Source organism: Lemur catta, chromosome 23 (assembly GCF_020740605.2).
Source record: "Lemur catta isolate mLemCat1 chromosome 23, mLemCat1.pri, whole genome shotgun sequence".
NCBI classification, from domain to species: domain Eukaryota; kingdom Metazoa; phylum Chordata; class Mammalia; order Primates; family Lemuridae; genus Lemur; species Lemur catta.
The window spans coordinates 10,719,460-10,863,638 of record NC_059150.1 but is presented as its reverse complement, the minus strand read 5'-3'; the positions used below and the strand labels follow the sequence as shown (position 1 = coordinate 10,863,638).

General features: G+C 39.6%; 2 protein-coding genes across 4 annotated transcripts; one reads left to right on the top strand and one right to left on the bottom strand.

Moving 5' to 3' along the window:
* Nucleotides 1-29,901: 29,901 nt before the first annotated feature.
* On the bottom strand, nt 29,902-76,121 carry DTL (denticleless E3 ubiquitin protein ligase homolog). Of its 2 annotated transcripts, XM_045536461.1 has the most exons (15): nt 75,858-76,121; nt 68,150-68,275; nt 67,409-67,507; nt 65,960-66,021; nt 65,754-65,874; nt 60,591-60,656; nt 58,673-58,785; nt 57,269-57,342; nt 55,855-55,958; nt 55,474-55,578; nt 52,391-52,503; nt 46,281-46,370; nt 43,452-43,584; nt 33,713-34,545; nt 29,902-31,886 (listed from the first exon to the last, which is right to left on the bottom strand). In XM_045536461.1, exons 1-15 carry the CDS (start codon nt 75,907-75,909, stop codon nt 31,788-31,790), a joined length of 2,190 nt encoding a protein of 729 aa, XP_045392417.1. In that variant the 5' UTR covers nt 75,910-76,121; the 3' UTR covers nt 29,902-31,787. The 2 variants fall into 2 exon arrangements, with proteins under 2 accessions (XP_045392417.1, XP_045392419.1); XM_045536463.1 differs by lacking the exons at nt 57,269-57,342; nt 58,673-58,785; nt 60,591-60,656; ... (3 more) ...; nt 68,150-68,275; nt 75,858-76,121 and adding an exon at nt 56,039-56,046.
* A 21-nt stretch (nt 76,122-76,142) lies between these two features.
* INTS7 (integrator complex subunit 7) lies at nt 76,143-121,019 on the top strand. Of its 2 annotated transcripts, XM_045536460.1 has the most exons (21): nt 76,373-76,461; nt 78,850-79,038; nt 80,658-80,787; nt 81,602-81,748; nt 83,858-83,995; nt 86,780-86,826; nt 87,519-87,718; nt 88,203-88,325; nt 95,453-95,570; nt 99,998-100,132; nt 101,636-101,733; nt 102,420-102,659; nt 104,789-104,926; nt 105,776-105,982; nt 108,613-108,807; nt 109,399-109,502; nt 110,593-110,661; nt 113,135-113,267; nt 115,296-115,394; nt 116,760-116,945; nt 119,601-121,019. In XM_045536460.1, exons 5-21 carry the CDS (start codon nt 83,859-83,861, stop codon nt 119,886-119,888), a joined length of 2,517 nt encoding a protein of 838 aa, XP_045392416.1. In that variant the 5' UTR covers nt 76,373-76,461; nt 78,850-79,038; nt 80,658-80,787; nt 81,602-81,748; nt 83,858; the 3' UTR covers nt 119,889-121,019. The 2 variants fall into 2 exon arrangements, with proteins under 2 accessions (XP_045392415.1, XP_045392416.1); XM_045536459.1 differs by lacking the exon at nt 78,850-79,038 and having other exon boundaries at nt 76,143-76,461.
* Nucleotides 121,020-144,179: the final 23,160 nt, after the last annotated feature.

Here is a 144,179-nt window from a genome sequence, read left to right as displayed (position 1 = left end):
CTTTTGCAGAGTTTGGAGTCTGTGGTGGGCAGAATAACAGCTCCCAATGATGTCCACGTCCTTATCCTTGGATGCCGTGAATACACTATGCTACGTGGCAAGAGAGAATTCATGTTATAGATAGAATTAAGGTTGCTAATCAACTGACTTAATAGGGAGATTATCCTGGATTATCCAGGCGGGCCCCATGTAATCATAAGGGTCTTTAAGTGGAAGAGGGAGGAATAAGAGTCAGTGTGATGTAATGTGAGAAAGACTCCATCAGCCACTGCAGGCTTTGAAGGTGGAAGGGGCCATGAGCCAAGGAGTGGGGGCAGTCCCTAGAAGCTGGAAAAAGCAAGGAACAGATTTTGCCCCAGAGCCTCGAGAAGGAACACAGCTCTACTGACGCTTTGATTTTAGCCCCGTGAGAACCATTGCAGACTTCCGACCTCTAGAACTGTAAAACACCAAATTTATGTGTTTTAAGCCACTGTGTTTGTGATAATTTGTTATAGCAGCAATAGGAAACTATTACAGAGTCCAGCTGGGAAGCTGGAAATTAAAGAAGGGATAAGAGTTCAATGCAATGCGTGCAAGACGGGGAAGTGGTGCTTGCGAGTGCAGCACCCACAAGGTCCCCCCCAGTCTTAGCCGGCATGGTGGCCGGGGAGCCAGGCAGTGTCTTCCGGAGGAAGAGGGCTTGGCACCCTCAGGAGAAGGGAAGGGACCAGACAAGAATCTACTGCGGCCATGTGAGGGGGGCAATGACCTGTCCATCTAAAGTCCAGCGAAGCAGTGAGGGAGGACCCAGGCTCCGACGGTGAGGAGACCTTGCAAACCGCTACCCTGGACTGGCGCCTCTGCCTGAAGTTCCTCCCTTTGGAAGAGCAGTTTGGCTGGAGTTCAAAATGTCAAAGGTGGGTGAACAAGCTACGGCATATCCATGCAATGGAATACAAGAAGTCCTCACTTAATGTCGTCTATAGGTTCCTGGAAGCTTGAGATGTTAAGGGAAAGGTGTATAATGAAACCAACTTGACCATAGGCTAATTCACATGCACGAGAGTCCAGTCCCTATGGTATATTTCTGGTCATAAAAACATCACCAAACTTTTAAAAAAAAAAAATACCAAAACACTTCTAATATTAAATGCAGAAATAAATGTGAGCTATATACACATTTGAGAAAGATTAGTATTAATAAAAACAAGAGAATTATTTACTGCTTATTCCGGGTCAGGATCACAATGGCCGGAGCCTATTCTGGCCGCTCCTGGCACAAGGGAGGAGCCAGCCCTGGACAGGACACTGTCCCACTGCGGGGCCCACTCACATCCACACTCACCCAAGAGAGACCTGTAGACACGTCCACTCACCTAGCGGGCGCAGCTTTGGGATGTTGGAGGAAACCGCAGGACCTGAAAAAAATCCACACAGACACAGGGCCTAAGTGCAAACTCCACACAGCCGGGTTTTTTTTTTTTTTTTCCTCATCAATGTTATAACATCTTTCTCTCTCTCTCTCTCTCTTTCTCTCTCTCCCTCTTCTTACAAAGTCCACCCACCAATCCTATCAGATTAGGACACCACACTTTTGACTCTGTTTAACATTAATTACCTCCTAAAAGCCTTATCTCCAAATACAGTCACACTGGGGGTTAGAGCTTCATTCGACATATGAATTTTACGGGTACGTAATTCAGTCCATAGCATCCCCTAGGAGAGTTGATGGTGTAATTCTGGTCCAAAAGCTGGCAGGCTCAAGACTCAAGAGGAGCCAGTGTTTCAGTTCAAGGCCAAAAGCAGAAAGACTGATGTTCCAGTTCAAGCAGTTAAGCAGGAGTTCCCTCCAACTTGTGGGAGGGTCAGCCTTTTTATTCTATTCAGACTTTCAGTTGATTAAATGAGGGCCATCTGCTTCACTCAGTCTACCTAGTCAAGTGTTGATCTCACCCAGAAATACCTTCACAAAAAAATCCAGAACAATATCTGATCAAGTATCTGGGAACCCGATGCCTAGATATAAATTTAACCATCACAAAATACAAATTTGACCAGGTGAATATATTACTTTCATCATAAAAATGAAAATTTATTAATAAAGACATGGAAAGCCAAATACACTGTCATTTAGGAGTTTGTTCCCAATCTCCCTCTGGTTCACAGGTCAGCTCCTTTGACAGTCTTTTCCTTGTTATCCCAGCCTCATCTCCTCACACACCACCGAGCTTGAATCACAACAAATGCAACAGGAGGTGATGGGAAAACAAAATGCAGTAAATAAATAAACAGATCAACATCCTATATGACAAAAATCCTCCAAGGTCTCCAACTGGGACAATTATAAAAATAGAGGCTAATTTTTCCAGGGAAAAGATGTCTTTAAAGCTGCAAACTCTCCACTTAGGTTGCAGGGAACAGGTGCCCATTCTCAGAAAATATTTTTCGTTCATATTCTAAACTACTCCAGGACAGTAAATTCTTCCTCCCTGTCATTTTTCCCTCCTACACTGAAAAGGGAGATGATGAGTTTCTTCCAAGAAGAAAAGGGTTGAATTTTAGGTCACTCGTCCACCCACTTCCTGAAAAGAGGTCACTTCCTTAGTCCTTAGGACAGCCCTGCCCGAGAGGGAAGGGAAGGGACTTTTCCTCAGCTTGATGGTTCGGTCAAACTGCCTTAGAGGGGTCAAGTTTGTCTGAAGACCTGTTGATTTCCATGGATTTTTTTTTTTTTTTTAACTTTCAGGGAAAAGGAAGAGGTAGAAACACCCAGTTCAAAGGATTGAGAGGGTAGAGGTAGTTTGACTACTTCCCTGACTAACCTTTTTTGTTGTTCTGTCACCCCGGCTAGAATGCTGTGGCATCATCATAGCTCACTGCAACCTCCAACTCCTGGGCTCAAGCAATCCTCCTGCCTCAGTCTCCCAAGTAGCTGGGGCTATAGGTTTGTGCCACCGCGCCTGGCTAATTTCTTTATTTTTTGTAGAGACGGGTCTTGCTCTTGCTCAGAGCTGGTCTCGAACTCCTGAACTCAAGTGATCCTCTCGCCTCGGCCTCCCAGAGTGCTAGGATTATAGGTGTGAACCATTGCACCCGGCCTCCCTAAATAACTTTTTAATAGGAAGAAACCCTGTCAGACACACTCTGTTTCTGGTCTTTCCCTACCCCTCAGGATCACTTACCTTTTCTGGCCTGAAAGCACTTTTCCTCACAGTGAGGGGACGGGCGGTGGGGGAACAGCAGCAGTAAGTGACCAAGTCTGTGCACCTCAACAGCTTGTGAGATCCCCACAGGTCTGGCCCATCCCTAGCTCATCCCCCCTTCTCCCTATGGGAATTCAGTGCACCCCCCACCACAGGGCCTTCCCCAGTCCCTGAGTGCCCTGTTGCTCCCCACCCTGCAGAGTGTTCTCTCCTCGGTCCACACCCCACCTCCATCCTCCCACCCTGACTCCTGTCTAACCTAGCACCATCCATTTTTCAGGGCAACCTTCCAGTCCTATCTCTTTCATGAAGATTCCCTGAGCACTGATGTTATTCTAAAAAGACAGTGGATTTTAAAAATGAAAAACAATGGGCAAAAGATGTTTTTCCATTATCACTGGTGATAATAAAATCATGGACTTTATTAGTGGTGAACATTCAAGCTTCCAGCTGAGCCCAGTGGCAGCCTGTGGAGGACACGCTGGATTCTCCAAGCTGCTTTCCCCAACTGTGACCTAGAACTGCAGCAGGCGGGGACCCATAGCCCTGTGGGCTGAGGAGCTCTGCGCTCAGGACGAAAGCCAAGCCAGCCAGCACCAGCCTGAGGTACCGGGAGAAAACAGGCTGCAGTTTGCACATCAAATCCCCCGTTTTGCCATAAACACAAAGAGCCCTTTTCTAAAAGGAAGTCAGCTCTTCCTGCTGCTTACCTGGTGCCACCAAAACAACTCTTGATTGCTTTCTCGGAGCACAGCAGGGAATGGTGTGGTCTCGGGACAGAACCTGGACATTCACTCAAGCAGCTCCTCTAAAGAAGGGATTCGGGCCGGCCTCCACCGCCCAGGCGCGGGACTTCCCATTTCCCACTGTGTTAGCAGAAAGGGAAGCAGAGCTTGAATCAGACCTTCATAAAATGTTAAGAAGGAAATCAGTGAGCAATCCAACACCTCTCATAAGGTAAACAAGGCCCGGAGAGATTTCAGAAGTGGTTGCCAAATGCCAATTCTGATATCAGTCTTCAGAAAAATGAAGAAAATATGGACAAAGTAATCAGTAGGTGAATTTATTTAATTTAAAAGATGAGCCCTTTATTCTGAAATTATCGCCTTTCTTGTTTTTAATATTAAAATGCCCTTTCTTTTTGGAAATGATGATCATAGGTGGCAGTTGACTTTTAATGCCCTTTTTTAGAAAAAGCAATGACCGTACTTGAAATCCCGAAGTTTGGACCCCACAGGGTCAGGGAACTCACTGAAGGCCAAACACATCTAGTCAAGGGCGGAGCTGGATTTGACCGTCTGTGACTAGCTGAGTTCTTCTAAGCCGCGGAGACACCAGAGGTTTGACTTGGGGCAAACAATTTTACATCCTGAGCGTCATGTTTTACATCTGTAAAATGAGAGGTAATGAAATCTGCCCTGGTTACAAAGTAGGCATGAGGCTACAGTGAGATAATGGAGAAGGAAGAACTCTGAGAAGCAGAAATTTTACACTGGACAAGGGCTCGGGGTGATTATTACATGTCAGTCAATCCCTTCTGGGGCCCCAGGCATTCCTTGGCTTGTGGCTGCGTAACTCCAGTCTCTGCCTCTGTCATCACATGGCGCCTTCGCCCTGTGTCTGCCTGTTCCTTTTATCGGGACTCCAGTCATTATGGGATTAGGGGGCCCACCCTACTCTGCCGCATGAGCTCATCTAAACTTGACTTCACCTGCAATGGCCCCATTTCCAAATAAGGTCCCATTCTGAGGTACTAGAGGTTAGGACTTCAACATATCTTTTGGGGGGGGGGCAGCGGGACACATTTTAATCCATAATAAAGATTAGCTAGGTAAATTTTAAGTTGCATTTTAAATAACCCCAGCTGCTCTGACTTAAGGAAAGGAAATTTCTCCCCAACCTTCTAAGAAGAAACACTGTGAGGCAGAAACAAAGGAAAGTAGAGGGTAGAGTTTGGAGGAAAATTAAAGCAGCTGGTTAATGAACAAACAAAATCTTTGACTCCTGAGAGACGGAGCTCTGAAAGCCCAGGTGGCAAACCAGCAGCGACCGAGTCCTGAGAGCGAACTCCAGGTGCTCACCTCTTTGAGAGCCCTTAGCTGGAGCGTGGCTTCCCCAGCGCACCCCACGTGCACTTCCAGGGAAGGGGGAAGAAGCTACAGCTTCTTAAATCAACACGCCTGGGCCTGAAGCAGTAGCTATTCATGGAGGGTCTGGGCTGGGTTCTGCTGTGCCCAGCCTGGGCTGTGCAGCCCCACCTGGCCAGGCCCTGGGGCCAGCTGAATTGACACCAGCCGTCTTCTTTCCAACCTGCAGGCCTCAAGTGCCTTCCCAGAAAGCTGTTTTGTTTTTTATCCTGACTCAATGGTTAAAGGCAGCTGTGTTCAGTTCTCCAAAGGATTGGGCCAAGGAAGGACAGGGCCACAGCAGGAATTCTCAGATCTTGGGAAAAATCCACTCTCCAGGAAGTTCATGGATCCTAAAACCTGTCACTTGAGGGAGGCAGGGCTGCATTGTGACTTCTGCCAGCCCTTGGCACTTTTGCCTTTGTGGGTCCTTCCTGCATAAAAAATATTTAAGATTATATTTTATAATTGGTATAAAGATGAGTATGATCCAGGCTGGATTCATTATTGTCTATCCATTATTATTACATTCTTTGTTTTCTCCTGGTTTGAAAAGAAATCAAAATTTAAACATTTTTGGCTGAGTGCAGTAGCTCATGCCTGTAATCCTAGCACTTTGGGAGGCTGAGGCAGGAGGATCGCTTAAGACCAGGAGTTGGAGGTTGCAGTGAGCTATGATGATGCCACTGCACTCCAGCCTGGGAAATAGAGCAAGACCTTGTCTCAAAAAAGAAAAATTAAAATGTTTTATGGCTCACACCTGTAATCCCAGCACTTTGGGAGGTCAAGGCAGGAGGATTCCTTGAGGCAAGGAGTTAAAGACCACCCTGGGCATCATAGCAAGACACCATCTCTACAAACAAATTTATATATTAGCTGGGCATGGTGGTGCATGCCTATAGTCATAGGTACTTGGGAGACTGAGGTGGGAGGATCACTTGAGCCCAGGAGTTTGAGGCTACAGTAAACTGTGATCATGCCACTGCACTCCAGCCTGGGTGACAGAGTGAGACCCTGTCTCAAAGAAAAAAAATACGACATCTTTGTTGGATCCGAAAATACCACGAACTCTCCACACTGTGCCCACTGTGCCTGTGGAATAGTCAGCCCTGGAGAGAGGCTATACTATTTTTAAGCCTGTGTGTGTGGGGTATAGTAGGGTGTGTGTGGGTGTGTGTATTAGATCTGGGAGATGATTTTAAATCAATCCAGTCTAGATATAGGGGAATGATGAAGATGACCTTTTGAGACCCATGTAAGCTGAAGGAATAAGGTTTGAGGTACCAGCTCTTTCTCTTGCTAGTTAGATGCTCCCTTTCTCCTGTGGACCCAGATGTATGTTCAAACGGAAAGTGCATCTACCTGGCCAGTGGTTCCCTGTTATCTGATTTCAATATCTGGATACCTTGACTCACATCAGACAAATATGTGGATGGGGATGTGCAAACAGGGTAATGAATAGGAGAGAAAGTTGGGAGGAATTACCGGGACCACTGATCTAAACAGGGGCCCAGGACCTGACACTGTGGCATATCAACACCAGTCCTTCCTTGCTGGGGGTCCCCCAAAACATTTTTTCACCTGGGACCAGAATTATTCACAGTTTTGAGCACAAAACATTTCATCTTCTATCTAACTTTGCACTCCCCTATCTTATCCTTCATCAAGAAAAATTGTACCAACTCTGCTGAGTCTAAAAAGCATTCATTGAGTTGTTTTAGACTGACCCGGGGTTGGAAAACATTTTCTGTAAAGGGCTAGACAGCATGTATTTTACAGTTTGCAGGCCTTATGGTATTTATTGCAACTACTTAACTCTGCTGTTACAGACGAAAAGTAGCCACCGACAATATGTAAGCAAATGGACATAGTTGCTGTGTTCCAATAAAACTTTATTTTACTAAACAGATGGAGGGCCAGAGTTAGCCTGTGGTTTACAGTGTGCTGAACCCTGATCTAACCTATCTTTCACCTTCTGACCAATCATGTTCCTTCTTTCCAGAACATTTTTGGGTGTCTAGTGTATCCTACTACTATGTTAAGGATGTTATTAGGCCTTGTAATATTTAAGTTTTCCTGTCTTTATTTATAGTTTTTTCAAGAACCACAATGGCCTTGTTTTCTTCTGTCTCCTCCATGAGGCTTAATACAGTGCTGAGCTGAGCACACTCTGGTGTCTTAGGCTATTTCTTGCTTGCATTCTTCTGGTCTGGAAATCAACTGGGAGGGCATTAAATTCACTAACACCCACCCATTTGGTTTTGATATTCAACCACCTTTCCTCTGAGGCGTCTGATTTCCTCATGGAGCTCTTGCCTACAAGGTTCATTCTATAAATCTTTGCTCTCTGTTAACTCATCATTCATTTATTCAGTCAACAAAAAGTCTGCTAATATATATTTTTTTATTTTTATTTTTTAATTTTGGTAGATTTAGAGGGTACAAGTGGTTTTTTGTTACATGAATTGTAGAGTGGTGAAGTCAGGGCTTTTAGTATTCACCCAAATAGTACCCATTGTACCCGACAGGTAGTTTTTTGATCCTCATCCTACTCTCACCCTCCCCCCTTCTGAGTCTCCAGAGTCCCTTATACCACCCTGTGTGACCAAATGTACCCATCATTTAGCTCCCATTTACAAGTGAGTACATGAGTACATGTAGTATTTGTTTTTCCAATCCTGAGACACTTCACTCAGTATTATAGCTTCTAATTCCATCCAAATTGCTGTGAAAGACATTATTTCATTCTTTTTCATGGCTGAGTAGTATTCCACGGTATACCACATTTTCTTTATCCACTCATCAGTTGATGGAGACTTAGGTTGATTCCACATCCTTGAAATTGTGAATTGTGCCACAATAAGCATATGAGTGCATGTGTCTTTTTGATATAGTGATTTCAATTCCTTTGGGTAGATATTTAGTTCTGGTATTGCTGGATCAAATGGTAGGTCTAATTTTAGTTCTTTGAGGAATCTAGTTTTCCATAGAGGTTGTACTAATTTACATTCCTACCAAAAGTGAATAAACATTCCCTTTTCACCGTATCTGTGCCAACATCTATTGTTTTTTGACTACAATAATAATGGTGATTCTGATGGGGTAAGGTGGTATCTCATTGTGGTTTTAATATGCATTTCCCTGATGATTAATGATGTTGAGCATTTTTTCATATGTTTGTTAGCCATTTGTATCACTTTTGAAAAATGTCTGTTCATGTCTTTTGCCTACTTTTTAATGGGGTTATTTGTTTTGTTCTTGCTGGTTTGTTTGAGTTCCTTATAGATTCTGGATATTAGACCTTTGTTGGATGTATAGTTTGCAAATATTTTCTCCCATTCTGTAGGTGTTAATTTACTCTGTTGATTCTTTTGCTGTGCACAAACTTTTTTAGTTTAAGTCCCATTTATTTATTTTTGTTTCTGTTGTATTTACTTTTGGGGTCTTAGTCATAAATTCTTTGCCCGGGCCATTGTCCAAAAGAGTTTTTTCCTATGTTTTCTTCTAGAATTTTTTGTGGTGTCAGGTCTTGCATTTAAGTCTTTAATCCATCTTGAGTTAATTTCTGTGTATGGTAAGAGATAGGGATCCTGTTTCATTCTTCTGCATGTGACTTTCTGATTTTCCCAGCACCATTTGTTGAATAGGATGTTCTTTCCCCAGTGTGGGTTTTCATCTGCTTTGTTGAAGATCGGTTCGTTGTAGGTGTATGGTTTTATTTCTGGGTTTTCTATTCTGTTCCACTGATCTATACACCTACTTCTATATCAGTATTACACTGTTTTGGTTACTACAGGCTTGTAAGTATAATTTGAACTTGGGTAATGTGATGCCCCCAGATTTGTTCTTTTTGCTTAGGATTGCTCATACCAATATACTTTAGGCAATGCTAGCAAATGTGAAAACTTCCAAAAATAGAAGATGTAATCTCTACCCTAAGTGTTTATAAACTGTGGTAAACATTGGTGGCTCCTCAATAAATCGCATCTCTCACCATCATACACTTTTGAAGTCCTTTCCCACATTGATTCTAGGGTTTGTTATGTGACTTCTTTGGCCAGTGAGATACTAGCAAACATGAACCAAGTAGATAAGTGCTTGCACATTGGGCCTCAACTTCTTGACATGCTCTCTTTTGGAATTCGGTGGCCACTCGTAAGGAGGTCCAGGCTAACCTGCTGGCAAGAGAGGCCATATGGAGAGGTCTTGGAGGATGAGACTCCATGGAGACAGGGGCCAACCAGCCCTTACCCACTCTAACCTCCTCAACAGAGGTATCAGACGTGCGAATGAAGCCCTTTTGGATGCTCCCATCCCAGCTGAGCCTTCAGATGACTGAAGCTGCCTAAGAAACATAAAGCCAACAGGCAGAAGAACCACCTAACTGATCCCAGCCCAGTCATGAACTAATAAATAATTGTTTTAAGTCACTAAGTTTTGGGGGGGGGGTTTCATGCAACAATAATTGATAGATCAGTTAGCAATAGAGGACACACACATGCACATGCATGTGCACACTCACACACACACAGAGAATCCAACCACGAAGTCACAGAAGCCACAAAAGGTGTGGCTGGATCAAATACATGTACCAGCAATAAAGAGCCCAAAGAATAGGGCAATAGGGCAGATCAGGCTGTAAGAAAACCATTAAGGAACTGCTCCCGGCCCTGAATAACAGCTAGGCTTTGAATACATGGAAAAGGGCAGCCTGAGCAGGGGACAGCCAGTGCAAAGGCGCATCCCCCTCTGGACTCTGTGCCTTAAATGGAGATTCTGAGGGCTAAATGAGTCTCTAAGGACAGACTCCAATGATGGACTTTCAGGAACAGTGATGTGAGGAGGCATTTTCGTATGTGGCTGAGGCACCTCCTTATTTCTCTCAGAACACACACATAGGTGGCAACCTACTCTACTCATTCATGACGCCAGCCCTGACAAAAACAATCTGTTGTAGTTTTAGAAACCTCCAAGGGCTAAATCCCAAGAATGGTAATAGGAGCTTCTCTCTTAGGAAGAATAGCTAGGAACAGCCAGGTTTGCACCTTCCACTGTATAAAATGGCCAAATGCCAGCCTGGACAACATAGCAAGACCCTATCTCTATAAGAAAATTAAAAAATTAGCTGGGTGTGGTGGTATGCGCCTATAGTCCCAGCTACTCAGGAGGCTGAGGTGGGAGGATGGCTTACGCCCAGGTATTGGAGGTGGCAGTGAGCTATGATGATGCCACTGCACTCTAGCTGGGGTCACAGAGCAAGACCCTGTCTCACACACACAAAAAGAATAGCCAAATGCTAAGTCTCGGGGTCCTATTTTTATCTATTCTTGTCCATCTTGTAACATGCTTTGGTCTCATTTTGTTAATCTACTCTTCGAAGGCTAAATGCTTCTCTGCCACCTGACCCTCTGGTTCCCAGCTTAGATGCAGAGTTGGACAATTGCTACGTCAGACTGTAGTTGACTGCTCACTTCTCTGCAACTCTCACCAGAGCACAAGATCCTCAAAGGCAAAGATTTCCATGTCCTAGTTTGTGTCTCTCATGCTTACATAGTGGCCAGCACACAGTAAATGTTCAATAAATGTATAATGAAAGACTAAATTAATGAGGAACCCTGACTACAACCACCACAAAAATCAGGCAGATTAGAGTGGAAAGCACTCTAATCATTAACATTTATTGGCACAACTCTATTCCGGATTCTGCACTAAGCACTTTACGAACGTTTTGTTTTCTCTTTGTGTCTGTTTAGCAAGGTTTTAGCTGCGTTTGGAGTGGCTACATTATTTAACTGCAGAGCTGGAGTTCAGCCAAGCCCTTCTGTTCCCAAGTTCACACGAGCTAGGCTTTCTCATTCTCCTCCTGGGCACTGAGCACTGCCCAACTGCTCCTATTTGAGGGTTCACCAAGTAGGGGCAGGAGATGGAGGGGAGATTGACAAAGAAATCTTAGAGAATCTCTGCTTAGGCCTCAAGCAAGAACTTCGCCCTGAGATCATGCTGAGGAGGATTAGAATGCAGTCAGAAGAGGCCCTCAGAGTCTTTGCCGACCTTCCCATTGGCACAAGGCGCGAGGGCTTGGCACCCAGCCTGCAGTGGGAATAATAAGGAAGAGCCCTTCCCAGGCCGTTCTTCTCTTCCTCGGGGCTGAGTTAATGTTCTCCAGAAGGGCCGACAGGCAAGAGAGGGCAGCCAGCCCTGCTTGTTCACAGGGCGGGGTGTTCCCACTTAACCCTGTTTCCCCAAACTTTCATGATTAAGACCTGGAGCGAGGGGTGGGGCAGGGGCTTGGCGTGGGGCATGAGGCAGACCAGGCAACTCCGGGCACAGGAAGGGCAGGGTGGAGCTGGGTGACTCAGTGGTGGGCGGGGGCAGATCCGAGGCGAGTGTCTCCCTGCACATCTGTGCCTGGGCCTGTGCAGGTGCCCTCTGGCAGCGGCAGGGCAAGCAAGGTGACCTGTGGCTCCGTCTCTGGTGTCCCGGGCCCAAATCTCAGCGTGGCTAGTTACTGTCTCTGCGGCCCTGGCAGAGTCAGTTAACTTTTCAGAGCTTCAGTTTCCCCTTTTGGAACATGGGACCAAAAGGCCGGGTGGGGGTGACAAATGAGAAAACACGCTGAACATCAGTCCCCACCCCCCACCTCCCTGTCCTGACTGGCCCTTGGTGTCAGTCAGAGCCTTAAGGGGCCCATGTCAGGCAGGGCCACGTCACAACGTCAGGGATCCCTTTTGCATTCCTGGGTTGCTTTCTCCATAAAACAATGTTAAAACTTATGTTTTATGGTGGCCTTGGTATAAAGATGAATATAATACAAGCTGGATTTATCCTATGCTTATTGTTATTATACTCATTTTTCTTCTGGTTCTAAAAGAAATTATTTTTGTAGGGCCCTAAGGTTACCACGAGCTCTCAGCACTGCGTTTCCTGTGCCTAAGGGATAAATCAGCCTGGTGTCAGGCCACGAGCCACTCCTGCAGGCCCCGGTCTTTTCCTTCTTCCTGCATCTCTGAGTCCTGTTGCAATCAAGGTGGTTTACAGGCCAGTGAATTCACAACGAGGAGGCCTTTTTCCCCTAAGGTCAGTGAGAGTGTGTGTTGCACATGGCTGGGTCTGGCCATGCCACGTTTCTTTCTCTACCTTTCTCTACATCTGCATTTCAGGATATAGCTGCTTTGGAGTGGAGGGGTGTAGTGTAAACACCTAAATTATAAAGTCCTTGAAACTTTATTTGTTCATTCAACAAATATCTTTTTGAGTATCTACTAGATGCCAAGCACTGTTACAGGAACTGGAGATACAGTGCAATAAACGAAAAGACAAAGTCCCTGTTCTTGGGCAGCTTGCTTTCTAGTGGAGGGAGAGAGATAGTAAACCCCAAACTGGTGGCAGGTGGTAAGTGCTAAAGCACAGCAAACGGGGATGGGGGGGGACGGGGGGGACACGGGGGGGGGGGCGGGGGGGAGGGAGGAGGGTGGTGATAAGGTGGGAGTGGAGTTTGCTGTTGTATTCGAGATGGTCAGGAAACATCTCTGTGATAAGGTGGTATTTGAGCAGAGCCCCAAATGACCTGAGCCATGTGGCTACCTGGGAGGAAAGCTTTCCAAGCAGAGGGAAAGGCAAGTGCAAAGAGCCCGTGGCCAGAGCATCCTTGGCGTGCTTGAGGAGCGGCACAGAGGCCCAAGGCTAGAACAGGGATGGGGAGGAGGGGTGGGGATGAGGTCACACAGGTGGCCCAGAGCCAAGTCATATGGAGCTTTGGAGGCTCTTTAGCTCATAGTCTGAATGTGATGAGAGGCCACTAGAGGAATTTGTTAGAGTGACATGATAGGACTTAGCTCTTAACACGACCACTTTGGCTGCTTGCTTGGCATAGACAGGGAGCAGCGAGTGCAGAAGCAGGGAAGCCAGTTGGGAGGGTGTAGTGGGTCCCCGGGGAGCATTTATAGGGCTTTGGACCAGAGGGCTAGCAGTGGCTGAGAAGTGGTCAGACTGTGGATATGAAGGTAGAGCCAACAGGATTGCTGGTATATTAGACATGAGGAACCAGAGAAAGAGAAAAGTGAAGGAAGACTCCAAGGTTTTGGATTGGACAACTAGAAGAATGGAATTGACATTTACTGGAATGAGTTTAGGTTTACAGAGGACTCTAAGAGTTTGGCTGTGAACGAGTTAACTTGGAGATGCTTCTTAGACAGGATTGTCCCAAACTGAGCTGCTGGCCAGGGCTTTGCAGCCCCACATGGACAGTCTTTGCATGTGGCCTGTCCCCAGTGAGGGGGTGTAGCATTGAGCCAAGGAAGCTGCCTTTGGCTAATAGCATTGCCCAGAGAGGGACACGGCTGTGAGCCATCTATAGTCAACACTCCTGCATGCTGAATGTCTTAGTCCCTAAGGGAGAATCTGGATGATCCATCCACTACAAGCCACAAACCACCCCTTGCATCATTCAAATCCACTTGCTTCTTGTAATAAATTCACCCCACCTGGCAACAACTTCCTCAGGATTCTGGTTGGTCTGTTTCCTTGGGAAACTTCAAGGTTAGTGGGATGAACTAGCCACCTCTCCCTCTATCCCTACTACTGCAGCTAGTCTTGAGGCCAAGTCGATACTCATCATCTTCCTCCTCTACTACCCATTCTAGAATCCCCTCGCCCTTGGCTAGCGCCTCTGCTGTTCCCAGTGTCTTCCTGGTGGTATGACTCAGACCTTCATTCCAAAGGGGTCTGAGCCATGGGTCACCATGCCTTTCTCAGATAGAGGCTGCTGCCCTTCTCCATTCACCTCTGTAATTAGGAGAAGTGTCAGGAGATGCCCTGATGGATTAAGTGAGAGTCAAACACATTCTTCCCTGTCCCCACAGCATAATGCAGCCTCATCATCTCCCAATGATCAGGATCAATACCTCAACCTGTGTGTCCTTTCCTTGTCTACTGTCTCTTGGCACGAGGAGCCAAGTGACCATGCAGCAGCTGGAACTTAAACTGTTTAGTGAAACTACTGTTCTTCTTCCTGGTGGAAACATTCTCCCTTTGGGAGCCAGGACTCCCAGAGCCACAGAACCCAAGGTTGCAGGGAAAGGAAGCACAAGTTCTTCAAGGAGGTCACTGGAGTGATGCTAAGTGGGTCTACCTCTTGGTTCCTGGACCTATGTATTCTGCCTACTGGGGACACAGCACCATGTAGTGGTTGTTGACTTGGGATGATACCACAGCCTGGAGGAAACACCTCAACTTTGCAGGATATCGGCTCCAAGTTGAAGCCTCAAATGCATCTTTTAACAGCCTTTCCACCACTCTGTTGGGCCAGCAGCTTTTGGGTCTGTGGCAGGACTAATGGATGTCATGGTCATGTGCCCACTTCCATACCTCCTTTGCTGAAAAGTGAGGCCCTTGGTTCCAGGCAAGGTTAAACTCGATCTCACGTCAGTGGAGCAAGTGCTCCATAAGCCCTTGGATGCTAGTGTTGGTTGAGGCTCTACTGGTAAAAAAGGTAAACCCAAATCTGGAAGATCAAGCAGGAATATACTGTTTTAAAATTATACCTCTATTTTTGAGATAATTGTAAATTCACACACAGTTGCAAGAAATAACACAGAGAGATCTCATGTACCCTTTATGCAGTTTCCCCCATGGTAACATCTTGCAAAACTACAGTAAAATATCACAAGCAGGGACATTGATAGAATCACCCAAACTCATTCAGATGGCCCCAATTCTACCTGTACTCATTTGTGTGTGTGTGATGTGTGCAGGTTTGTATGTCCACCACCACAGTGAAGCTATGGAACAGTGTCATTCCCACAAGGATGCCTGTGTTGGCCTTTTATAGCCAAACTCACCTGTCCTTCCCATCCCCCATTCTTAACCCCTGACAACCACTAATCTGTTCTTCATTTCTAAAATTTTGTCATTTCAAAAATGTTTCCTAAAACATTTTTATAAAATATTGGAATAACACACATACGTAACTTTTTGAATTGGCTTTTTCCACTTGGCATAATTCCTTGAAGATTCTCTCAGGTTGGTGCATTCATTAATAGTTCGTTCCTTTTTATTGCTGAGTATCCCACGTGTGGATGCACCACAGTTTAACCATTCACCCATGGAAGGACATCTGGGCTGTCTCCAGTCTTTTGGCTGTTATGAATAAAGCATCTATGAACATTTGTGTTCAGGTTTGGGATAAGCATTAAGTCTTCATTACCCTGGGATAAATGCCCAAGAGTGCACTTGCTGGGTCTCATGGTAATTGCACCTTTGATTAAAATTAAATTAAATTGCAATTTGATTAAAACCTGCTAAACTGTTTCCAGAATGCCTGTATCATTTTACACTCCCAGCAGCAATGCATGGCTGGTCCAGTTTCTCCAAATCCTCACCAGCCCTTGATGTTGTCATTATCTTTTACTTCATGTGTAGTGCTATCTCATTATGGCTTTAATTTGTATTTCTCCAGTGACTAATGATATTGAACATCTCTTCATGTGCTTATTCGCCATCTATATATTCTCTTCAGTGAAAAGTCTATTCCTACCTTTTGCCCATCTTCCAATTTGATTGTTTTTTACTGTTGAGTTTTAAGAGTTCTTTATATATTTTAGATTTTGTTGGATATGTGCTTTGCAAATATTTTCTCCCAGTTGTAGCTTTTTTCATCTTTTCCACAGGGTCTTTCACAGAGTAAGTTTTTAATTTTGATGAGGTCAAATTTATCAAATTTTCCTTTTATGGATCATGCTTTTGGCGTCAAGTCTAAGAACTCTTTGATTAACCCTAGAGCCCAAAGATTTTTTTTCTCTTGTTTTTTCTAAAAGTTGTATAACTTTACATTTTACATGTACATTGAGATCATGGAATATGTTTTAATCCCAGTCCAAAGAAACTATTATCTCTTCCAGGGTGAGAAAGGCCCAATGTAATCAACTTGCCATGAAATGGCAGGATCATCCCTTCAAAGTAGGATCTGTATTGGGGGCTAAGTAACAGTATCTGGTTTTGGTAAGTTGGACATTTGCAGCAGCAATAGCTGGACTAGTCTTCATGGGTGCACTGAAGTGGCCAATGACAGAGACTATCTGACATCAACTGGCTAAGTCATTCTGCTTGTCTGATGCCTGCAGGTCTTTAACCTGTGGTTCGAAGATCTTCACACTTCATAACAGTGTGTCTTCATACACACGTTCTCTCTCAGAACTTCTTGTCCCTGATGTTTAAATCTTTCACCTTCCAGGCCCCTGACCAACACAGCCAAGCCATACCTATGAATCTCTGTGTATTTTTTTTTTTTTATCTCATGCAATTTCTCTTTCTTCATCAATGAATGGCAGCTGCATAGAAGCTCTACTGGGAAGATTGCCCTTCACTGTGTCTTTTAGGGCTGCCCTGGAATGGGCTGTAATGCGGCACCAGCCCATTTGTGGCTTGATCCCTCCATGAACCAGCCTGGCTTTTCCCTCCTCTATCAGCTGATCACAAGGCACTACCTGTGTGGACACAGGCATGAGCTGAGAGGTGGTAGGTGACGGGGTGTCTGGCAGTCACATTGCCCTTTCCAACCTGGCCTCAGAATCAACACAGCTTCACGACCATATTCATCTGGTAGAAGCAGTTAGAATCCTTCCCAGATTAAAGGAAGATGGATTTAGACTCTATCTCTTGATGTGGGAGTAGTGAGGTCACAACGTAGCAGAGTATGGGAGATTGGAACTATCGGGCCATACTGGGAAAATACGACCTGTACAAGGACTCTCTACTCTAGCTGGTCAGAACTTGAATGATTCCGAGCCCTACATGAGCTCTAAGAATGTCAGAACCTACAGTTCCTCAGTAATTGTTCTCTCCCCAGCAGTTGTTCTTTGGCCTGGCCTTGTAGAGTTTCACCCTGTGCATGTACAGATTGGTATTCAGCCAAAGCCTCATTTTTTTTTTTTTATATGACGCTCTTTCTGCATGTAGCTCCCTCCTCTTTGGCATTTTATCTAGCAAATTCTAGCTGACGTGGCTTCACCAAATTCCAGTCCCTGACCCCTCACTCAGCAAGACCCCCTGGGCTCTACCTGGAAATTGCCTCTACAACTGCGGGCCCACCTCATTTCCTTCCTTTGGGGATCACAGTCTTGTACTGCCTCTTGTCTGTGTCTGGAAATAGTTGCTTCATATCTTTGATCCAGTTTTTTAGTTGTTTATGGTAAGAGAGTAATATCTGTATCAGTTACTCCTTCAAGCGTGGAAGCAGAGCTTGAATATATTTTGAAAATAAAGCCAACAGGATTTGATTATGAGTTGAATTTAAGTTGTGAGAAATACAGAGATGTCAAGAATGACTTGAAGTTTCTGGTCTGAAACGGGTAGCACTGCCATTACCCGAGGTTTGATCGGATTTGGGGGGATGAGTATTAAGGGGGTGGGTAAAATTGGAGGTTAGTTTTAAACATGTTACATTTGAGATGCCTCTTGAACATCCAAGTGGGGATGTCAACTTTTTGGTTGGATATACAAGTCAGGAGTTCAGGGTGGAAGTCAGGCTAGAAATATAAAATCAGGAATTATCTGTGTATAGATGGTATTTGAAGTCATGAGTCTGGATGAGATCACTAAGAAAGTGAGTATAGACAGAAAAGAGAAGGCCAAGGACTGAATGCTGGGGCACACCAATATTAAAGATTGGGGGAGATGAAGGGGAACCCTGGAGTTGTTTGTGCCAACTCCCCCCACCCAATTCTCCCTTATGCCCATGACTCTTCCCCCACCTGTCTGTTCAGCCAGCCTGCCCTTGAAGTTTTCTGGCACCCATCTCTGCTGACCTGTTCTGGCCTGGGGCTGTCCAACTTTACACCTGACAGGTCAGTTCCAGAGCTGCTCTTGGACCTCAGAAACTTCTCGAGCCAATCCATGTCCTCAGGGTCTTCTGGAGTCATTTAAGTTTCATCTGGCTCCATCAGGGCTGACTCTTCTGCCAAAGTATAGGGTGGGAATACGGCAAATGGCCCGTGACTTCCAGAGCGGGCCATGCCTTGGCCAGAACCCCTGGCTGGTCTGCGGTGGTAACTTTTCATGTCGAGAGCTTCAAAGAACAGGAAATACCAGATATCTCACCCTAGACCAAACAAATAGTTTCTTTTGCCTCAGATTCTGTCCTGGACTATGTTGCCGTGTGGTTGCTCAGTCGTTGTCCTCCATGTTATTGACCTCAACAGATCAGTGTACATTCCAGAGAGCCCCAGTTTCCCCATGGTCATTTATTATTGACTGGACAGTGGTAACTAATACTAGCATCATTCATCCAGTCACACATACTAAGGACTGTAGAAGGATGTTTGTTGTGTGTTGTTTTGTTTTTGATATTAATGTGTTAAGGAACATTTGAGCTTTACGGTAAATAGTACCTAGCACAGTGCCTGACACATAGTGAACATTAAATATATTTTTTGATAAATGAATAGATGAATATGATAGACACTTAGTAAATATTGGCTGCCTGTCTTGGTCTTTAAAAATGGGGATATTTTAATCATGTGCTTTCCTCCACATATAAAGTTGATAATCCTGATTCACCATTAAAAGACCATTCACTTGTGTCATGTGGTGTGACTTGGACTCTAGTCCTAATTCTGCCTTTAATTATCCATGTGACCTCAAGTAAATGACTCATATTCTCGGTGCTGCTTTTTCTCCCCCCATTTAATCTGTAAAAGAAGGTTGAACTCAGCATATGTTAAACTTCCTTTCAGGTCTGAACTTTTGAGATTATCCTGTGGTTCTGAGATAAGATCTCCTGTGTGCCAAGCTCGCTCAACCACAAAGGAACCAAACCCACCAGCCTTGTTCCATCAGCACTGTGCTAGCACTGAACGGACCTAGAGTAGCTCAAGGCCCCCGTAAACACAGGTCTGTGGAGCCCCAGGGTCCATCAGTGGGCTTCACAGCGTTTGCAAACTTGCAGCCCCTCCGCACACGCTTATAAGCAACATTTTGTATATAAGTGTCGTGTGACTTTTTCCGGGGCACGTGTCCCTAGATTTCAATGATTCTCAGAAATGTGAGTGACCTCCAATAGTTAAGAAATCCTTGAACTTTTCAGGGGAAGAGTGTAGAAACTTATATTCCCAATGCTATTGCATTTGATTTAATAAATAAGTCTCAGTTGCAGCCACAGAAAACCAATGGAATTGCCAACACATGTCTGAGCATGTTAGGCTTTAGACAGTCATTTTGCCCACAGGTGAGTCTGAAACCGTATTGATGGATCAGCAAGAGAACAGCATCTGCGAAAAGCATCAGAAGCTCCGACTGCAGGACGATAATCGTTAAGCTCAATAGAATTCTACCGATTGGGTTTTTCGCAGAAAGGTATGTGTCAGAAAGCCCCTCCAGCGCAGTGATGATCACTCCCTGACGCAGTGAAGTCCAGGTCGTCACGGAGATGGCCTGTGGCCATCAGTGGTTTGGGTCCCAGACGGGCACAAACCAGAGAAAAGCAGGTGAAGCAGGGGGGGCCAACTGATAGAGGCAGAGACTCTGTGGGGCTCTGGTCACTGCCTCAGCCTCCCGAGTAGCTGGGAATACAGGTGGGCACCATCATCCCCAGCTATTTTTTTTTTTTTTTTTTTTTACTTTTTCTAGAGACAGGGTCTTGCTGTTTTGTTCAGGCTAGTCTTACATTCCTGGCCTCAAGTGATCCTCCCACCTTGGCCTCTCAAAGTGCTGGGATGACAGGTGTGAGCCACCGTGTCCAGCCTATTCTCGTGTTTTTATACACACACAGAGATGTTTGTTGTGAAATCTTTATCCTAGAAAAAAGGCAAAGCCTCTTTGTATCTTTGCCCATTATTTTTCTTCCTTCCTTCCTGCTTCTGAGAAATAAGTAACCCTTTTCCTCCCTAGTTTCAACTAAAACCATACTGTAAAATAACTTTTTAAAATTACAAAACTAATATCTACTCCTTGTAGAAAATCTGGAAAATACGGACAAGGACAAGAGAAAAAAAATCACTTGTGATTGCTACTGACTACCACTGCAGCACACATCAGCATACGTGTACATATAGAATTCATTTATAACTTTTAAAATAAAAGTAGATATTATACTTCTTATTTTGTAACTTATTTCCTATCTTTTAATATCAGTACATTATTATTTCTAATAGCCACATGTTAATTTACTTAAACAACATCCTATGAATGTTGGAAACATTTAAGCTGCTTCTGTTTTTTCAAGGTTATACATAGCACCGTGGTGACTGTGGCCACATCCCAGGGCTGTCCCTATGCTATTCCTTGCCCATCTCTGTTCCTGATGCCATCCCTCCTGTGCGACTGTTTCTGGAACCCTGAGCACGACTTCCCCTTCCTTCCCATAGCACAGCCCTGCCTTTGGTCAGCTCCTTCCCGCTGGCCGAGAAGCTTACAAACCCACTCCAGGCGGACCTATCCTCCAAACCCTCCCCATCCTTCCGACCTGCCCTCTGGCCTCACAGGGAAGGCTGTCCTCCTGCTTAAGGCAAAGGCCCCATGCTCTGGCTCTCTTTCCTTTATCCCTGCTTCTGTGTCTTAAAACTCCCCTCCTTCCTGCCTCCTTTCTCCTAGCCTGCGGACCACTTAATCTTCCCAACCCCAAATCCTTTCCTGACCATAACCCTGTCCACCCCTCTCAGCGTCTGTCCTTCCCACTCTTCTCAGCCGCACTCTGTGGAAGCGTCAGTCACACTTGCTATCTCCCCTCTCCCCGACCCTGCCTCCCCGGCTCTGATCTTACCTTCTAAATTGTCAAACGGGATTGACATTATTTGTTCTTCATCCTGCCTGACTTGACTGTTTCACGCCCTGAAACTCTTTGTCCTGGACTTTCTCTTCCTGAAATGGCTCTTCAAGTCACTTCCATGAGCTCTTCTTTCCCTGTCACCCCTAACTGCTGGCCTTTCTCTGCGCTAATGGTTCTTAGAGTGTGGTTCCCACACCAGCAGCGTCAGCGTGGCCTGGGAACTTGTTAGAAATGCACATTTCTGGAGTCAAAAACTAGTGGGGCGTTTGCTCAAGTTCAAGAGCCACTGTGCTGCCTGGTCTCCCTAGACAGTCTCTTGTACAAAATCCACTGCAACTATTTCTTTTCACATCTAATCCTCCTAAAAATCCTATCCACCCAAGACCACCATCCTGAGCTCCAATGTTATACATACAACTACCTAATGGTCTATCCCACAGGTGTCTACAAGGGAAATAATCTCCCATAATCCTGCCATTTCTACTGTAGCTCATTTCCCTCAAATGACCGCCATCTACCCAGTAGCCGGTGCCAGCATCCTGGGATTCATTCCAGGTTCCTCTCTCATCTACCCACCTATGATGACCCCAGCTTGACATTTCAGGAATCTCCCTCAAAGCAGTAACACCCTCCCCCCCTGTGTACCACCATGACTTTATTTAAGTCCATCTTCCCTACAGCCTGGGTTGCTACAATCACCCCCCAACTGGGCTGACCACCTCAAGTCTGGCTCCTTTCCAATCTACCCTCCACATCCCTACCAGAATCACCTTTCTAAAGTAAAAATCTGATCGCGCTTGTCCCCTGCTTAGTCATTCTGTGGCTGCCCAGTGCCCTGGAGATAAAGCCCAGACTCTGTAAGGTGGCAATGCCTGGGCCTCTGTGTCCCCCCTGCTTGCATCGCAGCCTCATCTCCCGCCATTCTTTATGTGTCCCCTCTGCTCCAGCCATCGAGGGAAACTAGAATTAGTGTACCCGGTTAGGTCACTCTTTCTCCTGTCCTCAAACCTTTGTTCATGCTATTTAGCTATTTCCCTTGCTAGACCGACTAGTCCTTCACTGATCCGTCTGGAAAATTTTTTCTTCTCTAGGGCTCAGCTCCAAGTCGGCTTTTATATGCAAACTTGCTGGGGTGGCCAGGGTCACTCTGATGTGCTCCCACAGCCCCCAGACCGTGTCTTCTCCAGAGCCCTTATCACCACGTTCTGTCCTGTGTTTGTCTGCCCTGTGGGTCTGGGGCCAACTTCAGGACAGGTCTAAGTGTTATCTTTGTTTGGTGCAATGTGTGACACATGGATGTTCAGCAGATAGCTATTTAATAAGAGAGAGACTCCTTCTGTCTTGAAGACATTCAGTTTTTCATTCACACCCGTCTTTCTTCCCTGCCATTCTATCAAAGTAGCTCTTAAGGACAAAGATGTGCTAACTGCCCGATCATTTGGCCTTATTTAAGTTCTCATCTTCATCAACTTCTCTACAGCAGTGAAGCACTCATTTTTCAAAAACTTTTCTTCCCTGGGCTCCTGAGCTGTGACACTCTTTGAATGCTCTTTACTTTTTGGTTTGCACTTTTACTGGTTCCTTTTGAAAAATTTTTTTAACATTAAAATATTAAGGGCATACAGATATTTTTGTTACATGGATACCTTTTATTAATATAATGCTTAACTTTTTGGTGTGCACTTTTACTGGTTCCTTTAAAAAAAATTTTTTTAATTTTAAAATATTAAGGGCGTACTGATGTTTTTGTTACATGGATACCTTTTATTAATATAATGCTTATTAACTTGGGGCTCTTAGTGTGCCCATCGCCCCAGTAATGTTCATTGTACCCAATAGGTAAGTTTTTACCCCTCCCCCTGCCTTGATTTCCAATGACCTTTACAACTCTTTGTGCCCATGTGTGCCCATTGATTAGCTCCCAATTATTGGAGAGGACATTTGATGTTTGTTTGTCCATTCCTGAGACACTCAAGTTGCAAATACTAAGGCGAGCACTATGGTGAGCACAGAGGTGGGTGGTGGTGGTGGGGCGTGTGCAGGGATATGCTGGTAAATTAGCTCTCCAGGGAAGAAAAGGCCCCGATTCGTAGCTTTTACTTATTTCTGTGGTGTAAATACTCTCACCATGACCAGTCCAGGCTACTAACATTTTAATGACAAGCTCACAACGTTCCTGAATATTTATTTAGTAATTGGCTATCGTGAGTATAAGACAGCTCCAGCATAACACAGGGTGTGCAAAAATGAATGAAGCCAGTTGGATATCGAGAAGAGTATAGTCTCGTGGAGGAAATGTAGAAATAATTCCAAGACAAATATGATGAGCACTATTACAGTGTTTAAACAAGGCACTAACGATGAGGCTGAGTGGAAGGAAGCTTAATTAGGAAAATCTCTGAATAGTTCCTATGGGAATCATGGAGGGACGGAACTGGATCTTTAAAAATGAGGACTTCAAAGGTAGGCAAAGGTAGGAAAATCACTCCAGGGAGAGGAAACCTCTAGAACAAAGGCAGGATAGTAAAGTACTTAGGAGAATGGCTGATGGATCAAGACCACTGGGATGTAAGAAATGTGGGATACAGAATGGATTCTGCCACTGTATATGTAGCTCTGTGACTCTGAGCAAATTGATTAACTTCCCCAGGCCTATTTCTTGAAAATAAGAATTTGGTTTCTAAGGCCCATGTCTGCCTTGTTGGTTGACCTTGGGAAGAGAAAGAAAATACAAGAGAGAGAAAAAAAAGGAAAAAAATGCATACGACATGGAGCTTTAAAAGGCCACCAAATGCTGCAGTGTGTGTGGGTCAGTCATGCTGCAGGACTCTCCCTCTGTCGGTCCTCCCTGCTGACTTCTGGATAAATCCCAGTTATGAAAATCCCAAACCCCATGTCTGAGCCATAGTATAGTCTGCTGAAGGCACCGTTCTTTTAAACTGAATGTATACTGAATCCTGACAGTATGTATAGAGGCAACTTGGTTCATCATTCTGCTTCGAGGGAACAGAGGATTCTCCTTTTTCCTTAAAAAGTATCAAAGTCTCGCAGGCTCCCCTACTAGTTTATTCCCTTTGAATAACTGTTATTATGGAGTCTACCTAGAACTCCTCCAAGCCCACCTCTTGCTTATCTTCTCTAAAGAACTATATATATATCTTCATTCCTTTTCAAAAAACCTTAAAAACATTGTGAATCATAAAATATATTCAGAAAAATGCATAAAACATTTAAGTGAAAGATTATAGAGCAAACACTCACAGAACCACCAACCAGGGCACGAGGCAGAAACTTGCCACAACCTAGGAAATACTCCATGTGTTACTTCCCAAGCACAGCCCTCCAGAGCAAATAATTGTTTTAATTTATGGTAATAATCACATTTGTTTTGCCTTTTATCACCTATGTATGTATCCCTCAATACTAGTCAGCATTGCCTGCCTTCTCTTAACACTTGATCTGAATGGAATCATACCGTATAGTCTTCTGTTTCTTGCTTCTTGTGCTCAATATTCTAACCATTCATTCACATTGTCTGTGCAGTTGGTTCATTCTTTTTCATCTCATTGTTATATAATAGTGTTTTGTTACAAATATCTCATAGTTTATCCATTCTACTGGATAAACTTTGGATTGTTTCCAGCGTTTGTCTAGTGTAAACAATGCTGCTATGAACATCCTTATACATGTGTCGCAGCGCACGTGAGCTTCTCTAGGGTACAAGGGTTGAATTTTTGGGTCATGGGGGCGTGTGCATCTTTATCTTCATTCTATGCCTTTGTATTTCCGGGCAAGCCTTTCTACACTTTCTTTTCTGAAAAATTTTAACGTCTTTGCTTTTGTTCCTGTTTTTCCAACTTTCACTTGTGTTTGTCAACCTTCTTGTGTTCCTATAACACATTATCAGCACTGATTCCTGCCTCTAGCCTGTATATCCCCTTCCTCCTGTAGTTAAGAATGGTTTCCTCTCTCAAGGAATAATTTTTTTTATATATTACTCAACTGGGAAATGTGTTTGGGACATTTTGAGAGTTCCAAATGGAAAGCACATAGTTCACTGACAGAGGGTCAGGGGCAGGCCTCTTTCTGGGAGATATTATAACATGGAAATGAGGGTTGTGGGCTTTTGAGTCAGACTTATTCCACAAGCCATCATTTGCTGGCTATGTGGCCATGGGCAAGTTATTTAACTTCTTTATGTTTTAGTTTCCTTATAACAAATGTGGATAATTATGCCCACTTAAAGGGTTATTGTTTACATTAAATCAAACAATCTGTAACTTTGATTATGAGGGTTATAAATTTGGTCTTCAGGTAGGGAGAAGAGGGAAGCCAGGCAGCATTCAGCATGCCTTCAGGTCGGATAGTGAGGATACACACCATGAGTTTGTATCCAGTGTTTGTACTGAGCCTGAGCACTATCCACCCCTCCTTGTGGAGTGGCTGGCTAGGGTAGGCATGTGAGATGCTGCTTGTGGCTACAAAACAAACAGTGAAATGAATTGGCCCATTTGGGAATCAAACCCATAATCCTGGATTCACGCACTACGCAAATGAGTTCAGTGGCCAAAATGACATAAAAAAGGAGAAAATAAATGGGATTAGAAATGCTGTCGAAGTAAACAGCAAGGCAAGAGGACACCACAGGATAACTCAAATTAACAAGCTGCTCTAAACTGCATCCTCTCTTTGTGCAACTTATTGTACAGAAGAGTTGGCTAGAACAGAAACCATTCCTAATCATTAAAAGAAACCACATTCTGATTGTCCTTATCCTGCAGGCTTTCCATGTACAACTCCAGACTTTGTCACTTACATTTCTTGGTTTTAGGAGATAGTTTTTCAAACCCTGATAATTAACAGTTGAGCACTTCAAGGCAAATACCTCATTACCGAATTAGGGAGTTGAGAAGTGTTTATCACAATCACCCTCAAGTTATTAATGTTCATTTCCTTTTTTTTTTTTTTTTTGAGATGGTTTCTCATTATGTTGTCCAGGCTGGCCTTGAACCCCTGGGCTCAAGTAATCCTCCTGCCTCAGTATCCTGAGTAGCTGGGACTAAAGGCATGTGTCATTGCACCCAGCTATTAATGTTCACTTCAACTGATCTTCTAGTCAACCTCTTTGTGAAGACAATACTTTTTGGACTCTAAGTCTCTTACTCCTTTATAAAGTCTAAATCCAAGAAGGCTTTTAAGGAAGCAGCATTTCCAACTTGACATTAATGGTTGGGCTGAATGTTGATCCGTTACAGAGGCAACAATGTCCATTGGACTTTTATTTTTTTTAGTTCTTGAACCAGGAGGAGCAAGTTATCTCACAGTTACATTTAATAAATCCTATTATGCTTCCTTTCAAATAATTCTTGAAAAATTGTGTTTGACCATATTGCAGGGAAAAGGTGAAAGAGAAATTAAGAGTGGTGCTGAATGATTATCGAGTGATGTGGTATGACAATATTTGCTAACTCCATGTCAACACAGCAAGGCCAGATGGTTTACTTACAGTTTTTTGTTTCAGGAACATATATCATCTGGTAATATAAGGATAGAGGAAAGGGCTGATTTGTATAATTGCTTTTTGACCCTGACTTCAGAAGTGAACAAGGCTGTTAACAGGAAAAAAAAAATAAGCCTTTAACATCTTCATTTGAATTGCTAACTTTGGCACAAATCCGTGAAGGGGATCTAGGTAGCAGGACTATCTGTTTGCCAAGGAGCAGATGCCAGCTCCTAATAAGAACATGCCACATTCCGTAAGTTTCTGTAAATTGGAAACCAGGGTCCCTAATAGCATCAGTGGCAGCATAAATTTGATGCTCACATGCCTAACTGAAACCCAATATTGGCTTTGTCCAGCAAAATGTCAAGGAAATGTTCATGGCTGGTATTTTGGCACTGACATGACAATTGCAACAAGTATTAATGACATCAAAAAGAGGAGCCCAGGGAAAAAGCTCAAGTGAGAGCAATCTAGTGTCTACATAATACTCCTCCATCAAATGTTTGAGTCTTCTTTTGTAACCTACTACTAACAGAGCAACATGGCCTGCTTTGAGCTTTACCTCTTATTTGCCTGCTCACTGGCCAGAGAGCACGACAGCTCAAGTGATCAAGAGCTGGCTCTAAAGACTAGTAGCTGCAGCTTCCTCTCCAAAGGTGATCACGTCTTAAACAATGTAGCAGAGCTGGGGGCAGCGGTCAGGAAATGGAAGGGTGGGCTTGGTGTGAGCAAAGGTTTTGGTTTGCTTAAGAGTCCAGGATACAGATTTGCAGATCATAGCCTCTTTAAACAGAGGCTGCAGTCCACATATGAAATCATCTCTGTAATTTTCACTGGTACCTACTGGGGCAAACTATTAATCTCAAACAGCTGGGGAGCTGGAGATTCTCCCCTGCCCCCCACAGGCCTACTTGCTCCTTTTGAAAAGTGCTGGGACTGGGAGGCTGAGGCAATATTTATGTTTAAAAGAGAAAAAAAAGCTTAGGTGATTCTGATTTAGTTCCTATACGTTTGTAGACTGTAGCTACAGTGCAAAGGGGACAGGAATGAGTTACTTAAACCTTTATATCCATTTATTAAATATAGAGAATAACCTCTGCCTTCCATACCTTATGAGAATAATGTCTAACAGCAACTGTTCAATATACATTAGCTATTTTGTGCCAGGCACTGTCCTAAGAGCTTTACGTGTAATAATCACATAATCCCATTTTACAGATAGGCAACTGATTCACAGAGAGGTTAAGTAACTTGCCCAAGGTCACACAGCTAGGGCTTGGATTCAAAGCTAGGCAGTTTGGCCCTCAGATGGTGTTTTCAACCACTGCCACCATTGTAAAAAATATAATAAAAACATATGTGCAAAAAGCATTTTACTTTGAGAAATTAAAGACCCTCTAAGCAGCAGCTGGATTAAGTTCCTGCAGGGAAGAGTCTGCAAGTGTTGTGAGCACTTGCTACATCATAGCTGCTCACAAACTTCACTCAAAGGACTTGAAAATCTGGTCTTTGCCTGTTTCTCTCCAAGGCTGACTTCAGCCTATTGAAGTGCCATAGATAAAGTGACTCCTTTGACAACTGAAAATAAAGGGAAGAACTCTGCAGACCAGGTGCCTCACACAGGGCTTGCACCCAGGTGATGAGCAAGTAAATGCAGGCTGAATTGAATGCCTTCCAATCAAAGACATTTTGAAATGTGTTATTCATAGCTCACAAAATGGCCTGAATACACATTATTCAGAATGTCAAAAAGGAAAGGGGCATGTGGCAAGTTAAGGAAATTGAAGAGAAATGGAATATTAAACCTTTGAAATTCAAAATAAAGAACCTGGTTATATATCCTAGAAATCCTCTTTCCTGGCTTAGCTGGGAAGTGGGAGGGAAAAGATTTTGGGATCAAACACACCTATTCTTTAATATCTTTATGATGCATATACATACTTGCTACAGGCGTACGTATCTGAACAAGCTGCTTATAAATATGCTCAGATGATTTTTTTTAAAGGCTCAATTTCCCTTACATCATTCCTTAACTCCTACACTTTTTAGCCTGCACTCAAATGTAGCTCAGAAATAAAACAGGTTTTTCTACCACTTTAGACAACAAAATGGTTACCTTACAACGAATTAGCCTTGTATAGCTAGCATCAAATCTAGTAAAGCATTAAACTTACCTCAAGTCCAACGTGTGTGTTCAGCCTGCCTATAACTTCAGCCAATAACTGAAAAGCTGATGTATAATACAGGTTTTTCCATAATCGCCAAGAATTTAATGAGTACCCGGTTAATCTGTAAATGTGGCATGATGCAAACCGAGAGCAAAGGATTCCCTGCGAAGCCCTGTGCGAGAAGCAGTGAGATCTATTGACGAGAGTTCAGCTGGGCTTGCATTCAGCCCTCTAGAGAGTTATGAAGCAGAAACCACCTGTGCTGAATTGCCATAAGGAGGAAATTAACTCAGTTTTTCTAGTACAACATTCTCACTCAGTTTCTTTTGTGACACACATTTGTAAAATGTTGCCCACAGTACCTAATTGTGGAACTGATTCTCTCTGTGAGACTACTTGGCCTTTGCTTTAAGAGCAGTGTGAAAGGAAGTCTGAACCTCTTGGGACTAGGAGAAGCAGACACAAGAGCAGCCGTGTGCCGGTGATGATAGGCTCTCAAAAAGCATCTGTTGAACCCACACGTGACTTATGCAAGAACGTGGCCATAGGCTAATTTCAAGCTGGAGGCTAAAGCAACACACACACACTTAAAAATATTGTCTCCAGTCATCCATTTTGCACAAAGTTTTAAAAATGCCTCCTCTACTGGGTGTCTCAAAAGTCTTAGTGTAGTTTTCAGCTATTAAGACTTGACCCCACCCCAACCCTTCAACGCAGGGGCAGCTACACATGGTCTTGATTCATCGGTTAAAAGCATGGCCCAGATTAAAAGAGACATTTTAAGGGACTAATTAGTCAACCTTCACAAAAGTAAATTATGGTCCTGTGTTGAAACAGCCAAAAGGAAACTCTAATATAGCATTGTAGCAATAATGCTTGGAATGTATTCAAATGGAAAAGTTTGGGCTGGAAATACTTGTTTAGAAAAAGAACTGCATCACTCCAACCTCCTCCAACAAGTAATCCAAGCCACCTTAAACATTCAAGGTCTAACCAAGCAAGATGTATTTCATTAAAACCTTCTTAGGCTTCAACTAGATTATAACTTTGCGAATAAATAAATTTTATTCAATGAACAAACAGAAGGGATTCTGGAGTACTGCTATAGTTCTTTTGTGTTGACTGCTTCTAGGTTAATGCAAAAGCTCAGAGAAGGACATCAGATAAAGTAAAAGGCTTTATTATTCAGGATCAGCTTAGAGTCTGACACCAACACAGGCAGGGATAATTAAATCTCATTACATTTGACCTTTGGCACCCATTTAAGGTACGGAAGACATGTTACAGCCAGTAGATGCTCGGCAGTTTCTGACAACCTCATTTACCCCAGCTTCACTCAGTAGTGCTGCCAGATGTGCAAGGATACAAACAAGATCATCTACTTTATTGATCCTTTTCATGGATTTTTTTTCCATACTGATTTTTAAAGCGAGAGAGATGGCATTATTTGCAGGTATTGGTCATAACACCTCCCCACGGTCCAACACTCAGCAAACACCAAATATAAGTAGATTTCTTAAATATTCAGTTAAGGCTATGGTGTGCTTGGTTTTGACCACAGCAAATGTATGGCTTTCCTTTATTTATTTTTCTCCCTGGGTAAAAACCACAGAGAACCTAAGCTTACTTGACCTATGCAGTTTTGGTTGTTACAGCTTAACTCATAAGATCAAAGGAATTAAAGAGTTTTCATTAAGAATACATTTTAAAATCGTGACAAAAATAGAAATAGTCTTCACAGTCCCGGGGATATGATAGAACAAATCAAGTTTCGTGACTGCTGCACGGGGACTCTCTTCCAAGTACATAGGACATAGAAAGCACATAAAGCTGCTTTCCATGAGGTTACAGAGGTGAAGAACACAAAACAATGGTTCATTTCAAGATCACTAATACATCAATTAAGGGGAGGGATGTTTAAGATATTTGGCACGTTATTAATTTAGACTCAGGCTATACACTTTTTGTATTAAATAGCTAGAGAAAATTCCATTACTTTTTGGCTCAGGGCTGTACTAGAAGGCTATTGCTCTTGATGTATATGAAGAGAAGGCCAAGATTTATTTTTCAGGTTCTGGACTTTCAGTTCAGAGCTATCTTCTTTTATAAAAATATCAGTAAGAAGTCATTACCCTTTTCTTAAAATCTGATGACTAATTTTTAAAAATGTTACAGCACCTAGAGAACTGAGGACTGCACCTGAATTCAAACCCCAGTTTCAGTGTATGACTATTGATTTTATAAAACATCTTCTAGTAAATGGCAAAAATCATAACCTCCTATAGAAAGTGATGTTGGACTGGCAACGCAGTGGATTGCTTGGTGAAAATATGGGGACCTTAAAGCTTATATGGGAGATATATGTGAGGGGAAAAAGACAAATACAGCTTTCTTTTGTTGTTCTCCTAGTTTCTCCAAAGAGTTGACATTTATCGCTGCATTTAAAATAAAGATGACTTTAACTCACACTGTATTTTAACACTGAACTGATATAAATGTACTTATCTGAACATCACATTTTTACACATATTTAAAAAAAACCCACAAAAATGTAGTGAAAAGATTATGTATTTCAAATGAACTTATACTTGTTTGAGGCAGAACAGAACCAGGAGTCTTCAGCAGTGGATTTCTTCAGCCGTCAGCCTTCATGGATAGGCTTCCCGCTTTGGCTGGCAGATACTTTCCACTGAGCATAGAAAGATTCAGGATAACAAGAGATTATGTCTTATTTTTTGCCTCCATGAGCTGGGATGTCATTATTGTACAGAAGATGCATAATTTAAAAAGTGAAGGCTATTTATTCAAAATGCTACAGAGTGACAAATTTACTTTATGAAATTTAAACAGCATTCATCCTTAGGAAGCTGTGTATACACTACGGTAGTAGCACCAGACTAGGTACATTTCAGAGTTGAAAGGATTTTCTTTAAAAATGAAAAGATGGCAGGTTTCTTAAAGACCAGACTTATAGAGTCATTCTGTTGTATTCTTCATCTTGTTTAAGTGGACCAAAGTTCAGTTAACTCACACTCAGATTAGAATCTATAATTCCGTTGAGTGTTCAGGACTACAGAAGTCATCTTGGGACTTTCTATGGAAGTAGGTACAGATTTTCCTCATGGAGCTGGGAGTAATGGTGACCTAGAAGAAGAAAGTTTAGATTTCAGAGATTTCCTAAGATAAAGTTCGGCTGTTACCTCAGCAAGTTATTACTAAGGGGTACCTTAGTTAGGTTGCCTAGAAATTTGATTAGTCAGCCAGCTTTCAGTCCCAAATATTTTTAGCAGTAATGTCTCTTTGGCTGTTGTATGGTAAAAATTTAATAGATGGTATGCAAGGAAGGAAGACAGAGTTTTCATGTGAATAGAAAATATTAACCAGTTAAGCCTCTTACTAGGAACCAAAGAGGTTACAATTACCATTCTCTTTGAAATAAATAAGTCAGCCTCCCCAGTTTATAAACAAGATAGGTATTCAAATAGTGGCTGCTACATTCTTCTGAAGGTCTATATTGTCATACAGATAAACAATTTTTAAAAACTTTAGCTTCAAAGAAATTAAGATCAGCACACTATTCCTACTTTTAAAGCTTTTAAGATTTGCATATTAGTGGAAATAATTTTTCATTGAAAGTATTTTTCTGCTAACACAGTTGAGACCAGTCCCCCTGAAAAAAATAGGGATTTTGGTTAGGGGCAAAGAGCAGTCATAATTTTGAGAAAAGAAAGGAAAGAGTCCTTAGAGCTTTCTCTTCCTTTTTTTTTTTTTTTTTTTTTTTAAATTTTCTGTAGCAAAGTCTTGGTTGGAGTTTGTGTACTAAATAGTCTTTAAAATATTTCTATTAATAGTCGTTTTTTCTAAAATTATGGGATAGGCCTTCATGAGAGCAGGAGTTGGGGAAATGAACACTTATTAAACTAGAACTGGCCTAAGGTTACCCAGCCTCTCCCTGGTTAAAAGGGCAGACGTTGCTGATCATGATTCTCGATTGGATTTCATTCATCCTACTACCATCTCCGTAACACAGAACAAGGGCTACAGTGAAGTACAGTGGAAACTTCCTTAGCCCACCTCCCTTAACCTGTAAACAACAGAAGCTTCCTATTCCCTCTAACTGGTACCCATAGCTCACCCAATGCTTACAGCTACTTCTGCCTCCACCATGGTAATGAGTCATATGCTTTTCAAGGTTCACAAACCTATTTCTGCCAGCAATATCTGTTATTGACATTATCTAATTTAAATATTATGTCAACCAATGAAATATGAGTCCTAAAAAAATAAGTGAAACTACACTGAATGTTTAAAAGAGTAGATTAGATATAGGTGCCAAAAACAGTGGTGTGGGCAAGATGACTATAAAAGACTGGGGAGAAGTCATAAAAATCTAGAAGGATTCTGCATTTAAATTGTTTAGTAAGTCTCTAAGTTTCACTGTATTTTAAATAATCATAAAATGTAATTACAAACTGGAAATCTACTTCTGGATATTGGCAACTTTCCCATGAACAACAGCTTTATCTATAAAAAGAGGATGGCATACAGTCTAACAGGAGAGGGGAGATATTTTTGAATTTATATCCTAGAGCATGAAGAAGGCATCGGCAAATCAGGCAACAGGGCTGAGGAGTATGGACCTCGGCAGGAGGGATTTTAATGGGAGTAAATAGGGTTGCCAGATAAAATATAGCACGCCCAGTTACATTTGAATTTCAGACAAACAACAAATAATTTTTTTAGTACGAAAAACATTTAGTAAAAATATGTCCCATGCAAAATTTGTCCTGTATTTTTTATATGCTAAATTTGGCAACCCTAGGAATAAACAGATTTACTTTTTTTTTTTTTTATGAAGCATTCTGTCTTGAGATGAGATCTGTGTCTGGCCCCCTTCAAGTTAGATAAAGTATCTTCCCCCCAGCCCCCTTCAAGCTAGGAAATATATCCTCCCACTGCTGCCGACTTACCGGGCCTGGTGACGACTTTCCACTCTGTCTCCTGGAATTGGGTGTCTGGGAGGATGGACTTCGTGGAGATGAATTTTCAGCCTTCCGTTTGGCTGCCATGGCCAACAACCAGTTTTTATTTTCTGGGGAGCTATTCTCTTTACCTACCACTTCGGACCCTTCTCCGCAAGGTCTCAGAGGAAGAGGTAGAGTTCCACAGCTTTCTGAAGTATAGGGACTGATAGGAGAAGGAGGCTCTGAGATACTTGTACTAGCTCCTTCAATCTTACTTGATTTGGTAGGACCCAGAGAGTCCTTACTAAGCTCTTCCTGGTTACCAGCAAGGCAGCACAGATCCAAATGAAGATTTTCAACTTGGCCATCAAGCTCAGTCACACAGTTGCAACTCTTCACACACTTTTGTTTCACACTCTCCAGACAGCTTGAGTCTAGCCTCCTCTTTACTCTATTTCTAGACTCAGAGCAAGCCTCTGCTTGGGATGACTTCTGGCTCACAGGAATAAGGGCTTTTCTTGGAGACGTGATCTTGGTCTCAGAAGCAGGTGGAGTGATGGGTGGTGATGAGGACGGTGTTCGGGTCACCCAGTTTTTAATTGACATCTTGAAAGATGAGGGTGGCTTGGGAGAGACAGAGGAGACAGAGCCTCTTCTGCTGATGGGAGATCGGGCCTTGGCAGGAGGGGTTTTAATAGAGAATGTGGGAGTATTTGAAGGAAGAGGGAGGTCTCCAGCACAGCTTGGAGTGCAAGCTGCGGATGACGGGGAAGAAATGGATGGACTGCTCTTTACCCTGGGGGCTTTGGCAGGAGTACTCTGGCTACTCGTTACTGTTACTGAAAAAGAAGAGAGGATCATGAAAATCAGAAGTGAAAGCCATAGAAAATGCCTAAATTCTCATCAAGGAAAATCATAGCTAACTTAGTAATTCAAGGGTCAATTTGTAAGTACAGTGTATAAATCATTTGATTCCTACCATACCCTTTTAGCATTTTCCTTTCCCTTTCCTAACTGCCAGCCTCCTACTAGCCCACTGTAAAACATGTACTTGTAAAAATCTAGAAAATGCATAAAAATATAAAGATTTTAAGACACCCAGGTAGAGTACTTTTAGCATTTTTCTATATTTGTGCATGTGCTATATATCATACACTTCAAATTTTTTCTACACAAAAATGAGACAACATATACACTATTTAGTAACCTGTTTTTAATCTCAAAAAGTTTATTTTTATTGTATATATTTATGGGGCACAATGTAATGTTTTGATATATGCATACATTGTGGAATTATTAAATCAAACTAATTAATATATCCATCACCTCACTTTTTTTTTCTTTTTAAGGACACACCAAAGACAGAATACCTCACTTATTTTTTTGTGGTGAGAACATTTAAAATCTACTCTTAGTAATTTTTAAGTACACAGTACATTACTAACTGTAGTTGCCACACTGTACAACAGACCCCAGAACGAATTCCTCCTTTCTGTTTGAAACTTTTTACCCTTCGACCAACATCTCCCCACCCCCACCTCCCTGCAATTCCACTCTCTGCTTTTATGAGTTTAACTTTTTAGATTCCACATATAAGTGAGATTATGCAGTATTTGTCTTTCTGTGTCTGGCCTATTTCTCTTAGCATAATGTCCTCCAGGTTCATGTTGTTGCAAATGATAGCATTTCCTTTGTAAACCCAAATAGTATTCCACTGTGTATCACATTCTCTTTATTCATCCATGGATAGATACTTAGGTTGATTCCATACCTTGTCTGTTGGGATAATGCTGCAGTGAACATGGGAGTGGAGATATCTCTTCCACATACTACTACCATTTCTTTGGAGATACACCTCAAAGTGGAATTGCTGGGTCACATGGTAGTTCTACTTTTAATTTTTTGAGAAACCTCCACAGTTTTCCATAATAGCTGTACTAACTTACATTCCCACCAACAGTGTACAGAGGGGTTCCCTTTTCTCCATATCCTCTCTAAAACATATTACCTTTTGCCTTTTTGATAAAAGCTATTCTAACAGGTGTGAGGTGATATGTCATTGTGGTTTTCATTTGCATTTCCTTGATTAGTGATGTTGAGCAGTTTTCATGTATCTGTATGTCTTCTTGTGAGAAATGTCTATTCGGGTCCTTTGTCCATTTTTAATTAGGAATAATGTGCTTCTTGATATATCATGAACATTTCTCACATTAATTCAGATTTATATTATCATTTTTAACAGCTACAAAGTATTATTAGTATATAGGTATAGTATTCCACAACATATTTATATAACAAACCCTCGTTATAATAAGACAGTTAGGTTGCTGATATTTCAGTTTCATAAGTGAAGCTGCCATTAGCATAAGGGGTCTCAGACAGGAACACACAGGTCTAAAACTTACTATGTGAACAGGACACAACCCTTCATTTCCTTGGACTCAGAGTCTTTATCTGTTAAATGGAGATAGTTTTTTATCTCCGCAAGAAATAATTCCACAATTTTACTTCTTAAATTTATCAGACATCACATGGCTCCCTACTTTATTTTACAAACGACTACTACTTTCCACAAGACAAAGAATGCCAAAGAACATTCGGAATATCAATGCTTGCTCTCTGTAAAGCAAATCAAACTTAGTAGACAAGACTCTTCTCTATGTGTACTTGTCCCTTTGTTTATACAATAGCAAGTACTTCAGGCAAATTCTTATAAACTTCATGGTTCTTCCATCTCAGGTCCCCCCACTGACAATACTACATTTTCTCATTTTCCTTCTGAGCTTTCTAGATTTCTCAGACCGCGTTCCTGTCTTCAAATAACAAGAAAGGGCACTTATTTATTTCTCAGTCACACAGTCTTTGAATTGTAACTCTGGTATTTAGTTTAATTATTGAATTGCATTTATATGCAACTAAATTTAGGATGGGCTGATATAAAAATGCAATCTCTCTTTTAGCAGGAATAAAGATTTGCAAGTACTAACTTTACTCAGTTAATTATTCTGTCCTTTTTACTGTGCTTTTCACTACTAAAGCAGTCTTGCCTTGAGACAGAGAAGTCCTACAAATTGGCTTCTGCCTAAACTTTTCTTGTCAACCATGTTTAGAACCAGCCAAAGTGATACTGCTCCTTCAATAAAGATCATTATTGAAAACCCCATTTTGCCATAATGTGCTATGGAAAGGACTCAGCAACAGGGACCTATCCATGGAGCCTCTGGTTTAAGTTCTCACACTCATGCTCTAGAGCTAGATAACAGTTATTATTTCAGGAGGAAAGGAAGTTTTCATTCGCTGCACTCCTCAGTACAGGTCAACAGTCACCGCACAGCTGCCGTAGTCATTTTTTCCATTTAAGTGGGTTGAAGTGTACATTTGGGCAGAAAGTCCTAAAATAGCACAGGTCTTACACTATGCCGATTCTAAGGCAGGATTAGTGGAGCAGGAAGAGCTGGGCCTGGGACAGATTGGGCATCTAGGTTTCTGATACTGGCATGGCACACACTGAAAGTATTTATGAAAGTTTTGCAGGAAATCTGTCTGATGTGTTGGAAAGTTGGGGCATTTCCTCTTCCTTCAGGATGTTATGCTGGAGGAGGGGGCAGACCATTGGGGTCAAAAAGAAGATTTTGTTAACTGTGAAGGTTAGCAAAACTTTGGGTCAAATTTAAATTTTTCTTTTAAACAGTAATTAGGTTATAAAAGTAGTGAAAGTTCATGGTAAAAAAAGTTCAAACAGTACAGAGAGGAAGAAGGTGAAAAGTAAAAACTCTTCTTTTCAATCTTCTGATTTCACTCTTATGTTCCTGTGCATTCCACAAACTTCTATGTACCTATTAGCACATACAAAGGTAGCATACCTTAAAAAAAACCTAAAACACTAATGGATTATATTATATATATGTACATGTTCTGCAACTTGCACTTGTATTTTTTTCTCTATATCTTTTCATATAAGTTACACATAGATGCTCTGTATTCTTTTTAACAGCTGCACAGTATGCCATTATATTGGCCTATAAATTTAAATATGGCACGCCATGTAGTACTTCATCTGTTTAAGTGGATCAACGCTTCTTGATCCTATGATGGATGAAATCTGAAGATAGGGTAGCAAAGACTGGGTTATTGCCCTAAAGACTTCCTGAAAATCAGTTCCTTTGAAGAATTAAAGAGAGTTTACTAATAATCAGTCAACTTATAGCTTCTTTCTACACAAAGGTTTGCCATCTGGCCTCACCCTACCTTTTTAGTCTTATCACGTGCTATGCTACTTTAGAATCCTGTTACAGGAGACCACTCATTGCTTCCTGAACAAGCTGTGCACTGTCACATCTCTGTCTTTGTTCATGTGGTTTTCTTGCCAAGTCAGCCCCTTCTTTGCCAGGCAAAAATTCTTCTCAAGTTTCAAGGCTCTGATGACAGTGTTAACTTCATTGTAAAGCATCACAAACTTCTTTCCTCTTCTCCCACAGAGCTTCCCTCTCCCAGAGGAAGTGGGTTCTCAGAGCCCTTTGTTTATACTGCTAGGACAAATGTTTACAATGCACTATAGTTTCTGCATCTGTCTTCTAGACTAGACTGTGAGGGCAGGTGATGATGATGATTTACTCATCTTTGCACCTTGTGCCCCTGTAGTGCCTAGCAAGGAATTATTAAACACTGCTTGTTAAATTTCATTACTGCTGAGAAGGATAAGGGTGAGGTTCTAGGAATCAGAAAATGGACTCTATAATTATCCTGCTGATTTGTCAGACTGCAGCAAGCACCTGAAATAGAACAGGTAAGGTTTCCTTCTCTTTAAGATAAAGATAATCATCATTGTCACTCAGTAATGCCTAAACCAGAGGCTCTCAATCCTGGCTGCATAAAAGACTTACCTGGGGCTTTATAAAAATACAGGTGCTTGGCTTCCACCCCAGACCTACTGAATCACACACAAAGTTAAAAAGCTCCACAAGTGGTTCTGATGCGCAGCCACGATTGAGAACCGTTGGCCTCAACAGTGCTATGGGATCTCTGGCTGAAACACAGTGAAAGAATAGTAAGTAATAGAGCAGGTACTGGCTAGGAAAAGTAGGGCAGAGGGAAAAGAGTCTGTGCCTCGGCACTTAAACACTTCCAGTTAATGCATTAAAAGGGCCAGAGAGAAGATATGCAGTCCAGGACAGCAATGAAGGGTTGCAGTGGCAATTAGAAGCTTGAGAAAGCAAACGAACATAGTTTTCAAAGTGGCAATGTGGTTAGCAGCAGCCAATCTGTTGCTGGAAGCTGGCTTAGAGGATCGAATGGCCAGTGTGTCAACCTTTCGCACTCACATCAGGTTATTGCTCTGTTGTGCTCTTCAGAGTAACCCTAGCATTACCCAGAAATGGAGAAATCTAGGCATAACTCCCAGTCTGGTCTCAACCTGAACTTTGCTTTGCTCTGGTAGGTTCTAACGGAGGCAGTGTATTTCTGAGCATGTGCTCTAGAATCAGACTGCAAGGGTTCGAACTCTGTGAGATAATCCGACCTAGCTATTTTGCAGAAATAGACAAGCTGATCCTAAAATTTGTATAAGAGACCCAGAATAGTCAAAACAATCTTGAAAAAGAAAACTGAAGTTCTCAGACTTCCAGATTTCAAAACCTACTATAAAGCTATAATAATTAAGGCAATGAAAAAAAAATCAAGGCAATGCACAACTAGCGTAAAGGCAGACATATAGATCAATGGAATAGAATTGAAAGTCCAGAAATAAACCCTCACATTTATGGTCCATTTATTTTTGGCAAAGGTGCTAAGACAATTCAATGGGATAAAGAATAGTCTCTTTATCCACATGTGAGAAATTAATTTGAATATCTACCTCACACCATACACAAAAATAAACTCAATATGGATAACAGACCTAAAACTAAAAATCCTCTAGAAGAAAACATGGGAGTAAATCTTTGTGATCTTGGGATAGGCAATGATTTCCTTGATAAAACATAAAAAGCACAAATGACAAAAGAAAAAATAGATAAAGTAGACTTCCTCAAAATTATAGTTTTGTAAGTCAAGGGACACCAAGAAAGTAAAAAGACAACCCACAGAATAAGAGAAGATATTTGCAAATCACTTACATTCAGAATATATAAAGAATGCTTACAACTCAATAATATGAGACAAATAACCCAATTAAAATATGGGCAAAAGATTTGCATAGACATTTTACCAAAGAAAATATGTAAACAGTCAATAAGTACATGAAAATATGCTCAACATCACTGGCCATCAGGAAAATACGAATCAAACCACAATGGGATACCAATTCACACCCAATAGGATGGGTATAATGAAAAAGATAGTAACAAGTCTTGGCAAGTATATGGAGAAATTGGAGCCCTCATTTTGGTGTTGAAAATACTCTAGAATTAGACTGTTAATGACTGCACAACTCTAAATATAGTTGACCCTCTGTATCCTGAGTTCCATATCCTGGGTTCCACATCCATGGATTCAATCAATCGCAAATAAAAAATATTAAAAAAAAAAAAAAAAGGGCCAGGCACGGTGGCCCATGCTTGTAATCCTAGCACTTTGGGAGGCTGAGGCAGAAGGATTGCTTGAGGTCAAAAGAGGATTTTGAGACCAGCCTGAGCAAGAGAGCGAGATCCCATCTCTATAAAAATAGAAAAATTAGCCAGGTGTGGTGGCATGTGCCCATAGTCCCTGCTACTTGGGAGGCTGGGGCAGGAACATTCCTTGAGCCCACAAATTTGAGGCTGCAGTGAGCTACGATGAAGCCACTGCACTCTAGCTTGGGGAGACAGAGCGAGACCTTGTCTCAAAAAAACCCAAAACCAAAAATATGGTTGTGTCTGTACTGAACATGTACAGACTTTTTTTGGGTCATTATTCACTAAACAATACAGCATAACAACTATTTACATAGCATTTACATTATATTAGGTATTATAAGTAAGCTAGAGATGATTTAAAGTATACAGAAGGATATATACAGGTTATATGCAAACACTATGCCATTTTATATAAGGGACTTGAGCATCTGTGGATTTTGGCATCTGCAGGGGGGTCCTGGACCCACAGGTATTGAGGGACAACTGTATACTAAAAACCAGTGAATTGTATCTTGATCTAACCAAAATCATGACCCTGGATGAGGAAGATAGGGAGTGCACACGTTTGCTAATGGTGAGAAACAGGAAAGACAGCTAACTCCTCATGTCACAAAGGAAAGAAGTCAATAGATAAAGCTGAAAACTGCAAAAAGTAAAGAAATAGAAATGTGCAATATTATTTAAAGGTACAGACATACATATCAAAGAATCAACTGAAAGATTTGACAGTGGTTGCCCCTGGGAAGGGGAAACTGTAGGGCAGAGTGTCTGGGGACTGCTGTTTATCTCATTCACCCCCATAGAACTAGTTGACTTATTAAACTGTAACACTAATAACATAAAAATTGAAAATTTTGAAAGAAAGCAAAAAATAAAAAATAAGGCAGCATCATCGAGGACTTTACAGAAAGTAGACTTAGAACAAAAGACCCCTCTGAAGTCTAGCTCTGCATCTTATAAGCAACTAAATAAGTCATTAGAAAAATGAGCATATATCCTCTCTGTCTCACTGTCAACCCCCACTTACCTTAGTCTTTGGTGGCTAAAGTAAAATGAATCTTTAAGCTTAAACTTCAAACTTGTGACTGTACATCTATTATAACATACTTGAAGATTTTTGCTCTTGGTTCACTGTTACTCTCTTCAACCCGATCCCTGTCAACTTGTGAAGATCCACATACATGATCTTTCCAGTACTTTGGTTTCTCAGTTTCTTGACCTTCTACTACAATGATCTTGTCCTTTCATTCATCTGAACCACCTATTCCTTTACCTTATTATTGCCAGTACCTAGAAGTCTTCCATTATCTTAATTTCAATTATCCCATTCTGTTCACCACCTATGTTCTCAGCACTGTTTCATACTCCAATTCCAACAATCTTTTATTCCTGGGGGGCCCTCGATCCATTGATAGTACCACTTTTGCACTATCTCTCAGCTCCACTGTGTCCTCACTTCCCTCCTTACCTAAGTTAAATCCTACAGCCAATCATAATTATCCTCTTGCAAGCACCCTCAACTTCATTGCTCACTTCTTCACTTGCTTTGCTAAACCACAACCCTGGTTAAACCCAGCTCTCTACCTACAGTGTACCTGTAACTTGCAAAGCAAACACACAACCACACTGAATGCTCACTTGCCTAATCCAAAGGTCAGTTTTTAGGCCTCATCTTATTATATTGGATACGCCAGAAACATCAGATCAAATTCATACCTCTCTCCTCCTTTATTTACTTGGCTTCCAGGACATAACGCTTTCCTACTTTTTCCTCTTACTTCTCTAGTTGTGCCTACTTAATGGTATTTGTCACCTCCCCAACCTCTAAACACTGGGGTGCCCCAGGGTTTGGACCCCAGACCTAGTCTCTTTTCTATCTACCACTACCTTCACCTATGTGATTTTGAGTCAAATTTACAACCCTAGCCCTGAATTGCAGAATTAAACATCTAAATGCCTCCCTGACATCTCCATCTGGATGTCTAATAATCATGTCAAGCAATATATCCAAATGGAACTCCAGCTGTTCCCTCCCAAACCTGCTTCTCCTGCAGGGATTCCTAAGTTAATGAAATGCCATCCTTCTAGATTCTCAAGCAAAAACTTTCAAATCATGATAACTCCATTTTATCCCCACATCTGATCCCTCAGCATATTGTGTTGGCTCTATCTTGTAAATAAATCTAGAACTTGATGATGACTTCTTACCATATCTTCTGCTACTACTCTGGTCCAAGTCACCATCATCACTTCCTGGATTATTTCAATGGCTTTTAAAATTGGCATCCTGCTTTTACCCTGATCCAGTTACAATTTATTCTCAACACAGGAGCAAGAATGATCATGTTAAAAGTCGGATCATGATATTCTTCTGCTCAAAACCCTCCAGATCAAAAGGCAAAGTCCCAAAAGAACTTATTTTCCACTGCTATTCTCCTCCCTCCCCTTTGCCCACTCTGGCCATAGGAGCTATAGCCATGCTGGCCTCCTTGAGGAACGGAAAACATGCCAGGCCTGCCCCTACTTTAGGGCCTCTGCATTTGCTATTTTGTCTGCTTCTAAGGTTCTTCTGCAGAATATCCACATGGCTATTACTTCACGTTCTTTACTCAAATGTCATCTTTTTATTGAGGCCTCCTTGGCCTCAATAAAATTAATATAAAATTTCATCTATATAAATTCCATCTAATATAAAATTTCAATAGTACACTTTGCCATTCCCCCTTTCCTGTTTTACTTTGTTCCTAACCACTTATTTTTATTTGACGCAGTACATATTTTACTTCTTTATCTTGTTTATTGCTTCTCATACTAATATGTAAGCTCTACTTACATCTTTGGGATTTTTGATTCTTTTGTTCATTGCTGAATCTCCAGCAACTAAGAGCAGTGCCTACCACATACTGGTTGTTCAAGTAGTATTTGTTGAATGTATCCAGTACTATGTTCCAGTGCCTTGTGTAGATAAACAGCGTAGTGCTCAGGAAATATTTATCACAAAGAATGAATGCCAAGAAGATGGTACTTTTCTTCAAACACATACCAAAACAAGATCAAGTCTAGCTTACCACTCTATACTGTAGGACTAAACCAGTCAAACCATAAGAAACTTAGAAAGTTCATGATATCCTTACCTAGGCCGGCTCTCGCCTCTTTTTTCTTCTGAGAGGCCCAACCCACTGTGGAAAGTTTATCTCCTGGTTTTTCCTCGATGCCTCTATTCAAGCGCCATATTTTTAGTGTATTGTCATCAGAACAGGTAGCAATCTGAGGAGAGCCAGGAAGGGAGTTTAGAAATTTCAATCAAAGAATTACAACAAAGCAAAAAATAGATGTGTCTTAAGGGCTCGTGACCGCAGAATTATTTTTTCTGATATAACAGGATACAGAAAATGATGTCTGAAAGATCATGTGTTTTCATTCCTTGCTTTCAGGAATCATTCCAGATTTCCAATGAAGGTGACTCTCTAGTTCTTCCTTGCATACATTTTGCTGATATGTCATTTGATACCAGTAATTTTTTACCTAAAGTTCTACTATAAAACTAAGCTCATTTCATTTTGTTCTTTCAAGAAGTTAGGCAAGCCATTCTCTTTATCACCATCTATATAAATACAAAACATGTAATTAAGATATCCTTTTCACTTTCGTTCTGTTAAATGATCAGTATATATCACTAGCATTCAATTTCTACAACTATCTTCCAAATACCACATGTTCTGCTGCACTGCTAAAATCCTCTGCAAGATCAGTCTTAGCTGATGACTCTAGTAGGCCATGACAAGTAGAATGGAACCATTCCTTTTGAGATTCTTTTTCAGATAGGTAAAGGAGCAATCTGGGAAAACAACAAATTCACTAGGCTTAAAAGGAGTTAAAAATAACCTTTGCCCCTTTAAAAATATCTGACCATTCCTGATCTTGGTCTCAAGCCTTTTATGGCAGAGAAAGTCCTGCTTGAAGAGCTTGTGGCAAATGGCCACTGGTACCAGAACTGTTCCCCAGCATTTGTTTATATAATTTCTCTATTTCAGTCACTAAAGAGAAAGAAAAAAAGAATACACGTTCTCTTAAGTCTTGGCCCCCAAGAGACTGGCAGCTTTTTCCTTTCCTTACTGGGAGGCCAAAAGAAGATATACATATTTAACTGCTGAACATGAAATGCTTGGAATCCGATGGTCACGCTATAGTCTACTAATAGTTATTATTTACAGAGCACCTACTATGTATCTGGTAATTTACATTATCTTATTTAATTCTCACAATATAAAAAGGATTGTACTCAAAATACTCCCATCTGAAAAACGGGGATAAAGTTATTTGCCCAAAGTCACCACAATTAAATGGCAGAGCTAGAATTTAAGCCTAGCTTTCTCCTATTCCAAAAGTCAGACTTTTTAAAGAACAACAACAAAAACCATAGTCTACCTCCCTAATTCTAGGCTTGGGATAAAATTATTATTATTACTTTTTCTTTGAGACAGGGTCTCACTCTGTCATCTATGCTAGAGTGTAGTGGCATCATCATAGCTCACAACAGTCTTAAATTCCTGTGATCCTCCCACCTCAGCCTCCCAAGTAGCTGGGACTACAGGTACCCATCACTATGCCTGGCCTTTTTTTCTTTTTAAATAGAGATGTGGTCTCCCTATTTTGCCCAGGCTTGGTGTCAAACTCCTGGCCTCAAGGGATCCTCCCACCTCAGCCTCCCAAAGTACTAGGATTAGAGGAATGAGCCATCATACCTGGCCTGGGACAAAGTTATTTTTAAGAGACTTCTAAAAAGGTGGTCACCAGATTAATATAGTTAAATAGGTCTGCCATTTTCTTTGAATCTTTTCTTACAGGAAATAAGGATAATTAATATATGATGGTTGAAATGCATAGAGATAAGGATAATATATGATGGTTGAAAAAAAATAAAATAATTAATTGAATATTAAAAATCATTTATCTTAGTAAGTTCCACAAAGAAACAATACTCCATGTTAAAAGCTGATATTTCAGTGGAGATTACATGGAATCTCAGAGAGAAAAAAAGTAATTGGCATGTAATTATGGGTAATTAAAGTAATCTTTTTTTTTTTTTAAATAAAAAGGTCTGCCATGAAGCTGACCACAGAAATGGTAACAGGGATATAAAAATAAAGAGAAATCCACAGCAGTACTGGAAGCTAGTAGGGATGTCATGAATAGACCAGACCATGAGAAGTTTCTGGAAGATAAAAAACAGATGGGAACAATAGGCAACAAAACCTCAAAACGTCATACATGAAAGGGGAGACCTCCATAGAAGTGAGATTTCCTGTAGAACCCAGAATAACCCAAAGACCAGAGGCAATGGGAGTTGGGAGAATGAGTAAAATTTGGGCCATTATTATATGAAATTCATATATGCATACAGTTTGTTTATGTTTCTGGCCTTGCTATATTTTAGGGTTTTTTGTTTAAGTATCGCATAGTATATTCACTATAAAAAAATTAAAAGGTGGGCATACTTTCTTCTTTCCAGAGTATCTAAAACATTTCACACCTACCTCTTACATGGTTTAGCCACGGATAACATAACATGTTAAGACTTTACAGTAACCACTTTGTCAGCCATATGTGAAAACCCAAATTGGACTGTGAAGAGCATTCAAGATGTTACCTTTAATATACCACATTGGTAATACTAGAAAATGAAAAAGACTAGTTTTCACTTGAGATTGTTTATTTAGGCAAGAAATGACTCTAGGGAACCAGAAATCCATCCTTATTCCTTAGTGCATGATACCATTTTTCTACTGGTAGAGAAAAGCAGAATATGTTTGAGTAATGCTGATACAGATCCTTGATGGCCTCTAGATCTTTTAAATCTCTATTTAAACATAAACATCTACATTACTCTCAGACTAACCTTGGGCAAACCTACAAAACTGTGACCTACCTTTTAAGTCAACTATAGAGATTTATTTACAAACCTTTGTGAAGTCGGATGGACACCAGCATACAGACGTGACCTCTTGAGAATGACCCAGTAGCATAGTAGGAGGATGCCAGGGTGTGGAGACCTAGTCCAATCAAAAAGGAACAAGTCAGCAGAACAGCGTTAGGTGTCTCAGATGGAGACTTTGAATCTCCAGAATTGTGCCTTAAAGAGCTTTAGGGTTGTTACCAAAGGCCCCTAGGCTTGCCTAGTTATAGTTCAGAAAAAAGAGTTCCAATGGGCAATGAAGTATTTCTGTCACTAATCTGAGAAAACACAACAAAAATAGCCAAAATAAGTAAATAAAATAAGCTTGGACACCAGAACCATTCTTATTTCACCTAGAACTAGGCAGCTATACATATTTAAGACTGGCATTGTCCGTTACTCATTAGCTGGTAAATTTTCTGGAAGGATTAAGTTTAACGGCTAGATAGTAAACTTCAAGTGGACAACTTAGTCCTGTTTTTACTTAGCCTAGATATTTTCAGATCTCTAGTTAGCTACTTCCAGAAACACTAAATTAACTGTGAATCCTGAAGCTGTCTGAAACATGCTACTAGCTCTCTTGGGACAAGAACAGAATCTTCCCTCCAAAAGAAGACTCACTGACTCTTACCAAAATCCAAAGTTATATCCTTTCATTTTGAGTTGGATAACCTTCATTTTGAAGGAGTGTAAACTATATTTTACATGGTACTTTGGTATCCTTTGTGGAAAAAAATTTTTTCCTCCAAAAGCTTGTTAGTTTGCTTAAAGAAATTTTGAATTTTCAATTAAGTCTCATCAAATTTTAATATATTTTAATGCATGAAGAACGGTCACATTGTGCTGTGCTGCACAGGTGATTAAGAATCGTATTTTCCCACCTTTGGATGCCACCAGTAATATGCATTTGACAGCATCGTACATCTCACTGGAGAGCTGTCAATCCCTTTCACAGGCCATAGGAATTAATCAGCACAATAAGGAGTATAAACTCATGTAACTATTATTAGCACGTGTGTTTGAAAAGAATAAGGAGATTGGGGCTGACAGAAGTTATTCTCTTTTCATTTTCCTGAGGCTCTGAATCATGGCTCATTTGTATGAAGCAAGTGGAGGTGACTCTGGAAAGAATATTTGCGAGAATGACTAAGTAAACTTAATAGATTCCTCAGATTATAATTAAGAGATTTGCCACACTGATTCACAAGGTTATCCAACTCAATTATTACTACTCTTCTCTTGGGTTAAATGGCACACGTGCAATAATTTAAAAAGCAAAAGAAGACAAAGAGCAGAGTCGAATTTGCCCTGCTGAATTAACAGAAAAGGAAGCCTGTTCCACATCTCCAAAGATCTCACTTACTGCCTACTCCTACAATGCCACAGAAAACAATATAACTCATTCTTTTACAAGGTAACATATTTTAGAAATGACCTTTACCCAGCAGTCACAGAAATTCTCCTTCCTCCTCGATTTGGACAAGACCCCTCCAAATGGGATTTGGGATGGCACCAGTCTATTAAGTTTCTCTTCAGTCAAGATCCAAACAGATAGAAGCAAGTTAAAAGGGGGAGGAAATCCTCATGTCCTTTTGAGCATCCCTGGTAAGAATCCGTTATTCTCCATTGGTTACCTTGCTTGTTGCCCCTAGCTTTTCATTTCATGATACTGCCCCTTTCCTCAGTTTCTGTATCATAACACTTAGGAGAACCTGAATGTACACACCAACAATTAAAATAAATTTCAAAAAAACCCCCAAATACCAATAGAATGAAAGTACATTTTTGCATTTATCTAGAGGATCTCAGAGAAAAAAGATAAGAGACCCAACAGAAAAACTTTTAACAATTTAATAAGTATTAATAACAATGATAATAAAAGCCAGCATTTGTTGATTGAATACCATAAGCCAGGCACTTTACATATTATCAAAAGTGGGGAGAAGCTTCCTCAAAAAGTTAAACATAGAATTATATGACCCAACAATTCTACTCTTAGGTATATACCCCCAGGAGAATTGAAAACATGTTAAAACAAGAACTTATACACAAATGTTCATAGAAGCTTATTCATAATGTCAAAAAATGGAAATAATTCAAATGTCCATCAACTGATGAATGGATAAACAAAATATGGTCTATTTATACAATGGAATATTATTCAGCCATAAAAGGAATGAAGCACCAATACATGCTACAATATGGATGAACCTTGATAACATTATGCTAAGTGAAAGAAGTCAGACACAAAATGCCACATATTGTATGATTCCATTTATATGAAATGTACAGAATAGGCAAATCCATAGAGACTGTAGGTTAGCGGTTTTTGGGGGCAAGGAGGAATGGGAGAGTAATAGTTAAACTGAAGGGGGTTTCTTTCTGGTGTGATAAATGTTTGGGAACTAGATAGCAGTGACAGTTGCATAACATTGTGATTATACTAAAAACCATTTAATTGTATACTTTACAAACACTTTTTTTTTTTTTTAAGAGATGGGTCTGTAGGTGGATAGTCTCACTCTGGTGAGATCATAGCTTTCTGCAGCTCTCAAACTCCTGGGTTCCTAGATCCTCCCAAGTAGCCGGGACCATAGGCATGTGCCACCATACCCAGCTAATTTATTTTTTGTAAAAACACAGTCTCTCTATGCTGCCCAGGCTGGTCTCGAACTCCTGGGCTCAAACAATCCTCCTCCCAAAGTGATAGGACTACAGGTATGAGCCACTGCGCCTGGCTGAAATGTATACGTTAAAATGACTAAAATGGTTAATTCTATCTCAATTTTTAAAAGTGGGGGGAAGGGCAAGTTGTGGTCTAAAATGAGAAACAAATGTCTAACAACTTTTTGTGAACTTTTATGTTTTGACAGTTTAGGACTATCCTAGGGTGTAGTACTTGGTGACTAATTCAAAGAAGATTAATTTCCTCCAATGAAACTTATGTAGCTTTTAAATCCTTTACTTTTATTCAAATAAGTTTTTATTTATTACCACACTTCATTATTACATAAACACTGTCATAATTACAAGATTTCTGTTTTTAAAGTCTCCTTTCCTTTTAAGTAGGAAGGAGACTATTAATTATAAGATACATTTATACCTAAGCACTTTGGGGATGGTCAAACACAGAAGACTGTCCTGTCTTACACATTCTACTTTTTATAGAATAAAGACTTCAAGGCACAAGGAATCCCAAAGTTAAAGTTCTCAGAACTAAATGGCTCTAACCATAAAGCATTTTATGTACTTAAAACATGTGAAAAAGATCAGCACTTTTCCTCACAAAATCTCCTTACTCTGCCCAGCTGGAAACCAAGTCTAATCTTTATTCCTGCCATGAGATCATTTACACTTCCTAAAGTGTCAGGCTCAACGTTTGGCCAGTCAGCGGTAGAATGACTGTGCCAAATCAGTTTATTTATAACCACTTCAATACTATTTAGTGGCTATATCAGAAAACAGGGAAGTGGGGATGGGGTGGAAGTGGGACAATGGGTAGGAAATTAAAAAGAAAAAATATATTAAATTTTTTTAAGTCTTGGGCATCAATATCAAAGTCTAAAAATATTACATCTCCCCTTTGCTGGGCAGTAGTGAGGATTAAAAGGCCATTCTTTTCTGTCTTAAGATATAAAACTCTCTTCTTCTACTTTGTTTGCTTGTACCCCCCCTGGGCTTTTTAGCACAGAAAAAGTTGCAACACTTAAGAAGAGAATTCTGACTTTTTGAATACACAGCAGAGTTATAAGACGATCTGGATTCTCACTTTGCATGGAATTGCTTTTAAATTATCAATCTTCCTTTTTTTTAATTGTGGAAAAGAGAAATTGAGCCACCTCACTAGGCAAATTCAATTTTAGGAGGTGCAAGCTTGCCAGGCTCTCAAATATCAGAGCCTGTACACTGGGTTATGTGTGGACAGGCAGGAGAACATCACGTCTGAACCACGTCATTCAACACTGACATGTGACCCAGCCTAGGAATTCAAAAAGGGTCACCCATGTACGTGGTGGCCACTGATTGGATGTCTGAAAATGGGTTAGAAACAACAGCCAAGTGTTTCCAAGTATCTTTAGTGTGTATCTTTATTTATTTATTTTTTTAGCATGTATCTTTAAAGGGAGGATGTATGCCCTTACCTTCACTCCCTGAAACAAAATTTTAAAAGGCCTTTGTGCTAGAGAAGAGGAATTTTTAAGAATTGGAAAACTATACCCCCTACCACAATATACATATAATTATATACATAATTACATATAATTTAAAAACTGAGCTAAAATTATTTAAACAGAATGATTAATACATAAGTACTTATTTGCATAATTCTTTATTATTCTTTTGGTATGTCTAAAATTTCAGAGTATTTTTTGTTTTTACTTTAAGAAGAAAGAAACTTCTTTCTTTCTGTGGTAGGAATAAAATTCTCTAGTTAAGTTGGGAGCCAAAATAGACAAAGAAATGCAGGTAAGATAGTGTGGGAAGAAGAAATGAAAAATAAGAAGACAGCAAAATAAGAAGCACAAGATCAAATTTGAAACTCAAAATTTAAAATATAAGACAGAAGCGTAAGTGCTAGTGACACACACTGTTAAAGTTTAAAGCTAAAATAAGAAGAATCTTATAGGGAGGAAACTAGGTAAAAACTCTTATCACAAGATGAGGTCTCAAGTATATACTTTATAAGCAAATTTTCATTTAAAAAATACAATAAACAAAAGAAATGTGCTTGTGGAAAGAGGCAAGCCCAACATAAAAGCATCTTGGATAGAACAATATCTCCACCTTGTGACCCTTTAGGATAGTGTTACTACAAGCTTTTAATAAGGCAGTGTTGCATTTTTGCATCTCTAGGTATACAGAAATTACTTTTTCGGGGGGGAGTGGGAGGATAAAAAAAAAAAAAAGAAATTACTTTTTCATACTTTCCTCAGGACTGGATGAAATAAAGCTGAAGAATTATGCTTCATATTGAACAAGGTCCACCCCTGTCCTAAAACAACATTAACGGTATGACTTCCTAGAGGTTGGCAGGACTCAGAATGATAATAACTTTCTCTTGAAAAGGGATTTAATAATATCAAAACTATGGATCTATGAAGTTTTAGACATTATGACTTTAAAACCCAAAATATGTATACTATACTGGTGACAGGTACATCAAAAGCCCTGACTTCAGCATCGTACAATTCATCCATGTAACAAAAAATACTCGTACCCCCTATTTTCTATTGAAATAAAAAATAAACTCACAACTAATGGACAAGGTGAGCATTTTAGAGGGGGGAAGGGCACATCTCAAATCATGGTTGGGATGTGGCAAAGTCATAACATGTAACTGAAATGTTTGTACCTCCATAATGTCCTGAAATTAAAAAAATTTTTTAAAAACTAAAAAAAAAAAAAATAAATAAATTTTTGTTTTAAAAACTCAAAATATGTGAATGCTGATCATTTAATTCACCCATGTCAAAAACATTTATGAAGTTACAGGAAAATCTAGAAGATAACTAATTTTTAGCCACAGGTAAACAATGTCTTAATGATCTTTCTCTGAACTCCCAGAACATTTCTGTAATTAATTATTCAATCAAAAGAAATTTTTCAGTGATCAGTAAGTGCTACTTGTGTAACATTTCAGTTTTCTCCATTGGACTTCAAACAGACAGCTTTAAATTTCTCAGCTTATAGTTGTCACTTTAGAATTACTATTATTTAAAAAGCAAAAAAAAATTTATAAATTTGTGTAACAGATAGTAATGGGAAATCTATAAAATAAAAAAATTATTAAATAATGCTATTAAATATATAAAACACTAATAAAGCAAGACAAAGGTTCTTACTACCCTTTTGACTTCTCAATTTCCTGATAATCTGTGAAACAAAGAATATGAATTGTCAGTTTCTGACAAACTACAGCCATGAAAGTGTCATACAGTCTGTGACAGTATGAGGTTTCAGCTATATTAAGAGCCAAAAGAAACGTTTACTAAATATCTGATGTATGAAAAGTTAATAGTAAGTATGTATTTACATTAAACTTATCTCATATTAGAAGAAATATTTGCAAGAATAATATCTCTGTCTCACATTTGTAGGGGAAGTTTGGCAACTTACCTTCCAGATGTAGGCAGCTTCGTCACTTGAGCCACTGATTAAAAACTGGTCATCTGGACTAAGACTGGATTTTATGTAAAAGGTGGAGTTCTGGTGTCCATTGAAGATAGCCACTGCCAGAGGAAAAAACAAATTACTTGGTTCTTGGTATTTCCAGTGTTCAAATGAATAATGATAGCATGCACATTCTAACAAGTTTTATGACTACATTGCCTATTAAACCACATGGTTAAGATAGCATGCACATTCTAACAAGTTTTATGACTACATTGCCTATTAAACCACATGGTTAAGATTTATTCACCAAATAAACGGGAACTGGACTTTGGTAGAAAAATAAAGAAAACCCTTGAAAGGGGCTTTATATTAGATCCAATCTCATGAACTCAGTCTAAATATTTGGTATGGAAATGGCCATACTAAGAGAAAAAATTGTGATGAAAAACATTTTTAAAGGAAAAGAATATAGCCAATGTCCAATCTTATAGTAAAATGCCTTTTTAAGATTCCTTTCTTCTCACCTCAGAGTAGAACTTTTTCCATTATATAATATGTTGCTCTTATTTCCCCTTAGACTTCAAGCCTCTCGAAGCTAAATTTCATCTTATTCTTTCCTTACTAGACTTTATAGTGCTTTGAACAGAGTAGATTGCAAACATTTGTTCTATGAATAGGTAAAAATCAGTGAAAAGTATCATATGAATTCTGGTTAAAACTTACTAAAAGCTTATTTGGGATGTCGGAATCTTTTTAATCCAATGCTTTAAATAGGCTGAATGACAGAAGTAGCTAGTCAGGTAAACTACCATGTTCACATGTAAGACACTAGGTTTAGACTTCTCACTATCCATAGCAAAAGGGCAATTAACCCAATCTAGCACAACATGCTCTTGACAGGTTCTTCTACCTTAATGGGACCAAAACCTGAGGCCCCTGGCATAAGAACACTTCTAGGAAATACAAGAGAAAAATCTTTACTGGAGAATTTAAGATACATTTAGGCAGGAAAAAAAAAATCACACTCTCTTATCAGAGAGAGAGAGAGAGACAGAAGTATTAGTAAGGGACTTAACAGCTTTTCATAAGTTCTCAAAGAAATCTCTTCCGTGTTCTAGAATAAAACTGAAGAACTTTGTATTTATAGCTTTTAAGGAAAAAGCCACCATAGCAAATACTACCCATATCAGACATCTTTACTGTGAAAGTGAAGCAGGATATGAATCAATTCAGATATACATATTATAAACCTGCTATGATAGATAAATCCTTCCAAAATCAACAAGTTCCTTTATTATGAACACTGCTCCAAAACTGTAATTTTTTTATATTCCTCAACTCTAAACTATGAATGAAAAAAATATACACCAAATTTCCCACGATACCTATAAGTATTTATTGCCCTCTGCTGGCCTAAGGCAGGCTAGTATTAAGTACGTTGTAAATGTTTCAAATCTTGCTAAAAATCCTCCTAAAACCTATATTGGCTTTATTTTTATTTATTCATTTATTTTAAAAAATTTCTTTTAGAGATGGGATCTTGCTCTGTCACCCAGGCTGGACAACACTGGATAGCTCAGTGTAGCCTCCAACTCTGGAGCTCAAGTGATCCTCCCACCTCAACCTCCTAGGTAGCCTATATTGGCTTTAATTAGCTCAATTTAATCTTTCTTTGAAGCTCTTAAAGTGCCTGAGAGTCATTCTTATGAACATCATTTGCATGGTATAATACTGTAAATGAAAAGTATGGTAGATCAAGTATTGAGCCCAAGATCCTTTCTGAAGTTTTGAAAAAGACAAGTAATTACTGGATGTCACACACACATTTGGCTGTCATTCAATTTTTAAGGAACAAATCTATGTATCCATGTATTTACCTATGTATTTATCTATCTGAGCAAATCAAATTATTTTTAGGAGCATAGAAAAAGGTTACTAAATTATTAACAAAGTGTTTGATGGCAGAGGGACAAACTAAACTCAAGGCCCCTTTCAGTGCCATACTATAGCAAAAATTATATAGAAAGAGCTCTTGTACAACTGGTAATATAATCAGGATTAGGCTTTACCTTTTGAGGAAAGATTTTGAAAAGTCTATTTTATATCACTAAGTAAATAAGTAATTCTCCAAGTTCTGATTCCATTATGAAAAACAACAAAAGAAGTTATAAAACCTCTCCCCCTTTCCAAATACTCTTGCTCTTGTCTTGTTCAGAGAACACCAGGTCTAATCCAAAGCATTGAAATGTGATTGTGATACCATCATAAATATAAAGTCCTAGTAAGATTGTTGGGGCAATCTTTGGAAACTTCTGTAAGATCCCAGATAAAATGATCTGAGTTCTGTACTATTTTGAGATTTGTTTACCAGTACATCTTACTTTAGTGGGAGCTCTAGGGATTGCTTATGGAATTCAAAGTATTTTTGACAGATCTGTAGCTGAGGAAAAACCAGACTACTAATATGTAGCTTGCTTATGTAATTGCTAATGTTCTTAAAAATAATGTAACCCACATAATCCTCTTAAAGCATGCTTGAGAAACATGTTTCTTTTTTAAAATATCATTTATTTATTAGTGTTAAGTATCAGATTATATTTTTATATTATTGAGGAAAAAAAAAGGTACAGTTGGGGAAAGCACCTAAAGAGATAAAATGGCCTCTGTCCAACATCACAGAGGATGAGAGAGGTTGGAACTATTTTGGGTGTCTGAAAAACTCAGCCCCCTAATTTTAACTAACAGCCCCCAAAGAGGACAAAAGTTGAGCAGAACAACTTTCTCTACCCTACAGCTTATTAAATAGAAAATTGAGGTAACTCTACATATAGGCCAAGGAGCATAATTTCAGGAGACTCTCTATGAAAATAAAATTAAGTCATTATAAAGAGCAGGATTCTGTTTATTTGTAAAATCATCACAAGGAATATACACTTACAAAAATATCACATGAACTAATCAAAGATACCAGCATCCTCATATGGCTTAATAGGTTTGGTTTAGATGAAAAAAACCCTTAAATTATCACTAACAAAAAAGCCCATATTAGTTTCCTGCTAAGAAAATTTGAATGACTAATATTTTACCTGGAGAAGTCTTCAGTCCAGTCATATTGAACATGTAGATGTTGTCATCTGTGCAATTGGCAAATAAAGTAGAGCCAGTGGAATCCAAAATCAGACTTGAGTATCCTGGAAAAAGGAAACTTTAGTTAGCAGACCCTGGTGAAGGTGAGTAGATCTGAAAATAGATTATTTCACAAGAAGAATCATCAGAAATCTGATCCCAAAATACATACAAACCAAAAATATTCTGAATTTTTATCTTTTGAATGTCAAAAAGATAAAACCACATATTAGAGTTTCTCTAGTCTATGTTGTTGAAAACCAGCCTAAGTTTTTTTGTTTTTAATTTTAACAAAAACGTACATTTCCCCCAAAAGTCCTATAGTCTATGCAAAGGCTTACCTAGTTTTCGAGTGCTGCTACCTGGGTACAGGAAAGACTTGGCTGCTATGGGTTCTTGTCGATAAGCAGTATAATTCTTACGCAGATCCCATATTTTAATTATACTAAAAACCAAGGCAAAATATAGTTATTTTGTAGACTTTCTCCCAATCCCAAATAACTTCAATTATGACTTTTAATTTACCTCCTCTGGTACACTAACCAGGAACATCTCACTGGAAAACAAATTGAACTATCTTATACTATTGTCTCCAATGTCAGATTTATAATTCTGACAGAACGGAAACAGATGTGATTTGACCCAGTAATGGGTTACTGAAGTTTACTCCAAGGGAGCGGAAAAGGAAGATGAAGGTTGAGTGCTGATAGTCATTGTTTCATTGTTTTTAGAAAAAAACACTTCCTAAGCCTTTAATATTCTGAATATATCCTTTGACATCATAAGTAGCAAGCTCTATTCCTATGGTTATGTCTCTATACATAACTCCTTAAGTAATCTAGTCTAAACAATTTTCCTGTGAAATAAAGTATTTTTTCATTTCATCTATTGGTATAATTGTCATAATCCTTTAGTTCTAGTTTGCAGGCAACTTGAAAACACAAGCTTGGTATCCTTGGAAACAAACAGAATAAGCTTTTGTAGCCATTCACAAACATAACTAATAACCTTTAAATACTTCTTCAGTCTTGCCTGAGAATTTGGTTCACAGAAGGGTTTTAGCATCCAGAGGAGACAATGGAAATCCTAGTTTGGTAAACCATGATCTTTCAAATTAAAATTTTTAGAGGGAGGGATATTAAGGAGATAAAATAAGAAGAGAGCTTAAAAAGAAAGAGTCCTCATATGCAAAGAATTTATATGCTACAAAGCAACCAATCAATAAGCATCACAGACTTATTTGGAAGCCAAAAATTCAGACCAATCATAGATGGCAGGTATGCAAAAGTCATTAGGCCCTTCTATCACCAATCTAGCTATATATTACTCCCAGAAATGACAACTACATGCCCAGAATCAGATTTCCTCTTTTACGATATTCTTAAACCTGAAAAGATAAAATCCAAAGTAATAGAAATCTTGCTCCTCAAAATAAGATTCAGTAACTAAATTATATTGTATATAAGGCAAGCAAACTACTCATCCAGCTTCTTCTCTAAGATAGCAGCAGCAGCTAACACTGCTCCTATGTGCGAGACAATGTGCTAAGCATGACACATGTATTATCTCAATTAGTTTAGTAAGAGTCCTAACTAGATATTTTTCAGTGTGATCTGTAGTTCCTTTTCTCAGCTAGGATACTTGCTGTGTTGAAAGTTAAAAGTATACACATTCAATTACAATGGGACTAGGTGACTTTCCCATCTTAGCTCATAAAAGAGACATCATCAAAAGAACCAAGAAATAGATTCTTACCCATCCACAGCTCCTGCTGAGACTAATGTATTCTCATCTTGAAAGAGGACCACAGTAACACTCTGCTGGAAATCCTGATAGCACAAGAAAAGAAAAGAAGGAAATTCTATCTTGGATACCACAATCTTCACCATCAAGAGAACAAGGTGCTAAAAAATTGTTCCCCACCCCTAACTCTGAATTAGACTAAATCTTTTCTTTCCAATCATCTTAATCAGATATATATGCTGACCAGGAAGTAATTTTAGCAAGGAAATGACCTAAACATCATGAAGTTATAGCATATAGTGTTAATACTTTAACATGTACTCAAGAAACCAACTGGTGACTAAAAGATTTTACTTATCTGAGCCCACTGGGTCTACTTAGAATCAGCCCTACAAATAAGCTATGTATCCTTAGGAAACTCATTGAACTTTTCTGTGCCTATTTCATCTACAAAATGTTGCTGTCTATCCAGATTATCATATAGGATGATATAGATAGAATTATGGATAAAGGTTTGTCACATGCTCTGAAAAAGTTAAAGGGGCTCAATGGAGTTTGACCTCCTACTTGCTGTAACCTAACAAGTTATCTTAGCTCAGAACTTGATTAGATGTCTGAAATGTTACTCATTTTAACTTCATCTGGGCTCCACAGATGAAGATGAAACTGTTTCCATTCATGTCTGTGTCCTGTTCATGGTATGTAGTTTTAAGTCTTAATGTTGTAGCAAGCATACTTCCCCCAAAATATTAACTTGGGTCCTACAAACAAGAAACATTAGAAAAATTAACACACTAAAATGAGATTAATGGCAATTTCTTTTAAAGGAAAAAGATGTATTATGAGCATTGTTTGAGCTTTGACTATAAGCTACTAGAGTGGTACTATGTTCTACCCAAGTGTTTCTCAATATATTTAATATTTTGCCAAATGTTTAAAAACTGTACAAAAAACTCACATCTTTTCTGTAGTTTGTATTATGAAAACAATGGATTCCTTCTTTATAGAAAACTATATCATAGTACTTAATATGCTTCTTCAAACTACTCCTCCCCCACTTTTCCTAATGAATCACATCGCATTATAGGAATGTGTGTGTGTATATATGTGTGTGTGTATATATATATATGTATATATAGAACGAGAGAGAGAGCGCACATGCGATATCTCTAGGGATGAAACTTGAGAATCGGGAAGCTGAATTTTTAACATGCTCTCCAGGTAACACCAAAGCACACTGGAGTTTGAGAACCACTACTGTAGGTACTGAGTAAGCAATAAACCACTGATATCAAAAGTAAATGAAAATTCTCATTCACCTAATCAATAGCTCCCATTTTATGGTCAACAAATTTCCTAAAATGATATTCCATCCTGTTAAGATCTACACACATGTATATCTCTGTAAAACCTTACCACAGAAGGAGCAAGTCCTTTCGAATTCTGTTTCTTCTTGGGTTTTGAAGGGGTTTGCTTGTCTGAGGTATTATGAGCTCCACTGATTTGATTCACTTGCCTGTAAAATCCATCTGAAAGATATTCCAAGGAAATTGATTTAGGCTTCAAAACTCTGATCTCATGCTGAAAGTAACTTTTGTGTATAAGAACTCAATATTAAGTAATTTTTGACCAGATTAGTGAAATTAGAAACAAGAAAAGCCAGCTGCACTGTATTTCTTATGGTAAGATTATAATGTATAAAAAATAAGTACACAGATGTTTACAGCAGTTTTATTCATAATTGCCAAAACTTGGAAGCAACCAAGATGCTCTTCAGCAGGTGAATGGATAAACTGTGGCACATCCAGACAATGGAAGATTATTTAGTGCTAAAAAGAAAAGAGCTTGATAAAGCCATAAAAAGACATGGAGGAAACTTAAATGAGTATTACCAAATGAAAGAAACCAGTTGAAAAGGCCACATACTGTATGGCTACAACTATATGACATTCTGAAAAAGGCAAAAACATGGAGACAGTGAAAAGGTCAGTAGTTTCCAGGGATTAGTGAGGAGGTAGGGATGAGTAAGTGGAGCACAAAGGATTTTTAGTGCAGTAAAACTATTCTGTATGATACTACAATGGTGGACACATGTCATTATACATTTGTCAATATCTATATTATATATAACACCAAGAGTGAACCTTAATGTAAACCATAAACTGTGGGTGATAATGATGTGTCAGTGTAGGTTCATCAACTGTTAACAAATGTACCACTTGGGTGTACAGGATATTGTCAGCTGGGGAGGCTGTGCATGTGTGGGGCAGCAGGTATACGGGAACCCTCTCTGCTCAATTTTTCTGTGAGCCTAAAACAACTCTACAAAACAAAGTCTACTAAAATTTTTTAACAATAATTTATTGTGTATTTTAAAACAGCTAGATGAGAAGAATTGCAATGGTCCCAATACAAAGATAAATGTTTGAGGTGATGGATATTTCAGTTACCCTGATTTGATCATCATACATTGTATACATGCATGAAAATATCACATGTACCCTAAAAATATGTACAACTATGATACAGCAATAAAAAAGTACACATGCTAAAATTTTTGTTTTCCTAAATAAATTAATTAATTAAAAATAAACAGGGAGATGATCACCACTTTCACTTAATGGTACCATGAGACAGCATGAGCTATGTTTAATCTAATTCTTTAAAACCAAAAAAAAAATTTTTTTTTTTTTTTTTTTTTTTGAGACAGAGTCTCGCTTTGTTGCTCAGGCTAGAGTGAGTGCCGTGGCATCAGCCTCACTCACAGCAAGCTCACACTCCTGGGCTTGAGCAATCCTACTGCCTCAGCCTCCTGAGTAGCTGGGACTACAGGCATGCGCCACCATGCCCGGCTAATTTTTTCTATATATATATTTTTTTAGTTGGCCAGATAATTTCTTTCTATTTTTAGTAGAGACAGGGTCTCGCTCTTGCTTAGCCTGGTCTTGAACTCCTGATCTCAAGCCATCCACCCACCTCAGCCTCTCAGAGTGCTAGTATTACAGGCGTGAGCCACCCTGCCCAGCCAAATTCTTTAAAACCAAAAAAATTTAAATTAAAAAATGCTAGTGTGCCTATGTATCAATATTTTTAATTCAATCAATAATGTAGGTAAATGGCATTATAATTCAGAAGACAATATGAGGTAAATATGTGAGTATAATACTTGCAGTGAGAACTAAGATCCTGAGAACTGGAACAGTAAGCGGAAGTGCCGAATTATGAGCAATTGCCCCCTAGTGGTAATCAGATGAAATCACCAACACTTTCACTCAAAATAATTTAAGTATGGAGTGATCCCACATCTGTCAAAATTAAAACAGAACTAGAGTACCTTTTTTGTTGCACCTGGTGTCCCAGACCATAATGTTACCATCTCTTCCACCTGTACAGAACACAGCTGCAAGGAAATAAATAGTTTATCAAGAGGTTAACAAAACCTGACATTGACACATATATTTCAATTTAAATTTCCAGAGTATCTCTTATGTGCTAGGTACCATATTTGGCACTGGAGATTAAAAATTTAAAAACATACGGCTCAATAACAAATACAGAAACCAGCTATGAAGAGAAGAGATTACAAAGTGCTCAAGATGCTTATGCTGAACAAAAACTTTATAGAATCATCCTTCTATAAATTTTCTTAAAACCACATAAAATACTTTATATAGTATAGTAAGAATGATAAACAAGCATTAGTCAAAACATACTGAGTGCTTACTATTCTACATGCTTTAGATAAATTATCTCAATCCTTGCTATCAACTTTATTAGGTAGGTGTTATTCTCCCCATTTTACACACAGATGACAAAACTAAGGCACAGAGAGGCTAAGTAACTCGCAAAGGTATTCTGGGCAGTGTGAATCCAGAGCCTATACTCCAAACCTCTAAGCTGCATTGTTTTAGCATAAATATATGAGCCAGATCTATATGAAATTTGTGAAAGGGGTTATTTCTGGGGATAGGAGGAGGGCAATGGGATTGGAGAAGGGAATATAGGAGAACTTTATTCTTTAAAATTAAGCCAAAAAAACCACCACTCTGCTTCTTATATGAAAGAGTGAGCACTTAAACTGATCCACCTGCATTAGCTATAAACTGGACAAAATACAAAAACGACTACCAGAGGACTCTGTGGAAACTGTACAAAAAAACATGCAATTTTCGGAGGGGAGTCAACACCTTTAGTAAATGATTGGCCCTGGGTAAGTTACTGGAGCTTTTTGTGGTTCTATGTTGAGGGCAGCAACAGCTGCAGCATTAATACCAGGCAGCTAAAATATCAATAGAAAAATCTGCTATCTTTTAAGCCAGAGGAACCAGGAAAAGAAGACTGGGAAGAACAAGAGCTGTCAGAGAGTGAGGGAGTGGGGGGATCCTGATGACAGCCAAAGGAAAGGAACCTCTAATTTTGTGTTTAAACTCAGTCCAAGTCTCTAGCTGGCCCAAAAACCATATGTGCAAGAGAAAACCGAAAGCAGCTTTCGACTGAGGCTTAAACTAAAGAAATGATTAAGATACGACCCACTACCCTACTGTAGGTGTGACAGTCTACAATGGAGTCTAAAGGAGTTAACTGCCTGTTAAACAGAGACATTAACTATTTTCTAAGCAATATAACAGAATCCAGAACCCAACATACCATTCACAATGCCCAAGATATAATCTTAGTAGACATGCAGAGAGCCTGGAAAGTTACTTATTTTCAAGGGAAAAGAAATCAACAGAAGCCAACCCCAAAATAATCCAGATGTTGATTTATCAAAGTTGTAAAGCAAATTAAAACTATGTCAGATGAGGGAAATATACACTTGTAATTAATGAAAAGACAATAAATCTCAACAGAAAAACAAAATTTATTTTAAAAAATGGAAATTTTAGTACTAAGAAACACAACATGTGAAATGACAAAAATTCACAGGATAGGCTTAAGAACAGAAAGGAGAGAACAGAGAAAGTTACCTTGAATACAGATCAATAGAAATCATTCCATTTGAAGAAGAGAGAGAGAATTAAGATCGAATATTATGCTAAGTGAAAGAAGCCAGTTACAGAAGACCATATATTGTACCATTCCATTTATATGCATGTGTAAAATAGGCAAGTCTACAGAGATAGAAATTAGTCCAGTAGTTATACAGGATTGGGGGAAATGGGTGAAAAGTACTCCTAATGGACTCAAATATCTTTTGGGGGCTGATAATGGGTAAATTTTATGGTATATTCATTGTATCTTAAGAAAATTTAAGAAAACAGAACCTCAAGGACTCATGGGATAATTTTGAAAGGTCAAATATGAGTAATTGAAAAAAAAATATATATATATGAGTAATTCAAGTACCAGAAGAAGGTGAGGGGAAGGAATATAAATGAATTAGGCAGAAAAATAAGAAATGGTAGGAAATTTCCCAACTCAGTGAAACATAAATTTACAAATTCAAACAGCTCAATAAGCTTCAAACAGGACAACTTTGAAGGGAACCCTGACTATACACACCATAGTCAAACTGCTGGAAACCAAAGAGAGAAAAATCGTGAAAGCAAGTCAGGAAAAACAACATATATACAGGGAAATAACTTGAATGATCACAGAATTCTCAATGAAAACCATGGATGACAATGGAATAACATCTTCAGGTAATGAAAAGAAAAAAAAAAGCTGTCTATCCAGAATTTTATATCCAACAAAAATATTCACAAATGGCAATGAAATAAGAACATTTTCAGATAAAGGAAAATAAAGGTAACTTATTACCACCAGACTTGCACTAGAAGAAATGTTAAGCGAAGTTCTTCAGGGAAACGATACCAGAGGAAAGGATAAAGATGGTATTGCTGGAGAGGGGGGTGGATCATGAGTTCAGTTTTGGATATGTTGAATTTGAGGTGCTTACAGACAGGTTAAGACTAGAAATCTAGACCCAGGTCAATGCAAGTAGAGTGAAAAACAAAACAAAACAAAATAAAACTGGTATGGATGAAACTGTTCAAGGAGAAGGTACAGAGTATAGACTGAAAGTAAAAAAGGTCACACACCAAATCCTGGGTCTTGCCAACACTTTCAGCTAGGTAAAGAAGTGTGATACACACAAGCAACTATGAAGGACGAAACCGAAAGACAAGGAGAACCAGAAGGGAGTGGTATCACAAATTCAAAGGAAGAAAAAAATTTTTGTGAAATTTTATAAATGGCCAGAAGTATCAAATATTATACAAGTAGAAGAAAAGGCCTGAAAAGTTTCATGGTTTCTGACAATTAGATCATTAACAACCTTAGCAAGGGTGATTTCAGGAAGAGTTAGATGTAGAAAATAGATTGAATAAAGTTGAGATGAAGAAATTTAATCAGCTTTTGATTACTCTTAAGAAACTTAAGAGGAGATAGGAAATAAGAAAGGATAACAGCTAAAAAGAGAACACAGGGTTAAGATGTTTTGGGGGATAGGCCACAGACATTTTTGAGTCTTTCCTAAGGTGAAACAGCCAACAGAGAGGGAGAGCTTGAAGATACAGTAACTGTGTGGATACAAGAATGGCATAAAGTCTTAGCGGAAGATCAAGAATGTTTCTCAACCTTAGCTGCATGTTGGAATCCCTTGAGGAGCTTTAAAAAAAAATAAAGACTTGGCCCCCCTCCCAGAGATTCTTATTTAGTTGATATTTTGAAAAACCTCTTCAGGTGACTAATGTAGAGTCAGGGTTGAGAACCAGTGACCTAGGAGGAAGGGGTGGCCTTAAACTGAAGAATGAATAATGAGAAAGAAGGTGCAAATATACATAAGTTTGTGGTAGAGGAAACAGAAATAAATTTATAATCAATTTTAATTATCTACTAGAAGTTCTTAAGAATATTTGTGTCCTGCCTATGTAGGGCTGAAAGAACTGGACCAATGATCTTTTCAACCATGCTACCTACAGAAAAACCCACAAAACACTAAGCATTTATATGATTCTTAATTTTTTTAATGCATTCATATCTCACTTCACTTTTATGTTTATAACGTTTTTGTGAGCTAAACAGAATAGATATTAATCTCATTAAATCAGGAATTGAAGGCCCAGGGAGGTAAAAATGACTTTGTCCAAGAGTCCAGAATAAAACACAGGGCTTCTATGTATGGTTGTAAAAGTGTGCCCAACAAAAGGCATATGGCTCGAGGGAGTGAGTGGGGCTAAAATCTAGTCTGTTTCACCAACCAAACCATGGGGCCTTGGAGGCAATACCCAACCAGACTAATTCACACTAGGGCACCTATGGACTAGTGAAAGCCATGATAAAAGCCACTTGCCCCAATTTCTAACCCAGTGCTTTTTCTACTAGACCACATTGACATAGATTGATTTCTATGCACAGAGCTTTAAAAGTTAAACAAAGGGACCAAAAGATACGGTGTTTTCCTTTTCTATTACCCTTTAAATTTTCATAATCTTAAATTACTTTTATAAACTCAGAGTTAAGAGACACAGAAGTATAGAAAACTGGAACACAAGCATACCTAACTTTATAATTAGAAGGGTCAATGAAAGTTACTCAGAGATTAAAAATCACACCACATATTTCCTCTTCAAGGTTCCAGTCTCAACAGCAACCACAATAGATTAAAACTGACTTTTTAAAAAGTCCAAACCACCTCAACAACTCAGTTTAATATTCCTGAGTGCTCAGGTGAATAAATGTAAATATTCCTTTTTAAAATATGGTATTTTTTAATGATAAAGGAAATTGTAATATTTGTTTATATTACTTTTGAGATTAAAGTCAGATTAATTCAAAGACTTTTTTTAGATAAATGTCTATTGGTTTATTTTTAAAAGTTTATTTAGTGAGAAACAAATGGAGGAAAGAGAAGAATCAGACAAAAAACCAGAAAGGAAGAGCTCATTCAGACACCCCTGCTAAGTTTTCCCCTAGCTGCTACAGTAATGTTCTCGGTTATATCACTCTTTAAATCTTCCTTTTCCACCATAACGGTAAAATAAATTTAGGAAAATAAATTGTGAGTGAATAATAGTTAAGAACATACTAGGAAATTGGGCCATTTAAACTAATTACGTAAATTTTTAGGTAGAGAACCATGTTCAGTTTCTCAGGTTTCTTACCAGCCTCACACCCCATTTAGATTTTACAATTAGAGTTAAAGTAACTCTATCGTACAGAGTTAACGAGTGCCCAGCACAAGGTTTTAACTTCAATGAACAATCAAAGTTGAATAGAGGTATTGCAGCTGTTTATAAATTTTTACTTTATCTGCAAGGTTATAGAAAAAAATTCCCTGAACACTCTTGACTTTCAGGGAGAAGCTGGAGATCATGTCCATAGAATGTGCCCCAAACCAACATAATTCCATTAAGATTTTCAGTCATATTAGAATTTCAATCATCTGTATAGGTAAAGAAGCAACTTTGACAGGGGAAAGGAGAGAAACAATTACAGTTTCTTATTTCTCTACCATAAAGAAGGTTAAGAAGAAAGAGGGTAACTACCAACCAACCTTTCTCAAACTTAGAAAAGGCAACCGACTTGAGGCTGCATTGATGACCTTTGCACGTTCCAATCAGCTCACCAGCTTTTACATCCCAAAATTTGGCTGTTTGATCACCTGCTGCTGTAACCTTTCAAAAATAAGGTAGCACAGTTTAATAAAGCAACCCTGTACCAGTTATTTACCCAGATCCCAATGAAATAAAAGTCACTTACAAGTTTAAGTTCACCAGGGACCCAGGCCAGGTCAAAGACAGCATTACAGTGAGCCATCCATTCTAAACAAAGAAAATGGTAAATGAAATGTCTAGACTGTGTTCTCTAGTAGCCGTATCAACAGCAGTTTAAATGCTTTGAAAGCTGTAAAGATCAGCGGTCCATGGGCCGAGAATTTGTAGACTCATAGACATTACACATTCCCTTCATTACCACATTTGAGAACTACCATCTGATGTTAAATTCCTTTCCATGATTTGACTGGTAATATATTCTCTAAAATGAAATCTTTCTGAAACAGTTTCCAGTTCAAAAAGCTTCATGATGCTCTCTAGAGTCTAAAATACTTTAGCTGGACATTCAAAGTCCTACATGCTTTGGGCTTTGTTGCAAGGCTCATCTCTCACTGTTCTCCATGTATCTTATTCCAACCAAACTGGATCACTCCCTATTTTCTTATTATATCCTATGCTTTCCTATCTCTAAGGCTTTGCCAATGCTTTTCCCTCCACCTGAAGAGCCTTCTTTCATCTCCATTGGTCTAAATATCACACTCCAACTCAAATGCCTTACTCTTCATAAAAAATTTTCCTAGCCTTCTTTACTACATGAGAGCTTTCTCTTTGATACTTGTGGAGTTTTCTTTGTATTTCTACATCAGTTATAGTCTTTGCTTTATTTTAGTTATCTCAACACTTTACTGACTAGTTCCCAATGATCAGTTTCTTAAGGTCAGCAGAACTTTGCTTTATAGATGGAAGATGCTACATCAATATAAATATTTTAAAGCAATGCTTACACATTAAGTGTAAAAGATTTAACTTTTTAAAAGAAATATTTTTAATCCTACAATGTATTTTTCTTAACTTTTAGTAAAGGCATTGTCATAGTTAACAGTTATTGGCAGACAGGCAGTCCACCATTTACATTTAACCTGATCCCTAAAAAGAGAAGTACACATAATTGGGAATGTGCTATAGTTTGGATGTCTGTCCCTCCAAATCTCATGTTGAAATTTCATCCCCAGTGTTGGAGGTGGGGCCTAATGGGAGGTGTTTGGGTCATGGGGATGGACCCCTCATGAATAAATTAATGTCCTTACTGGGGTGGGAGTGTGTTCTTACTCTATTAGTTCATTCAAGACAAGAGCCTGACACCACCCTGCCCCTCTTTTTCTTTCTCTCCTGTCAAGTGGTCTCTGTACACGTGGGCTCCCCTTCACCTTCTGCCATGAGTGGAGGCAGTCTGAGGCCCTCACCAGATGCCCAATCTTCCAGCCAGCAGAATCATGAGGCAAATAAATCTTCCTTTTTCTTTATAAATTACCCAGTCTCAGATATTCCTTTATGGCAACATAAAACAGATGAAGAATGTATTTAAATAAAAATTTACTGGAGAATCTGTGAATTAAAAATAATGTTAAAACAAAAATTATAGACCTGTACTCACCTTTGAAGCACTTCTTTCTGTAAGTTTGTGATTCTGTGTTATATAATCTAACAAAGCCTTCTTCGTTAGCAACTGCTAGTATATGTTCCATATTGGGAGCTAAGTAAGAAATGAAGAATAAAATATATAGAATAACACAAAAATTTTTAAGATGACTCAAAACACCAAAATTATCTTCAGATAATCTCTTATTTAGAGAAGGGCTAAATCAGGGGTAGTCCTCAACCAAAAGAAGGGTGGTACTGGCCAATAGCAAATGAAGGCCTATATGATGATATAGGCCACCAGCAGGCTGAGTCTATCAATTTTAAATTTCCTTTTCACAACCTTTCACCTTCCCTTTCTTAATCTATTAGGAGTAGGGACAAGTACTCCCATTTCTGCTCATATATTACCCTCTTAGTCACAGGAAGAGATATTAATATATTCAGCCAGACCAAAAGGAGTATTTACTGGGTAAAACAGTTTTCATAGTGGCTGAACTTTTGCAACCCTTTCCTTATCAGTTCAAAAAAGATGGTGCTATAATAGTCCAATGCTACAGAGGAAATATACAATTATGCGAATGCATACAGATTAAGAAAGGTCTATTTTATAAATCAGAAGAGAACAGTTATCCGAAAAACTCTAACATCTACCTAACTTACTTTTCTTTGAAAGGAAGACACCCAGTATATTTTCCCTCTACGTGTGAAATGGATCACTTCTGTCCAAGCCTAGCCTAGAGAGTAGTTCTCTTACCAGAAGAGAAGGTGCATCCAAAAGGAGGAACTGGGACTCCTGTTTCTCCATAAGAAGTGTGCTCATCATTATTGCTGCACTGATAACCAGTTAGAAGGGACTGTAGAGGGTACTGCGAAGACCATCCTAAAACAAGACAATTCCTTACAGAATTCCAATATAGCATCACGTTTCAGCATTTTAAACAAATGCAGAGGTAAATATTTGTTCTTAAAAAGTTTTAGATATTTAATGTAGATCTATTCACAACCTATGGTCCTGATATTTTCTTAAGGGGTCCTAAGGAAAAAATGAAAGAACACTCCCAGCTTCTAGTGAGGTATAGCTTTGGGCTGACCATCTTAAATGGAGACTCTTGCCAGTACATTAAGATTGGAAGAAACAAGTGGCCTTTGTACATTAAGAAAGATCTCACTCCTTCTCCCACCAAAGAGACAACCACAGAAGCATCAACATTAAAACTACCATTCCCTTCAACTAAAATTTTTTAATCTTGTTGGAGTTTCTATATCAACATTACTATAAATTCTTAAGTTACTAGCAAAATCCAGTGGTCAAAGAGTTAAAACAAATAATATATGTCAATGTACCTGATATAGCCAGTAACATATTCACTAAATATTGTTTACTTCCTTTTTCCTTCATGGTGTTGAAATTCTAGAATTCTAAAATGTCAATAGTATCTTAAAGTATTTATACCTACAGTATAAATACCTTCAGATACCTACAGTATCTGAAAGATTGTAGTTTCTTAAAGTATATTAGAGTAATTTTAAACCAAAGCGTTAATATACCTACCCCTAGAAGACATTCAGTTAGCCCTGGATAGTAGTTATAGGGTCATGGAGGAGGTCTTGAAAGATGAGTAAATTTTCACTGAATTTAGAACAGAGAATAGGAAATTCAGGGTGGAGGGAAAGTTTATTCTGCGTGGGTCAGAGACCTAATGTGAACTATGGTCCCAAATAGTAAGTCATCTTCAGAAATTTGTTTTTATCACATTGATATGTAGGTCAACACATTCTAAATATATATAAAAAAGTTCATTCAACAAAAAATTACTGAAAACCAAATTTTCATTAAACATTGGAGGAAACAATGAGTTTGTAATCTATTGAGAGCTGTCTAAATAATTAACAAACTCACATTTTAAGGGACTTTGAATTCTTACTTTTCAGCAAAACTACTGTTTAGAGAAGATATCTTAGCCTGACATAACCTCAGACAAATCTAGTTTTGGAGGTTCACAGAGATAACATGAGGAATGAACAGATAGGAGGCAAAGAAATTTAATCCAGATTTAGTAACTACTTCTAGGGGCATTATCTCATAATTTCAATGTCAGATATCATTGTAAATAAAATGTTACAGACCACCAAAAGAGGAATGCAGTAATTATGTTGAGTTTACAAATATTCATCTACAGCTGTGGTTCCCAACCCCCAGCCCCTGGCCCACACAGCAGGAGTTGAACAGCAGCCAGCCAAGGAAGCTTCCTCTGCATTTACAGCCAGCCCTCCCCTATACCTTGCATCACTTAAGCTCCTCCTCCTGTCAGATCAGTGGTGGCATTCTAACTGGAGCCTGAACCCAAACCCTACTGTAAACTGTGCATGGGACGGATCTAGGCGGCACTCCTTATGAGAATCTAATGCCTGATGACCTGAGATGGAGCTGAGTTGGTGATGCTAGTGCTAGGAAGCGGCTGCAAATACAGATTATCATTAACAGAGAGGTTTGACTGCACAATAAATGTAATGCTCTTGAATCATCCTGAAATGATGATTCCACACCCCAGTCTGTGGAAAAATTGTCTTTCATGAAACTGGTCCTTGGTGCCAAAAAGGTTGAGGACTGCTTATCTACAAAATAAGTCTAAAACCAAAAGTCTCTGTTCTAATGTTATGCAAATGTACACCTGTGGTTTGAAATTTTTAAAAAAGTCTGATGACTGCAACTTACAAATTCAAAAGGAATCTTGAACAACCAGATGATATGCTCTGGAAAACCTAATTTTTTGCAATTAAACAGTGACTCTTCAACTCTGCCTCATTGCCTACATCTAATATCCAAACACTGATGAATGGTTAGTGACCAATCCCTGCCTACCCCTCCAATTCTGCAGTCCCTATAACAAATACTTCATTGATGAGACACCTTAAGCTACTTTTGGATCCTTATTTTGCTACGAATATGAACCTATGTCCTGAACATCAACCTGTAATGCTGTAATGCTTTCCTCCACAGCACATTTGGAAAAGCCCATTATTACCTCAATGTACAACTTGCGGCCCTAGAGTTACACACAAATTTTCCAAGCAGTATACAAAGACATGAGAGTTTTCAGAGAATCAATTTCCAGATACAGTAGTTCCCCTTTATCCACAGTTTTGCTTTCTACGGTTTCAGTTACCTGTGGTCCACTGTGGTCTGAAAATACTAAATGGAAAATTCCAGAAACAAACAATTCATGAATTTTAAATTGCCACTTTGAGAACCAGGAAAATCTCACACTGTCTCCCTCCATCCTGCCTGGGAACGTGATTCACCCCTTTGTCCAGAGTATCCATGCTGTATATGCTTCCTGCCCTTTTGTCATCTGCCATATAGTCAGAAGGTCAATAGCTGTCTAATGTTATGTCACGGTGCTGTATACCTACGTCATTCTCCTCACATCATCCCATCACATGGGCATTGCACCATCCTACATCATCATAAGGGTAAGGACAATACAATAAGATATTTTGAGAGAGAGACAGACCATATTCATATAACTTTTATTATAGCATATTGTATTATAGTACAATTATAACAATATACTATAATTAGGCACTCTTACTGTGCCTAAATTATAAATTAAACCTTATCATAGGTATGCGTACGTATAGGAAAAAACATAGCATATATAAGGTTCTGTACACACTGGGGGTTTGAGGCACACGTTGGGGGCCTTGGAACATATCCCCTGAGGATAAGGAGGTACTAATGTACTCAGCTTCCATAGACAGTCATGTGCCACAAACATTTTGGTCATTAAAGGACCACATATGATGGTGGTCCCATAAGATTATAATGCAATTGAAAAATTCCCATCACCTAGTGACAGCTTGATAATCCTTACCCTGGGTAGGCATAGGCTAATGTGCGTATTTGTGTCTTAGTCTTTAACAAAAAAGGTTAAAAAATTTAAATAAAAAAATTGAAAATAGATAAAAGCTTATAAAGATATAAAGAAGAAATATTTTTGTATAGCTGTACAATGTGTTTATATCTTAAGCTAAGTGTTATTATAAAAAAGTTACAGAAAATTAAGATATTTATAATGCAAAAAAAGTTTTAATAAGCTAAGGTTAATTTATTGTTGAAGAAAAAAATTTTAATAAATTTAGCCTAAATGTAGAGTGTTTGTAAAGTCTGTAGTAGTGTATAGTAATATCCTAGGCCTTCACATTCACTCACCACTCACTCAAGGACTCACCTAGAGCAACTCCCAGTCCTATAAGCTCCATGTGCAGTAAGTGCCCCATACAGGTGTACCATTTTTTATCTTTTATGCCATATTTTAACTGTATTTTTTCTATGTTGAGATATGTTTAGATACATAAATACTTATCATTGTGTTACAGTTGCCTGCAGTACTCAGTACATGAGGTATAGGTTTGTAGCCTAGGAGCAATAGGCTATACTATATAGCCTAATCTATACCATTTAGGTTGTGTAAGTACACTCTATGATGTCTGCACAATTTCTCAGAATGTATCTCTATCATTAACGGATACATGACTGTATATGTATTTCTAAAACTGATCTAAGAAACTGATCTGTCCAAGAAGTCCCCTCCCCTTTCATCACTTCCTTTCTTCCAGTTTACAAAGGAAAGGTGTTCCCATGTCCTAATCTCAACCCTCCCATGGATCCAAAGTATAAACTCTTGGGTATCAATTAAATATTTTTAAACAAAAAGTTTCTGGAACCTCAACTAAGAGATAATTGGACAATTCCTTTAATAAAGGCACCATACACACCCAAATTCATCTCTTTAAAAGTTGTACTTTCAATAAAATTTTACTTTTTGCTTAACTATTTATTGAAATTAGTAGTCTATATTGTTTTTATCAATTGTATACTACTAATAATTGTAACGATAATTCAATCCAGAAGAAAGTTTAAACAATTGGAGTCTTATAATGACAGAAAATAGCAATATGAATATATTCTTTGACGCAGAAAGGATAAAAGAACTTTCAAGCATAAAATTAAATTACATTAGGAAAAATTCTGTGGGAGAAATGAAATAGAAATAAGGTCAAGAGGAAAAAGCAACTATGTAGAATGTCCAGCAGTTAAGAGTTTGTTCTTATTTTTTTTAAAAATGGATGATGTGATTATCCAACCACTATTATATTCACATTCTATTAGAAAAGAATGATTGTAGCATTTTTAAAATGTCAATATTCACGATATAACCCGAAAATTATATTCTTTGCATCTGTTAAAAATTATAAATACTTTTAGATACCAATTTAAAAATACACAGAAAAGTAAATAATCAGATTTCCATTTTATTTTTTTTAGAAACAGTCTCACTCTGTTGCCCAGGCTGGAGTGCAGTGGCCCCATTATAGCTCACTGTATCCTTGAATTTCTGGGCTCAAGTGGTCCTCCTGCCTCAGCCTTCCCAGTAACTGGGACTATAGGCACATGTCATCACATTTTAAACATTAAAAAAAAAAGTTTTAATTTTTTTGTAGAAACAAAGATTCACTATGTTGCCCAGACTGCTCTCCAATTCCTGGCCTCAAGCAATGCTCCCACCTTGGCTCCCCAAAGTACTGGGATTATAGGTGTGAGCCACTGTGCCTGGCCCAGATTTCCATTTTAAAAAGATCATTGGCAGCAGTGTGGAAAATAAACTGGAGAGAGAGAGAAACTAAGAGGCCATTTGGGAGACTTGTTATGTAGCCCAGACAAGAAAATAATAGGGCCAAACCTAGGGAAATGGAATAGTAAGAACAGAACAGATCCAAGAGGCAGAATCAGAGGGGATGAAGAGGAGAGGATGGATTCTAGAGATCTTAAGGAAACTTTTTGTACGTGTAATAGTGAGGAAGATGAAGGAGTCTTTTTGATTGATTCTAGGTTTCTGTTAGGAATACTGGTTGAATATAATGGGGCCGCTCCCTAAAACAGGCAATATACCAGGTTTTGGGGAAAAGTGAGTTCAGTTTTGGGCATGAGTTTGACATGCTTATGGGACTAAAGGTGAAGACCAACCACAGCTTTTATAAAAAATGGACCTAAAGTACAGCAGGTCCTTGAATAAGATCATTTCACTGAATGTCATTTTGTTAAACTACTGATGAGAAAATCAATTCCTGGTTATGGCCAGTCTCTGTTGAGTTTGCATGTTCTCCCCATGTCTGTGTGGGTTTTTTTCCGAGTACTCTGGTTTCCTCTCACATCCCAAAGATGGGCATGTTAGGTTCCTTGGCATGTCTACATGATCCCAGCGTGAGTGTTGGTTATATGTGTGAGTGCTCCCTGCAATGGGATGGCGTACTGTCTAGGGCTGGCTCCTGCCTTACACCCTAAGCTGCCAGGATAGGCTATGGGCACCCACGACCCAGAACCAAAATAAGGGTATCAGAAAATGAACGAGTAAATACAAATAATTGTAAAACAAAAATTCATAAAGTATACAATAATCATACAAATGCACAAAATAAACAATGTGGTACAAAAGGGTTCAGCAAGCTGCCATATCTGTGATTGCTTTTGAACTGTGTGGTGGTAGAAGGTGCTCCTTACAATTTTCCCTTTGCAAACATTTATTCCTTGATTTAATCCATCACCACTACAACCATTGTACTCATTCATTCACCAAAACTGGAGTAAATAATTATCTTACTTGTTTTTAACAATCTTTCTTAAATGTATGTATGGTTCACATTTATTTCAATGTTTAATATTAGAAGTGTTTTGGGTCTCTATTTAGAAGGTAGGTGGTGTTTTTGCGACCAGAAATATGTCATTGGAACTTAACTCTTATTTATAGCAATTAGTCTATGGTTGTAAAATTAGTTTTATTATACATTGTTCTGTTGTTTGTTTTAAGTAGCAGTTTCCAAGAACCTATCACCAATGTTAAGTGAGGACTTACTGTACAGGAAATGGAAGGTTGTAGGTAGTAGAGGAAGAAGCCCTGATTATGATCATCCTTGGGAGTAGGGAGACGAAAAGGGGCCAAGGATGGAACACTAACATTGAGGGGAAGTGAGAAGATGGTAATCTAGATTTCAGTGGGAAACATATAATAATGAATGAATTTCAGTGCCTATTGCATAATAATGAATATTTGTGCATAGAAGAGAGGGAGGGGGAAAAGTAAACAGATGGAATGGAGAACTGGGAGAAAATCTGTCACAAAATAGAAGCTGAACAGCTTCCCCCAGGACACACAAATAATAAGGAGTAGAGCTATTAATTAAAACCCCAGCAGTTTAACTCCTAAGACAAAGCTCTCAACTGATACTGTGCATACTGCCACTCATGACACAGAAGGCAGAGAATTTACTCAGGCAAAGTCCTAGGGTAGACAGAAAGAGGAGCATTTGTAGGGAGTATAATAACAAAATTATCTAACAAGGAAGTAAGGATGGTATGAAGTTTTAGATTAGGCGCAGGAAGTTGAGGGACTACTCCTCAGTCTCCTTCTTCAACATCCTTTCCTAGACCTACTCCTTAAACATAAAAATTCCCTGCTCTTTTGTTTTGTTTTCCATGTGGTTTCATTGGGAAGAAGGATCTCTGGATATAGACGACCTTTAAATGAGTAGGATTTCATTTCTGTCCAAGGTTAGTCTGAGTAGTTAACTCCTTTATCAAAAACTTATCAAAAAGTTTCAAACCTAAACTCAAATCTCTTAACTGCCAATGTTTTAACACAGGAACATAAGGAACTGTAGAAAATAAATCGGATTTCTACATACTAACACGGGAATATGTCCGATTTATACCATTAAAGTGAAAAACAAAACATTTTGATCGCATTTCTGAAAATAATAGATTTACCTCTGGCATCAAAAAAACATCTGGAATAATATACTTCTATCTATTAACAGTGGACATTTCTGGGGGATGTGGTTATGAGCCTAATTCACTCTATAATTTAGAAGTTTTATGACCATGTAGTCATGTGGGGGGAGGAGATTTTGACCCTGCAAGAAACAGATGTCCTGTCTTCTCCGCTTGACCGAGTTCCTTAACAGCGGTCATATTCACTGGCGTATCGCAGCAAACAGGAGGGCTCATTAAGGTTCTACAACAAGCGAACGAATTAATCAAATATGAGTCTCGATGACCTCACGTAACTGTCGAGAGAAACAGAGCAACACACACACACAAATGCATGCCATTTCCAGCTAACGCGCAGTATAGACACAAGCTGCAACGGGCTTCGGAGGCCAGTGAAGTCAGCGTCCTTCCTTTCTTCGGCCTACACTACGACTTAAAAAGCCCGATTACGATCAAAAGTGTCCCGAAGGAAAGAAAGTATAGCTTTCTTCAGTAGTTCACTAATTCACCGTTCCGCTGTGAGAACTCGGCGGCTGGGAAACAGAATTGGAGTCGGCCGTGGTCGGAGGCGGCGTGTGTTTGGGGGGGAGGTGAATCCCGCCAGCCGCGAGCAGCGGTTGGGACCGTTACTCACCACTCCTCGGGACGCCGAGCCGGGGCTGGCGGAGCACCGAACTGAAGAGCATCTGGGCCAGAGGAAAAAGCTCAGCGGAGAAAAAAAAGCCGTGGAAATGCCCCCAAGACCCGCAGAAATCGTAACTTCCACCCCTTACACCACGACTCGTTATTGCCTCCAACTCCCGCCACTGTAAGCCCCGGCCGCCAAACTCCGCGCCAAACTGATGTCACGCTCCCTGATTGGCTCCCGGCGCGGCGTCCGGGCGCTTTAGAGTCACTTCCCCTTTCGTGTCCCCGCCTCCTTTTCTCCCAGCCGCGGGAACCCGGCGTCCCGGAGCTCCCAGAGCGCCTGCGCGGGGGGCCGCAGAAGGGCTGGCGAACCGCGGGGTGAGCAGGGCGCATGCGCAACACGGCTTGACAGCGCGGGGAGGAAAAAAATCCGCGAGAAGGCGGCGGGGGAAGATGGCGGTTCTGGGGCCCAGTTTGCAATCTTTCTGATCAGGCTAGACGCGTAACCGTTCGGGTCATGGCATCAAACTCAACTAAGTCTTTCCTGGCAGATGCCGGCTATGGAGAACAGGAACTGGATGCTAACTCTGCCCTTATGGAATTGGACAAAGGTATTCAAAAGAGCGGGCTGCGCGGGCGAGTCGCATGGTGGGACAAGTGGCGCCACCAGGTGGTGGTCGCCTCACTAGAGGCCCGGAAAGCGCATGCGCGTAGCTTCGGTGGGCGGGGAGTGCCCGTGCTGTTGCTGGGGATAGGGCTTTGGCCGCAGCGAGAGGTTGCAAAGATGATTGCAGGAGAATTCAGGATTGCCGGCTTGGCCGTGCACCAGCTGAACAAGTGGGAACTCTAGTGAGAGGCCCGTTTTGACCATCTGAGGGCACAATCTCCTGCTTTTCCAAGCAGTGAAAGCGGCTGGCAGGTTTCTAAAAACCCTGCATTGAAATTGTGAAATTATTTTTGAGTCCGTTCAGTTGAGACCAGGTCTTCATCAAGTGTTGAATAACATTCTTGCACCGACTTTATAGCGACTCATTTCATTTCCGTCGCTCTCTTCCCTGCAGGTTACACGGCAGGTTAAATACGACCAAGACCATACGCAAAGCATGGTCCCTGCTCATTCTCTGTAGACAAGTTCCATGAGGTCTGTTTTCTTAGAGAGGGCAGCTTGGTGTAGACGGAACTTTGGGGTCACACTGAGTTAAATTACAGTTCCGTTAATTTTGTGATTATGGGGAAGTCACCTAACTTCACCTAGCGTCGACTTGTGTCTGCAAAGTGAGTACTGTACCACTAAACTGGGAAAATTGTTGTATTAAGAGAGATATTGGGATGCAAAAGAAGCATTTACCTTCCTTCTTCTGTATGGATTTGGGAGGCAACGCAGAAATTTGTCGGTAAAAAACTCGAGTATTAATATGAAACTTTTGTTTCAGTGTGCCCTGAGATTTTTGTTGTATGGGGGAAACATTTTGTCAGGTGATACACACTTAAATCTTGATTAACTATAGCCAATGTAGAATGTATGGAGAATTGGATTAGAAGTCAGAAGGATCTGTCTTTAAGTGCACTTTGAACCATTTCCCAGGTTTCTGACTTGGACATGTCTATTAACTTTTGGGGGACTCTCTTGTTTTTTAACCTATAAATATTTTTAGTGGGTTTGTCTAGATAAGAGTTTCTCAGACTTTTTAAAAAGCTTTTACCTCCTTTTGATCAACGTAAAAATGTCACTGTACTCCAGTGGTGTAGTCCTTTGGTTGAGTCACAGTATCTTAATGCCTCCCCATCAGCCAAATTAATGATGTTGAGCTTTTCTTTCTCTTACCAAATCTATAGGCTTTTTCTCCTCTGAATTATAAAAGTATGATATTAAATGTATTTTTTAAAGCACTGCATAATCTTTTTCGCCCCATTGTGATACATTCCTTGCTTATTGCCCAGTGAGAGTTGCAGGTCTGGATAAAATCTAATATCCCTACCCGGACATTTTCTTTTCTTTTCTTTTTTATCATCTAAAGTATGATCATACTACCTGGACATTTTCTACCACTCTGGTCCAGCTGAGTTTGTCCCATGCTGACAGTAGGATAGTGGTTGTAGAACAGGGATCAGGATGGGGCACTAAAGAAAAAAGAAATCTAGAATTGTTTAATGCCTAAAATTTTGCGATTTTAAGAAAAAAACAGTTTTTCCTTTTTAGAGAAAAGTTGAAATGGAAATATTTCATATCTGTAAGAAATAAATCTAGTGTCAAGCCTGGATACAAAGTAAGTGATCATGTTCAATCCTAGCAATACCCTGGGTATTTTACAAATGGGTCTTAGGCTTGAAAAGATAATTTGTACAAAACAAGAACAAAACTCTTATTCTTTTTCACCTTAGCTGAGTGTGGTGGCATGTGGCTGACTTGAGCGGCTGAGGCAGCAGGATTGGTTGAGCCCAAGTGTCTGAGGCTGCAGTAAACTGTGGACATACTACTGTACTCCAGCCTGGGCAACAGAGTGAGACTCTGTCTCAAAAAAAAAAAAATAATAATCTCTGGAAAAGAAAACAGTGGCTTGGACCAGGGTGATGACAATGAAAATGTGTGTAGCGCTGAGATTCTGGGTGTATTTTAAAGGTAAAGCCAACAAGATTTGCCAGTGTATTGAATGAGGATGTGAGAGTGAGTGGTCAAGAAAACTTACAGGTTTTTGGTCTCAGCTACTGGAAGGATGTATGTTTTGCCATTTAGCAAGAGTGTGCAAATCCAGTCAGTTTGAGACAAGTTAAATTTGAGATGTCTCTTAGACATCCAAATGCAGATACGTAGGCAATTAGGCATAAGATGTGACCCTTGAACTCTAGTCTAAACAAGTATTTGTGGCACTGATGTCCTTTGAAACACACTTGGGAAATGCTGCTGTTTATAACCTGTTATATATTTATAACCTCTTGCATTTTGTTCTGAGCCTTTTGAGTAAGCATGGCAGTAAGCTGATTGTTTCTGATGTCTATAGGAACAAATATGGATGTTATTTTGAAGCTGACTCGATTCCATTCCTTCAAGATATAGTTAGTAACAGGAAAACAACCATTCATATGATGGCCATTCATTCATTCAACAAATGTTTACTGACCACCTGCATTGTATTAGGCACTGTACTCAGACTTGGTGAACAATACAGCCTTAAGGAGCTTGTGCACATGTGAGTAGACACATGGGGCTAGATCAAATATGGCTGGCTTTGTTGGTCAGGACAAGAAGTTGGATTTTATGCAGGGTGCAATGGGAAGATGTAGAAACTATAAGCTGATAGCCATGCTGACTAAGCTTCTGTGAAGACAGCATATATAAGCAAGTTAAGTGTCATAATCAAATACGTTACAACTTACATTTATCTGACACATCTCCTGATATAGATAATTATTACTATACACAATTGGCATTAGAAAGGACACATCTCACATAAATTACTCTAATATAACTTTTTCACTAATATAACTTCATTGTCTAAATATTTTTAAAATTTTTCTCCCATACTTTATTTGTATATATTCATGGGGTACAAGTATAATTTTGCTACGTTGATATAGTGCATTTTGGTGAAGTCAGGGCCTGTAGTGCATATATCACTGAACCAACCCACGAAGCAACCTCCCATCGTCCACCACCCTCCACCCCTCCAAGTCTCCATTGTCCACCCGTTGTTCATCGTTCTACACTCTGCTTCCATGTGTACACATTATTTAGCTCCCACTTGTAAGTGAGAACATGTAGTATTTGTCATTCTGTGTTCTGTGTCCGAGTTGTTTCACTTAAGATAATGGCCTCCAGTTCCATCCATGTTGCTGCAAAAGACAGGATTTCATCTTTTTTTTACAGCTGAATAGTAGTCCTTTGTGTATATGTACCACATTTTATTTATCCAATTCTCTGTTGTCTAAACATTTTTAAATCAGCTGATGGGAAGTTGTTCTGATAATCTGGGAAAGCTTATGCAATATCTCCTTCACCTTGGGAGAAGAGGGGTCTCTCTTAAATGACATCACTCAGCCTATATGCTTTGTGCAACGGTGGCCTTTGAAAGATGAGGTGAAAGCAATGGGGAGGAGAGAGTGGTGACTCTCATTCCCTTTCTTGAAACTGCTGCATGGGGAATGGAGGAAATGTAGGGTGTGGAGTTGCTACTAGAGGTGCTTAATGCTTTGTGGATACCTAGTTTTTCTAGAATCACATGTTAAAAAGATTATACTTTCCACATTGAATTATGTTGGTACCTTTGTTAGATTGTTGATTTGAGAACTGTCTTCTTTCCTAATAGAAACATTCAATGTTACAAATGTTCCTTGAAGCACTACTCTAGTTGCATCCCATAGATTGTGCTTTCATTTTCATTCAGTTCAAAATAGTTTTCTAATTATCCTTATTTCTTCTTTCACCTATGTATTATTTAAAAGTGCATCGTTTAGATATTTTTCTCTTATGATTTCTAATTTAATTCCATGTCTTTAGAGAACATACATTGTATGATTTCCATCCTTTTAAATTTGTTGAGGTTTATTTTATGGCCTTAAATATTTTTAATCAAATCTTAACCTTTTAAAAAATTGCTTCATTTTCATTATTATCTGTCTAAAAGTGGCAGTTTCGAAATTACTGTTTTATATACCATTTTTATTTTTAAAAGGATAATCATGTACAGTTGTACTTTACCTAATTGTTAAGAATGATTGTTGCTTTACTGTGTAATAAGTTGGTGTTTCCTATTTTTGCTTTGTAGCCACAAATTTGTAAGCTGCTCTCCCCTCTCTATACTTTTCATAGGTCTAAGATCTGGCAAACTTGGTGAACAATGTGAAGCAGTTGTTCGCTTTCCCAGACTTTTTCAGAAGTATCCATTCCCTATTCTCATCAATTCTGCATTCCTGAAGTTAGCTGATGTTTTCAGAGTTGGGTAAGTCTTTTTGAAGCCTCATTGTCCTTAAGGACTTTGTTCAGGTTTCTTTGTTTTATATTGTGGTCTTTTTCTTTTTGCCTTTTAGGACTTCTCCATGGTTAATTACTATGTTAGTGGATACACATGACTATACAGAGCACTCTAATGTGAGATTTAATGACATTTTAAACAAAAATGAAGGGTATAATTTTAGAGAATACTTCTTTGGGCAACAAGATAAAATTAAGACAACCTTAATATATTACTGTATATTTCCGAAAAATCTGTGGCTTTGTACAGGGTTGTTTTGAGAAGTTTCTGATTTAATTTAATAACTTATAACATGAGATGCATGGCTGTGAAGTACTGAAACATGTAAGCGCTGAATGAATGTCCATTTCCTTTTTTCTCTCCGTACTATTCCCTCTCCTACCTCTTTCTACCATTCTCCTGCACTCATATGCTCATATATACACAAAGTCAGATTTGAGAAAGAAAAAAAGTTGTAGAGTTAGCACAAGACAAGAGAAAGACCATGATCTCCTGGCCTTGGATTTGATGATTTGAGGAGATTTATTTCTCCGGGGCTTTTCCTTGTGTCACCACCATTTCGGTGACTTGCGGCCGGACTGCAGGCATAGCTAACTGCTTATGCTTAACGTCTACCTAATGCACAAACTTTAGGTAACTCTTTTAGTGGTGAGTCAAATAATGATAAGATTGAAAAACATTAGCCTGTCACTAACATTTAATATCATTAGTGTTGCTTTGGTCCCTAATTAAATATTACTTTCTAAAGTGGCCTAATTTATTTTATCTCTGGTTTTCCTAGAAACAATTTCCTGAGACTGTGTGTTCTTAAAGTTACCCAACAAAGTGAGAAGCATTTGGAGAAGATTCTAAATGTGGATGAGTTTGTGAAGAGGATTTTCTCTGTGATTCATAGTAATGATCCTGTGGCAAGAGCCATCACACTCCGGTAGATGGTTTTGCTATAAATGATTCACTATAAGATGATTTGAGTTGTAATTATGTACAAAAAAGCAATATATTTACTTTTTTCATTTTGAATATTAAGGAGTTGTTTTGGTTTTTTGACTAAGATTCAATGCAAAATATGATAACCATCCCAATCTCTAAGTGCTTTTCAGTTAACATCTATAGTACCGTTTTGGTTGTAAACTGTTGTCTAACTTGTGTTTGAAACATTTCTCTGTGTAGGTGGGTGTTCTGATCAAATAACTTGGTGGATCTTAATATAGCTTAGGCTCAGCTCATTGTGAACTTTTGCCTTCCTAACCTTGTTCTTATTGTTTTCTGTCAATTTTCCGTATTGTCCCTTGGGTATGTGGTCATTTCTGTATGTGATAATTTATATTTGAACTCACTGGAGAACACCAGATATAACCATTGTAGTGTAGTTTCTTTAGCGTTTCCTTTTCTTTCTTGGCATTCCTTAAAAAATTTCATTTTTTTAGAATTTCATTTTGTAAGCCTTATACTCAGTTTGGACCATATTCTCCTTTTAGCTTTGCCATTTATAGAATCATACGTATAATTTTTGGATTTGTTTTGAAATTTACTTTCCTAAATTATAGGGTTCATTTCTGACTTACCCTTTACCCAGACAGTTCTCTCATTAACCAGGAAGTCTAGGATGTCCCTTCTTCCCTGAGTTTCCTTTTTTCTACATAAGGAATCAGTTCTTCTTTCTTGTTCAGAATTAAGTACTTTTGTCGTTCTTCTTCCTTTTGAGTGACAAAATTATAAACATCATGGGATATTTTAAAGTCAGTTAATTGATTTTTATCTTTTAAAAGCTATATTCAACAGAACGGAATTGAAATTTAAGATGTTTTTATCCTCTGCTTCAATAAATTAACCTATAGGAATTTTTCAATAAATCAGTTTTAAAAGCTGGTGAATCTATGTGTGCAGATGATTATAGTATCATTTTGGTAAAATGAAAAATTGGAAAAATTGTGTCTATCAAAATAGAAATAGTATGTTTTGTATTAATTCATTTTTGTCAGTTAATACCAATATATATGTTGATATAGGCTCAGAAAAAGATCTGGAGGAGCATATACTGTTAACAGTGATTATTTTTGGCCGGAGTCACTGGGTTATGGACCGCAAGAGACCTTTCCATATGGTTTTGTAATGTTTGAATTGTTTTCCACAAATTTTAACATGCATTTTAATATATTTAGCCCCAAGCTAAACATGTCATTTTAAAATGTGTTTGTTGACAAATCATACTTTTTCTTACAAAATGAAAGTAGTGAAATATATAGTGTGTGTCATTTGTTTAATGACCTGTCACATTGGAAAGTTTACTTAGGATGTTGACTTTGAAGAAGGTTATCATTGTGGGAACATTGTAGATTTTGTTTATTGCAGTGTTTTGCAGGTTTCCAAAATCTATGCCATTCTGCTGGGAGGATATTTCAAGCTGTATTTTCTGTAGTTTACAAATAATAGTTTTTTTCCTTTTCTTTAAATTTATAATTTTATTATAAGTGCACTATATTTTCCAAACTATACCTTCCTCAACGTTGCAGATTCTGGTATGGGCCCCAGGGACATCCTATATCTCTGTTCTCTTGATGTTGAGGACAGATTTAAAAATCATCATACCAGTGTTTACTGATGTGGAAAAAACGATTGTGGGAAGTCATACTTTTTTTGACTTAGTGGGTCTGCTTAATAGAAAACATGTATCCTTAATGCTTTGCAAAAATGAACTTCTTTATGTAACATTGGAAAATTGATATTTCAGTGCTTTAATAATTCAGAAGTTTCTTTTCTGGGCCCTGTTTGGTACTTGGGATATATTTCAAGATGATTTTTAAAATCTTTGCTTGTGTTAGGTAAGCCATTTTAATTTTCTGACATATTGAAGTACGTAAAAGTATTCAGAATTTGAGTCACTGCTTGACACCTCAAAGTTATGCTTTATTAACCTGAGATTTATAGAATTACCCACAAACTTTTGTTTAGGTAATGTAGCTTTGCTTTGCCCCTTCTTTTCCTGACCTTGAGTTTAATGTATTTCCATTCTTCCTGGGCTTCTCTGCTTCTATAGGATGTTGGGAAGTCTGGCATCCATAATTCCCGAGAGGAAGAATGCTCACCACAGTATTCGTCAGAGTTTGGATTCACATGATAATGTAGAAGTCGAAGCTGCTGTTTTTGCTGCTGCAAACTTCTCTGCACAGTCAAAGTAAGCATGGGCCTTTTAGTAATTTGGCTTCCCAAGAAAAGTCTTTGAAGGAATAACTGATCAATGCATTAATATATAAACACTAAGGGATACAGGAAAATGCAAATGGGCAAAGTGTATTTTCCAAGAAGGTTTATATCATATTGGGGAAAGAAGACTTCAATACATAAAATAGAAAGTTTAAGTACAAATGTTGGCATTACTTATAAATGAAATGAGTTTCCAGAAGGACAGAGTCAGCGTAGATTAAAGTAGTTGGGGAAGGTTTCACTGGGTAGCAGAAGCTTTGTCCACCGAGGAGCCTTTCCCAAACATATGTTTGTAATACGGGCAGTCCCCAGGTTACGGATGGACGGTCTGCCTTACAGTGTTTCGTACTTACAAATGGACACCCAAGCCTCCCCATAAGGATTATTTATAATTAAATAATAATTAAGGAACTAGTTTCTTCCACACATATAAACAAACCGGCATGGCATAGGTGGTTTGTTGATGCAGCATCTTGGCCTGAGCAGCGAGTCTCATTGTCATACAGTCATACGATCACCTATGCACAGCGTCACTTCCGTCTGCACTTTTTTATTCAATTTTATGAGTCTGTGTTTACCCTTATGACCATACCTTCAAAATGAAAATGCACTACAAGTCCAGGTGAGCCTGCAGCAAAGAGAAAGGTGATTACAAGGGAAACAAAAGTAGAAATAATTAAGGGTACAACACTTAGCTTAAAACGCAAACACATTGTACAGCTATACAAAGATATTTTTCTTTTTTTTTGAGACAGGGTCTCACTGTGTTGCCCAGGCTGGAGTGCAGTAGTATGTCCATAGTTTACTGCAGCCTCTGACACCTGGGCTCAGCCAATCCTCCTGCCTCAGCCTCTCAAGTAGCTTGGACTACAGGCACATGCCACCACGCTCAGCTAATTTTTTTTTAATGTTTTATAGAGATAGGATCTTGCTGTGTTGCCCAGGCTGTCTTCCTGCCTTGGCCTCCCAGAGTGCCTGGATTATAGGTGTGAGCTACTACACCCAGCCCAAAACTATTTTCTTTCTTCATGTCTTTATTCGCTAAGCTTTTTTCTATTTTAAAATTGTTCTTTTTTTAACTTTTTAAACTTTTTTGTTAAAAACTGAGGCACAGTCACACACATTAGCCTAGACCTACACAAGGACAGGATCTTCAGGATGTCACTGGGCAAGAGGAATTTTTCAGCTCAATTATAATCTTAGGAGACTAACATTATATATGTGGTCCATCATTGACTGAAATGTCATTATTCAGCACATTACTGTACTTTTATTAAATAGTTAAACCTAGTGAATACTTATCATCTGATTACCACTGTCAACGTATCAGTGCTTTATAATCTGTCAGGTTAAATATGTACTTCCAGTGGTTCCAAAAATAGTTTTTTAGTTTCTAAATTTGGATGATAAATTTGTAATTTAGTGATAAATTTTATGTATAAGCATCGCTCTTCAGTTTATCTCTTGTGTTACTATCAGAGCTAATTTTATTTCAGCTGTGGAATGTCTACTCTCTTAGAAAATAATTAAGACTAACAGCAAGATTCTTCACTTACGGAATTGATGATTAATAAAATACCATGCTTCAATACGATATACTTGTAATTTGTGACATTAAAAAACACTAAATTAGTCCAATAGGAAAGCCTGAAGGACCTATCTAAATATAGGAGTGTGAAATTAACAAAATTTATATTTTTGAGATCAGTGTTTACGTCTTCCCCCAGAAATAATGACCTTTTTTGAGATCACATTATCTCAGTCAGTACTGACGGATTTTTGTCTTAGTATCCCTTATCAATTTTGTATTCTAAACAAATCAGAGTAAACTGGCCAAATGAGACCTAGGAATTTATTCAGTCATATTCTTCCCCTGTGTACTACTGTAACCACATCTGCCTGGTTCTAAACAAGGTTAAGATTTGTATTTTTAGAGCCGGGCCCTGGGTCACAAAGCAGGAGGTGCAGGCCCAGATGCCTCAGCGGTCAGGCGAGCATGTCAGTGAGAGCAGTGTCCTGTAGCGGCGACTGTGGTGAACTAACGAGCGCTCGTTCCATCTGAGAGTGCCCCATGGCACCAGCCGATCGGTAACAGTGCGGGAATGTATGCCCAGTGTTGTCGGGTGTCATTTTTTAGGGGGTGGAGAGGGGACTGAAAAATCAGATTATCCTGTTTTAGTTTCATCATATTTAAATGTTGACATGAAGAATTTTTAAAATATTCTTAAAAGAAAGAATTTTAAAAATACCATCAGAAAAAAATCTGCAGATTCCTAGTTTGAAGTTTATTGGCCCTAAAGGCCTGAAACAGATGTTTAAATTTTGAGTTGTTATAAAAAGCTTTTATATAGTTAGTGAAGAAATACATATCTACCATGTCCAGACACTATTCTGAGCGCCAGGACTACAGAGGTGAAAAAGCTCAGGCTCTGTTGTTTTGTAAATACAAAATAATTTCAGATGCTAGTTAGTGTTGTAAAAAAAATAAAACAGTATTGTGATAATGGCCTGAGTGAGCTGCTTTCGAACAGTGTTGGCATAAGCCCATTTGGCGGTTGGAGTTTTTGTTTCAGTTGTATTTCAGATGGTAATTGGTGCCCCCCACCTCTGGTACCTGACCTTTGGAATATTAGTTATGATTTGGAGGATTGCATTTCTTCTGTGCTAGTTGTGTTTTATTTCATTTAAGTCCTTAGAAAACATAAGCATGTGTCATTCTTTGGTTTTAAACTTCTTGTGTTCTCTCTTTTCAAAGGGATTTTGCTATAGGAATCTGTAACAAAATCAGTGAAATGATTCAAGGTATGTATGAGTTATTTAGTATTATGAAGTGACTTACTGGGATTTTTATTTATAATAGTTGCTAACATTGTTACTTGCTATGTGCTAGTCACTAGCCATTCAAATAATATTTGTAATAAATATTTATAATATTTATGAAGTTCTTCTATATACCAAAACAGTTCTATATACAAAACAAAGTCCTCACCCTCATGTAACCTACATGCTAGTCGGGGTGGGGTGTTCAAAGGACTTCAGAACTATTGTACATATAGTCTGTTCATATCCTGATCCTGATTTAGTTGTTGAAGGAAATAATTAAAATTATAAATATAATCAAACAGTAGCCATCAAATGTGTCTGTATGTATACATGTGTGGAGGGACAGTTTTTTAATATTTTTAAAAATATTAAGGAGCACTGTAATATTTTTAATATGAAAAGAAAATGAGTTTGCTTTCCACCGAGCTTCTTAGAGGCATTTTTTTACTATCAGTGTGTAATTTTATAATCACTGAAAAGTTAATATTGAATACTTTTGAAATAAAACTATTGAACTTATTGATTAGTTCTAGTATAATTTAATGTTATAAACATAATATTAGTATACTATTTGTTTTTAATTGAACATTTTGCTAATTGAATTAGACCTTTTAAATCTGAAACATTAAGGATGATGATCAGAAATCTCTGAGAATTCTTTTTGTGTCTAGGTTTAGCTACGCCAGTAGACTTGAAGCTGAAATTGATCCCCATTCTACAGCACATGCACCATGACGCGATCCTGGCTTCCAGCGCTCGTCAGCTTTTACAACAGCTGGTCACATCCTATCCTTCCACCAAAATGGTGATTGTTTCTTTGCACACTTTCACTCTGCTTGCAGCTTCATCTTTGGTTGATACGCCCAAGCAGGTAATTTCAATTTTCTTTAAACTGTCTTTTCTTCAGTAAACTTGCATATTAAATATATGATAAAAAATAAAGAAGTAACCCAAAAGTTTTGATGACATTAAGGTCCCTTTCTCTGATAAAGATCAGTTTAATTTCTTTTCACTTGCTTTTTTTCTTCTCTATATTTACATTACTGATTCTTGGAAGCCCTTGAGGGAAATGAAGTGTTGGGGGATACTGGCTGGGTTGCAAAGTTGGCAGTAAAAAAAACAAAGGATTGAGTATCTGTTGTTATAAATGCCAGGTCCTATGCTAAAACCTTACAAGTTAAACAGTAGTATTTTACCCTTGCAAACATGGGCACAGAGCTGTTCAGTGACAGGGCTATGATTAGAAATGAGTCTTGTCTCAAATTTATAAGTTTCACTAAACTACACTGCCTCTCTGATGATATTAATAATTTCAGTTACAGTATTATTCATGGAGTGACTTATTTCCTACATAGATTCAGCTTCTGTTGCAGTATTTGAAGAATGACCCCAGGAAAGCAGTAAAGAGACTTGCTATTCAAGATCTGAAATTACTTGCCAATAAAACACCACATACTTGGAGTAGGGAGAACATTCAGGTATGCAAAACTTTGAAAATTAATATTTTACATAGAAAAATAATATAATATTGCAGTAAATTGTTTTGCCTTATATTTTTATATTGTCTTTGTCATCTCATAAGTGGTTGAATATGAAAAACTTTTCTAAGAGTGTTGTTGATGTTTGTGGCAGAAATTATTTTATAAGTGGCAAAATAAATACATAAAACTGTCTTTCAGTGTTTATGTTAGTTTTAGTGAATGAGACTTGCCTCTCAGTTTCTTGTTAATTTTCCCATAGCAGCACTGAGGCTAATTGAGAAGCCTTGTTTATTTTATTCCTGTCTTCTTCAGTCGATTTAGGGAGAACAATTTAGGTACTATGATTTGTATTGGAGATGGGTAACTTGGCAAAGCGTATTTCTCCTTATGGAAAGCAAAAGACATCCTTAACATATTTTTGTAAACACCAGAGCAGATCTCTCTCTCTTTAGACTTTTAATGTAGCATCTTTTATACCATGTCTTAGGTTAAATTAATGTTTTATATTTTTTCTCAAAACAGAACCATATTTGTTTACCCATTACCAATAACAGATACACTATTCTGTAAATAATGCTATTTAAAGTGAAATGGAAGATTGTTAGAATTTGACCTTTATCTTCGTGGATTTTATTTTTATCTCTTAGCACATCCTCATGGCTCCAACGTAACAAAAAACTTTGAATTTCAGATTATGAAAACTAAGCCTCTGTGTTTATTTTTCTGTTTGCAGTTTTCTAAACATGTTTTAATATACTGTATTATGATTTGATAGTTACAAATATCCCAAGAGATAAGGGTACTTGTTAAATCTGCATTTAATAGATAAGCAATTAGGATTCAGAGAGACTTAATATGCTTAAGAGAGCTTCTTAAGAGAACTTAATTAAGACTTTAATTAAGAGAGCTTCTGTCCTCTGATCTTTTGTCCTAGTGCTTTTTCTACTAAACAATACTGTCTTTCCAAGAAGAGAATGTGCTCAGTCACTTCAGTCATTTTAGAGAATTCATGCACAGAACCAAACTCAGTTATTTAGAAAGATCAGTGAGAAGCACTGTATTACTCCTTGTCATTTTTTTCTTATTGTGAGATAGATCACACAGGCAGAAATGTAAAATGTATATTTAATAATTTAAGTAATTTTAAGTGAAAATCCATCTAGCCACCATCCCAGTAGAAACAGAACATTGCAGGGTCACAGAACCCTGAAGGGCTTCCTTCCCTCTCATTGGTCCTTCCTGATTAGAACTTCACATTACCCAAAGGAAAGCACTACTTTGACTTTCGTGATAATCATTTCTTTGCTCTTCATAATAGTTTTGCCAAAAAAACAAAAAAGAAAAAATAGTTTTGTCATCTATGTATGTCTCCCTAAAGAATATTGTTTAGTTTTGTTTTTGCTTCTTTTATTGAACATTATTCTGGTGAGACTCATCCATGTAGTTGCATGTTTTTTTCCCTTTAATTGCTATATACTATTCCATTGTGTGGATGGACCACAGTTTATTTGCTCTTGATGGGTTATTTCCAACATGGTGCTGTTATAAACAATGCTGCTATGAGCATTCTTCTCTTTATCTCCTGGGTACACATATGCAAGAGATTCTTTAGAGTGTATAGGAATGAAATTTCTGACTTACAGAATATGTGTGTTTTCAGCTTTACTAGATAATGTCGAACTGTTTTCCAAAATGATTAAACCAATTTACATTCCTGTTGTGCATGAGAGTGTCCATTGATCCACCTACTTGCCAAGACATAGAATTATCAGACTTAAATTTTTGCCAATTTAGAAGTGGTAGTTTTTATTTGTAATTCCTTGATTACTAAAAAATATTGAACATCTTTTTAATATGTTTATTGACCATTTGGATTTCTTCTTTTATGCCATGACTATTCAAGTCTCTTGCCTATTTTTCTGTTGACTTGTAGTTATTTTTTTATATCTTTTGACTACTCACACTTCATTGGTCCTTGGCAATTCTATATAAATTTCAGAATCAGCTGGTCAAGTCCACCAAAAAACTTGACAATTTGACTGGGGCTGCATTGAATATAAAGATCAGTTTGTGAGAAATTGATATCTGTACAATATTAAGTCTTCCAATACATGAACATGTTAAATCTTTCTGCTTATTTAGGTCTCTTGCCTTAGTTTATTTTGTCTGATATTAATATAGCTACTTCAGCTTTCTCCTGGATGTATTTACATGGTAGATTGTTATCTTTTTACTTTCAATCTTTATATATCTTTATGTTTCAGATGTCTCTTATAAACTATATTTAATTGGATTATTTTTAATCCAACCTGGTAGTGTGTAATTTTCAAATGGAGCATTTGGTTCATTTGTATTTACTGTGATTTATTATGCATTAGAGTTTAAATCTGCCATCTTATTTTATGCTTTCTATGTTTCCCCAGTTCTTTATCTCTCTTTGGGAGAGGGGGGCTGCTTTCTGTATTGATTATTTATAATGTCTCACCATTCCTTTTCTTTTGAATAGTCTCAGAGTTTGCAGTATTTTAATATTCTTTTTATTTGTTATTCTAGAAATGAAAACAACCATAATTATTCTTATCAAAGTCTAAAGTTAATTCTGCTACAGGGACCTTAGAACACACTTGAACTCCATTTACATCACACTGAACTTTTATGTATTGTCATGTATTTTAATTCTATCTTTTAATCTTTTCCTTTATAGTACAATGGAGACATAGAAAATTTAGACATGTTATGTTTCTGGCATAATACTTCCAAACATAACATTTTTCTTTAAATATTATAAACCACTTTTTACTGTGCTTTTCTGGAACACATCCCTGGTGACCAGTCCCATTCCAGAGTAGAGAAGAATCCCCTGTTTAGGGACTGACCCAGAAAACAGCAATTCGGGCCAGGGGCTCTGGTTGAATAGTGAGCTAAACCAGCGTAGAGAGAGAAATTCAGACCAAATACTGAAGGAAGGCAGTGGTGGTGAGTGAGAAAGGGGACTCCATTTGAAGAGATAGTTTTTCCTTTTTTTGATGTGAAAAATGGTCCTGGTAAGAATAATTTTGTAATAGGGAATGTCCTTGAAACAGAAACTTGAAGCAGATTTCATCAGTGAAATGTGATTGATGTGCTTTCTCTGGGTAACTTCGTGATTTGTTTTATTATACTTATGGATTTGAATTAATGAGCTTTTAAATCAGTGTCTATTTGCTAAGACCATTTTAGGTACCCAATAATGTGCTAGGTCTCAGAAATCTGAAGATAACATTGCAAATAATTTTGTCATCAGATTTTCTAGTTTAATTTTTCAAATGATAAAATTATTTATGTTATCATTTGTATAAAATGTCTCCCTTGCCTTTTTGATTATCACAGAAGGCTAAATGTCTGTTATACCCAGAGCAATCTGAGACATAATTTATAACACATATAAGCATAGGACATAGACCACTGGGGCTGTTTGGTTGAGGATACTAGTCCTAAACACAAGCTAATTAACAGTACAAGGCAGGACAATTTAGGCAACAAAAAGTGAACAAATAGAAATAGCCTATTTGAATAAATAAATAAAAACTATAATATTAATAACTAAAAATCACTTTTAAAAATGCCTTCTTTTCAATGTCAAAAACAGCATCTATATCTGGTTTTAGTTCTTCATCCCCTACTCTTTCTTTTATATACTTGCGTTTAGATCTGTTGCCCTATCACTTTGCCCAGGTACTTAAAAGGTCACCGGTTTTCTTAATGCTAAATCCAGAGGCTTTTTCTGCCTTTATCATCTTTGCTTTTTAATACATTTGACACTGTCAGCCTGCCCCTTCTCTTGGCCTCTTTGGCACTTAACTCTCCTTACTCATTCTTTCCACTCTCTAAACTGTACCTTCTCTGTATCCTTCACTGCCCCCTTTCCTCAGAGTTGAGTCCCTGCCCCTCTGCTTTCTTCCATTTATTCTCCATCATTCTGATGGCCTCCCTTAATGCCATTGTGGAGCCTTCAACAGTCTACTCCTTTTACCCAGGCTTCTGCATTACTCTCTAGCATAGTAGCTAGAGAGTATCGGTTGTACAGTGCTTTGACTTTCGGTGGCTATTTAATCTTACGAAACAGTTGGCGTCACCCCATTTATATTTGATTTATAATTTTAATTCAGTTTTTTAAATGCAGATACATTCATGTGGTCAAAATTACAAAGCTACAAAAGGATGTGTAGTGAATATTTCCCACTTACTTAATATTCTTCTGTCCACACAGCTTCTCTGCCCAGTGGCAACCGATGTCTTGCATATTTTTCCAGAGATATTTTATATGAAAACCAGCAATTGTTTATAAATGTCTACCCCCATTTTAGGGACAAAGAAGTTGAGAGTCAGTAGATGGCTCAGATCACAGAGATAGTAAGTGGCAGAGCCAGAATTCTGATGTGAGTCTTCCAGTGAAAATCTGCCTCTCTTAAATTCCAAATGCCTGGTGGATACTTGTTAGATTTCATATCTTCTCCTGTTTTCTGTCCTTCCTCTGAAATTGGCATATCCCCATGACTTTTCAGTCTTCACAAGTGGAGTCTGCTCAGTAGGTTTGAAATTTTGTAATAATCATTGAGTCCTTCTTCATTCCCTCATGTATAATCTCTTCCTAAATGTGTCTCATATTCATCCTCTTGTCTCCATTCCTGCCACCAACTTCTAGTTCAGGCCGTCACCACCACTTGCCTGGATTACTCCCGTAGGATATAGGTGGCCTCTTTAACTCCCAACTCTCTTTGTCAACTTGTTTTGTTTACCATTGTCAGAATATCTTCCCTAACACTTTAGATGCCATTATTCCTCTCCCACGGCTTCTCTTTTTTTCTTTTTCATGAAGTTTAAATTGTTCTGCCTAGCTTTCAAGGCCCTAATCCTCCCTATCTCTCTTAGCCTCCATCCGTCTTGAACATATCTCCTTTTAGGCTACCACTAAACCCCCAATATTATGGCCTAATTGCCAGAGTTCTTATTTGCATTTCCTAGACTGTCTTCCATTCTGTTACCAGAAGCCTACTGCATCGTTCAGGTCTATTTCTATTCCTTCCATGAAAACTTTTGCTACGGCTGCTTTTTTTTTTATTGTTAACTAGGTTTTTCTTTCAATTGAAAAAATATGCATATACATGATAAAAAGTTCCTGGAGTTCAAAGGTGTACAATGAGTGAAATACAAGTCTTTTTCATCTCTTCCCACAGGTCTCCTCTGCAAAGATGATCACTGTTACTAGTTTCTTATGAATTCTTCCTAAACTTTTTCATCAATACTCAAGCATGTGTATATCCCATCTTTTTTCTGTACAAATGAAAAATACAGTATGTTTTCATTAGCATTTCATTCTTTTGTCATACAGCATGTTCTAAATTTGTTGCCACTTAACAATGCATCTTGGGGAAGATCTCATATTAGCAGGTAGAGCTATTGTATTCTGCCACTGGCTGTGTGGTACTCCCTTTATATTCCCACTCCCCCATTGAGGGACATTAGAGTTGTTTCCAATACTTTTACTGTCACTGTTGACATTGCTACATTGAATAGTTTGTAAAAAATTACCTTTGTGAACATAAATTTTCAGACAAGGATTTTCTGGGTCTAATGATAGATATTTTAAAATTTTTAAGAGTTAATGCCAATTACCCATCAGTGAGATTTACACCATTTTACCCTGCTACCAACAATATGTGAAAGTACCTATTTCCCCACACTCTTTAGTGTTATGTATTATCAGACTTTAACCTTGGCCAATCTGGTAAGTGAAAAGTGACACTTGTTTTAAATTTTTCAAATTATGAATGAGGTTAAACATCTTATTTAAAAGGCATTTATATAAATTCTTTCTGTGAACTACCACTGTTTTATTGGGTTTTTGCCTGTTTATTAGTAACAACTTTTTATATATTAAGGTTATTAGCCCTTTATTGATCTTACATGACATGAATATTTTTTCTAGTTTTGTCAGTTACCTTTTTGATTTTTGTTTTTCCATGTTAACACTTAGTACTTTTTAAAGTTTTTTATTTACCATAAAATAAGAAATAGGGATCTTGTTTTATTTTACCCAATTGACTTGCCGATTGTCTTTGCAGTGTTTATTAAATTAGCTTTCTGATTTGAAGTGCCATTATCATATATTAAATGCTAATGATGTATTTGAATCTATTTCTTGTAAGAATTTTTTTGGACATTTTCTGATTTTTATTTTTCCACATGGTCTTTAGAACCAGATTATCTAAATAAATCCCCTCCCCCCCACACCAAATTTGGTTGCCACTTCTGTTGGGGTCATAGTAAATTTATTGTTTAACCCTTTCCGGAATTCCTCCCCCCTCCCCCAGACTTTAAGTTTTGCGCATTTTCTGAACCTTTGTGGGAAAATTGGGAATGAGTTTAATGTAGCAAAACAGTTATTTGACTGTATTACATGCAGTCATATGATCAAAGTCATATGCGCAGGATAAGGCAAGAGTCACTGAACATGTATTCATAGTTCACTGCATTGAAAGAAAAATCAGCATTTGGTTTTTGGTAATACTTCAGACTGTCTTAGTTAGGAGTAGAGTAAATGACCAGAAATGGGAGGAGACTAGCTTTACTCACTTGCAAACTAGATATAATGCCATATTCTCTATATTTTAAAAAAATACACATCTATGAAATAATATTCATATCTCTTAATGTAAGCTAAATATGGTGGGGGTTTTAGAACAGTTTTACATTTACAGAAAAATTGAGAAGATAGTACAGAGTGTTCCACATACCCCACACCATTTCACCTATTATTGACATTTTACATTATTTAATAGTATGGTAATTTTGTTTTAAATGAACCAGTATTGGTACATTGTTATGATTAACCAAAGTTTTATACTTTCTTCAGGTTTCTTTAGTTTTTTACCCAATGTCCTCTTTTTGTGCCAGGATACCATATTACATTTAGTTATTATGTCTCCTTAGCCTCCCCAAGGAGTTTGACAGTTTGACTTACGTTTTTTAACATGGAATAAAGACCTTAAGACATAATTTTTATAAAAGCTAGAAAATCTAAATGTAGTAGACAGTTTAGAAGATGTTTTAACTTCTGTGTTCGTTTCTCTTCTGTATTTCAGGCACTCTGTGAATGTGCCCTCCAGATTCCTTATGACAGCTTAAAACTAGGGATGTTGTCTGTGCTTTCCACACTGTCAGGGACCATTGCCATCAAACACTACTTCAGCATAGCTCCAGGTAAGGAAGAGACAGGAGATACCATGTGGATAATGTGACAATTCCTTTATCTATGTTTATGTTTCAAATATTTCTTCTATAAAGCTTTAAAATCAGGGAAGGTTCAAAATCTCATACTCCATTATTTGCTAGTGATACATTTGAAAATAATTTCTTAACCAATGTCTATGATAATAAAGTCTTACACCCTTAATCTTAACTCAAGAATATTATTTTTCTAGATTTGTCCTTTCTTTTTTTTTTTTTTTTGAGACAGAGTCTCACTTTGTTGCCCGGGCTAGAGTGAGTGCCGTGGCGTCAGCCTAGCTCACAGCAACCTCAAACTCCTGGGCTTAAGTGATCCTCCTGCCTCAGCCTCCCGAGTAGCTGGGACTACAGGCATGCGCCACCATGCCCGGCTAATTTTTTTTCTATATATAATTTTAGTTGGCCAGATAATTTCTTTCTATTTTTAGTAGAGACGGGGTCTCGCTCAGGCTGGTCTCGAACTCCTGACCTCAAGCGATCCACCTGCCTCGGCCTCCCAGAGGGCTAGGATTACAGGCGTGAGCCACCGCGCCCGGCCTGTCCTTTTTTTTTTTTTAATTATATGTGGGTGAAACAATATTTTTGAGGATTCCTAAAATAGCTGGTTTGCTTTTGTATATCTGACTCATAGTGCCCTTTGAATGTAAGTACATTTGAAAGGCCAAGTGGTGGTGAATTTTAAAAGCAAATGTCATATGTTTCCTTTGTAGGTACACATTAGCTCTCTGGAAAATAATTAAAATAAAACTTTACCCCAGTTCAGTAATGCTTTCCTAGTTGCCTATTCAAGAAGATTAACTCTAAAATGCCTTCATTAATGCCCAGGGATGAGCTTGCTTGCCTGACAGACTTAAGGCTAAAGTTTTTCTTTGTTTCATTTTAATGCAAGTTTTATGGAATCTATTGCTTCCTTTTCTAGTCAGTTAATTTGAATTGAATGAATTAAAGAACTATAATGTACATTTATTTGTCCTTTTTATGACTGAATAGCCTGTGAACTAACTTACTGAATGAAAGGAATTCCCTGCCATATCAGTCTTAACAGGAAGCTGAAAAGACCTAATGTTCTTTTGCCATGCCTCCCCTCCAGCTAGCACGCAAACATGTGGCCTGGACTCAACTAATCATTTCCATGCCACTGACTGAATTGGGAGCCAGGGACAATAAGGAAGTGGAGATGTGGGAGATTCTGGCCTGGTGATACAGCAAGGACCACAGCAACGTCCACTTTCCAGTATACACTGCAGCAGTGGGTGTTTGCCATGTCTGGTACCTGTGACAGCAGTGTAAGCTGTGGCGTCAAATAATCAGTAACAATGGCTGCATTGTCTTCACTGGACTAATTCCATCCATGACTTTTTGGGCTCTGATCTCATTTGCTCTCTGGCCTTGCCTTTTTCCTGCTTGTTTGCTGACCTTAGTTTTGCAGACTTTCCATTAATTCTGTGAAGTACTCCATTAGTTATCTATTACTATATAACAGAGCACCCCAAAACTTAGCAGTTTAAAACCATGACCTTTTTATTTGCTCTAATTCTGTGAATCAGCAATTTTTACTGAGCTCACCTGGGAGCATTCATATGACTACAGTCATCTGCAGCCTTGACCGTGACTTGATGATCTAAGATGGCCTCATTCACAGGGTAGAAGTTGAAAGGCCTCTTAGTCCTCATCCATATGACTCTCGGTGGGCTAGTTTGGGCTTGTTTACCTCATGTTCTTAGGGTGCTAGCTGCAGCCAAAGGAAAGCAGGCCACCAACACATAAGCACTTTTCAATTTTTTGCTTGTGTCATGTTTTCTAATGTCTTACTGGCCAAAGTAAGCTACATGGCCAGGTCCAACTAGGTGGAGAAAGAAACACCTCTTGATTTGAGGAATTAGAAAATCACATGGCAAAGGTGCATGCCTACAAGGGATGGGAGAGATTATCACAGCCTTCTTTATAAGCAGTCTACCATATACCCAGTGTGCTTTCAGTGGATTCTTTTTCTGCATAAATCATCTGGTCCATTTTTTAGCTTGACTGATATTATTTTGAAAGAGCTGCAGTAGGCAAAGATTTAATCATATCTTTTAACATAAGAGCATTCCCATACAAATAGCATTTCAAGTGCAGCACATGCAAGGAAGTTTGTAAGTATTGAAACTGAGATACTCAGAGGTTTGACAATATGTCCAAAGTCACATATGGAGTGCCTGAGCCTAAGCCTGAACCCGAGGGTTCTGACTCAGAATTCTTTTTTTATATCAAACTGACTTAGATGCACGATGACTTTCTTTTTCTTTATTATTTTTTAATTCCAAAGACATTTATAAGCATTATGTCAAGTTATAATATCCAAGCACTTTTCAAGCTAGATATTTGTCCTTTATTGGTTTGTTCAGTTGTAGTTTTTATATATATGGAATTAAGCACAAGGTTTATGTAAATAGACTAATGTTCATTAAAAATAAAAGGCAAGGATTTTCCAAAGTTAGCTTATTTCCATAGTTAATAGGAAATGTTTAAGTGTATTTCCATTGATTAGATTTTTTTCAACGTAACCAGAAGTAGTTTATAAAGCAGACTTAATTAGTATGTCTAAATTATCACTGACAAATTGGCTCTTAAATATATAAGATGTTCGGTATCACATATATCTAAGGAAAATGTAAACTACAATACTGAAATAATTTTAATCCATCAGAATGGCAGTGATTCAGAAGTTTGATAAACATGCTGTGTCCACAAGGGTGTGAGTAAACAGCCACTCTCATTTATTGCTGGTGTGAATATAAATTATTAAACCTCTGCATAGGTGATTTGGAGGTACTCATTAAATTACAGCTGACCCAGAAATTCCACTTCTAGGAATTTATCCTACTTATATATTCACACATTGACAAATGACATATGTAAAAGATTATTCACAGCATCATTCTATGTAATAGCAAAATATTGTCCATCAGTAGAGGCTGTAATAGCCTAAAAAAGTCCATCAATATGGAACTCATTAAAGAATTATGAGACATCGCTGCAGTAAAAATCAATGCAATTTATTAAAAAGAATATACGGCATGGAACACACTCCATGATATATTTAAAGGAAAGTAAAGCAAGGTACAGAACAGTGTGTGAAAAAAGAAAAAGAAAGAAAGGGATTTGGGATAATTTTTTTCTTCTTTGGATTTTTCTGTTTTTTCCAAGTTTTCTATGGTACGTCTTCAGAAGAAAAAAGCAACTTATAAAACATGTTGGTAAATGTATAGATGAGTTACGTTGTTCATATCACATGGATGAGAAAAAGAATGGAAAAAATATTAATACAATTCTCATTGTTTTGAAAAAACAAACATATAGTTTCATTTTTCTAATGCATTTCCTGTCTTAAAAACACAGGCTTTCACCTAAGCTTGTGGTTTTGTGGTAAACCAGAAATAAATAAAGCGACCACATGCCCCACAGTGCCCGGGATAGTCTTGGTTTGTGTCTGTCAAGAATCATTATTAATAGGGTCCCTTCAGCATCAAAAAAATATGGTTACCCTCTGAGAGACAAGGTTGAAGTTGACAGGAACCATGGAAAATTAAGCAGAGGAAAGGAAGACAGAAATGAGAGACTCTTCTTAAAGGTTGAACAAGCTTTAATCTCCTTATTCTTCTTGAAGCTTACTCATTTATTACTGTGAGATTCTCTACTATAAATTAAAATATCGTAACACAAGGCTTAACATTACAAAATTTCAAATGTGAATTTAAAAAATCAGTGCAAAATGTAGCATAGAACTGAAGGTATAAAGCGCAAGAGTAGTATACAACTAACAAGTTTTATAACCTTGACAGCAAGGTACTTAAAATCTTTGGGCTTTGATTTCTTCTGTAAAAATAGAGTGTTGAATCAGATGATCCCCAAATCCTTTCCAGCTCTAAAATTATGAATTCTTATGTAAACCTTTTGAGGTATAAATGTATGCCAGCAATTTGAGGTGGGAATAAAGCAAACTTAAAGGTTTTGTTTCTCTTTTCTCTCCTCTCTTGAAGGTATGTTTGTATCTGACAAGAGGCCTATGATGACATCCATTTTAATCGGAATACAGTTGAACTCCTGGGATACAGTCTATAGTTTTGGCTTTTGTATTGTTTTTTCGTCAATGTTTCTTAATATTTTTATGGGAAAGTCCTATATTGATTTTAGATCGTAGTCATTACAAAACTATTGGCACAAACGTTTTCTAAGTACCTTGACTGGGGAAGAGAAATGGTGATATATGTTGATGATGGAGTCAAAGTAGGAAATTTTGTTAAAGTTTATTGTTAGAGATTTTCTCATAAAACTAAGAAAATTGAACCTTTAAGCTGAACTGCTTTTGAACTGTTTGAATGAATTACAGTCTGTACTGCTTCTCTCTGCTTATTTAGGAAATGTGAGTTCTTCCCCCAGATCCTCTGATTTAGTCAAATTAGCCCAAGAGTGCTGTTACCATAATAACAGAGGCATTGCAGCTCATGGAGTGAGAGTCCTAACTAATATCACTGTCTCTTGTCAAGATAAAGGTAAGTATGATCAAGACTGATACTATATGTACATTTTTATTAGAGCTTGCACAGAATTCTGTTTGGCTTTTTAATCCCTTATTATTTTTAGCCTGTGTACATTGATCCACAAATTGCCTCCTTCCGAACTGTTCTTAGAGCAAGCTTTCTCAAGGCTACTTAATCCTTGTGAAAAATAATAAAAGTATGAGGACAGGACCTTGGGACTGGGATTATGGAATTGAAAGGTCTTACAGAGCATTGCCCATTTCCTTCCACTGCTTACCTGTGCTAGTATAGTGTTTTGGACAGGGATTACTTAGGACTCCACCCCTGTGGTATAAGGCAATGGGTTCATGTATACAGAACCTAGAAAACCTCCTATCAGGGGACTTCAGTAACAAGTCCTTTCACCTAGAGGCAAGTGAATTAACAGAGCAATGCAAGTTAAATTTTCACAAACTTATCTCTAGACATATGTAACATTAAACTGATTTGCGTAGTCAAGGAGGACATGTATAGAAAATATTGGCACATATTTTATTGTGCAACCTAACATCTTTTGACCTAAAGACTTAAAAAATTTCATGGCTATGTTTAAGAACAGGAAATGCATTTTGGACATTCCATCTGTTTCAGGGCTTATTTTGATCTTTATTAAGGATCACAAGCTCAGCAGTTCCTCTTATCCCAACTACCCTTCAGCACTGCTTGTTCCTAGTACCTATTTTTTTCTAGCACTCTGACCCTTACTAGCCTTTATGTTGTTTTCCAAGCTCCTGCACTAACTCAGGAAACATTTCTGTAAGTTGTATGTTGATTCTGCTTTGAATAATTAAACCTGTTTTACTTTTGGCATAGTAAAGAGTATTTTCTACCATGTAACATAGAAACTGCTGTACGTTCTCAAAGCTGGCATGTGTTAACCTAAATACAGTTAACTAATACATTCAGAACTTTCTAGGCCCTCCAGAGAAAACTTAGCCCTATGGTAGTGAAAAGATGCTCTAGTACTGCTGTTATATAAGACATCTGAGGGTTTCATTCTTTATGATCAGACTTAAAACATTAATAAGATTATGTAGGGTCCTTATTACTTCCTAAAAGTGGTTCAGCTTTCATTGGAAGCTAAAAACTGTTACGTTCTAGGTGAAAATCGACCTACATAATTTATGTCTGATTAGGGAGATTAGCACTTACTGCATAGTTTGCTGTTCTTAGTATTTTCCTTAGCTAAGCAGATGACCCTATTTCTATTTTGTTTTATTTATAGCTTTGTGGCTATAGCTCTTGATTTAATGTGTATATTTTTATAATCTTTAATAAAGTGGTAGAAATGAAGTCTGAAGATAAGCCTTTACATTTTAGAAGTAATGCCACATGTACTTTTTAAAGGAAGGTTAGCTTTATGCATTTAAGTGTTTTCTATATCATAGACTCCTTAATGTTTTTTCTTCTATGCACGCATGTGTGTGTTTAATCTCCTCTACTTGACCACCATAAAACTTGGTGTTTTTCTTCTAGATCTTTTGGCACTGGAACAAGATGCTGTCTTTGGCCTGGAATCCCTTCTGGTACTTTGTAGTCAAGATGATAGTCCAGGTGCTCAAGCTACGTTAAAGGTGAAAACTTCACTTATTTTAATATAATGTCTGCTTTCATTGCTTAAACTAGGGTTAGCAATCTTTCTGTCGAGAGTCAGATAGTATTTTAAACTTTGCATCCTCTCCAACCCTGCCTCCATTCATGGAAAAATTGTCTTCCATGAAACCGGTCCCTATTGCCAAAAAGTTTGGGGACAACTGGCCTATGCATCTTTTTAAAACTGCAAACTCCCCAACACCCCCCCCCCAAAAAGTTAATTTATTAAGTTTGGGATGGGTGGGGCCCAAGAATCTATATTTTAATTACCATTCTGGGAGATGCTGGCATAGATAGTACATAAACCACACTTTAGAAGCAGTTCTTGAAAAATAATAAAAAATACCGTAATGGTGACATTTAGTTTGGCATATATTTGCCTCTTTAGCATTATTCCTTAGAATTTTCATCTTGTCTTTTTTAAGTCCTAGATTGAAATGAGAGATTGTTGTACAGTTCTGATTTGTTATTTTAAACATGGCTTACTTGACAAACTCTAATGTGCAAGATTCAACACATCAGGTGCTTCTTACGAAGAAAAATGTTATGCCTACAAAAAAAAACCACACCCTTGATTTTTCCCAGTAACTTTTACAAAGTTCTTCTATTTAAGCCTTCACTTAATACCTTGAAAGTGTAATTAGTCCATTTTCTTTTTGGTGTGCAGATGGCTTTAAATTGCATGGTGAAGTTGGCCAAAGGCAGGCCACATCTTAGCCAGTCAGTGGTTGAAACCTTGTTGACTCAGTTGCACAGTGCTCAGGATGCTGCCCGGATCCTGATGTGCCACTGCCTGGCTGCCATTGCCATGCAGCTGCCAGTGCTGGGCGATGGGATGCTTGGTGACCTCATGGAGCTCTACAAGGTGATCGGACGATCAGCCACAGACAAGCAACAAGAACTTCTGGTAAAAAGCCACTTTTTCAATCTCCTTTGGATGACTAGGATCTGGTCTAGTGGGAATTACTTTAAAAAGTCAACACTGCTGTTTGACTTTACTTAAAAAGCAAAACAAATAGGGTAAAGTACTTATATAAGACCAAGAGCATGCTGAAGTCAAAATAGAATTGGCAATGTGAGCTTTTTAGTGTTTTCACTTTTGATTTAGAAAGTGTTTTGTTCTGACCTAAAACTGCTTTTAAAGTCCTGTCAGATCAGCTTAGTATAGACAAAGCCTTCAATCTAATGTTTTTCATTTATTATGTAGGACAAAATGAAAATTAGGGTTTTTTTTCTCTCTTATACAAAGCAAATAAATAATGAACTAATCCCTATTTTGTACCTCAGAAAATATAAGTTTAAAACCTAATGATAATAATAACCGTAAATTAGCCCAAATTCCTGTTTTCCATTCTGGGACCTCTTTAGCTATTTAGGATCCAATTTAGACTTTTGTAGACTCTTGGGGTCAGGAAAGGTGGATGCTTAGAAAGAAACAGAAGCAATGGAAGCTATAAAATGTGTAGTTGAATGTTCTCCAAGGCTGAGATTGGGCTACAGTTTAAATAATCATAAAGAAGCTATGAGGTTGCCGTTCCGTATTGTTTTTATTCATCTGAATCTAGAGCTTGGGAAAAAGCATAATGAAATGACTTATTCAAGTCTGTTTTGTATGTAATCCTCCAGAAGGCATTGTGTAAAAGATAGACCCATCTCATCAGCTGCTATCGGAAAAGGTTACTCTGATAACCAAATTGCTATGGTCATGGGAATGACTTCATACAGTTATCACAATGTGTATGCATCTTGGTGTGATTTAATATTGGGTTTTTGTTTGTTTGTTTGAGACAGGTTATAGCTCTGTCGCCTAGGCTAGAGTACAGTGGTGTCATCGTAGCTCACTGCAACCTTAAACTCCTGGGCTCAAGAGATCCTCTTGTCTCAGCCTTCTCGGTAGCTGGAACTACAGGTGTGCACCATGACACCCAGATAATTTTTCTAGCTAATTTCTCTATTTTTAGTAAAGACAGGGTCTTGTTCTTGCTCAGGCTGGTCTTGAACTCCTGGGCTTAAGCAGTCCTCCTGCCTCAGCCTCCCCAGTAGCTGGGACTATAGGCATGCGCCACCATGCCCAGCTAATTTTTTGTATATATATTTTTAGTTGGCCAGATAATTTCTTTCTATTTTTAGTAGAGACGGGGTCTCACTCTTGCTCAGGCTGGTCTCGAACTCCTGACCTTGAGCAATCCACCCACCTCGGCCTCCCAGAGTGCTAGGATTACAGGTGTGAGCCACTGCGCCCGGCCCTTTAATGTAATTTTTAATAGTGAAACAAAATTTTAAAAAATCTAAGGAATAATACAATGAAAACTCTTACATCTAACACCTAGCGTAAGGAAAAGGTATTAAATATTACCAGGCTGAGTGTGGTGGCTCATGCGTGTAATCCTGGCACTTTGGGAGGTCAAGGTGGGAGGATCCCTTGGGCCAGGAGTTTGAGACCAGCCTGGGCCACATAGCAAGACCCTGTCTATAAAAAAAAACTTAAAAATAAAAAGTATTACCAATGTAGTTGAAGCCCCCCGTGTTCCTCCCTTATAGCATCCCCTCCCTTCTCTCAGATATAACCACTATCCTGAATTTGGTATTTACCATTCCCATGGATGTTATTCTTTTACTACCTAAGTATATATTCCTAAGTAATATGCAGTATTATTTTACATATTTTTAACTTTGTGTAAATGTGTCATGCTACATGCAGTCTTTTGCATTTTGTACATTTTTGCCTATTTTGTTGATCATCTATATTGATAAGTATATCTCTATCCATTTTACTGATATATAGTAAAATTGCATAATTATATAATTTATCCATATTTATGGACATTGCTTCTAATTATTTGCTATTATAAACAATGCTCTGAGTGAACAGAATAAATTATTTAATGACTTCAAAATGAAACATTAAATGTTAATGGAAGACATTTTCTTCTTTTTCGATGGGCTCTAATTAGTTTTTCTCCCTTTTGGGTAAGTTATCTATGCCACTGGGTAAAATTACATGATTTTCTTGATTCTCTTCTTGCCCAATGTTAGGTGAGTTTGGCTACTGTGATTTTTGTGGCGAGTCAGAAGGCATTGTCTGCTGAAGTAAAGGCAGTGATTAAGCAGCAGCTTGAAAGTGTCTCCAATGGATGGACTGTGTACCGTATTGCCAGACAGGCTTCCAGGATGGTATGTGTCACCCTTCTCAGTGTACTGGGTTGGTGGAAATGTCAGGGTCATATACCTTAGGTTGTATGATGATTAGTCATAGTCAAAACTAAAATAAAGATGGAAGTACTTTTTACTCATGGGTTCTAAAGATGATGAAGGAAAGGCCCTGATTTTTAACTTTTCTCATAAAAGAGTGGTGCATATGTTGTTGGTTTTTATCAGTGTTAGGAGGAAGTTAGAATCTGAGCTTTCTGGCTGTAGGTTGTTAGAGAGGAAGGAAATACAGACCTTGGTTAGTACAGAAATCCTTTGGGGATAAGTCCAGAGAACAAACTTAGAGAAGCATGACTCTAGGTGATTGAAGCGCATGTTTTAATTGCACATTGTTTCTCAAATTTTCCACTGTTTCTCAAATAGGGGAGGAATATTGCAGAACGCTGAGCATCCCAGGCTCCAGGCATTAAATGGCATTCACATCCCCCCCACCAACTCCCCCTTTCCCCTGGGGTTTTCCTCGCTCCACTCAATAGCTCATCCCGAATGACATACATTGAGTATTTATACTTTCTATATTTTGAACTAAAATTCCATTTCTTTTTTCTTTGGAACAGTTTTAGTAAAGAACTTTAAGCATTATGTTACATAAAAGCAGCTCAGCATATATTCTCTGAGGAAGTATTTAGACTGAGTCTCAAAAAATTATATAATATGAGGAACAATTGTTCATACTTACCCAAGGTTTGGGTTTGTCTTTTAGCTGCTGCATCAACTCTTTCAAATGTACAAACCTCACCATGTGCCCCTTCTGTTTCTTTTTTCTTTGCTTTTGGTTTTTTTTTTTTTTTTTTTTCCTTTTTCTTTTTTTAGGGTAATCATGACATGGCCAGAGAGCTTTATCAGAGTTTGCTGACTCAGGTTGCCTCAGAACACTTCTACTTCTGGCTGAATAGTTTGAAGGAGTTCTCACATGCAGAACAGTGTCTGACCGGGTTGCAAGAGGAGAATTATAGTTCAGCACTTTCTTGCATTGCTGAGTCTTTAAAATTCTATCACAAAGGCATTGCTTCCTTAACAGTAAGTCCTCTGAATTCTCCCTTGGTGATGATGACTTATGTGAGAATTCTCTCCCTTTTCTTTTTGGGTTATCCTATTTTAACTACTTCGAGAAACCTGCTGATGTGTATATTTGGCAGTATCAAAGTAATAAATAGGTCATGGAAATAAACCCTTAATTCTCCCCCCTTTTTAACATTCATAGATTGATGAAAACTTATCATTTTGTCTTTATAAAGTACTGGGTACCGCATGTGAGGAGGATTGCTGAGTCCATGCAGAAAGGATAAGTGGTGTGGAGATAGGATCTTCCCTCTCCAGACTCTTACTAGTAAGACCCCAACCTGGGTCAGCACCACCATCAGACATAAACCCCTGGCCTCATCTCATACCTGGCAGCTGCTTCCTAAGTAACTAGTGTTTTTTGCTTTATAGATAATGAAAAAATTACTGAGGATTCTAGTGTCCCACTTTGTACCCTTCTGTGTATCCTCCTACTCCAAATCAACAGTCAGCTAGCTACAGTTGGTTTGCTCTGCCAAGGAAATGAAAGGTTTGCAGAGAGGGCAGACCCTTAACACATCTTATGTTTCCTTGAATTTAGTTATATTCCTAAGTAAGAACCTGTGCCCTAAAATGAGCATGCTCTCTGATGCTTTCCAACACGTGATTTTAATATTCTGTTCCATTTTCCCTCCCTTATTCTTAGCAGGAGGGATGGTTTAATCTAGTTCTCTATTGCTTTAGGCTTGTCTTATTCTTTTAAAAACTGACCTTATAGACTGGGTGCGGTGGCTCATGCCTGTAATCCTAGCACTCTGGGAGGCCAAGGCAGGTGGATCGTTTGAGCTCAGGAGTTTGAGACCAGCCTGAGCAAGAGCGAGACCCCGTTTCTACTAAAAATAGAAAGAAATTATATGGACACCTAAAAATATATATAAAAAAAATTAGCCGAGCATGGTGGCAGCTACTTGGGAGGCTGAGGCAGGAGGATTACTTGAGCCCAGGAGTTTGAGGTTGCTGTGAGCTAGGCTGATGCTACAGCACTCTGGCCTGAGCAACAGAGTGAGACTCTGTCTCAAAAAGAAAAACTGACTTTATACTAAATGAAATAAGCCAGTCACAGAAGACATATACTGTATGATTCCACTTATATGAAATATCTAAAATAGTCAAATTCATAGAAACAAAGTAGAATAGTGGTTGCCACGGGGTTGGGGATGGAGGAAAAGGGGAGCTATTGTTTAATGAGTGTAGAGTTTCAGTTCTACAAGATGAAAAAGTTTTGGAGATTTCTTTCACAACAATGTGATGAGTTTATCAGGTAGCTTTTTTTTTTTCCACCTGCATTGGTTTCTTTAGCTAGCTCCATTTAGAAAATAGGATAAGTACTACAAATCAGAAATTCAGTGAAGTAGCATTATTTGCATGTTTAACACAAATTTAACTCTATGTTTAGCAAAAAAAAAAAGCGATTTAAATAGTGGGGACAGTTCTCCTAGCCGTCCTTCTTAATTAGCTTATACCCCGGAGTGAGGATTAGAAGAGAACTCTGAGTTTACTGTTCCTTCATCTGGCTGTGTTGAACTAACTGGAAATAATCTCTTCCTGAGGAATTTTTAGGGATAATTTTGATTACACATAATGTTTGCTTTACTTGGTGACATTAAAACACAACTTCTATTTAAGCTTTAGCCCCAGTGGAAACCAAAGGAAATTATACCCTTTTATTTTTCAGTGGCATTATTCATGCTTCTATAGTCTAAATTTTATTTCCTGTATATCTCCCATCTTTCTTGGAAAATATTACCTTTTAAAGTCTTTGACCTTTATGACAAATCTGTCTTTTCTGTGTTGTTTTTGAAGTTATGTACCGTACCTAACGTTGCTTTCCTTCACTATTGCATGGTCCAAGATGGCAGTCACTTTCAAGGTTGTTATCAATCAAATATTTCTTGTTAGTCAGAAATAAATCCAGAGGAGCAGCAAATCTTGCTTGTTATAACTACACCTTGCTTCTCTTTCATTTTTATAATGCATGTTAGAACAATGCTGCCAGTATTTTTTGTCTGGTAAGATGGTCTGTACTGTATTTATATATAACAGTATTATATACAACTGCTGTAATTCCTATTCCTTCTAAAGTTGCTGACAAACAGTAAATTAAAAATAGTAAGTAGCAGCTTAAGGGACAGAGCAAGTGGGAGAATCTGTCCTCATATAAAAACAAATCAGATCTCATCTAAGAAATTTTCCTTCCTGCCCCCAACTTTTAAAGATACTGTTAATGATTGCAATGATGGGAATTTCAGATTAGAAAGGAAGGAGGGTGATAAGGGCATTTGGGGGAATAGTAATGCCCTTAAAGCATCCCTTATGTAATATCTTATTGACGATGATCTAGCCAACCCACATGTTATGGAGTCTTTGTCAATGTAGGAAATAAGGAACCTGTGAATATTGATAAAACATACCTCAGAGCTGATGCTCATAAGTTTTTCTTTCTAATATTACATAATTCCCCTTATGATTTAGGTGTTTATCCATCAATGTTAGACCTATTGCTCTTGTGTACACTATAGCAAATACTGAGTACTACCCTACTTCCTTGTTATGTTTACTTTTTCTTAAATATCTCTTTTTTTTTCCAGGCTGCTAGTACACCATTGAATCCTTTAAGTTTTCAGTGTGAATTTGTAAAACTCAGGATTGACCTTCTACAAGCCTTCTGTCAGCTGATCTGTACTTGCAATAGCCTAAAAACAAGCCCTCCACCTGCAATTGCCACAACGATTGCCATGACCTTAGGAAATGACCTTCAGAGGTGTGGTCGCATCTCCAATCAGGCATGTCTTAACTTTATTTTAAGTGTACTTTTTATTTCTTCTTTACAGATTTTTGAAGTTAGTTTTGAGATGAAGAGTTGTGAAATTTAAAATCAGTGGTTTGACATAGACATAAGCCTCAAATGTTTATTAACTCATCTGTGTTGCCAAAAATAGGCTGATGTGTTATTAGAACGATAAAGTGATTGATGATGTGATGATATCTCAGCGGGTGCAACAAATTTATATAAAGAGAAAGGACATACGTCGTAAAGAAACTTAGGAATGTTTTAAGCTGTATTATTTTAATGGAACTTGAAGAAGATAAAATGCAAATTTTTTGTTTCTATATGTTATATATTAATTATTATGATCTTATAAACATCTGTGGTTTATAAGATTATAATTCTTATAAACATCTTATAAACATTTGTTGATTTTATGTAACAAAGTTTATGAAAGTGAATAAATAGAACAACAATGAAAAGAATTCATTATTTTTTGAATTTTTTTGTCTGAAGATGACTTTTTTATGTTTTGATTTTTGTATTGTTTATACAATAACGATAGCATGTTTGATTGTCATAATTGATACTGTTTTCTTCTTTATAGATGAAACAGTCCATGGAAGAATTTCGAAGCCTTGCTTCCCGATACGGGGATCTTTACCAGGCATCTTTTGATGCTGACTCAGCAACTTTGAGGAATGTAGAACTGTATCCTAAGCTTACCCCAGTATTATTTGTTCTTTGGAAGTATTCTTTTGAATGTAGACTAAATACTTCAGATAAGCTTAACTACAAAAATATATATTAGACAAGCCTACAAATTTATTATAATTAATAATTTCCCCTTTGAAATTAATTAGCATAAGCAGAATAATTTTACTTTTTAACTTGAACCAGGTTTTTTTAAAAATATGGTGTCTCAGGCAGTTTTCTCCACCTCCAGGAAGAGCATGCAAAGCCTGTATCTTACCAGTGATGCATACCTTGTGCTCTTGTGAGCTATAACCTACAAAACGTTATATTTTCCCACCAGAGAACATTTTGCTTCCCCTCCTCCTTCTTTCTTCATGGCTAACAACTCTAGGTCTTATCACCTTTATTAATTCTGTTCAGTATTTTAGTCATCACTTTTGTTCCCTAAGCCCTCTCTAAGTTCACTATGTTTTCTTTTTAGCAACTTCAAATTATTTTTGAAAGGAGGGAAGAGAAATTATTTTTAAGTTGTAGACTTACCAATCAGTAGTTGTTAGCATTTTGGTTTATTGATTGAAACCTAATGAATGGTATGGACCCTCTGCCCTACAAAATAGGTTTATGCACGCACACCCACAATTTACACAACTTCAGTGGGATTAACAGACCCCTTGAGCCCCAGATTAAGAACCTCTGGGATAAAAGTTCTACAGACCATTGGTTTTGTTTTTTTGTTTTTAACTTTTATTAGTGAAGCCTTTTATTGTTTGCTTGTCTGTCTCAAACTCTTATGAAGAACCCCGATATCTAAGACAGATTAAAACCAGAGATGATGTGATTGAATCACAGGCCTGTTTCTTGGGTCCCCCTTCCCACATCAGACAGCCTCATAAGTACCCTTCTAGGAAAAGACTTTGAGAGTCACTGTTGTAGACAATGTGTAGCCCTTAAAAGGAAAAAATAGAGCCCCAGATGATTTGACTTAATAATATTATCATTACCTTCACTAAAAATATGATTGCCCTCTTGACTCATTTAATATTCAGATAGCATAAATATATAGTGGAAACGTCTATTTTCATGTATAACCTTAACATTAATCCAGACAGCAACAGAGCTGTTTATTGATATCCCATGCAATAGAAGCCCTGATTTTGGATCCAGAATCAGCAAGGTAACTCTAATAATAGTTTACATTACAAAACACTTTCAAATATGTTATCTTACCTAGTCATCACAATAGTGTTTTAGAAGAGATATTATAGAAGAAAAAGAGGAAGAATTCTTTCAGCAGTTGCCCAGGGTCACATAACTAGTGACAAAAACATAGATTTTCTGACTCCCTTGTCTACTTACCTCCTGCCTCCTATTTTGAAAACATTGACTTAGAAAAATAACTGGGAAGGAATTCTTTGAATATTCACAATTTCTTCTTATATAGTATAACTAAACATTTTTGAAAAATTGAATTAATGATATAATTAAGCTTGAACTTGACATTTTTATTCTTTGGCTTCTTGAACCAAAATAGTCCTGGTTTTGCTTTATTAAAAATTTCCCCCCCCCAATAACTAATTAATTATTCAAAGTTAGTGTTTTTTATTAAAAAATGATACATTATTTTTCCCCATTATGGTATTCTGTTTCAGAATATGTGTTTTCACTGTCTATAATTTCAATCTAGTAAGGCCTGAGATTCCAAGATCACTTTCCTCAAAGAGGAAATTAGAAATAAACAACTAGATATCTATATAGGAAAAAACATCTTGACTGGACCTCACACCACACACAAAAATTCCAGGTGTATCATAGACCAAAATATAAAGCTCCAAACTTTGTAGAAGACTGCATTGGAGAAACTCTTCATGACCTTGAAGTTGGGAAAGATTTATTTCTCAGGGCGTGAACAGCAGTTACCATGAGAGCAAAATTTGAACTGGATTTAAATTTTTAAACTTCTGCTCTTTGTAAGATGTTAAAAAAATGAAAAGACAAGTTACAGACAGGAAGAAAATATTCTCAAACATATTCTATCAAAATACTTGTATGCAGAATATATTCAGAATACTGTACAATTTAAGACAAGCCAATTTTTTTTAAATTGGTGAGAGATTTGAACAGGCACTTCAAGAAAGAACATATGCTAATATCCAACAGGCACATGAAAAGATACTTAACATCATTAGTCATGAGAGAAATGCTAATTAAATCAATGAGATACCTACACCCACTGCAACAGCTAAGATCAAAAAGACCTTCAATACCAAATGGTGAGGATGTGGAGGGGATTAAATTGATGCATCGTTGGAAATGCAAAATGATACAGCCACTTTGGAAAACTGTTCAGAGTGTCTTAAAAGTTAAACATACAGTTATTTATGACCACCAATTCTGCTCCTACATATTTACCCAAGAGAATTGAAAACACATTTCCACACAGACTTTTACACAAATGTTCATAGCAGCTTTACTCATAATAACAAAAATGGGAAAAATCCAAATGTCTCTCAACAGGCTAATGGATAAATAAATTGTATGTCCATATGCTGGAATATTACTCAGCAATAAAGATGAATGGCCTATTGATCATTCAACAGGACATCTGAAAACCTTGGATGCCTCTCAAAAATGGGCTGTGAAAGAAGCCAGTAGAGAAAATCAGTGAAAGTGAAAGCTGGTTCTTTGAAAAGATTAATAAAATTGATAAAACTATCTAGTCTGAGCAAGAAAAAGAATACATGTTATTAATATTGGAAATAAAATTAGGGTATCAACACAAATCCTGTAGACATTTAAAGCATAATAAGAGAATAATAACTTTGTGCCAGTAAATTAGCTAATTTAGGTGAACAGGACAAATGCAAATATTCTTTATGAATATAGGCATAAAATATTTTAATAAAACATAAACAAATTGAATCCAGCAATACAGAAAAGGATAATACATTAAGACTAAGTAGGGTTTAACCCAGGAATGCTAGGTTGGTTTAACATTAGAAAATCAATCTATATAATTCACCACTTTGCAGAATAGGGAAAAACTAAAGTAGGAGGACTTAACTACTGATTTCAAGACTTACTTTAAAGCTACAGTAATTAAGACTGATACTGGTTTAAGGGTAGAATGGAGAGTCCAGAAATAGACACTCGTGTGGTCACTTGATTTTTGTCAAAGATGCCAAGATAATTCAATGGGAGGAAAAGAGTCTTTTCAACAGATTGTGCTAGAACAACTAAATATATAGGAGGAAAAAAGAATACTGACTCTACCTCACAGCATACACAAAAGAGTATGTATTGTATGACTCTACTTACATGAACTATTTGGAAGAATAAATCTCATTTATAGAAATAAAAAGCCAGAAATGGAATTTTTTATTAGCAAATTATTTATTTGTATAGTTGTCCATAAAGTCCATCATAAAAAGGAGCTTCAATTCTTGTCTTAATGCAACTTAAGACACAGTACAGAGCAGGGAACAGAGCGTTGGAGCCAGGCAGACACGTGAATCCCTAATCACTCACTCCTAGCTCTGTGGATATATTTCCTCTCCCTGAGCCACATACACACAAACTATAGGTAGATAATTATGCCTTTTTCTTAGAGTGGTTGTGAAGATTAAATGAAATAACCTGTGTTATTTCAGTTTCCAGGAATATGGAACTACGGCCGCAGCCCATGCTGATAGTGAATACGAGAGAAGAATGATGTCTGTATATAACCATGTCTTGGAGGAGGTGGAATCACTCAATCGGAAATATACTCCTGTTTCTTACATGGCAAGTGGCATTTTGTTTTATTGAGCTTTTTTAATGTGGAAGTGGTTTTTTTTTTTTCCCCCATCTCTGGTACTTACTCAACAAGTGTGAGCTCAACAAGTTAACCCCTCTGTGTCCATTTCCTTATCTATGAAACAGGGTTAAGATAGTACCTACCTCATAGCACTGTGGTGGGGATTAAATGAGATAACCCATGAACGCACTTCGCACATCTGTAACTGCTGCGTAGCCACGTGACCATACAAAATCTATACCAGAATGCAGGGGAAACTTTTCTTTTTCTTTTTTAACAATGTAACTGAAGTTGCAGTAGTTCTCAACCCTGGCTACACATTAGAATCACTTTGGGAGCTTTGTAAAAAATACACCAATATCCAGACCCTACCCCAGACTAGTTAACTCAGAATCACTGGAATTGAGGCCCAGGCATTCGATTCATACTTTTAAACACTCCCAGATGATTCTGTCATGCTGCCAAGGTTGAAAACGACTGGCCGACTGGAACAGAAAGACCTGGGCTTGTTGTCTGACTAGCAGTAAATCAGTTCCTGCTAGGTGATGGCATTAATGTCTTTCAGTTTACTTCTCAGCCTGCTGAATCTCTGCTGCCTGTGGCACTGTCAAGCACTGACTTTTTATTAAATCTGCTCCCTGACTTCCCAGTCACAGGCCAGACCAACACTCTCTCCTGCAGATTTTCTCCTCCCTCCCTGACCATTCCCCAGTGTCTCAGCTCAGACTGTTAGAACAGAATACCATAGGCTGGGTGGTTTAAACAACAGACATTTATTTCTCACAGTTCGGGAGGCAGGGAAGTCCAGGATCAAGGTGCCAGCCCATTCAGTTCCTGGTGAGGGCTCTCTTCCTGGCCTTGGTGATAGCCACCTTCTGGCGGTCTTCATATGGTGGAGGGGTGGGGAGTTCTAGTCTCTCTTCCCCTTCTTTAAGGACATGACCTCTGCACATACCATCATATTGGGGGTTAGGGCTTCAACATATGAATTTTAGGGGAACACAGATGTTCAGTCCATAACACCCAATCTTTGAACTTTACACTTTGGAGAGTTTCTCTTCTCCTGCTCACACGTTAGATGCTGGTAGTCCCTGTAGCTGTCTCCTGGCTTCTGCTCTTCTCATTCTGTACTCTCAGCCCTTACCAAGTTTTTAGAGTGAATTGGCAGGATGTGTCCTTGAAGAGTTAGATTAGATTTAACTAATTTATCCAAATTAGATGGATAATTTCCTTGACACACTGCTTTCCATGTCAAATTCCCAGTAGTAGTTGCTGAAGTGACACTGAGATTGGTTGCTTAGGGAGATTGTAAAGACTGTCTTTGAAGGAAATACATCTCTGTGAGATAGTGATTATTTTCATATCCCTCTAAACTCCACTGTAAGAAATCAAATAGATGCTAAACAGTAACTTCATTTCGATGGAGTTGAATCACTGAATGTAATGAAGAGAATGGGAAGTTTCTGTCCAGGAGTCTCAGTGCAGAGAAAAGAGCCCTAGGCTCTTATGGAGAAGGTGTCTTCCATATGAGTTTTCCAGACAGATAAGGAGGGGTAGGGAGTCTCAGGCAGAGACATGTTCAAAGGCAGAGATGTGAAATAACGTGGTGTCTTAGAGAACAGCTGTACTGCTGCAGTGTAACGTACAGCCTGGGGATTAGAGGTGAGAGCAGAGAGGCAGGCCGAGGCCGGACTACTAAGGCTTCGAATGCAGTATTAAGGAGTTTGGACTTTATCCTAAATTTGCAGATTGCTTGGCCTTGAAGGATGTAGATATTCTCTTTCCTGTCATTTTTTATTGAATATACTTGAAAATAAAGTAAAATCTGTAATTGTACTTCTTGACATGAAAGATTTTATAGATAAGCACCGCTCCTGCATGTTGTGCTATTTCCCAATTCGTATGTACATGTGTAATAATCTGTATGAGCATCTGTAGCTTTAAACTGAATGTACCATTTGTTGATGAAATTGAAAATTTATTACCATTTGATTTCTTTTCTTTTCTTCCCCCAGCACACAGCATGCCTCTGCAATGCCATCATTGCTTTGCTGAAAGTTCCCCTTTCATTTCAGAGATATTTTTTCCAGAAACTGCAGTCTACCAGCATCAAGGTAATGTAGGAAGAATACTAAGGTTAATATAGGTTTAAAAACCGTCTTTTGAAGATTAAGTGGTACATAACTACACTTTAATATCTTACCTTTGGTTTTGATAAAACCTTACAGCCTTTAGTTATAAGCCTTTCCTCCCTTTATCAAGTGATTTTGTGAAGGGAATGGGATCTGTGAGTTAAACTCTCTCCCTTTTTAACTGTCAGTGCCAAATGCTGTGAGACAGGCTTTTGGTTAACTGGACTCTGTCACTTGTCCCTTATCTCCAGGAGTAAGTTAATGGGTTTTATCCTAGTAGCCTACAAGGATCTTGAGCTGAGTCTTTGTCTGATCAGCCTATTCAGACCCAACCTAGAATGAATCAGGTCTAGTGAAACATCACCAGTCCTACTTCCAAAGCACTTTTGCCTTTGAATAACAAGTTTTGAGGGGCTGGCCAGTGAATAGAATTAGTATTTTGAAGTGTTTAAGCCACCCAAAATTCAAAAACTATTTTTGATTCAAAAAATGAAATTGGGAGGGGTGTGTGTAAAAGAAAAAAAAATGAAATTATTGGAAAAGAGGAAAATTGTCATTTCTGAGAGATTTCTTGGATCATCCCTATCAGTTAATGTCTTCAGTGAACTTTTGCATCCATTCAAATGCTTTTAGTTATAATTAACAGAGCATTCCATTTCAGAATTTCCTGAATAATAAGGAACTTGATTATCTAGATAAGAAGTCCTAAGGTAGGATGTCTCCAGGGTTGGTGTAGTAGCTCAACAACATTATCAAAAAGACTCGTTTCTTCTGTCTTCTCATTTAGCAAGACTTGAGCTTTCTGTAATTGATGTGTATTTGACATTTTTCATACTTTTTTAAAAAAATTGCTCTAATGAGAGGTTTAAAATGTCATTTGCTTCATTTGTGGATATTGACTTTCTTATACCATGGTGACTTCATTGTGGAGATAATTGTAGAAGTTCATTTATATTTGAATTTAGTCTATTTAAAATTACCTAAGACCAAAGAGACCAGCAGCTGGACGTGAAAATTTGCATAGTGTATTTCCCTACTAGGAAGTGGTTCATTGTTAAAGAACTACCCCATCAGAGAAACTAGAACAGTGCTCTTGCCATTCTATAATTCTCTGTTACCCTCAGACAGAACTGAGATTTGAGATGAAAAACACAGTGGTATTTTAAAGGAGGCATTAGGACTTCAAAGGCACATCTGCCTGGTTGGCCCACCATAGTTGGGTCATGCAGAGATGGGGGTGCATACATGTGAATGTGTTAGCCTGTAACCAGTGATTAGCACAGACGTGTTCATCAGAAGGAAGCTCGCTCTTGGTTGTTGGCATTTATTTGAATATTGACATTCCAGCTGGCTCTGTCACCATCCCCCCGGAACCCTGCAGAGCCCATCGCTGTCCAGAATAACCAGCAGCTGGCGCTAAAAGTAGAGGGAGTGGTTCAGCACGGATCTAAACCTGGACTCTTCCGCAAGATTCAGTCTGTCTGTCTGAATGTTTCCTCCACGCTGCAGAGTAAATCTGGACAAGACTACAAGGTAATTCAGAGAAGAGGCAGAATTGTGATGCAAATTTTATGCACTCATTGATGGAAATTTTCCAGTGTTTTTCGTGGTTAAGCAGATTGCAATTACACCTCCAACACGATCAGATGGACAGAAATTCACAGCACATTCTGAGGTTTGAGGGGGCTAATAAACAACACTTCTCTTTTCCCTGCCTGAATCAGTTAATAGACAAAGCATCCAGGCAACAGATATCAAAATATGAGTTCTATTACTGTTAGAGCTGTGGGAAACCTAACTCAGGTGCCTGGCAGCAAAGACTTCGCAACCTTAGACCTCCAAATTGAATTTTCCTACCCAGCCTCAGCCAGTACATATGAGAGCCTGCCTCGGTAAAATTTATGGCAGGGAGGAGTACTCTGATGCCCAAAAAAGGAAGAGAGAAGGTACTTATCTTCCCATGCCTAGTTCCTACCCTAAAACTTACCAATCAGTAAGACTCACCTCCTCCCCTGGAGGCCAGTACTGCTCATCTAATGAAAGGTCCCTCCACATGGAGGGAAACATCAGGAGTAGAGAGTAAGTGTCTCCCTAGCCCACCCAAACCCTCCACCAAAAAGCATACTTCTATTTATTTTTCTCTATCTTAAATAAATGTTAGCATTTTTAAAAATGTATATAGCATTAATATATAGTGGTCAAATAAAGTACAATCTTGCCTTAAGAGTATAACCCCAGAGATTTGCTACTTTGAGAATTATGAGGTAGGTAAGCTATAACCAAAAATCAAGCTTACATTAGTAGCCAGAGCAAAGATGCTGAATCTGTGCCCATGAAATACCAATGTTCTAAATATAGAATGTTCCTTTCTTCAGATGTCTCTTTCTAATTCCTTGGTGGTTTAGCCACAGTAAATGGAGCAAGAACAAGTCCACAATTGTATTAGCAAAGTTGTTCAGATGCCCAGATTGGTTGTGTCCAGGTTTGTTGTGGCATGTTTGAACTGAGGTCCTGTAGCAAGGAAGGGGTTATCAGTGAAGGTATAAAAAGAGCATTTAATTCTCTTCAGATGTCTTAGGCTAAAAAGCCAAGGAAAGGTCTGGTTTAAGCCGTCACTACTTTCTTTACTGTGGCAGTCTGTCCACTCCCTGACAAGGCTCAGCGTTCATTCTCTTTTTCTCCTCTCCTTTGACTTCTATGACACAAAATATGGCACCTTGTACCACTCAATAAGTATTTTGTGAATGATGAAAAAAATAATTCACTGCATGTAGAGTACAGCTGTCATGGTTGGTGATCTCTGCTGTCACAGAAGGTTGTGATGAGAATTTACGTAGTTAATTTATCCCCTTCTGCAGCTGTCTCCCCAATTTGAATTTGAAACAATAACTATGATTCTCTTTGTTTCTTGTGTATAATTTCTGTTGTTAAGAAAAAGCATTTAAACCTAGAAGCACTGGTCTTCTGCTTGTTGACTTACCTCTCAAGAGGCATTGATTAAAGTCAGAAGCTGATACAATAAGCTGTGTAGTACATGATTGTTTGTAATATTTCTTACAGTGAGTTTGCAACTTGAAATGCAGCCTTTCAGGATGACCACTTTGCCTAGGCTTACTTCTGGTCCCTTTAAGGAAATTCTTTGGTAGGCATATTCTTTAGGGAAATAAAAACCCTACAAAAGCTGAAAGTGAGGAGGGAAAAAGTATCTATACTATAAATAATTCTAAGATCTAACACTGGTTGGTGACTTCAGTTCATTAATGTTACAGATAAATATCTCCGGAAAACTGACCTCATGATAACTGCTCGTTGAGACACAAAGCAGGAGGGCACGTTTATATAATGAATTATACTACAGAAACACACATAAACGAGAGCAATCTGGTCAAATATCCATTAAGATTACTTTTATATGCATTCTCAGAATAGGTCTTTTTCTTACCATGTTTCATCTTGCATATAAGTAAGAGTACACCAGCAGATTTTATTCTGTTCTTTGAAGGACAAAGGCATGAATGTCTGGCTAAATAAATGAATGAGCCCATAAATGTGCTTTATAAAATACCATACTACCAATCTGAACAAGACACTGATTATTAAGTGAGCAGTGTACAAGTTCTAAAGTTAATTTGGTAAAGGAGTAAGGAGCCACTACATTACTTAAGTAATACAAAATCAGACTAACTAGGAGAGAAAAACCTAACTTAAATTTACATAGTGTTACATTCTTTTTCAACCTCTTAGATTTTAAACTCCTGGAACAGGTGGTTTATCCTGTTTCTTCAGAATATCTCATCACAGACTAAAAAAAGATAGGGATTTGGAGATGGGGTCAGGTAGGCGAGGAAGAAAGGCCAGCATGTAAAGGGGATGAAAAAGGATCTGGGAGCTCATTCTCCTGAAGGACAGTGAGGAGGCAGTTTCACTTAATGATAGCTCAGAGTGCAGGCTCTGCAGTTAGCCTGAGGAGTTCAGATTCCAACTCCACCACTCGTTAGCTGTGTCACCTTGGAGAAAGTACTTAACCTCTCTGCCTCAGCCACCTCATCTATGAAACAGGGGTGATAGTAGTACCTATGTCTTGGTTGTTTGCAAGGACTAAATGAGCTCTTAGAACAGGGCCTGGCTCATAGTAACCACTGAATAAATGTCAACTGTCATTGTTATTTAACAATTCTTTCATTCCAGATACCCATTGACAACATGACCAATGAGATGGAGCAGAGGGTTGAACCTCATAATGACTACTTCAGTACCCAGTTTCTGTTGAACTTCGCTATCCTTGGAACACACAACATCACAGTGGAATCGTCAGTGAAAGATGCCAATGGCATCGTATGGAAGACTGGTCCCAGAACTACCATATTTGTAAAATCCCTGGAAGATCCTTATTCCCAGCAAATTCGCCTACAACAGCAGCAAGCGCAGCAACCATTACAACAGCAGCAACAACGAAATGCCTACACACGGTTTTGACCTTGTGATGATGCACTGCAGACTTCAAAGGGATTGATCAAACTGGCAGAAAGAGTTTCCTTTTTCATAGGGGTTAAATATGAAAGTTATCATGTGGAGTCCATTTATCATGACATTGATTTCTGTAATATGATATTTTGGAAAATGGGGTTTTTTCCCTTAAAAATTTAGTTTGAAAAATAATTGGGTCCCTAGCCAGCCAGGAAGATTTTTTTTCTTGTTCCTTCTTAAACCAAATTCTTCATCTCATACTTAACATTTTCATTGTTTTGTTATTATTGTTTTTTCTTTTCCTGAGCTTTTTCCTTTTCTTTCAAGATAAGTCATATATTGAGATCATTGAATTAGTAAGTTTGACTGCTTCTCTTCCAAAATACACTGTCTGCTCTCTGACACAGGCCTGGAATTCTGGGCTAGCCATTGGGAAGTTCTGATCAGTTGGTGCAAGGTTTATCCGTGGTAGTAGAAAATGAGTCCTTCTGGAGAAGGATTTGAAAGTGTCCCCTGCAGAATCCAGTCTCCTGGATTATGAGAACCTATAGTCTAACAGGGTTGAAACATCCTGTTTTAATTTATTGTTTTAGTATTTAATTGACCCAAAGAACAGCTAGCAATTACATAGAAAAATTGGAGATTAATTTGGGTTTTTTTAAATATGTGTGTGACTGTGTAATACAGACATTTTATATTGTTTCTAAAAGTTAAATCACGTTTAATATCTTAATGTTTTAAGTTGGAGGGCAGATCTTTTCCTTTGACTGGTTTGGTTTTTACTTAATGAGTTATATAATGTTAGAAAGAGCAGTCTCTTTATAACACAATCTCAATTAGTTGGGATGCTCAGGGAATAGACTTTTCTGGAAAGCCAGAAAACCCCTTTTTTTCCTATTTTAATACTGGTTGAAGACCATTACAAAATATAATGTACTTTCTCATCTTAACAGTATACTAGATACAACTTAACTGTTTCTTAATTGGGGATCATTCAGCACTTCAGGGTCATGATTCTTAACATTAGGGATCATAGGGTTGCAGATATAGATGATACAGGCAATTGGGTTGGGTACAGTTCCTAAGATGAAGCAGGGTACACTCCCTGGAATTTCCTTTTTAAATAAATCTCTCAATTTCTTTGCTTGTGTTTTGCCTTTTTCTCTTCAAAGTCAACATTGATTCAAAGGAAAATGGAGAAAGTTAAAGAATGAGGGTCTTTTTGCTTGTCATGTGGCCTCTGAAAGTGAGAAGTGATTGGCGACTTGGGTCTCTCCAGGACTGTGTGCCTTCGTGAGCTTTTGCCCCAGCACAGCACGTTGTACTGCTAACAGCCAGAACTTCCTTGTAAAACATGCACAAATCTATGGTGTCCACGTGAATGACATCCTTTTAGACACAGCCCAGTCGTATACAGTGTACCACCTGTATGGTCATGTCAGCATCTGGGAACATAGGCCTTGGGAAAAACGGCCAGAGTGGTGTGCAGGACTCCTCATCCTTTTAGCAGGTGTGGGAAGAGCTGAACCAGAAAGCCTGGGTTCTACTCTTAGCTCTGATCAATGAGCTCTGTGACCTGGGGCAAGTCACCTTACCTTTCTAGACCTTAGTTTGTCTGTAAATTGATTGAATTAAACTAGATTTCTGGACTCTAGCCTAGAGTTTTAGTATCAGGTGACTGAAAACTAAAGACAAAAAAAAGGCTTTTTGGGGGAAATCTTTTTAATTTTTTTTCTAATTAAGCGGCTATTTTCAAGATGAAATTTTACAATGTGGGTTTCAAGTTCCTGGTACTATTTCAAGGTAGAATTGTCCAAAAAAGAAGCAAATCTTGGAAGCCACCAATTCTCTTTGAGACCTTCTCAAACTTTATTAATATGTTCTTAAAAAATAGGTTTTTAATAGCTGTAATTGTGGTTTTTGGTTTGGTATACTATGTGCCTCTGGCACAAATTGGAAAGAAATTATTAAAATCAAAACAAATCTAAATAGTTTGGAGTGTGAAAATATTAATAGCTCTATGAAGCAAAAAAACTTTTATTTCAATATGTCTATTAGATCCAAGATTAGAATTCTGATTTTATGTTTGGTATAGTATCTACCTCATTTTTCACACCAGCTGTTAAAGAGTTACTTGTGCTGGAGGAAAACTGTGTTTATAATTTCAGCATAACACTAACGAATGAAAAAAAAAAATACTCAAGGAAAGATGCAGAAAAGAAAGATATGCATACTAATTATGAAATGAGCATGTTCCCTGCATTTAGAAATGTGAATAATAAAGGGCGCTGGCTGGATGAGTCTAGAAAGGCCTCATTTTTCTCAGTGCTTAGTGACTTTGCAGCACAGGAATCCCTCATCTGCGGTTTTGCTTTCCATGATTTCGGTTAACTACGGTCAACTGCAGTATGACAATATTATACACAATAAGATATTTGAGAAAGAGACCACATTCACTTAACTTTTATTACAGCATATTATAATTGTTCCATTTTATTATTAGTTATATTGATAATCTGTTACTATGCCTATTTTATAAATTAAACTTTGGCATCGGTACGTATGTATAGGAAAAAAACAATCTATGTAGGGTTCAGTACTATCCATGGTCTCAGGCATCCACCAGGGTAGAACATGTCCCCCACTGATAAGGGAGATTCCTGGATAGCCTGGTGACTGAGCACAGTTTGGAGCCACACTGCCCGGGTTCAAATCTTAGCTCTACCGTTGTGACAAGCTACTTAATTCTCTCTATGCCTCAATTTCCTCATTCCTAAAGTAGAGAAACATGATAGTGCTTCATGGGGTAGGTGTGAGAATTAAATGAATTAATATAGAATTATATGTTAAGCACTTAGAACATACCTGGCACATAGTAAATTTATATATGTGTTTGCTGTTATTATCTTTCTTAGTATTTTTCACAGTGTTAGATGAGTTAGTCTTAGCATTTTATTTCTTCAAAATAAAAATCACCTTTCTCTGCCACTGAACACATTTAAGCTATCTTACTTCGTATTCCTTTTGGATACACTGAGTAATGTTGACCTAAACAAAATGGAATTTCTGTCTATTACATTGATGTGAATTATTGAATTAAAATATTTAACGGCATACATACAAAGAAAATGTATTCCAGCTTAAACTAAGAGACCTTCTGGCAAGATCTCTCTATCTCAAACCAACCAGGGGACAGGTAATTTGCACCTGGAAGACAAAAATCACTTTTTACATAAGATATGGTTCAGAGAAGAACAACCAAACAAGATCCTCAGACTAGGGTCCCAGAGATGTCAGTTTAAATCCTATTTACAACACTGACCGTTGTTGGTCACTTGCTCTTTCTGTGCCAGTACCTGCCAACAGAATATTGAGAATAAGATGACCTGCCACTTGGTATGTATATAAGCAATGCTGGCCAGCAGAACTTTCTGTGATGGTGGGAACGTTCTAAATCTGCACTATCCAGTACAGCCACTAGCCACATGTAGCTACTGAGGACTTAAACAATGGCTAGTGTGACTGGGAGGCTGAATCTTTCATCTACTTTAAATTCACTTAAATAGCCTCGGGTTGCTACTACCTATAGAATTGGACAGTACAGATAGAAATGAAGAAATGAAACGACTATTACCTTAAGACCTAGATAGCCCTTAAGGAGGGTTAGATAAGGGAGTCTACATTGAAATTCTTTGACCCACTAAAAGTTCCACGTGGAAGAGTATGTAGATGACAAGGAAGGTATCTAGCGTTTACATGTTTGCTTTGCTTCTGGTGATACAATGCTATACAATACAGTCCTAGGTTGCTCAACCCAACCTGGTTCTTTCCACAACACTGCCTGGGACTTAGCCTTTACCAGTCATGTAGACAATTAAAAGTATGATGGGACATACTGAGAAGTCCAGAAGTCTGATGAATTGCTTAGATTTCCTACCAGTAACACGCCAGCGGGAAGTTACGGTCTTCCTTTCAATTTCTTGCCCAAGAACACAAGACCTTTAGCACCATGGGCTGTATATTTTATTGGCTCTGCTGAAGCCTATGAGCAATTTAATTATGAATTCTAATTAGGATTTAAGCAGAGCATGTTGTGTTGTTTTCCTTCTTAAGTAACATATGAAGACCTGGAGCCATTTATTCCCACGTTCTAATGAAAAATGCTAAATTTACTTTTTTTAAATCTACAGGTACAAAACATTCTGCAGTCTGTTTTTTTTTCCTTTATCCTTCTGCTTACTTGATACTCTCTCCCAGAGCAATTCTTTCCTGCACAGTCAAGTTTGTTGTGCAAGAAATAACTAAAACTAAAAATATTTTTTGTTTGCAGATTTTTGTTTGTTAGTAAAATTATAAAAATGGAGTAATACAAAATGCATTAGAACAGTCAGAAAAATGAATATCTCAAATACCCACCAAAGTCAGGATGTTTGAAGAAAAATCAGGTGGTATGCAGAGAAGAAATACTCTAACTCAACTTTCTTTGGTTTCCTTGGAGATTTCATTTGTGGGTTTTGATGAAGCTTATTTGTGGCAATGACTCAAAAGTGTTTAAAGTAGAACATTAGGACAAATAAAATAGAGCTAAATTAGACTAAGGAATTATGAGAAGAAACCAATGTCTAGTTCTGTTTCCCAAGAGCAAGGAAAGTGAAAACAGGCTGTGCTGCCTGCAGTCACCTGCTACCCGCCCTGGAAGCAGTGGAGCTGAGGACGCTTTCTATATGTCATCTCACCCTGGTGCCTGGAATTGTAGTGAGGGGAGCAAAGTGATGATGAATTGGTAACACTTGTGTCCCAGCCTTTGCTTTGCCTTCGCACCCCACTCACCAGCAAGAGCAGATGTGATAAGGAGGATCACAGGAGAGGTAGATGAGGGGACTACCCTAGAAATGGGGGACAGGGACACTCGCCGTGAGACCAGTACATTACCAGGCCTGAGGGGGGGGTGGGAGATTCGAAAGGAGACTGACAGGGAGAGCCCTCCAGCAACTTGTAATCACATTTGACAGAAAAAGGCATTTTAGAGAATGTGCAGAGGGCTTTATAAAAGCAATTGACACAGCACAAAAGAGTGCTGTTTCTGAAACTCTTGATAGCATTGCCTTATATGTGGCAGTCGGAGAGGATCTCAAGTAAAGAGAAAACTGGCCGTCGTTTGGCATTTTCTCCATTTGCAGTGTTTGGAATGCACGTGCCCTGCTTGATGTAATTGAAGACAATTGGGTACTTATTACTTGCAGGCCAAAGAGGGACAAAAGAGCATTTGGAAAAAAAGATATATCCCTAAAGCGTAAAATAAATATTTAACCTCAAGGAGGTGGGAGTTTACACTCAAAAATTAAATATCTCATGTTGCAGACACTACTACTGCCTCTGGCCAGGCTGCTGGATGACTCAAACCCCTCAATGTTACATTTCAAGATACCAAAGCGTTAGGGAGAAATAACTATAATCACAGAATCACTTAAGCAACATCAGATCCATCCTACTCAGTGGTTCCTGTCCCCCGGGACGCGCAAAAGCATATTAGCCCTGGCTGGAATTGTTCTTTCTCAGCAAGTGAGCATAGCTGGAATCTCTCCTTGAGGGCTCTTCACACAGGGGAGGACCCACGAATCTGTCCTAAGTACTATTAATAATTCCCCCTGCTACCCGTGCCCAAGTAGCTGGGCAAGAGCAGCTGATGGAAAGAAAGCACTTTTTCTTCATCCTGAACGCCAGAGGTAACTCAGCTGACATCACAGGATGCTGTGACTTAGTCAGCAACATTTGTCCAGGCAGGAGTTTGTGAACTTGGACAGATTTCCCGGATATGCCAAAGGCATGGCCAGCAAGGGCATGAACAATTCGGAGAACCAGTACCTTTGATTCATTCAGCGATGTTTGTTGAACACACACAGTACAGCAGGCACTGGGAATACAGTGGTTGACAAGCTCCTTGGGCTCAGAGCCACGCCACTCCCTCTTTCTTGCGGAGGCCACGGGAGGGAGGGTAATGAGAAACCCACTCTGGCCTTGACTGTGCTGGGTAAGCCTGAGCTTCCTGGGGGTGTTGATCAAGTTCTGGGGTGAAAGGGGAAAGGAACAGGTGTGGACAGGACTATTCAGGTCAGAGTTTCTGCTGTGCCCTGTGCAGCCCTTCAGAAAAGCTCATTCAGGCCGGGCACGGTGGCTCACGCCTGTAATCTTAGCACTCTGGGAGGCCAAGGCGGGTGGATCGCTCGAGGTCAGGAGTTCGAGACCAGCCTGAGCAAGAGCGAGACCCCATCTCTACTAAAAATAGAAAGAAATTATATGGACAACTAAAAATACATACAGAAAAAATTAGCCGGGCATGATGGCGCATGCCTGTAGTCCCAACTACCTGGGAGGCTGAGGCAGAAGGATCACTTGAGCCCAGAAGTTTGAGGTTGCTGTGAGCGAGGCTGACGCCACGGCACTCTAGCCCAGGCAACGGAGTGAGACTCTGTCCCCCTCTCCAAAAAAAAAAGAAAAAAAAAAGAAAAGCTCATTCAGCCCGTGCCCTCTCGTTTGGTATTTAACCATTCTCTTAATTCAGTAAGTTTTTCCTTATATCCAACTAAACCACTCACGGCAATCTTAAACCTGGTTCAATTCTCTGTGTCTGAGGAAGATGGAAAACTCCCACAAAAGCTCAGTTGGGGGAAATAGCTCCCATGAGAACGCGATCTCCCCGACCCCAGCTATTCTGCACTGAAACCCCCACCCATCCCTCCGGACGCTGCAGAAACACTTGCCCCGATTCCTCCAACCAAACGTGATCCTTTGTGTCCCTCCGTGACCAGCACCGTGTTGTGTACCGTCAACCGCCTGATCCTTAGGGTTGGCTTAAATGTGGACATGTAGTACCTGATGTAACCATGTCCTGTTAATGGCAACAAACAGCTCCCTCCACTGTCCCTTCCCACCACCCATCAGCTTCCTGGCTATTCTCTGAGTCTGTTTCTTTTCGTAACATCTCTTTGAGCCTTGGCTTCCTCGTCTGTGAAATGGGGCTAATAACTCCCCTGTTGAAAAGTCTTGAAGATTAAGTGCGACAACTTGCACAAAGCCTGGTGCTCAGCAGAGGCCCTCCAGATGTTGGTTGCCTTCCTCCTTGGTGGCCCGGAGAGCAGTTGGGAAAGACATTTCAGCCTTACAAAACTGACGCTTCGGGTCACCTCTACCTTAGAGAAGGATGTTGTTCCAGGTCATTTGAGGACCTAGAAATGACTCAAAGTTCTTAGAGTCAAGAGGAATTTATTCCTTTCTCTTAGGAGGAGAGTTTTTCCAGCCCTTGAGCTTCCCTGTCGGCACAAGTCTTGAGCCCTGGGTGGGGGGCCAGGAAGAAATGGGAGAAACGTCACCAGCACAGTGAGCCAGCCCAGGCTGCCTGTCATTCTTTCTGAGTCTTATTTGGTCAACCGCAAAATAAATGGGCTTGTACCCAAAGTGAGTTGGTGCCAGCAGATCTATTGCGCATAAGCCCCGTGATGCAATGGAGGCGGAATACCTCACTGATCAGAACTCTTTCCCTACCGACGAGGTTTTGGAGAGTTTGCCGTCCCTCCCAAACACAGAACACACAGCAAGGAGAACTTAAAATTACAGTAAGAAGTTTAGGCTGGGTATAAAGAAGAACTTAGTGAACTGTGAAAATAATTATCTCCTGAAGGAAGGAGGTGTTCAGGCTGTGTGAGAGGGCCTTAGGACAGGGGGTCCAGCCAGCCACAGAGATATATTTGCCAAGAGCCCCCTGGAGGCAGAGGGACGGACTCCAGGACCTCTGGACTGCATTGCATCAGCAAGATCCCAGGGAGGCTGCAGCTAACTGCTCCCAGCCGAGGGCTTTGCCTGGGAGCTGGGGTGTGGCCGGCTCCCCACAAAACACATGCCCTCCAGACTGCAGATATAAATAGCCCCTGTGTGATGCTTTCTGTCCTTACAGCAGGCGCCTCCAGCCACTGCCCAGAATGGGACAGAGGGAATGGGAGAAGGGTGCACAGAGCAGAAGTGTTGGGGGTGGGGTGGGGTGGGGCCAGGGCTGACGGCTTAGAAGAGAGTGATGGCGAAAATGCTGTTTTCTGTCACCTCCCAAGTATGTGTCTCTGCGTGTCTTTATGAGGTAGGTGTCCAGGCAGAGAGGAGCTGTCCCACTTTGGGGGAAGGGGACAGGGGACTGTCCTGCACAGTGTTCTGTTCCCAGGGCCTTCATCCTGGTCCACAGCCTCGTTGTGTCTCCCTGGAACGTTGCTCTCACCTCCTGCTTCTCTGCTGCTAGTTTCAGCCTCCTCCGAGTGAACTTCACTCAGCCTTGCTTCCCAGTTCACTCCTTCGCTAAAAAACTTCTATACCCAGTGGGCTCCGGATACAGCCAAATTCTTGAGTCTGTCTGTCATTGAAGACCCTTCCCGATGAGGCGCTGGCCTGCAGCCTGGCTTAACCTCCTGACACCCTCTGTATATCCCAGACTGCGGTGCAACTAGCTTCCCGGGGCACTCCGTGAGCTCCGTTGCACACTCTTACCTTGGTGGCTTCGCTCCTATTTTCCCTCCCCCTGAATACTCTCCTCCCCACCACGGCTGAAAAACCCGTCCATCCTGCCATGCTGTTTCTGCAGCCAGCATGGCACTCCGTGTCCCCCGCAGCCCAAATCACATTCCGTCCCATGCAGAATGTGTGGTCAGGCTGCCTGGCCCTCAGGTCACTATCAGTGGGGACAAATGGGGGCTAATGTTACTGTGCCCTGTCGAGGGAGCAAACGGCTCCTGCCATGATCCCATGTCCCCCCTCAGTCCCTGGCTGTTCTCTGGCCACCAACCCGGTTCTCATCCCAGCTTGGAGCATCGCTGACTGCTCTGGCGCTGGCCAGACCCCAGGTCCACTGGGAGACGGAGGCATAAAGCCAACCTGCCTGGGAGCTCCAAGCTCCCGTCAGCCTAAAGGCCAGAGCAGGACGTGCTGGCATCACAGGGGCCCAGTGTGGTCCCTCGATGCCACTGAGGCTCTGATCAGAGGGCTGAGCTGGGAGGGAGTGGGCAATGACTAAAGCTTACAAGAAACTTAAAAAAAAAAAAAAAAGTACTTACCCATCTCCTTCCTCATAGTCATTCTCACCCTCCTCCGGCAACAGCCTCCTCTTGGTCAGAATTTAGAATATTTAGTTGCCGTGGATGATGCGGGTTTGTTTCTATCCAGGCTCTTCCCGGTCCTTCCTTCCTTCCTCCCTCCCTCCTTCCCTTTCTCTCTCTGTCCCCATCTTCCTTTTTCACGAGTGCCTATTATGTGCCAGGCACCCATGCATATATGCAGCAGATACAGAGTCCCTGCTCTCAGGAAGCTTCCAGATGTGGTCACACATGTTGGGCTGGTCAGGGAGTGCCCACGGTGCCAAGGTCTAACTGAGGTGGCAAAGTCACACTGAGGCTTGATAAGGACAGGCATTGTTATTCTCATCGTCTGAGGAGGTGTGTAAAGCCCAGAAGACCCTGTGGAAGGTGGAGTGAGCAAGGGAGACACCAGGAAAGAGAAAGACTGACAAGGAAGTGGGAGGTGGCTTTGGTTTCTCACCACGTCCATCCAGCCTGACTCCAGGGCCACATGTGAGCTGATTCCTGAAGCTCAAATCTGATGCCTTCGCTCCTGTATTGGTCACCTGTTAGGTTGCCCGGCAGCTCATGTTTTCCCTTCATACTCCTACTCCCGAGTGCTGTCGTCTACAGCTTCTGCAACAAGCCTTGGGCCACAGGACCCTCCTCTGGCTGGCCGGATCTGTGACAGGTAACCTTGGAAGCCACCCAAGGCCATGCTTTCTGCTCCACAGATAGCAAAAGAAGGCCCGGCTGAGCTCCTGCCCAAGGTGACCCAAGCTGCCCCAAGCTGCCTTTGTGTCCTCATAATGCGCAGAAATATTCATCTTTGAGCTTTTCTTTTGGGCCCTCCCCAGTACGGGGTCTTGCTCTAGTCAGATTTATCATCCACAATGCACTGAGGGGAGGTGGACGGTTAAAGTCATACGGCAGAGACAAAAAAAAAAAAAAAAAACCCTTCAGTCTTTTTACTATCCAGAATAAGATATTGAGAATAGAAAGGGATAGGTTTTGGCTATAAAAATAAACAAGAGAGAGACCAGTGGGATGACCATGCCACTTTTGGCGTGCTGACTATCTCATTGTCCTCTGAGCCCCTGGGCCTTTGCACGTGCTGGGCTCTCAGCATACACTGCGCTCCTCCCAGAGCTCTGCACAGCAAACTCCGCCCATCTCTTAAGGTTTACCCAGGTTTAAAGTCCTCCTATCCAGGAAGTGGAGAGTCCTCCTCTCAGAGAAGAAGGAAGCGTTCCCTGAAAGCCCCCCAGAGCTGGGTGCCGCCCTACCCTGCTGTTCGACTCTCTGGTAAAGCACTGCGCTTCTTAGAGCTTTGTGACCTTCTGCTTACGTGTCTGTCTCCTCTTCTAGGCTGTAAACATCTGAAGGGAGGGATTGGGAGTTCATCTTTGCCTTCCTGGTGTTCATCATGGCACCTGGCACTCAGCAGGCAGGCAAGAAAGTTTAATTACTTAATGCAGAATTCATTATCAAATGGCCTAGACGTCACACAGCTCCTGGTTCTAGGTGCCCGACACCTGATTGTAAACACAAGAGCGATTGCCCAGCAGTTCCTGGGCATGGCTAGTCCTCAGTCCTCAACTCAGTAGCAGGCACCCCGGCGCCAACGGCCAAGGAGGGCTTGTTGCTATGCGCTCATGCAGCCGGATAATCCTGTGGTCACTGCTAGATAAGCAGTGTGGCCTGGGCCTGCAGCTTGGCTGCTTCGTGACTGAGGTGCAGCTTTGTCGCCCCTGTCTCTGGGCTTCAGCTTCTCCATCTGTCCTGAGGTTGCGGATCCTAATTAGAAAGCTCTTAGAGATTCCTGAAAGGACTGCTATTGTTCTGCAGTACAAAGGGTAGGTATTATGTCATGGTGGTATAAGAGCACAGCAAATAATGTGAACGAGGAAATAATACGGCCAGTTATTCCCCAAAGCACATTGATTTAAACCACAAAAGCTCCTTGGAACAGAGCTCTAGGATTGTAAAAGCCTAAGCAATCAGCAACCCCTGTGGGAGGGGAGCCCATGCCAGGCGACTGCTGGAGAGTTGATGTGATTATTCTTGGCAGGGCAGTTTTCTCCCTCAGGTGTTCTCACTTTGGTGAAATTTCCCTGTTGTAATGAGCCCAGCATACCCGCTGGGTTCTAGGGAGGAAGGACCGTTATTAATAGTTCCGCATCTTTTGCATAAGAAGCAAAGAATTGGCCTTAGCACAGCTCAATTCGCTTTCCCTTCTCTGTGTGATACAAACAGATCTCCAGATAAGAGAAAGTCCATCACCACTTTGGCTTCTATTAATAAAATCTGCATAGCAGAAATATCATCTGGGTCACGCCTTGACCCAGCCATGGCTACCTCTAGTCAGCAACTTGGGAAAACAGCCTAGATGCTCCATGAATATGGAAAATAAAAAGTCACCTTAACAAATACATCATCCTAGAGTAGAAAAAGCATGTTTAAGCCTGGCTTTGACAACAGAAAGAAGAGAATCTGTAAGATAAAGAATGATGATTCTAATTGCACAAAAATTTTAATTTAAAACTTGAAATGGCAAAAGCACTATAAACCAAACTATAAGATAGAAAGAATAAATTATAGGGAATTTATTTGCAACATTCACAATAGATACAAGAGTAATACCTTTAATATACAAAGTTGTTTAAAAATCATTAAGGGCTGGGCTTGGTGGCTCACACCTGTAATCCTAGCACTCTAGGAGGCTCACTTTGGAAGGCTGAGGTGGAGGAATTGCTTGAGGTCAGGAGTTCAAGATCAGCGTGGGCAACAGCGAGACTTTGTCTCTACAAAAAATATAAAAATTATCTGGGTGTGGTGGTGCACCCCTGTAGTCCCAGCTACTTGGGAGGCTGAGGCAGGAAGATCCCTTAAGCCTAAGAGTTTGAGGTTGCTGTGAGCTATGATGACGCCACTGCATTCTAGTCGGGGTAACAGAGCAAGACCCTGTCTCAAAAAAAAAAAAAAAAAAAAAAATCCTTGAGAAAAAGACCAGGAACCTAACAGAAAAATGGACTGAGGACACAGAGACTGTGCAAAAGAAAGAATACAAATGGCAATGAACAGCTTTGTAAAAAGAGTAATACCTTAGCCAGAGTGTGATGGCACATACTTGTAGTTCTAGCTACTCTGGAGGCTGGAGCAGGAAGATCGCATGAGCCCAGGAGCTTGAGAGGGGCAGCCGGGCTCAGCGATGTGTCCAGAATGGCAGCCCCTGACTGCCCCCTGTGTCCCTCCTAACTGTGTCTAAGACACAACTCACAGTATCTGCTGCGGGGTCCCAAAAGGGGCACAGCCCCAGCATTGGGGACATGAGGCAATGAGGGAGGACAAAGGGCACCACAAAGAGGTAGGGAAGGGGGTCAGGATAAGGCAGAAATGGGACTTGTTCCACAGGAATTTCCCTCTCACCTTTTTTGTCTTCACTTTTTTTTTAAAGCACAAGCATTTACCTAGTGGCTGCCTGATTCCTAAATCATAACATAATATCTATCTATCTATTTATTTATTTAGAGACAGGGTCTTGCTCTTGTTTAAGCTGGTCTCGAACTCCTGACCTCAAGCGATCCTCCTGCCTTGGCCTCCCAGAGTGCTAGGATTATAGGCCTGAGCCACCATGCCCGGCCCATAACATAATATCTAGATACAAGGAAAGACAGGTGATTAAATTTGAGAATCCATTTAATATTGTTTACCCTAGAAACACACAAATTAACTATTTTTGTCAGTGTAGCCAATCAAACTTATTTCAACTACGTTGGTGTTCAGCCAGTGCCCAGGGAGGTCAGGGATTGGTTAGGCTGGTGGGAAATACAAAGGTGAGTAAGACACATTGTCACCTTCCAGGGGGCCACACAAGGGCTTCTAGAAACGTGTGAAATATGAAATAAAATGCAAGTGTGATGACACCACAGATGTGCAGAGAGCAATAGGGAAAAAGACTAATTCATTTCCAAATGCTGTATATTTCTTCCTGAGGAAGAGCAAGCTTTCTGATTCTATCAGTGTGTGTGTGTGTGTGTGTGTGTGTGTGTGTGTGTGTGTTTTACTAGAGCGTCTAGTTATCCCCATGGTACACTTTTCCGTGTTGTACTGGCCCCAGGAAGGGCAATGACTGGGGCTGATCTAGAGCTGTGGCGGAAGGTAGTGGGGACTTCCCCTCCAGGGGGCTCCCGTAATGGGCCTGCCTCCCCGCACAACCCCCTTTCTTTGTGCCTCTGTGTCCAAAATTCCAAATTCCTAGGAGCGGGAATCTGGTGGATCCAATCTGGGCAGGTCGCAGCATAAACATGGCTGCCTGGGGCCATCTAGGGGGGTGTGTGTCTCAGAAGGGGCAGGGGAGGTTGAACTGTCCCCAGACAAGAGCAGCTGAGGCATAACCCACTGCAGTTCTGAAGTCTGTACCATCCTGTCTTATAAGTGTGTCTTTAGGTCACTAAAATGTGACAAGCAGAAGGCACGGAAGTAACGAATGATTGCCTTCACATTTTCCATTGTGTGGTAGATTCCATTTGCTTACCTCTTTCTGCAGTAAAAAGCATCATGTGATCACTCACTGTTAGGTTGTGAGGTTATAATACGTCTGACTGCCAAGTCACTTGCCTTTTCAGATAAGGCGTGCTGCCTTTTTATTAGGTACCATTAGGACATGAGCCGTATGCGATGCTCAGCCATTCGCCCGGCAACTGCTCACTGAGCAGCAGCTACATGCCTGATACGGGGTTGCTATGAGGTTGCTTTGCTTGGGGCACCCGCCGTGTAAGGCGGGAGTCCACGACAGACAGCAGCAAAGTGACATGAGCCATGGAAAATTAAAATCCATCTTTCTTTTAACTCCTTGCTTGTGATAGAGATGAAATGCAAGGACTATCTGCTTCCAAACAGACAACCCCTCTTAACTGGGGCCAAGCATAGTGGGCCACTGCAGCAGCAGGCAGCTTAAAAAATATTCAGTGCAAGTCTGCAGTGCCCTCATTACACCTCTGGGGGCATCAGAGAGAAAGGGAAAGTCTACGTCCTACCCTTGGGAAGGAGCTGACAGTCTCATGGAAGAGACTGGCACATGTGCGGGTGGCTGCAGAATTTCCACCTAGGAGGACTTAGTGGCTTCATTGGGGTGGGAAGGGGCAGACTTGGGAACCCGGATGGCCATGTGTTCAGGACTTTGCCTGAACTAGGAAAACACGAGCTATTCATGACAAGAAGGAGACGCACTGTGTGGGATAGGGTACCCACAGAGGTTAAGAGGGGGTGGCTGAGCCCCCCAACCCTGCTCTTGAAATCAGCACCAGGCATAGATAAAAATACATCAATACATCAGACATATATGAAAGAAACATTTAAACATGCAAATGGGAGTCAGAGAACGTAGCCTCGGGAACCAGCTTTGCCACTAACTACCTGGAGCAAGTCATTTTCCTCTCTGGGTGGCAGTCAGGGTTCTGCTGTCCTGCTCCTGCACTCCGGGAGGTTCTGAGGACACATGTGAGGTAGGTGTGATGTGCAGCAGAACCAAATAAAGCTGGTCAAACCAACCTCAGGTAGAGGCCCCTGCTCACTCAGTTTACCTGATCAGGACACTCGGCCTTGATCTCCATGGCCTGGCAGAATCCACCCAGCCCAAATGACCAGAGGGGCTATACACCTGGGGAATGTATGTAGACAACAAAAGGAGGGGGTAAGAATAACTAAATCTGCATGACAAAGAGAATTGCACTGTTTAATCATAAATTTATCCAACTGACCACTGACATGATATGATATATCACATGATATATAATCTGATTGTACTGATTGTATTAGCTTTCAATTCCCTTCTTACCAGGAAACTGGAAAAAATGCTTAAGCATGACTGAGAGATGGGTGTAGAAGGATGGGTACAGGGTTGTGCATGGAAAGGTCAGGATCACTCCAAAGTGTCTGGCATCCCAAATCTGCCACTTACCAATTGGGCAACTTGAGTCATACCACTTGGGATCACTGGACTTCAGTTCCCTCATGTATAAATTGGAGAGAGCCTCATACTTGTAAGGATTAAATATTAACACAGATATGAAGTGTGTAGCACATACTATTTTAGGTTGGTGCAAAAGTAATTGTGGTTTTAGCAGTGTTGGAATTTGCTGTTTGATATTGAAATACATTCTTAAATAAACGTGATTATGTTATATATCATTTTAATGCACATTTTTCACTTTATTTTTTTTTGCTAATGACTTATTACTTGCTGCTTATTTTCTATTTATTTTAGACTAGGGAAATGATGTTAGACAAAAAGCAAATTCAAGTGACTTTCTTATTCGAGTTCAAAATGGGTTGTAAAGCAGCGAAGACAACTTGCAACATCAACAGCACATTTGGCCCAGGAACTGCTAATGAATGTACAGTGCAGTGGAGGTTCAAGAAGTTTTGCAAAGGAGACGAGAGCCTTGAAGATGAGGAGCGCAGTGGTCCGGCCATTGGAAGTTGACAACGACCAATTGAGAGCAATCATCGAAGCTGATCCTCTTAGGACTACACGAGAAATTGTGAAGTTGCTGAAGAACTCAACGTAGACCATTCTATGGTCATTCAGCATTTGAAGCAAATTGGAAAGGTGAAAAATCTTGATAAATGAATGCCTCATGAGCTGACCAAAAATCAAAAAAATCATTGAAATGTGATCTTCTCTTCTTGTATGCAACAACAAACCCTTTCTCAATTGGATTGTGACGTGCGATGAAAAGTGGATTTTGTACAACAACTGGCGATGACCAGCTCAGTGGTTGAACAGAGAAGAAGCTCCAAAGCACTTCCCAAAGCCAAAGTTGCACCAAAAAAAGGTCACGGTCACTGTTTGGTGGTCTGCTGCTGGTCTGATCCACTATAGCTTTCTGAATCCCAGTGAAACCGTTCCATCTGAGAAGTCTGCTCAGCAAATCGATGAGATGCACCAAAAACTGCAACGCCTGCAGCCAGCATTGGTCAACAGATAGGGCCCCATTCTTCTCCACACAATGCCCAACTGTGCATCGCATGACCAACACTTCAAAAGTTGAAGGAATTGGGCTACGAAGTTTTGCTGCTTCTGCCATATTCACCTGACCTCTCGCCAACCATTACCACTTCTTCAAGCAGCTTGATAACTTTTTGCAGGGAAAACGCTTCCACAACCAGCAGGATGAAGAAAATGCTCTCCAAGAGTTCGTTGAGTCCTGAAGCACGGATTTTTACGCTACAGGAATAAACAAACTTATTTCTCGTTGGCAACAATGTGTGGATTGTACTGGTTCCTATTTTGATTAATAAAGAAGTGTTTGAGCCTAGTTATAATGATTTAAAATCCATGGTCCAAAACCACAATTACTTTTGCACCAACCTTAATAGATGCCTTATAACAGTAACTGCTTGCTTTATTCTTGTTTGTAATAAATTTTTCTTCCTCTCCCATGGTTTGAGTTCTTCCAGTCCTCACCTGGCTGTACTATGCTATTCATGTCCCCTGTCAACCTGGGCAACAATGTCTTTTTAAAATTTAGAGTGCCTAATTCTATATGAAGAAAATTCTGCTGTTAGACACTCATCCCCCAACTCTTGGACAAAGGCCTGAGTCACCATTCCCAGCACTGGCCTGCAGAGATGGGACAATATAGAATATGGCCACAGGGTCCCAGCTAAGTGATGGGTCAAGCAAAGCCAGGGGGTCAGATGGAGACCAACAAGGGTCTGCTTCCCTATTTAGGGGTAACCCCTAAGGTTACTGCCAAGCCTAAGACAAAATGATTTAAAAATCCTTCTCTGTTTACTTCATTGATCCAGACAGACCAGCCAAAGTCTAGAGAGGCCATCTGACACACATTGAGCAACGGCTGTGCTGGGATCGGTAGCTCTGGCCTTTGAGCTGTCATCAGAGAGCTGGAAGAGACCTTGAACCCACCAAGAACAGAGCCAGCTCCCAGGGAAACTTCAAACCCATGTATGTAGCATTTAACAGGCCAAAAAACAACCAAAAAAAAAAAAAAAACAACCCCACCAGGTTAATTTTTAAAATATTCCTTGATAATTTTCAACTCAAATAGTTTTTACTATAGTTAATTCATTTCATTAAATATTTGTATGGCATCTACTCCAGGCAGCACACAGTGCCCATTGTGTTGTCTTTGAGGGCATTTGTTTCCACCCCTAGTGACATTTCCTAATCGAGAGTGGGAAGCTCTGGGCAGGCCATCCTGACATGTGCCTTAGCTGGGGGCCAGCCTGCGCTCAATCTTCACGCTGCCCGCCAGGCACAGGCTTGTGACTGGGAAAGCAGAGCAGGAAATTGTGTAATGTGACCCAGGCTGAGGTTAGGGAGAAGAGTAGCCGGCGACTGCAAATAGCACAGTGGTGAAGGTGAGCAGAGACAGCATCGGACCTTCCCACGCACACAGGGAGGAGAGGAGCAAATATGGGGGTGCAGTGACCACACAGAGGGGCCCACGGAGAGAGGAGGAGGGGGCGTGGGCAGGAAGCAAAGAACGGAGCAGAGAGCTTCATGGTCAGGGCCGACCCAATACCTCTTGCATTAGTCAGGGCTCACCCATGGAAGCAGAACCACTATGAGTATTGTGGAATAAGGAATTCTTTGTAAGAATCAGATCTTACACAACTGGGGGAGGAGCTGGGGAAGTTAAAGTCTGAAAAGGAGAGTTGAAGGATTACAGGAAAGTTGCTGATCACCCGGGCATGAGGGAATAAGGTGGAGCTTACAGAAAGCAAGACAGGTCTGGCTGCTGGGGGTGGGGGGGGGCCTTCTTTGGAAGGATGTGGACTGTTTGCGGCTACTCGCTGTGGGAGTTCACAGCAAAGCATCCGGGGGTGGGCGTGGGGTCACTGCTGGCCAGCAGGGCCGGCAATTGCAGAGCAGGGAGGGAAGGTGAGGACAAACAGGAGCAGCCGAATCTCAATGTCTGTCTCTCACCACCTGTAACAACAATGACCTTCAGCGCCCAGGGGCCACTGCTTCCCTCCCACCTCTCACATCTCAGGCAACTTTTGGCCAACTCTAACCCTGAGCCATCCAGGGAAGGGGGTTCTGGAAAATGTAGTTCTCGGCATGACCAAGGGGATGCAAGAACAATCCAACTATGATCAAGGACAGATGGGAACAGACTCGGTTCTTTGACACATCAACCCTCAATTTTTTTTATTTTTTATTTTTTATTTTTTGAGACAGAGTCTCGCTCTGTTGCCTGGGCTAGAGTGAGTGCCATGGCGTCAGCCTAGCTCACAGCAACCTCAAACTCCTGGGCTCGAGCAATCCTTCTGCCTCATCCTCCCGAGTAGCTGGGACTACAGGCATGCGCCACCATGCCCGGCTAATTTATTCTATATATGTATTTTAGTTGTCCAGCTAATTTTTTCTATTTTTAATAGAGACAGGGTCTTGCTCTTGCTCAGGCTGGTCTCAAACTCCTGAGCTCAAACAATCCTTCTGCCTCGGCCTCCCAGAGTGCTAGGATTACAGGTGTGAGCCACCGCACCCGACCTAGACCCTCAAATTTTTGACAATTAAAAAAAAATGTATGGTTGAGAGGAAAATCACAAAAATACTCTTTCCTGTCTTCATTTCTGTGTCTCACTGTTGCATTTCTTCTTTCCTCTGGGTGGTGGCCTCATCCTCCCAGGCTTCTCACGTGGCAGCTCTGGGGTCACATTTACACAGCTCCTTGACCAGAAAGAAAAGATAGTTTTCCCCACAAATTTTATCTAGAAAAATCCATGATTATCTTTCCTTCCTCCCTCCCTCCCACCCTCTCTCCCTTCCTTCCTTCCTTCCTTTTTTCTTTTCATTTCTTTTTTTCTTTTTTTTTAAAATTAATCCTTGGATGAATTGCAGGTCAATCACTGTGCCCAGGTGAGTAGGATGTTATTGCAGTCACATGCCCACTCTGTGGCCCCAAGAAAACGGGGCTGGGATTCTTTGACCAGCAGTGTTCCCAGAACCATACGGAGGGAGAAAGGAACAGTTCCCCCACGGAAGGAAGTTCTGTCCCCAGCTGGGCTGGGCTGACAACACTAACAGCTGTCTACCTTGGTGTCCCATGGACTGAATGAAAAGTTCCTTAAATTCCTTCTTCTCATTCTTACCCATTTTCTTCAATGCTATGGTCTCCGAGGCAAGTTTCTGATAACACTCTACTGGTATTTTAAAGAAAGCTGCCACAAAGAAGCAAATGCTTTGTAAAGGGTGATGATTAGTGATAATAATCATCTTAGAGACCTAGACAGATTAAGCAATTTGCTCAAGGCCACTCAATTATTCAAGAGGAGAACTAGGACTCTCACAGAATATCCTCAGGGGATAAATTAACAGTCCGGTTTACACAGCACTCTGGAGACTTGGGCTACTATGAACCCATCATCCAAGGCCTGAGCAGATTGTTTTCCTGGACCATAAAGAACAGACTGGGGCCAGAGTGACTACTCAGAGGTTAAAGAATAAAAGATGTTACTCGGAATCTGATTTCAGCATGTAGGCAGAGATGATTCACGGAGTGTGTGTGTGTGTGTGTGTGTGTGTGTGTGTGTGTGTGTGCGCGCGCGTGCGCGCCCGTGCCTGTGTTTAGACAAGAAAAGTAGCATCGCTGAAGTAATATACATCTTTCTAGGAAGAGAAAAGGGACCTGAGATTAGGGTTTGGGGTGCCCTGAAAAGGCCAGGCAATGTAACTGCTCTTTCAATTGGCCCTTAGTCATCTACTCTAAAGAGAGTTTACAATGTGCACGTAATCTAAGACCTTGTCTTAGCTAACAGAGTAATTTATTTCTCCTCTCCTGTCTGTCTTTTATACTTTGTCAGTGGTTTCCACATTTGACTGTGCATCAACTTCACCTGTGGAGCTTAAAGAAAAAGCATCCAGACACGAGGCCCCATCCTACCCCTACATCCCATTTCAAGCTCCGTGGAAGAGTCTAGGACACAGGCAGGGCAGAAACTATTTCCTCATGCCGCAAAGTGCTTTCCATCTTGCAGAGAGATTTTATGTGCTTAAAATGACAATTTATCACTTCTCGTGATTCTGTATTGTTCTGCATCACTTGGTACTGACTAGGGGTCTGGGACCACTGCAAGGTCCAAAAGGACGTTACTCGCCTGGTTAATATTCGGTTCGTTCTCAGTTGCACGCTTCAGCACCTCCGCGTGGGCTGCTAAGTGTGGCTGGCCGGGCTTCCTCCCCTGGAGGTCGGGTTCCAGGAACAGTCTTCCAGGTGATGAAGGCAGGAGCTGAGATCCTTCAAGGCCCAGCCTTGGAAGTCATCTAACGTCACTTCTACTACATTCTGTCGGTTCAAACAAGTCTCTGGCCCAGGCCAGATACACAGGGAATGGAAATAGACCCCACCTTTCCATGAGAGGAGTGACGAAGAATCAGCATCATCTTTAATCTACCACAGATATTCAATCCCACCTTCATAAGAGAGAGAGTTTATTCATCGAAAATGTGATAACAGAGGGAAGGGCCTGAGGAGGGGGGAAAAGGTTTTCTGTCTCTTTAAAACTTCCCCCACTCTCTTTGGGAACTGCAGCCTGGCTTGCATCCCTGAAGCAGGTTATGTCCTTTGTTAAAAGAGATAACACACAGGTGGTAGCAGTCCTGCAGGCAGAGTTCACAGGCTTTGTCTTTGGCAGAGATGGGATGATTAGAACAGTTAACCACAATAGCCTAGAGGTGAGGGGCCCTCTCTTTAAAAGCTCTGTATTTCTGCCTATGTTCAGGAAATTTGGATTTTGAGACAAGAAGATCTACTAATTTTCCTCCTTTGCCGGCAAAAATAATAAATAATCTTTTTCTTTCTTTTCAACTACTTGTCCTCGTTCTTCTGATTTGGCCTCGCTGAGCTTTTGGTAACAATGTCTGGAAGAATATATATCAAAATGTTAACAATAGTTATCTTGAAGAGATCAGGTTACAATATGGGTGTTATTCTCTTCCTTATCCTTGCATGTTGTCCTTTCTCCTCCCCCTGAATTTTCCATAATGAATGTGTATTACATTTATAATAAGAAAAAGTAATTTCCATATTTTGAAAAAAAGTCTGAAGATTTAAAAACTTAATATGAGCCAAAATTGTGATAGTTCTACCAAAAATAAAGGAAAAAGAAAACTAGTTGAAATTTACAAAGCATTACTATTACTAAATCCACAGCAGCTAGATCTAGAACAAAGACGGTCCCGGTCCCACTCCCACCCCCTCACCACGCAGACTGTGCTGGCGAGTTATGCTGGAGCCTGAGCTCTGAGATTTGCAAAGGGAAACGTGACACATCAGACAAACTGTGTCTTGTGGAGAAGGACTTAAGGACACTTGGGAGAAAGAGAAGGAGACAGAGGGGACGTGACATAATGAACGTGGCCCTCACTCAGTGTGGGGGAAGAGATACCAAGGGGAAGAGGCATTAGTTCTGGTCCTACAGAATTAGGGACATTGAATGACAATGACACAGAGGCAGGTTTCAGATTTTCATACAAAGAAGAACTCTCTAAATCGTAAAAGAACAAAGCTCCAGTGAACTTCCCAGGAAAGCCACAAGCTCCTTGTTCAATTGGAAACCAGATGCCCACGTCTCGGGGGTTCAGGAGAGCAGAATCTCACACTGGGCAGGTGCCTGGCCTAGAAGACCTACCAAATAAATCCCTTCCAAATCCCAGGTTGCGTCACCACGGCTTACGTGGGAGTAGAAATAAAATACCTGGTCATTTATTAAGGAAGCTGAATATCTTATCCTGGCTAAAGGCAGTGACCTGAAATAAATGAGTTCTTAAGATTCCTTTTATGAATCTATAAATGGATATTGCTCTTCCTGTGAAAATACGATGAATCAACAAATATTATCAGGTAGACACTAGATGCACAGCAATGTCCTGAGAGTTTATAAAGAGCTCAGTCCACAGTGTTACAGTTTGAGAGGAAAGTCACATAATCACCTTATAAACTTGTCATTCCCAAGTATACTCCTATAGATGAGTACCTTTGGGGGTGGCCCAAAGAGTAAAGGGTTGATTTGTAAAAGCAAAGAAAGCTTGAGGGGGGATGTGGGGGGTGGGAGGTTTAAGCTGTAACCAAGAGATGGCCACGGCAAAGAAGAGAAGCCTTACCCCACATCACACGCATGAACAGCTTTGGCGGAGAAAAGAAGGCATGTGCCAGGCTCCTGAGTTAGGCCTTCCTAAAAACAGATCACATTACATCTTTATCAGCTAATATAATAATCACCTCCATTTACTGAGGGCCTGTTCAAATAGCAGTTGCTTTGCATATATCAACTCATCAAATCTGTTCAATAACCAGCCGAAGCAGTGACTGTTATCTCCAGGGACGAGGGTACAGATATAGGAAGAAAGAACTATGGTTGACGTCTTCACCCACTTTCCTGTTTCTGGTCCTTCCTGGGCTTTGAGACCTTCCTGTCCACCAGTAAAGAGACAGCCCTGTATCTTTACAGTAAAGGGATCCTTTTTGCTTATGGTAGCACCAGTGTCTACGGCTTGCAACCCGTACGAACCAATCAATAGATCTTACTAATAACAGTGTTTGTCCATCTGTTAAATAAGGAGCCGGTCTTCCAACTCACATTTGTCTACCTGCAGGGTCCATCGCGAGGACCCCCTGGCTCCTTTCTGTCTCCAGAGGGGCAGTTTTAGGGTCACATTTATAAAGAGGAATTCTGGTGGGACAGCTCTTTGCCTCCTCAAGGTGGTCTCTGTGCCGATTAGGTGTCCCCAGCCTGAAAGCCAGCTGCTTGACGAGGGCAGGGGCTGACCAGCAGCAGCCAGACTAGTCCATGCAGTTCCGTGGTTCACACCTCCTTCGTCATATTCCCCCTGGAGCAGTGGGCACCTGTCCTAGAATGTCGTTGCTTTCTAGGTTTTACGGCACGATGTAGGAACAGTTCCTTTGGGAGCTTGGGTCCCTAAGACTTTGGCCGATGTCCGGGTACCGCCTCCCACCCTCACCTCCTGCCCCCTCAGACCGTGGTCCTGCTCTCCACACACCCACTGGTCAAGACCGTCACTCCTGCCACCACTTGTCACAAGCCTCCTCCTGGCCTCTGCCTGAGACTCCCCACCTGGTTGGCATCACCCTGAACCTCGTACCTGTGTCTCTGATATAGCCCTGATGACACATCGCTGCTTCTACTCGTTTAGCTGCCTCCCTCCCGCTTCTAGCCGAGCGCCACCCCCACCACGGCAAGGTCCCTGCCCTGTTGGTTTTGTGTCTCTAGTCCCTATCGTAGTGGAGGGCACATAGTCGGTACTTAACAAATGTCTGTGGAGGGAATGAATGAATAAATTCATGATTGAACAAACTCATTTCTTTCCCAGATTCATTTCATCCACTGTCCCTTCACGTTGACATACTAAATACGCTGTTTCCCTTCACTAATGTTTCTTTTAGCGTAATTTTGTCTTGCCTGTTTTTCCCTCGTGCACCTGAAAGACTGTAAAACAAAGGCCTTCCTCCACTCTCCTTCTCATAGCTAGCACAAGGCTTTGCATTCAACTGGTGTCAACTCCTGGGTTTGTGTGTGGGTGGCCTGTGTGTTTTGTGTTTGTTTTTGTTTTACAAAGCTCAAAATGATAACCTTCTAATTCTTTGTCAGAGAATTTCTCAGACAGCAATTTTTCTCCCGTCCTGACCCCTTCCTCCTCTCCTTGTGGCTGGTCACCCTTTGACAGTGGACATAGTTCAACATGAGGCTTTTGATTCAACAGGAGCAACCTTTGGCTTAGGCAACCCAGATGGGAATTTACTCAAACATCCAGAAACAGAGACATCTGTTTGATTTCCTGATTTGAACTTAGGGAAATCCATACTGCACTGTCTGATTTGCCTGAACAGAACAAACAAGAACTCAAGTGGCTGCTGGGAGATCACCCCTGTCCCCAGCAGTCAGGCAGCGGGTGCACACATGCAATGGGTGAGCTCCCTGGGAGGGGGCACACATACCCTGCCTTTGCCCGCCCCGCCCCCACTGCCGTAGCTCTTACAGGCTGTTTCCTTCCCACTTCCAGGCAGAGATCCTGGCTACAGGGCTACCTGATGAGGCTATGGAAGAGAGACGGGAGCGAGGAAGAGAGCCAGCTAGGAGAGGTCTCCATGGGCAGGAAGAAGGCTCTTGTGGGGTTATAAAGGTTGTCACCACCTCATGGTATTCAGGGCACCGTGCC

What these genes read in the sequence shown, in the direction of transcription:
- DTL (XM_045536461.1), bottom strand. Translation starts at nt 75,909, where the DNA reads ATGCTCTTCAGTTCGGTGCTCCGCCAGCCCCGGCTCGGCGTCCCGAGG. An exon ending in GTCCATCCGACTTCACAAAG is followed by an intron (nt 43,585 to 46,280) that starts GTTTGTAAATAA and finishes GGCTCTCCTCAG; the next exon opens with ATTGCTACCTGTTCTGATGA. An exon ending in GAAAGTCGTCACCAGGCCCG is followed by an intron (nt 31,887 to 33,712) that starts GTAAGTCGGCAG and finishes TTCTTCTTCTAG; the next exon opens with GTCACCATTACTCCCAGCTC.
- INTS7 (XM_045536459.1), top strand. Translation starts at nt 76,368, where the DNA reads ATGGCATCAAACTCAACTAAGTCTTTCCTGGCAGATGCCGGCTATGGA. An exon ending in CCTTATGGAATTGGACAAAG is followed by an intron (nt 76,462 to 80,657) that starts GTATTCAAAAGA and finishes TACTTTTCATAG; the next exon opens with GTCTAAGATCTGGCAAACTT. An exon ending in TGTCTCTTGTCAAGATAAAG is followed by an intron (nt 100,133 to 101,635) that starts GTAAGTATGATC and finishes TTTTTCTTCTAG; the next exon opens with ATCTTTTGGCACTGGAACAA.